The 141,521-nt window shown below is 49.1% G+C and overlaps 6 protein-coding genes across 6 annotated transcripts; 1 reads left to right on the top strand and 5 right to left on the bottom strand.

The window, feature by feature from the left end:
- The first annotated feature begins 46,458 nt into the window (after positions 1-46,458).
- RPS19BP1 (ribosomal protein S19 binding protein 1) lies at positions 46,459-48,890 on the top strand. The gene is made up of 4 exons (XM_066549934.1): positions 46,459-46,521; positions 46,612-46,752; positions 47,053-47,150; positions 48,255-48,890. The coding sequence occupies exons 1-4, from the start codon at positions 46,473-46,475 to the stop codon at positions 48,387-48,389; spliced, it is 423 nt and encodes a 140-aa protein (XP_066406031.1). The 5' UTR covers positions 46,459-46,472; the 3' UTR covers positions 48,390-48,890.
- A 7,775-nt stretch (positions 48,891-56,665) lies between these two features.
- Positions 56,666-59,464, bottom strand: ATF4 (activating transcription factor 4). Its single transcript, XM_066550485.1, has 3 exons — positions 59,248-59,464; positions 58,115-58,429; positions 56,666-57,603 (listed from the first exon to the last, which is right to left on the bottom strand). The coding sequence occupies exons 2-3, from the start codon at positions 58,329-58,331 to the stop codon at positions 56,756-56,758; spliced, it is 1,065 nt and encodes a 354-aa protein (XP_066406582.1). The 5' UTR covers positions 58,332-58,429; positions 59,248-59,464; the 3' UTR covers positions 56,666-56,755.
- Positions 59,465-69,830: 10,366 nt separating this feature from the next.
- Positions 69,831-79,440, bottom strand: MIEF1 (mitochondrial elongation factor 1). Its single transcript, XM_066550125.1, has 5 exons — positions 79,265-79,440; positions 77,783-77,931; positions 77,457-77,637; positions 75,181-75,443; positions 69,831-74,103 (listed from the first exon to the last, which is right to left on the bottom strand). Exons 2-5 carry the CDS (start codon positions 77,924-77,926, stop codon positions 73,297-73,299), a joined length of 1,395 nt encoding a protein of 464 aa, XP_066406222.1. The 5' UTR covers positions 77,927-77,931; positions 79,265-79,440; the 3' UTR covers positions 69,831-73,296.
- Positions 79,441-79,445: 5 nt separating this feature from the next.
- On the bottom strand, positions 79,446-79,766 carry LOC136556749 (mitochondrial ribosome and complex I assembly factor AltMIEF1). Its single transcript, XM_066550126.1, has one exon. The coding sequence runs from the start codon at positions 79,656-79,658 to the stop codon at positions 79,446-79,448; it is 213 nt and encodes a 70-aa protein (XP_066406223.1). The 5' UTR covers positions 79,659-79,766.
- Positions 79,767-87,020: 7,254 nt separating this feature from the next.
- MGAT3 (beta-1,4-mannosyl-glycoprotein 4-beta-N-acetylglucosaminyltransferase) lies at positions 87,021-110,481 on the bottom strand. The gene is made up of 2 exons (XM_066549712.1): positions 110,393-110,481; positions 87,021-93,696 (listed from the first exon to the last, which is right to left on the bottom strand). Exon 2 carries the CDS (start codon positions 93,693-93,695, stop codon positions 92,187-92,189), a length of 1,509 nt encoding a protein of 502 aa, XP_066405809.1. The 5' UTR covers position 93,696; positions 110,393-110,481; the 3' UTR covers positions 87,021-92,186.
- Positions 110,482-132,200: 21,719 nt separating this feature from the next.
- On the bottom strand, positions 132,201-141,079 carry TAB1 (TGF-beta activated kinase 1 (MAP3K7) binding protein 1). The gene is made up of 11 exons (XM_066550292.1): positions 140,998-141,079; positions 140,080-140,216; positions 139,734-139,887; positions 139,036-139,122; positions 138,343-138,481; positions 137,761-137,874; positions 135,229-135,340; positions 134,978-135,122; positions 134,360-134,582; positions 133,915-134,071; positions 132,201-132,890 (listed from the first exon to the last, which is right to left on the bottom strand). The coding sequence occupies exons 1-11, from the start codon at positions 141,028-141,030 to the stop codon at positions 132,683-132,685; spliced, it is 1,509 nt and encodes a 502-aa protein (XP_066406389.1). The 5' UTR covers positions 141,031-141,079; the 3' UTR covers positions 132,201-132,682.
- Positions 141,080-141,521: the final 442 nt, after the last annotated feature.

Genomic DNA, 141,521 nt, shown 5'->3' with positions numbered 1-141,521 from the left:
AGTATTTGTATTCCCAAGTCAGTGTTATGTATGATGGAGCCCTGCTTTCCTGGAGATGGCCGAACACCTGCCTGCCCATGAGAAGAAGTGAATAAATTCCTTTTTTTGCTTTACTTGAGTGCACAACTTTTGTGTTACCCATCAAACTGCCTTTATTTCACTTTTTTGCCTTTTTCTCCCTCTTACTCTTTTGATTCTCCTCCCATTCCAGCAGGAGGGTAGTGAGCAAGTAGCTGTATGTGGCTTAGCTGCCACCCAGGATGGAACCACAACACTCTTGCGCTCTACAGAGCAACTACACCAAACTTTTACTAAAACTGTAGTTTTGCTGCCTGGGGGGAATTAAATAAACTCCAAGGCTTGGCTTTGGAGGGGTGTTACAGGGACACTCTCAGGAAAGAGAGCTTGGCCAATGACTGCTGGTTGTCTTCCCTTCACCCTGTTGGCATGCTCAACCATCTGGAGTGCCCATGCTGCAAGTGCAGATTTAAAAGCCACACAAGAGCCCTCAGACACACTGCAGTGCAGAAAGGGATGATGAGCAGCAGGAAAGGATATGTCTGTCCAGACCTCATCTCCTCACATACTGGCCATAGGTTATCCTCCCTGGCACTTGTCTCAGCTCTCGTCACTTTAGGATCACAAAGCCTGTGAGGGGTTCTGTTCACACTGCTCTGCCTTAGCAATGCACCCTTGACATTTCAGCCCGTGGCCCTTTTGATGCTCACACTGCTGGATCTGTGATCTCCAATGCTCTCCACACCACTCATCTGTCAGGCTTGCCAACCACTCCACCTCAGGTTGCAGTGCCCCATCGTTCCCAGATGAGACCCTGAAACCTCTGCCTACCTATCCTGTTTTCTCAGCCTCCTGCTTCCAACAGACACTTTGATCCAAAGCTTTGCTTGTTCTTCGAGGCTTGGTATTTGTCAGAATAAAGAGCAGCAAGTGCAGGGGTTTAGAAAGCAGACACAGTGTCCCTGAGGGGATAGCAGAGAGACTCTTGGAATTCATTATCCCAAAGGCCTGCAGCTATTGGAAAGAACAGATACCATGTCTCCTGACTGGCTTTGGGAATGCTGTTCATAATTTTTTAAGCCCCATGAAAAAATTTACAGTGCATCCTTCTCACCATCTATCACTACTGTTTCCAAAAAAACTTTCGGCAGATTTTTGACTCTGGGCACCCATGCAACTACTTGTACCACTTTTTTCACTCCCCATTTCCACCAGCTCCCCATTGCCTGCTCTGAGCTGGCTCCCTTGCAGTCTATTAACATGCTGTGGCTGAGCCCAACTTCCCGCCCATTACAGCACAGAGGAGAAAGATTAGCAGAGACAGCCAGGAGAAATTACTTATTATGGTGCTCAGAGCATGCACACTGATGAGGGCATGACAGTTCCAAACTGCAGCGTACAAAGCTTCATAATTACCAGTACAACTGAGAGAAGGAATAGGAGAAACAACCTCATCATCATTTCCCTGCTTTCCCTTCAGCAAGCATCCAGGGCCTCTTCTCCATCTCACCACTGCTTGGATGCAGCTGGGACTCAGGGATGCTGCTCTGCCTATGTAATACACTCATGCACAAACTGGGTAGTGTGCTTATCACAGACAGTCCATCACTGTAATTTGTGTAGCTCAGACTGACTCATGAGGGCTCATATGGACACAGGGCCAGGTGAATCCCTTTGGAAGTTCTGAAGCTAAATACAGTCCTTGAATGACAGCTGCCCCACTGGAGATGTGAGTAATACCCGTTACCTCCCTGAGATTCAATCCTGCTCTGCCTCCCAAGGCTGTGATCACGGTGTATTTCCTACATTAAGCAGGATTAATATTCTGTGTCAAAAGAGAGGGAGGGGAAATCAAGCACTGGGGCACTTCTGAGCTCTTCATACAGTCAGTCCTCCCATCTCAACTTCAAAGAAGAGTAGAGTGGTTTTCCTGCCAGAGATAGGTCCAGGGTTGTCTCTGCTACCATTTCAGATGTGGAGGTTGGAATGAGTTATTTCCCCTATTTTTGTTAGGCTGCAACTCATGCAATACTGCTGTTTTCTCTGGGATTGCATTCTGTGGCCTTCCCTTGCTGTAGCATTGCTCTGTAACTTGGTTGGAGTCAGCCTGATACAGTATTTCAACCCAGGGGAGCCCTGTTTAAATCAAAATGAGGAATGAGTTTGGCAAATGCATTTTCTGCATATACAGAGAAATGTGCATCAATGGAGAGGGTTGCTACCCAGATAAAAGACAGTTGTAGTAATACTCAACAGAATTATAAATCTCCAGAATTTGTCTTTGGGATGCCTCTAACCTCCCCTTTGTGCAAGTGCAGCTTACTGTGACAAGGGCAATACAGGAGGACGAAGATCCAAGATGAGGGTTATGGGATGGCCAGATGCATGTTCTGTTCACTCAGCCTTTTGCTCAGGCAAGCCTAACCCCAGCAGGTACAGCAGGCCAGACCCACCAGAAAAAATCAAACCGTCCCCAGCCTGGACTTATCTTAAATGTCCCCCAAATACACGAAAACATTCCGCTGCAAAAGTCACATACCACTGAAGGAGTGATGCTACACCAGCTGCACTTCCCTCCCAGGGGAAGGGAAGTTATTTGTGGGCTGGCTGGCAGCTCCTCCTGCTTCTCTCCCTGCACAGCCTGTGCCAAACCCTTCTGTGGAGCCAGGTCTTGAGTCTGCACTGTCCGTGCCCCGGTACCATTTAAAGCCACCAGCATCCTGAGCTGAGCACCCACTGGTGCTGCATCCTGCACACACACCTGCCCTGGGCACGTGTGCTGGCAGGGAGCTCCTTGCCTTGGCAAGCACAAGAGAAGCTGACAGCCTCTGGCTCAGCCCTTCCCCAAAAGCACCTGGTCCTGCCAGACTACTGAGCAGGAAGGGAGAAGGATGCTCTAAAACAGCAAGAGAAGTCGTGGACTTCATGAGAAGTGGAAATTGGTTAGGAATAAAAGGAGAAAATATCACAATGCAGGAGAAGTGCTACAGGTTAGAGGTGTCTGTCCAAAAAGGCCGATGTCACCTCCTGGCATGCATTGCAGAAGTCTCAGCTCAGACACACTCCCCCTTTAGGGCTTCAGCTGACATCCCAGGGCTGTCAGTGCCATGACCTGCCATGAGTGAGCCAGCCCAAGGTGTCCTGCAGGCACCACACCCCAGCCAAAGCAGCCTCCCAGCTCCTCTCTGCCCCCTTGGCAGAGGGGCTGACAGGGCCATGGGTGAGGGAGGGCTGACAGGACCCCTACAAGGCTCATGCAGCCCCTTCTGAACTATTGCAGCTTTACAGTGAAAGGGCCTTCTGCAGCCAGCTGGGAGAGGGAAATACCAGAGAGAGGTCCCCAGAGCACTGTCCCACTGCTGGAGCGAATCCACCCAGAGTCCAGTGGGATACAACTCCCCTCTCACATGGGACCATCCTCAGAGCTCACCTTCCCCACCATCATCCCCAACCCTGTATCCCTTGCCAGCCCACACTGCCTCAGAGCTGTTCCTTCCTGCCTGTGCACTGCTCACACAGACAACACGGGGGTCCACATCAAAAATGGAAGTGCAGACTGCATTTCCTTTAAATGTAAACACAGTACCTCCCATTCTGAGGGCACACAAGTCCTTTCCAAACCATCCATCACCATCAGTCACCCATTACTCAGAAGCAGCAGGAAGCACAGCAGCCACTCTGTCCTGCTAACACCCTTGCAGAAAAGGGACAAAAATGACAACCTCCAGCTGGCGTTGCAGGGGAGATCAAGATAGTCCCATCAGCTGGAGCAGCACCTGAGGCACACGTATTTATTCATCATCTCCAAACATCCATCCAAAAGCTGAAAAGCATCTGGGGCACAGTTTTTGCAGCCAGCTTTGCACAGGCCCAGACTTATTTAAGGAGGTCCCTGTGTGTGTGGCATATTTGGGAAGGTGTGTGGGTGACCCCAGCCGGAGCTGTTGTAGCCTCCCGGGGCTCTGCTGAGCACGGCCATGAGCCCTTTGTTTGCTGCTATAAGTGGCAAGCATTACCTTTGATGCCTGTGTCTGGCTGCAGGGATGTGTTAGTCATACAGGTTTCACATTTGGAGCGTTTGTCGTGGTACAATGTAATTAGTGGTACCCAGCTCCCTCTGTGTGTGTGTTCAGCTGGCACTGGCGTGTTTCTCTGCCTGTTCTCATCTGCCTGCGTGTGTGTGGGGTTCTATGAGTGCCAGGAAGGAACAGGGTCACTTTTCTTAGCACTTAATTTGAAACAGGAGCTCTCACATCTCCAGCATCCCAGCACCTCCACCTGCAATGGGATGTGGCAGAAAGCCAGCACGGAGTGTTCCAAACGGTGCCCGAATCCATTGCTCGGAGATGCTGGTGCTCCCACAGGCCCCTGAAGCACAACACTCGTGGCCTGCACCAGAGCCAAGGTCTCCCAGGTTCCCTGCCCTGGTCAAATGCCCATGACCTGCTGCCTTTGCAGCTGCATGCTGATTGATTGCTGTGCCTTCTTTCCACACATGCTATTACCCTCTGCTAGATTTGCTTGAGTGCTTGACAGCCTCACCCTGGTCACTTTTCACCCCTCGTCCTGTTAAGGACAGGGAGCAGAAGAAATTCCTGCATCCCATTGAGCAGGTGAAGGAGCAGTCCAGCCAGCACAGGGCAAAATAAGCAAATTGTCTGTCCTGAAGTCTCAACAACAATACCCTGCCTTCAACCTGTACTGCAGGCAGCATTCTGCAGCTGTAGGAAGAGCAAGCCCTGATCTCCAGGTCACTTCCACCCTCATCATCACATTCAATATCCAATGTATCACTTCCCTGTCCTGTGGCTGGGACAGCCCCATCCTGTCCGTACCTTTGGTCCCTGGCACAGCAAAGTGGGGATCTGCTTACATTGCTAAGAAGCCTTTGGCCAAGCCAAAGGAGATGTTATGGAGATCAGTAAAATTTTGCTGAAGAGATGGAGGGGGGGAAAGTAAACAATGAGAGAAGAAAAGGCATAGGGGTAATATGGTCACTTTGGGTGTAGGCAAACAGAGGAGAAAGAAGTTTCCCTTTAGAAAATCTTGACCTGAGCTTAACTATGTGGAGTGTTTGAGACCCAGAGGTGCGAGGTACGGACCCTAACTTTATCCCACTGCTTCCCAGAGGATATGCATACTTGTTTTCAACAAAGCATTTCCATTTTTGATGTTCCAAGTGAACAGACTCTAAAAATCTCCTTCTGAGGATGACTCCATACTGCAACAGATCCGTCTCCATGTGGACACTCTGCCCCAGAGTCAGTGTTTTCCCTTTCAAACCCGCCCCGCTCTCCCGGGTCACTGCTTTGTTCTGCACAGCTCCCAGCGATGCCTCCTCCTCCTCCTCGTGCACACGGACACCTTTCACGTGAGACAATTCCTGCCGCGTCCTCTCACTCAAAACCCCCGCTTAGCCAAGCCGCACATCTTTAGCACTTAATCCTCGCTCGTAAATTAATCTCCTTAGCCCCGCGGTGGCTCCGCGTGGATGTCGCTGCAGCCGCCCGTCGCCCCGCAGGCTGTGCCGGGACCGATGTCCCGAGTGTCGCAGGGCGGGGCTGCCAGCCCCGTGGCTCTTGCTGGCCCTGTCACGCTGCGAGTCCATGTCTGATGTGCCATCTACGGTCATATCCTGTGGCCTGAGCCATTCCCTTCCTTGTCCCTCACCAGAGCCCATGTTTCACATTTTTGATTGCCTCCAGATGCATCAGCTTGTATTTTTCCTAAGGTTAATATCTGTAAGTTATTTCCCACTCATCTTTCTGACCTTAGTAGTTTCCCTTTGTGTTATTTTACTGCATCTCCACTGGCAGGCAAAAACCTGGTTTATCATCACCAGGGAAGTCATTAATGCGCTGTTTACACTCTCCTTCAGGTCAGCAATGAACATGACAATTAAGACGGTCAGAGGAGGATGATGAAGAGGAAGATAGTGGTGTCATAGGCTACCAGCAATGATGGCTTTGAGGCCATCCTCACACTCTTAGCCCTTCAGGACCCAGATCCTGAAGTGCTAGCAGGAAAGACAAAACGTGCAAATACCTCAGCTGTGCCTCCAAGAGAAGCCCACGCTGGGAGAGCAGAGCTGCAGCTCCTGCCCACCACCAGGACAGGTGCCCCAGGCGGCAGCTACCAGCACTGCACCTCGAAAGTGCATGGAAAAGGGCATCCTGGGGCTGCTCCCACACAGGCTGAGCCAGCAGCGAGAAGCTCTGCTGTTTCACACCATCCTTCCTGTATCAACCTCTCCGCCCTTTTCATCTCTATCCCAGTGCCCAACCCAGTGTCCCCTCAGGACCTGCTGGAGTGAGCAGGAAAACAGCAGCATACAAGGAGTGGGGAGACCCCAGTAGACTCCCTGGTCCCTGTCACAGCACAGAACTGAATGCAACTTCCCACTTCTGCACAAGCATCCTCACCACCTCCAGACTTTTTCCCAACTCACTATCACCACTCACATCTGGAGAGGAGATTCCCTGGGGTGAAAATGGAAATGGGGAGGTGGAGACAGTAAGCAGCACATCTAAAGGGAACACGATATGAAGAGCTTTGGGGAGCATCAAGGGTTACATTTACAACCTCTCTCCTCCCTAAAAATTACTGCTCCCCCTCAATCTCTCCAAAGGAGATAATCTGCATAAACACAGCTATGCATTTGGAGCAAACTAACTCTTGGCAAAAACAAAAACAGGAAGGGAGCTAAAGCTATGTGGAGTGTGATGATGCCCCAGGCTCTGCCTCCAGAAAAGAGAGAGATATGGGAAATAAATGTAGCTCTGAAGATGGGAAACTTCTAGAAGCATAGAAGAGACAATGTTGCTAACTCTTCTGCAAAGGCCTACAGACTGTTCAGTCTCAGGTCAATAGATGGACAGGACCTTGTGATGGTTCCCCTGCATCCCACATGACCTGATTACTGACACTGCTGCTCATTTACATGAGCTTAAAAGTAAAAGTCCCCTTCTTTCCCTGCTGTCACCAGGGGAAAAAAAAAACAAAGCTGGGACAGTTGCTTGAATAGCAATCACTGAAAAGCAGCAGAGACACCAGTGCAAGTATATCTGACCACAGACCTGAAATGGACCCCTATATCCAAGCTAAATCCTTGCAGCCTTGCCAGAAAACCCAGTCTGAAAGAGTCCATAAGGAGTTACTCTGCCCCCTACCTCCATCCATCCCCCTGCCAAATTCATAGTGGGTTTAAAGGCAAGATAAGGGGAAAAAATGCCCAAGGAAGACAAGCAATTAAAGGCATCAGCACTGCCAAAAGTCTCCACTCAGAGGTGAGATGCAAGATAGTGCTGGGCCCACTGTATACATGCACACACTGGCAAACATACACATGCAGCAGCAGAAACAGGATCCCAACCACTCCTGACAGTCTGACCTGCAGGAAAATCCATTCCTAACCTCTGTCCTGGAAAGCAACTGAATTGAGCCTGCCAGACAGACACTAAGGCAGCACCTGAGCAAGGTTTAACACCACTAACCCTACCTGTGCTCTCCATACACCAGTGTTTTTGTAGCCACAGCCAAACTCTGACACCTCAGAGAAAGGAAATATAAACCTTCTCTACCCTCTGCCCCCCATCCTAATGATCATACCAGACAAGCACTTTCACCAGCCACATCACAGCAGTGAAATCCCTGGCATTTGTCACTTCATCAGCTACCAACAGCACAGGTCAGCAGCTCCTCTCCACCCTGTTAGCCCCAAATAGCCCCAAATCCAGTCGTTTCATAAGGATTTGCCCTTTGCTTGCCCTCCAGGGATGCCCCCATGGAGCTTTACATCAAGGCAAAACGGAGCAGGATGTGGTGCCCATGCTGCAGATGATGGTTATGTCAGAAGCAGAGACCAGCAGTACCCTTGGTGCTGTTTTTTTTAATACACACACACATTTGATAAGAGGGTAACAACCTTTGCTTTTGAAGGCACCCTTCCAATCCTGCCTTGATCACACAGAGATGGGGTTTCTGCACTGCATTCTGCAGGTGCTGGGAAGCACAAGCTACTGCAGAAAACCCCAACAAGCAGGATTCCACACCAGGAGCCCACAGGCTGCAAGGACTGGGATGAATCTGCAAAGCCCCTGCTGACTGAGGCTGGCTTGGCCCAGAAACCACCTCCCTCCTGTGCCACCACAGCAGCACACACCTCCAGCTCAAGGCAAGAGAGGAGGCATTTTCTGACATCTCCTCATTGCAATTAGTCCCTGATACACGGGGCTGATTGCTCTTCAGGGCACACTGCGGTGCTTCAAACACCGAGGCCTGACAAGCACCGGGAGAGAGAGTTTATTACAAAGTTACTGGGTTGATTTATGCAATTTGAGTTATGATTAGAGGACTTAAATAAATTTTCTATCAGTATAAGACATTTTTCAAACCACTATGTGATTTCTAGGTGCTTCAATACATGCACTTCAGACACAGATGAATAAACTAATAAGCTGCCTATATTAGGTCATTATAAACAGCAATGTACCTCTGCATAACTGACAAGAAAATTCTACTTTCCAAGAGCAGTTTGAGGTTTTACAGATCTTTAACACCCTTCAAATCAGCTCTATGTTATCCCATCTAATATTTTTTTTAATATAACTAAGAGATGGTAGTACATGATCTTACAGATGCACCTGCACCACTTGATTTCTGAACCCATCCATGGACTCAGAGGTTCTAGTAAGGCTCTGGGCAACTGCAGAAATTCACCTGCTTGCTTGAATGTGCAGGACTGGGACTTCACTTTAATAAAAGATTAAATTTATTTTAAATCAGTGCCCCATTCTTTTAAAGATTCCTAACATTGTGTGTGCTTTTCATGAGTTTCCAGCTGTAGACACTTGTTCTCTTTGAGAAAAATGAATAAAAATTAGTTTCAACTTTTTTTTTTTTCCACTAGGGGAAAAAAAGCTGACCAAGCATATTGCTTCTTTGCAGCACAGCCTGGAATTGCAGGCTTTTCCCAAAATCAGAGGTGGCCAGGGCTCAGCACAAGCCACCCTGGTGTGGGACATCCTCCTGGTGTGCCTTGCAGGGCTCTAACATTAAACAGGGCTGTAGGCTGACACCACGTCACACATGGGGCATGGACACATGGGGTCTCCAAAAGTGGATCAGGCAGCAGAGATGCAGCCAGGTGGGATGTGGGTTGGTGGAAGGAAGCAAGCAAGCAAGCCCAGGACTAGAGATGCCAGAACTGCAGCCCAGGGCACAGGTGCATTATTGGCACCTTGAGGGTGCTCAGGACTGGACCATCAAGGAAGATGCTGCTCTTGATGGGGACAAGAGTGAGGACACAGGAAAGCTCACCCAGCATTGTAGGTGCACTGTGATAGACCTCAGGATGCCCAGCTGATCTCCTCATACCCGGCCAAGGCCACTGTCCCCACCCTGGAACACCCACAGGCAAGCACTGAGCTCCTTGTGAGACAGCATCCCCCTCACACAATGCTTCCCCTCACTCCCTTGATGGCTGTAGATGCCCTGGCTCTGCATCAGCCACATCCACAGCCTGAAAACACTCCCAAGGCAGCAACAAGGGGAGATTTTGAAACATAAAACATGAAACAGGTTGGCATAACCCCCTTTATAATAGGCACTGTCAGACTGATCCAGGCTTCACAAGGCAAACCCCTTAGATGTGGCAGATCAAAGCCGCTTCTTTGTCCCCCTGACTCTCCTCTGAGATATTCACTACCAGATCTCCTGGCAAGCCACGTGTGCATCTTCTGGTGCATGGAGGTGGCCAGTGTTTAGACACAGCTTTCCAGTGAGATCTGCAGGGAAGCTGCTTTTCCCCACCTTCCTGCTGCAGTCAGGGCCCAGGCTTTGCCAAGCAGGTACTGCCCCCTTGCCCAGCCAGCCTGGTGCAAGCACCCTGGCAGTGGGCAGCACCCCAGTGCTGTGCCCAGACTCCATCCCTGCCTGTCTGCCTGCCTGGGAGAGGATTGTGGCACCAGACCTTCACTGACAGACATGCACTGCAGCCCTTCTGAGGAAGCTCACATCCAGTGGCCATGCCATGAAACTATTTTGTTATTTAACAGAGAGAGGAATAACTGCTCTCAGTCCCCTGCAGGCAGCTCCCTCCTGCCTGAGGCTGTGTGCCTGCCCAGACCTCAGGGATGGGGCAGTGCTGGCTGGGGGAGAGTTGCTTAGAAGGTGTCCTTAAAAATATAAAGGGGGGCAAAAATGGGGCTCTTGGATTCTCCTTGTAGTGCTCTCAATTAAAAGTTTCTTTGCAGATAGGGTGTTGAGAAAAGAATGTGCTTGAGGATTTCTTTCCACTGATGGAGAAGCTTACGTGTCAGAGTTAAAACACTGACGGGTAAGCAAGATGAGGGTCAGCAGACCCCTTCCTTCTTTGAGGTAACAAATCCTCAGTCACCTGCCCAAATCTAAGATCAGGAGCTCAGCAATAGCACACAGAAACAACTGACAATTTACATAGCAGTTTTCCAAGCGACAGGGACACAGAACCAGCAGCAGCCCCCAGATCAATGAGATAAACACCTCCTATTAGCAGAGAGAAAATGCACAACAAGTTCTGCTTTAGATGTTTACCATTTTCCTCTGCAATAATTTGCAGGGAAATTATATATATATTTGGGGCTTTTTTTCTTTCTGGCCTTTTATTTTTTTCAAGCCACCAGTACTTTTCACACAGCTGCTGTTACCAAGAAGCAAAAGGTAACCATCAAGAGGGTTATGAAAACCAGTACTGGCAGAAAATATGCCTGATAATTGCCAGTCAACAAGGTCTAACATTATTTCTGTTTCTCTTGTTTTCTAATTCTTCTGTTTCCACCCCATTCCACCCCCTGACTCCAGCCAACAGCTTCCAGTGATGTACAGAAGATGATGCATTTTGCTGAATTAAAGTACATCCTATTCCATGTCCCTTTTCAGGATGTTGCACATGCAATTGAAATGCAATAACAACCATAAACAAAACAAGAAAAGACAATTTAGGAAACCTGAATCCAAGACCAAACTCTTGCTTTGGGAAAAAAAAAAAAAACAAAACAATACCCCAAACCCAAGAAGACCCTAAACAGTGAGAAGGTTTTAGGAAAAGTTACGTATTTACAAGTCTCAGGCAGTTACCTCTCCAGGGAGGAGATTTTGTAACCCTCCCTCTTTCCCACCATCCTTCCCCATCATAACAGAACAAACTAACCAGGGCTAAATTTGAAATTCCTGGAATTATTCACACTCCTTGTATCATTTACAGTCATGTATAAAGAGCTGCTGATTATCTGTGAGATACACATTCCCTGCTGCAATTGCTCGTGGACATGAACTATTGGACACACAGTTGTTCCCTTTCCACCACCACCACCACTGCCCAAAACACAGACCAAAATCAATTATTGCTACTTGTTAGGTAAACAGAGGCAGTTTCACATACATGGGCGCTGCACTCGGACATACACGTACCACCGGACATGCACACAGAAACAACTTTCCTCTCTGGAAAGACAGAATTATTCCCATTACAGACATGTCTACCCTCAGCTTTTACTTCTGCCAGAGAGGAAACAGGTACGAAAGAGAACAGGAATGATGCAGGTACATGGGTGGGCACAAGTTTTCTATTAAAAGGACAGCAAAATGAGACAGACACAAGGTTAGCCAGGTGTGCATGCGTCTCACCTACCTTTGCATGGAAAAGAAATCTCCGAGGGAGAAGTCTCCAAGTCAGAGAAGCAAAATAAAATAATAATGAAGATGCTTTGAAAAAATTCCCCCACCAAGATAAAAAAAAGGCCCCCCCACCTCCCCCCCTTGCACACAGGCACACTCACACGCAGACACACACACCTCGGTGCCCGGGGTGGGGAGAACAGGAGAAAAAAAGATCAGGATCAGCTGAGTGATGGGGAGCAAAGAACCTGCCGGCGAGGAGCGGGGAGTTGTGTTAGATCCGTGCCTGCGAGGACTGAGCGTGTGCAGGAAGGAGACGGTTTAAAAGGAGAATACATGGTAAGAAATTGTGGCTGCTCAGGCTGGAGTCTGAAGCTCTAGAGTCAGAGCAAACAAAAAGAGGTTAAAAAAAAGGACCTCTTCCTTCACAGGAGGGCTTGGGGGGATTTTGCCTCTGTGTGTTTTTCCAGGTGAGTGGTGTTAAGAAGTGACAGAAGCTTCCTTCCAAAAAGACCAGAGAGAGGGTCAAAATAATTGCAGGACGCTGAGAGGTGATGGAGGTGTGGGTGGGGGCAAGGTAAGCTATTCCATGGTGGGGAAGTGAGGAGGAAGGGCTGGTGTGTGGTTTCTCTCTGTCTCGCTCCGTCTCATGGTATGCTCACCACCGGCTTATGGAGCGAACTGCACAGAGAGAGAGAGAGAGAGAATAACTGTACAGGCAGAGAGAGAGTGAAACACCGTCCTTACAGTGACACCAAATGTCTTTAGGGGAACCTACAATTAGAGGCACAGAATGCAGGAATTCTTACAACACAGGAGGAAAGGCAGAAATCTCCTTGCAGAGCATCACACACCTGCATCCACAGTGGGGTCTCAGGACAGCTGGTTTGCCCCTTCCTTCAGCCCACTCATCCTTCCTTTTTGGGTGGACACTGCCTTCAGCATGCTTGCCTTTCCTTGAACTTTTAAGCATGTGTCCCTCCACAGATCACAGATCAAGCACATCAGTGAATTACCATTTGGGAAGAGTCAAAAAAACAAACAACCCCCCCCCCCACAAAGTCCTTCCCTCAAAACCAATCCCTCCTCTCTGCCCCATCCTGCTTCTAGATCTGTTACTGGAACTCCGGGGGTGGGAACAACTCTCTGCAAATTAGTCTCCCATGGAACTTTGTAGAGCCAGGGGAAATGAGGGGGATGGATAACATGCAGGAATCCCACCTGCCAGTGGCTGGAACAGAGTACAGCCTCCCCAGCCTCATCCAATGGAGGGCCAGCACACCCATCTGCCCCCACTGGTCCCATTCTGGGGCTGAGCAGCCCTGCCCCACTTGAGCACAGGCCCCTCATTCTTGAAGCATCAACCTTCAGTTTTCCTAGTGGGGATTCCAAGTCCACCCTGGGAAAGAGACACTACAGGAAGCCATCACATTCCTCAAGGTTTTTCAAGGGTTTTTCCCATTCAGACCAATAAAATTCCACATGTTACAAGACATGGAGACATTCTTGCTTCTAGCATGGGCATATATTGTAAATAAGAAGCTAAAAAAAATGCCCAGCTGCCAGCTAGGGTATGACACAACAATGCAGCCCAGAAGTTCCTCTGATTCCTTGCAGGTTCCACAAAGCCTCTCCAAACCTTCCTCACCAAGACAATGTCCGCTCCAGCTGTCACAGACTTTGCAGTGCATGGCTAGAATAGCTGGGTCAAGGTAATTAACACATCTAAACTACAAATGGCTGGGAAACCAAGCACTTTGTTCTGAGAAACAGAACCCTTGGATGTTAACTCACCACAGGAAGGCAATGGAGCAAGCCCACCTTCTGGTAAAGTCAGGACTACTCTGGCTTTACCCTTAAGATAACTCACATATGTTCACCACCTAGGGTGAAAAATATCCTGTAAATCTCCTCTCCTCTGCCATTTATCTCCATGTGGCTTCAGTTTGCTGTGCCAGGGACTTGAGGCAGAAGTCAAGGAGCTTCTAGCCACTTATATTACATAAGTCAGGCTCCTTGGAGCTTGAGCAACATGGTTGGCACCATCACTGTCTCTCAGGATACCCTTAAAAGACTTTGGAACAAAGACAACGGCTGCTGTCTGCTTTTAACGCAACACTTTTGTGTTTTTTAAAGTGTTTAATCTTGTTACCTCTCCTGAAAGGTAAACTCATCCCTTAGAGGACCCTCAGGCTGCTTCAGAAGTGCTAAAAAAGAAAAGAGAGCAGTCTTATAAACAACAGGAACGTAGCATGAAATGTTTCCCGAAGAACAGCTTCCATGCAAAGCAGCTCTTCCCTGGACAAGTCCAAGCTGGTTTTTTTCATAGCTTCTGACCAGGGCTGCAGTTCCATGGTGTACCCACTCATCTTCCACGAGCTGGAAAGAGATTTTATTCCAGGATAATAATTTTCTGTGGTGGTCAGACCTCTCCCCGCCCAGGGTCAGAGCCTGTTTTCATGGGAGCTGTGCAAGACACAATCTCTGGTCACCTTTGGCCCCAAAGATGGTTGTGCTTACCCTGAGTTCATGGTCCTGCATGAGCTAGAAGGCTCCCACCTGGAGCAGGCAGCCCATCCACAACAGGAAGCCCTTGAAAGTGAAGGATTTTGGGACATACAAACCTCAGCTTCTCAGTGTGATGGGGATGTGGTGGTGGGCACAACCACAGACCCACAGAAGAGTTTGGGGTGATACCAGAACTCTGTAAGTGTCCCAGAAGCTGGCTGAGGCAGATGCCCAAACAGATCTCTAGAGAATCTCTCTAACTACTCAGGTGTCAGGCTACTCCTTCCTCAGCCAATTCTGGGCAGTTCCCTAAGAGGTTTACCCCTCCTAAGGGCCTCTCTCACACCACACAGTGAGCATGCAGTGATCACAGGCACTCACATCCCACACACACACCCCTACCCACATGTGCCTTCCCCATGCCTGCAAAGGAGGGGCTGGCTGACCTTTTACCCCTCTGCTAGCAGGGCCACTCTGTGCTGCCAAGGTTAATCTCCTTGGCTTCTTCCTCACCAGCCACACGACACTCACCAGTCCCTCTCCTCATAAAAATCATCTATTATTCCTTCCCAAGAAATAGAAGGGCTTCAAATCTGTCCCAGAAATGATGAATCTGAGCATTATATGATTTCAGATGCCTGTAATTCACCAACAAGCCCCTTCAGGGGGAACAGGGAAAAATGCAATTGAATTTATTCATGCATGAATATCAAATGAGAAAAAGAGAATGAGGAGGGCAGGAGAGAGAGGGAGAGGGTGAGGCCGGGTGGAGAAACAGGGCAGTAAGGAGAGGCAAAAGAAACAAAATGTTCAAGGGAGGTGAAGAGTACATGCAGAGGGGCACAGCAGGACAGAGGCACATAAACACACACTCAGGACAATCTGTGGGTCATCCCTCATGTCTTCATCCTAGGATCATATCTGTTTGCCTTCCAGCACATCCATGGCACAGGCATAAGGAGACATTTGAACTCTCACTCAGACAAACCCTCCAAATGGATAAAAACATGCTACAAACCTGGTAGGAAGGGAGAGGGAAAGGGGCTGGGTGGGGAAATGGAGTTGTGCTATTCAACACATCACAGATTTGGAGCTGGTGAAAAGAGCAAGCCTGGGGCAGCTCATGCTCCAGAGCAGAGCCCCCTCATCCCTACAACCCTCCCCATCCATGCATTCTGGGGGGGATTTCCATGGGCTTCCTGGAAGTACAGCTCAGGCATCCCTCCAGAGCAGCAATTGGGCTGGGAAGCTGTTGTTCTCCCTGAGCAAGGCCCTCCTCTCCACCATCCACAAGGGAAGGGACTGAAGATGGTCTCTTTGTCCTGCAGCTCACAGGGCTCCATCATCTACCCCCAGTGCACTTTGAGAGAGTTTTGTCATCTGCCCTGAGTGACACAGATGGGCTTTCTTGGCAGTGACCTGGGGCTAGATCACACCAGACGTGAGCATGGCACAAGCTGGTCCTACCATTGCATCCAGAGCATTTCCAAGAGCTCCCCTCTGTTCTTTCTGTGATTTTTGAGAGGAACAGAAAAGCCCACATTGTTCCTGTCACTACCTGAGCCAGCAGCACTGGCTGGTGAGTTAGTAAGGAAAGTATGTGATTCACTGTAGCTGCGTGAGAAGGTGGACCAGGGGAGAGGGGAAAAGCAGGAAAGGGGAGCCATATCAAAGCAGAGATTGCAGAGATAGCTCAGTGAGATGCAGCCCTCCCCTCTGCAGGTTTGCAGGTGGCTGTGGGCTGAGCCCACCAGGCAGCAACCTACACTGGATTTAAAGGCATCTTCTAGCCGAGTCTCACAGGCATCATCTTGCCTCCTGTCAGGCTGACCTAGCCCCAGCCCTTCCTGCAAATCCAGCTCCCCTGCATGGCACATGGGAGCCAAACACAGGGAATCCTGTTGCTGTGGCCTCAGGAATGGCTGCACAGCCCATTCCATCCTCCAGCTCATCTGCAGAGTGCACAAAACCCCTTGGAGCTGGGTCCACTGTGTGCCCAAATTAGCCATGGCTGCATGTTGTCCAAGCTCATCCCTGGGCATGCAGCAAGGAAGAGGAGCAGTCAGACAGAAAGCAATATTTGCCACAGTGCTCCCAGGTAGGGCATCAGGTCCTGCATCTGTTGCTAGTGTGCGTTTATGTTTGCTGCTTCCAGGAGACAGTGCCCAGCTTTTCCCATATCTTTCAAAATAGAAAGAGAAAAATAAAATGAGAGAGAGTGTAAGCTCTGACGTGAACCTAACTTTAGATCCAAGGGCTGATGACTCACTCCACTGGGGGAGAAGTGGCTGAGCTGGCTGTAGGTTTCTGTTTATATACCTCACTGAGCTAAATATGTAGACTGAGAAGTTCTTCTGTTCTGGCCCAACAGCTTCAATCTGCATTTTATCCATCTTAGTCTTAATGTTCCCTTCCCTACTAAATCTCTCTCTCTTTTTCCCCAGCATTGCCTTCTTAATCCCCTTGATGCTTGCTTTGTTGTAGGAAATTGAAGAAACACATGTCCCCACCTTCCACTCCCGTGTTTATGGTTAGACTGACAGGGGATTTCTGGGAAATGATTCAGTGTTGTGACTCTTAAGCACAGCTCCTCACACATATCTGCCAATGCTTCCCAGACCTGGCCCAGCACTCCCAGCCACAGTGCTGGCAGTCACAGCCTCTGATGCCTCCTGATCTGCTGGTCCTCATAGCTGCACAGCTCACAGGAGGAGCACCAGTTCCCTCCCATTGCTCCAGCATGGAGCTCCACTCCTGACCCCACCCACGTGTCCCAGGGCTGGCAAGGTGCTGTCTTCTCCAGCCCAATGCCCTGTGGCATGATGTCACTTTGCCATCATGCCTCAGGCCCTAGCTGTCACACCATCAGGTGCTCCAGGAGGAAAGGCTGACAGCCACTGCCAGCTATTGTCCACTTCTGAGACCAGAAAACAGACTTTGTCACCAGCAAAGGGTGGCTCTGTGAGAGCTCTACAAATCTTTTCACTTGCCAGAGCATGGCTGGCACTCTCAGCACCATCCCTCACACACTTAGGGCACGATGGGGCCATGGTCACTCTCCCATTTGCCGCTCATTATGTTTCAGACACAGGCTGCAAACTGTCCGTCAGCTGCAAGGAGGTCACTGTGGATCTGTAACATCCTAAAGTTGGAATGTCCTCATCCGAAACAGCAAAGAAGGGGATGGTAAAAAAAGAGCTCAGAAAGAGGCAAGGGGGAAATTATAAATTAATCCCTGCAGCAGAGAAGAAAAACAAAGAGTGTGCAAGAGAAAAGGGAATCTCTGCCCCAAAGGGCAGCTCTTAACTATGGTGGCAGACAAGTTTCTAGATAAGAAACAAAGACCATTTACAAAAAGGTGGTTTTATGAAAACCAACAGTAGAGAAGAAAAGCATAATGATAGAGTGGGTATTTGACAGAGAGGACTCCAAAGGATGAAATTCAATTTAACACAACAGCTCAATCCAGGAAAGGAAGATCACCTTTGCAGTTCAAGCAGATGCTGGGAAGAGGAGCATTGTGTTCAAAAGCCCTCTTTGAATCTTCTCTAGATGTAAGTCTGTGGGACCCAATGGTGATACCTGGATCTGAGGTTCCCCAAGGCATCCTTTGGGTTTGGACCTAGACTGTGGTACATCAGTTCCTAAGGGACAGTCTCATACAGTACCCTATTTGTCATCTTGCTCCAAACCTTCTCATCCTCAGGCAAAATATTAAAGAGTGGATTTCCCAGCAAGTATCAAAGCTGAGCTATTCTTAGCTGCTTCACCCCACTGATCATCCAAAGGACAACATGGGGAGTCTGTACATTCTCCATGCAAGAAGCACCAGCATTTCATTTGGAGAGCATAGGCAATCTAACAAGTGTGTCTGCAAAATGCCTCTTGCAGAGGGACAGGCTCTGTTTAGGCTGAGGTCAACAGCATCCAAGACATCCAATAATCTCTTGGCTCAGTTGTGCTCCTTGGCTCTGTCAGGCAGCCTCTGTCTGCCCTCACACAGCCAGAGGGAGGCCAGAACAGGCAAGAGGAGTCCTCTGATCAACAGCTACGCCAGGAAAAGGCAGCAAGGGCTAGGGAGCACCCAGGGCAGACTGCAGTCTCCTCTCAGGCATGTTCAGTGCTCCTTAAAAAAAAAAAAAATAAGAGAGAAAATCCATACCTCAAATAACAGACAGTTCTGCTCATCAACCATCCATCCCTTTGGCTTAACTCTTTGAGGCTCTGTGCCATGTTCTGCACAGCTGCTTTGTCTCACCTGGCTTTGGAGCCAGGGCAAACATCTGCACTCAGCTAAGTGGCAGGGAACAGCAATGGGCTGGAAACCAAGAGGACTGCTGGGGCCAGTAAGAGTAAAGGAGGAAGATTTAGAAAGGCAAAATAAAAAGAAAGGCAATCTTGTGGTGCCACCTCATGATGGGTTTGCACAATGTAGCCTGGGCCAAGAAATCCTGGGACCAAGGGCAGAAGTGGAAAAGTACTGAGGTAGAAGTCTATATGGTTTAAGATCAACAGAAAGTGAGAGCCATTCACGTTTGCTACAGCTCAGGAAAGGCATGACCTTGACTGAGACATTGCTTTTCCTGAGAGCAACAAAAGCCCAGGGAAGGCAGTAGATAACTCCAGCACAAATGACAGAGGACACCTAAACCACTGATGGATTCAACCTTTTTCCATCATACTGTACCCTCTGGCAGAGAAGCTATGGACTAAAGGAACAAAACAATATAGGGATGAAAAGGAAAATGCGCTTTTTATTGTAGGACTCACCACTGCAGTGGAGGGGTAGCTGCAAAGATACCTTTTGCTGAATCAAAAGCATAAACTGGCACAACAAGAAAGGCTTGAGACTTCCCACCCTCCAACATAAGTGAAAATTTATTTCATCCAATGATTCTTATTCTGGGCTCTGGAGCAGGAAGAAACAAGATCAAATCCCCAGGACATAAGCTTGGAGGAACCTTTCCCATTGGGGTGATTATCTCCCCAACATTCTCTCTTTCCAGCTCTATCTGAAGCACAGTGCATACTGATTTCTCCTTCATCAGAGGGAACATGCCCTTCCAGGTACTTGATGCTACCAGCAAGGAATTTTCCAGCTCTAGAGATTGCTGATATACTTTCTCTTCTATTGTTGAAGTATAAAACAAGGCATCTCCTCCAGCATTATTCAGCTGGAGAAATGTTACATAAGCACTTAGTTCTCATCCTAGGGACAAAGAAACTGAGGTCCAGAGAAAGAAGGTGATCCATTCAAGATCACCCTGCAGAGCAGATGTAAATCCAGGTCTGCCCAGCCCCAGCTCAGCACCCACAGAGTGGGCCATCCTCTACCAGCAGCCAGCTGGGAGAGCCCCTGATTACCAAATGTCATCTAATGGAAACCAAATCTGGCACTTCAAGGTGTGCACTGCCATGGGAAGGGTGAGGAAGGTGTTTCCTGCAAAATTTTCCATCACACAGCTGTGTTTTTCACTGGGATAGGTGGTTTAATCTTTCTGTGAAGGGAGGGTATGGGCAGAAATTCAGATCTTGGAGTAGATCAGCTAAACCAATGTGGCATACCCCGTACTTCTAACTCTCCCCAAGTCCCACAGTCCTCTTGAGTATATTTTCTAAACAAGAGAAGAAGTAGAAGAGACAGAAAGATATAAATATTGAAGGCTAAATTTGAGCTACAGCAGTGCCTGAGGGAGAAGAAAAAAAAGAAACAAACAAACAAAAAAGAATCAGAGAACAGATTATCAGATGCAAGGTTAGGAAGGGACAGGGGTTATGGTTAATAATAAGCCAGTTTGCTGTTCTGCTCCCAGGCTAGAGCCCAGTCTCTCACTACCCTCCCCCAGCTCCCCCATCGCTCCCACCCTCCCTGTCGCTCACTCTTTCTGCTCCATCACCTCGTGTCAGGCTGGGGATTTGATGCGAGGCTCCTGCCTCTCCCCACGGCTGCACACCGCCGACCCCACCCCCGGGGCCACACCCCACCCATCCCCCCATCACCCCATCACCCCCCAGGGCCACACCCCACCCATCCCCCCCGGGGCCACACCCCACCCATCCCCGGGCTGGGAAGGAGGTGCTGGGAGCGCACCACAACTGGAAGGGAGAGTTCTGCACTGGCTGAGGACGGAGCAAGGAGAAGGGGCTGTGTGAGCAGCCAGGGCTGCAGAACATGCACAGAGCCACCGGGGTCAGCCACACCAGTTTGTCCTGCTGATAGAGCTGGTCCAGTGCTGGCACCCAGGCAGTGTCTGCATGGCACTGCAGTGGGCCTTATACATGCCCAAGGGCTGCTCAGGAGGCCTGGGCAAGGACAGCAGGGTTTGTTTCCAGCCTGCAGCACAAGCATACCCCTGGTCACCCTGTCCTGCCCTCTCTGATGTACAGACTGAGCAGAAAAGCTTTCTTTCACTCTGAATCCCACTGGGACACGAGGTCAGACCCAGCCATGTGCAGAGCAGACTGGTGCTAGTGGGTTTGACAGGAAGGAAGGGACTCCAGCATTTTAAACTGTGAGATGAAGAGTTCCATATGAAACAACTCCCTACAATACATCAAGAAGACACCCACAAAATACTTTGCCTGTGCGTAGACAGAAAAAATATGTGACTTCTTGTCTCCATCAGTACTCCAGAGCCACCATTTCAAAGAGGAGATGCCTTGATGTCAACTGGGCAGCAAGGCGAGGGCCCCAGACTGGCCATGAGCATTTCAGAAACGCTTAATCTCATCTGCAAATCAAGAGAGCACAACACCATCCTCCCCAGCTAAAAGGCTGGGGAGCACAGCTCCAGGGAGAAGGCTGCTCATCCCATGGCTACTGATTGCCTATCAAGCTAACTACCTGGGACACTCCAAGCCAAATACAGAGCTCTCAGCAGCCAGCCCTGAGGTGGGATAGAGCCATTGTTAGCCAGAAAACTGCTGTGCCATAGCAGGCACAGACTCTGCCTTCCACTCACTCCCTTCCAGCCTCCCTGCTGTCATCTGTTCCTGGTGACTCTCCTCATTTCCCTCCCCTGGCCACCACAGGTCTGAAAAGTAGCCAGGCAGAGAATTCAAACACTGTGAAAGCCACCAGGGTCAGGAGCCTGTCTATGCCTAGACATGCCCTCCAGCACTCACATACCTGCCTACACTTGTTCACAAGCACCACAGCCAGAACAAGGTCAGCCTGTGCCCACACAGGGACATCTTCACATGCACAGACATCACCAGTGGCAGGGTGTCTCAGGCAAACACAGCCAGAGACAAGCAGGACTGCCTGCCCACGGGAAGCATCAGGCAGGGCTCAGGCTACCTGCATTTCCCTCCCAGCTCAGGCACAGACAGGCTGGGCACCTCTGTGTGAGTCACCTTCCCCCTCTGAGCAGAGGGCAACATCTCAATCATTTTTCTGAAGTGTGCTGGAGCCCAAGCCAAGCTGAAAGGCAGCCTGTAGGGTTATTGCGTGTCCTGAGCACACGCTCACTGTTCTGCATGTGTCACTGCTGTGAGCTGAACCTTCAGCAGCCAGGGACACAGACAGGGACAGAGGATAGGTGACATTTCAGCTGTGTGCAGCAGGAGCAGAAGGGGTGAGGAGGGGCAGGCAGGTGGCTCCCAAAATACAAGTGCCAGCTAAGACTCTCACAGGCACTGGGGTGAGATCCCAAGGAAGAAAGCAGAATAAGGAAAGGCAAGCAGGTAGGAAATAATTTTCAAAGCTGGGAACTGCAGCAGGGAGATGAGACCAAGGCTGAGGAGAAGACTTCAGCCATGGCAGGTAGGCAGAGCCCACAGCCATAAGTACTGGAATACTGTGTTTGGGTCTGAAGCTCCCAGCATAAGAAAAACACCGACCCACCCCAGCAGGTCCAGAGGAGAGCCACAAAGATGATCCAAAGGCTGAAGCAGCCCCTCTGTGAGAAAAGGTTGAGAGAGTTGGTTGAGAGTTGTTCAGTGTAGGAGCGTCGGGGGTAGGATGGTTGGGACGGACAGAGACGAGAGATCTCTGCAACCAGGTCATGGAACTTGGGGTTGCAAAGGGCCCGGGTGCAGGGCCCGGCTGGGGACTGCCAGCCACAGCTTGGAGCAGGCCCAAGAGAAGAGAGGGGTAGAGAGGATGAGAAAAAGAGAGAGAGGATGAGAGGATAAGAGCGTAAAAGGGTAAGAGAGCAAAAGCGTAACAGAGTAAAAGGGGTAAGAGAGTGAAGTTGTCGTTAGAATACAATAAATCTTCTGTGTTGAATATTCTCACTAACCAACCTAGTACAATATACAAATCCTATAGCATTTACATACAGGCTATTAGAATCATTACATTACCATATTGTGTTACATTTTAAACCCTAAAAATGACTCTTTGGACCCCTTCTGCCAAGTTAGTAGGGTCTGCTCTAACCCTTAGACCTGTCTGCAAGCAGAGGGTCTTGTTTCATCAAAAGGGGATTACCTCCAGTCCAGCCACACCATTTGTGGTGGTTTGACAGGAAATATGTTTTCTGGGATGCTGTGGTCAGGCCAATCAGGGCTCAGATTTTAATATTGGCACCTAATGTGGCCATTGGGACATTGAGCACACGGGGTTAAAGCAGGGCTCTGCCCTGGGAGGCTCTCTTGGGTTCCGGTCAGTGAAGGGTTCAGAGCTCCCCTGCCCGGCTGCGGGCTGGGCGGGGCAGGGGCAGCCATGGGGCCGGGTGAGGGAGGCCGGGCCTGGACAAAAGGGAGGGGAAGGCCCCTGCAGGATGGAAGGGTGGAGGAGCACTGAGAGGCATCGGGCAGCCACCACCCCCTCCCAGGAGAGACAGAGAGAGAGCCTGTGCCACCTTGAAATTTAATAGTGGCCAGCCGAGAAGGAGAAGTGGGGGGGGGATGTGGCGAGAAGGTGCCTGGCAGGGCAGCCGTGGGAGTTCTGGACAGACAGAGCCTCAGATTTTTAACCCTTTTCTTGGATGATGGAAACCTTACAAATGCTAATCCTCCTGGAGCTGAATGAGAAGAGAGATAGAGATGAGATAAGAGGAAATGGGCCACGAGAGAAATAGAGAAGAACTCAGGAGGAAGAGTTGATGGAGTAGCTTATGCTGGACTCTTTTTGTGTAGCCATGGACAGAGCCATGTTTCCTTGTGATACAGGGACTGCATTCTAGGGGGAGGCAATGCCTCAGGACCAAGAGGGTTCGGTGTGGGTACCCCTCAGCCTCTAGGGGTGAAAAATATGGGGGGACAGATATTTCCCAAAGTTGAGACTGTGCCTTTTTGGAGTGGGACGAAGCATCCTTAAAAGTCGACCCTAGAAGCAGCTCTGGTCCGTGTTCAGTGGTGAGAGCACTGGACATGAAAGGAAGAGGTCACCATTGGCACAAGAAGGACTCCTTCTCCTCTTGATGAACTGAGGATTGAGTATTCTGAAGGGTGGTGCTGGACCGAGAGTCGATGATTTGGGGGATGTATTGTATTGGGAAATTGGTGGGGAGGAGGAGGAGATGTATTTGTGAAGTTTTCATTTTCCTTGTGTGTTTCTTTTTTTTCCTTTCCCTTGTAGTTTCGTTAATAATTTTTTTTTCTTAAGTGGGAGCCTGCTTTGCTTATTCCTGGTCACATCTCACAGCAGAAACCAGGGAGAGAGTATTCTCATGGAGGCACTGGCATTGTCCCAGTGTCAAACCATGACACCATTGTTTTCTTGTTGTTCAGTAACTAAGGGATCTCAAAGCTTGCTTTCATTTCAATCTCGCTTATAGTTTCTATATTCTCAAAATCTTTTGCCAGACAATCATTTATAAGGCTTTCCTGTTTCATCTTCCCCAACAGTTCAGCTTACAGCAAAAGGCTCCAGAGAGAACTTCCATCAACCTTACAGTATTTAAAGAGGTCCTGCAAAAAATGTGGAGGGACTCTTTACCATGGACTATAGTAATACGACAAGGGGTAATGGCTTTAAACATAAAGAGAATAGATTTAGACTAGGTAATAGGAAGAAATTTTTTTCTGTGAGAGTGGTGAGGCACTGAAAGAGGTTGCTCAGAGAAGCTGTGAATGCCCCACATCTCTGTGAGTGTCCAAGGCCAGGCTCAGTGGGTCGGTCTCTCAGCAACCTGGGCTAGTGGAAGATCTCCCCTCCCACAGAACTAGAGGATCTTTAAGGCCCTTTAAACCGTTCTATAATTCTGCGATTCTGTAAGTGGGCATAAAGAGGATGAAGGTAAAAAGAGGTGCTTGAATGAGATGAGATATCAGAGGAGAATGATTTTCTGCTAGCCCATAGGACAGACAGGGGGAATAAAAAACTGTGGGGATAAAAACTCTGGAATGGTGAGATTGCAGAATCTTGCTATATCATTTTCATGTACTGCTGTGCACCCTGGATGGAGGAAACAAAACCCTTACCATGCAGATATGTTGGCTGAGGGGACCTAAAGGCTGGTTTTGAAGGCAGCCACCCAGGGAAAGCTCATTTGTTTGCTGACTGCAGGCAGTAGAGTGGGTTTCCACTGCTGAGATGGTTTTCAAAGCAGCATGGGAGCTTGCACAGAGTGAATTGAAAGGTTCTCCGCCCCTTAGATCAACACTACAGACACACATAAAATCAGTTTTCCTTTAGACACCTTTCTGGCTCACATCTAAGCCAAGACTTAGCTAGAATTAATTGCCTTAGTGAACAGCAATACACTCCAATCCAAGCCTTGTGAGGCAAATCTGATGAATGACTTTGGTTGTCTCAGAAAATGACATGCACTCAAAGTGGTATTTTGAGGAGTGAAGGATAGCATGCCTCTCTGTAAGGACTTACAGTTCCACGAGTGATGGACAGGTTCTCTTCCATCATCTTGAGAGTGCTGGGGGAGGAGAGCACAGCACTGCTCCAAATAGCTGGGAGAATCATGCCACCGTGAGCAGAGATGCAGAAAGCATGACCTACCAGAAAGGTACTGAGCAAAAGGAAGCTGTTTAGACTACAGAAGATTGAGAAGGGCTGCAGTAACCATCCTCAGATGCATACAAGTTTGCTAAAAAAGGAGAAGAGCTCTCAATTCTTAGTGTCCACAGTGGACAGAAGCCACAATGGGCTTACATTGCAGTACAGGGCATTTAGTGGTGAGGAGGGCAATGCTCAGACTGCCTGAGGATCATCCTGCACTTCAGGGCTTTGACACCAGGCCAGCCCAAATCTCTTGGGAATAATGCATGCATTGATCATCCTGGGATGAATATGAAGTCAGTGACACCCCGAGGACACAGCCAGGCCTGTCTTCTGTGGGTGTCTAATCCCAAATGGCCTGCGGCCACCACCACGATCAAGTGTTGTTATTGTGGTGCTTTTTGTGGAGAAACAGCAGCTGTTTCTCCCCTGGCCATTTCTTCCTGAGCAATACCCATTTATTTTGTCTTCCTGAGAGTCTCACAGAGCCCAGCATGTGTTTGCAACACTTTGTGAATAATAACACTCATATATCTCCAGCAAAATAAAAAACTGGGTCAGCTAAGGCATATGCCTGTGTACATGAGGAGCAGCCAAGGCATCTGCCAATGAGCCCTACAGTGCTGCAAAACCCAACCCACCAGGCCCACAGGGGCTGCAAGGCAATGGGCCTCCACAGGGGAAAGAGGGGAGAGATCATCTATAACTGGGAACACACAACCATTTTAGTGACATTTCACAGGTGAAATCATGAATAAATCAGGACCTGAGAGAGGGTTCTAACAAATTGCTCATACTAATATCCTGGCCACTGGAAGAGAGGGAGAGAATGTGCAACTACCCCAACTCCAGAAGCTGCCTCCAGTGCCTCTGATTTGTGTGCATACATATCAGAAAGGGCTTGGTGCAATAAACCAGAGATACATACCTACCTACTGTAGTGTGCAGGAGGGCAGCTAAGGAGGAACATTCAGAAGGAAAAAATGAGTCAGGAATGTTGGGGAAGAGCAGAGACAAGACAAGAGCACATCACACTGCAGTACAGAGACTTTTTTAATGCAGAGGAATTTAGAAAGAAACCAGAGGCCTGGCTCACAAGCTGGAGCAGGCTCCACACAAGTGGTCAGAAGGTCACAGCCCCTGAACCCATATGTTCTCCACTGGCTGCAGCCCGTGCACGTAGATGCCAAAGCAACTGCACTGCATTAGAGAGAAGCTAAGCTTGGAATGCTTGTCAAGAGACCAAAATGAGGAATCTTCGCTCTGTCCCTCCCCAGTGAGCAGGACCTTCATCCACCTCATGTACACTCGTGTGCCTGTGCACAGCTGTCCATCTTGGGCAAAAATCCAGGCTGAAGTCACACTCTTTGTTAGAGACAAAGATGTTTGCTGAAGCAAGGCAGCCAAAATGGAGAGAGAATAAACCTCAGCAATGGGAGTCACAGGTAGGAGCTGCCCAGTTAGCCATTTCTCTTCCCATACTTTACAAAGCCCTGGTGAGCAGCAGTGGGCTTCCTGAAAATGCTGTGCTGTGTGATCTCAGCATGACCCCACATCCTGCGCATTAAGGTACAGCCTGGAGAAGACAGAGAGCTGAGTGATGTTACCCACTGCCCCTCAATCATCCCTGATTACCTCACTGAAACTGGCTTAGGCCAGTCCCCTCCCCAAGACATGGATGGGAGACAGGAGAGGGCAATTGCCAATTTTAATGCAACCAGCAATAATCAGGGTGGCAAGGATGTACAGAGCACAAAATCAGGCAACAGGAGCACACAGGCAGGGAGCCGGAAATAATTACCATGATACTGTAACCAGAAAACACAAGGCCAAGCTATTTACCATACTAATTAGTGTTTATCCCTGTTTATGGCTGCACATGGCAGTGGGATTGGAGGCCTGATTGGAGGTATAAATGCTTAAAGGAACAAGCTCTGGATATTAGAATTAGACACCAGGTCAAACGAAAGCTTCTGCTGAGCAGAGGACAGAGAGCTAAGCCATGCATCCTCTCTTCCTGTACTGGAGAGTTGGAGCTGCTGAAAGGAAAACCCAGATGGTCCTTCCAGAGCACAGCTATGGGGAAGTGCCCAGAGACTACTACATGCTATTTATCTGCTAATGCATCTCCATGTCTTCATTTCCCTCAGGTCTTTTTTCTCCTACACTGTTTCTCTTGGATGCTGCAACCAGATTAAAGATTTCCCTGAAGTGTTCCTTAATGTTCCTCCTTCTAAACTGAGTCTGTTTCAACAAAATAAGACACAATTTTCCCTATATTACAGCAGAATTATTTTTCCAAGGCAGTTTTCCCGCATTTTCCCCCATCCAACATATTTTTCTATTTTATTTCTGAACAGATTCAGAGTAGAAGCACAGGAGAAAGGGGGGGATCTGCTGCAGTTTGCCTGGTTGCCACTGACAAAGGTGAGCACTAGGATGAAGATTCAGGCGTTTATAGCAGGACCCCTTGCTCCAAACCCTGGCCCACCACTCCCTTCTGTGTGACCTCCCACTGGGATGTTCTGCCCAGCAGCAGCCAGTCAGCCTCTGCTGCCTGTCCTCACCACTGCCTGCAACAAAGCTGCCTTGACAACAGCAAGAGGTAGCTGAAATACTTGCCTAACCATTTCTTAATTTGTTTAATACTGTAGGCTATGTCATAGGGAAATAAGTCTCTGGAGGTGCTGCTCATGCTAGGGAAAAGTCTGAGTGTTGAAGCACTGGGCACTGCTGATCTTTCCAAGCCTGGGTCTGTCACTCCATCCTGCAGGGGCTGATTCACTCTTTCCTTGCACTGCTCATCGCCCACAGAGTCTCCCCCCCAGAGGAGCCCTGCAGCTGGTCTTGTCTCTGCCCCTTGCACTTCATTCTTTAGCTCAAGGATTAAAACAGTGCCTGCCTCTGTCCTGTGAAGCTCTCTCCCAAAATAAAATCAAAAAGCAGTGTTGGCCCCAATCTGTCCCTGTATCTTCCCTCCATGCTACATTACCAGATGCTCTCAAGGAGCTTGGCATGTCCTATTTGCTTCCATCAAGGATGTGATATCTGAAAACCCCTGGGAGACAATGGCTTTCCAGTCTGGAGAATTTGCCTCCCCCTCTGCATCAGATGTGTCAGAGCAGCATTTCATTTACCTTTTCCAGTGATTTTTATCAGTCTAGTTATTAATGATGAAGTTTAACCCATTCCTGGGCAAATCCCTGGAAGTCAAACAAGTCACAGTGAGGGGGAACCACTGTGAGGTGAACAATCTCAAAGTGAGACAGACTCCAAGCAGGCACCGACCCTTTGGTGCACGAAGAATCATCCCACCTCAGCTGATTCTGTCCCCTGCAAAGGCCTGTGGGCACCCTGCCTGCCAGCAGCATGGCTGGCTGTGCACTATGGCCATGTCACTCTCCCTAGCTCTCCCAGCATCAGCACCCTGCACTGCTATGCTGAGAAGCCATGGCAACCATGGCCACCTCAACACAGCTTCTGAACACAGCCATGGCCAAATCATTGGTGCCTCTCTGGGAAAGGCATTTAATTTCCCAGATAAAGAATAACTCACAAAATCTATTTGAATCTGTTTGTCTGATGATCTTCTTCTTTTCTCTATCCTCTTCCTCCAGGACAATGTCCTTACTTGCCCAGTCCCAGACTTTTGCCCTTCTAATCCATATTTTCCCTACCGAAGGATTCCACCACACACCCTTCACAGTCCAGACATCTGAGAAATTGCCATCATGAAAGGAAAATAAACTTCTCAAGGGGAAAAAGTGACTACATCAACACCTCACTCTCATCCTTCAAAGAGGGCTGCTGTAAGCTGCCTAAATTCCAGTGTTTCCAAACCTCCCCTCCTCCATGCTCTTGTCACTTTGACAGACACACCTGTAATGCCTCTTCCACACCAGTGCCCTTCCAGCCAGTGCTCCCATAATGCCAGAAGATATCACAACTGCATCTGCATTTACATTCTGGCCGCAGGTGAGGGGAACCCAGAGCTGTCCACAGTGTTTACCCTGGCTCTTGTACAGCTGCATGAGGGAGCTGAGCAACTCCTCCATGGCCACCAGTCCGTACATAACACACCCTGACACACAGCAGCTGCTGGCCCATGGACCATGGCAGAAATTTGCACGCCCATATGTTGGCTGCTCAAGCAGTGCAGAGCCACACCTTGGCCTGTGGTGCCAGGGGCAGCTCAGCAGCTCTCCCAGAACACTCACCCTCCCTGGCAGATGCTCCTGGAGACTCCTGGTGTCCAGCTGCTGCACCAGGGGCGAGTGCTCGGTGTCATTTGTCCCTAACCCTGTGTGCATCTCAGTGCAGTTGTTTCAATAGCCAACCTCTGCCTAGGAGGCAGCTTAGGGAGGAGAGGGAGAGAGAAAGAGAGGAGGGAGGGGGAAAGCAAGCAAAACAAAAAGAGAGCAATGTGAGTAGGAGCCCATAAAACAGAACAACACTGCCAGGCAGAGCAGCAGCTGAATTGGCTGTGACAGGCAGACCCTCTCTGCACCTGGGATTCAAACACAAGCTTATTTTCCTGGTTTCTTTGAGAGACAATGAGTCCTGACTACCTGTCACCGTGTACCCAGGAGATGTCACCAGCAGAAAAGGGGCCCCAGGTGCTCCTGACCCACATGGCTGACACAGTTATGAAGGCTGAGGTCACAGGTTACATTTCTCAGAGGAGAGCAGTGAGGAGCTTCGAGGGAAAAGAAAAAAAAAAACAACTAAGCAACAGCAGAAACCAGAGATCTAAAACAATGCACCTGTCATGACTCCTGGAGTTCCCAGAGGATCCAGGACAGCTTTGCCTCCTGCACAGCTCCTGTTCTGCTCATCTGAGGGGCAGGGGAGCAGTTAAGCAATGTGTGCCTTCAGACAGACACACTTCATCCCCAAGTCCCAGCAGGTGCACAAGTGAAGACATTCACTGTCTTTCCTCAGCTTGCTGAGGGGCCATGAAGGACACATGCCCAGAGAGGTAAGGTCAGGCTGTGCCAGGTCTCCTGACAAGCAAGCCACACTCTCAGCAGCCCATCAGGACAAGGGTATCAAAACCAGCTGTTCATGTTCACCCATAAGGGACCAACAGAGCATCTCTTGAAGACCAATTTCACCCTACAGCATGGCTCCCCTTCCCAGGGCTGGCAGCTGGTGCACAACCCCAAAGTGAGGGGCCATCAGATGGCATTTTTAGCCTCCCTTCTTGGGAAAGAGCAGAGCAGGTCATGCCACATCTCCTGGTGAAACATGCAGCCACTCCTGAGCACTCCCAGGTGTCCACACAAAGGTTCCCCCTATGATTCAGCACCTCCCTCTGCCTCCTCCTCCTCATCAAACCACCTGCACACCCTTCACTGCTGCAACAGGCCATGTAGTTGCTTCCAATTAAAAGCTGCTGTTCTCACCAGTTTTTTTAATAAGAAAAAAGTAATTGGAATTTAATTTAGTCAATGACCAAACGACAGGGTGTGAAAATGAACCAGCATTGGCTCAGGTTCTATTAAGAATGAGCTTGTGGGAGGGGATGGGGGAGCTTCCTGGGGTCCATTTTTCTTCCCTAGGCCACCCCCAGCATTACATGCAAACCCTCCAGGCTCCCTCCTTCAATCATCCCCATACTCCAGTAAAAACTTCCCTTCCCATCCCATCCCCACAGCCTGCAAGCAGTGCCTGTTTCCTCCCTCTCCCCAGCTCTGCTGTGACTAGAGCCCTGTCAGAGCTGGCAGCCACAGGCCAATCAGCACAAACTGCTGGCTGGAAGAAAGGGAGAGAAGCAGAGGAGTCTTGGGGGCCCGAGAACAAGACAGGACTCGTGAGTCATCCCCTGCATACCCACAGCCCCCGCCGGCTACCGCCAAGCTCCAGGAAGATGCTGAATATTCGATGAAGGGGTTTTTTTTAGATCTGCTGAAAATGGCAAGGGAAACTCCACTGACAATTTTTTAAAAAAATAAAAAAGGAAAGATCACAATCTCATTGCCACAGCCAGTCTTACACCTTCCCTGAGGATATGTTAGAACAGCCAGGGGTGTGAGAGGAAAGCAGCCCATGGCGATCTGTTTCTGGCAGGCAGAGGGAAGGGAGGATGAGGGAATGGCTGCCTGAGGGTGCAGTGTTGCCATCCCCACCAGTCTGGATGTGTGCTGGTGCACAAGCAGCCCAGGTTTGCAGGAGAAAGGGCAGAACTCATGCTGAGGGAAAGCATCACCATCACCTGGCTCTGCCACCTCTGCTAGAGATCTCAACATCTCTGCCCTGGTTGCCAGTAGAAGACCTCCCTTGGGAAAGGCAAGGTTCAATACAATACTTTGCAATGCCAACCCATACAGCAAGGACAAGGGTCACAGGCTGTTTTCACACAGTGTCGCATGAATCACTACACAAGTGTGGGGTGACGAGGGACCACATGGGGTCAGTTTGCTCTTCCTCAAATCAGTGAGGCAAAACCCACCTCTTGCTAATGTTAGCAAAGTAGGCACTTACTCCTTATCTTGGAAAGCTCCTTCACATCAGCTGACACAGAGGCAAATCTTCCCAGTCAGTATAACCTCAGCCCAGTAAGGGAAGGAGCTTTTGTTGCACCTTGGTGTGCCGGTCAGAAGGAGATGTGTCACAAATGCTCCATTCTAAAGCACAGTGCTTGGCTGGGGAGGTGGAGAGGAGGGTGGGAGTCAGGGATTGCAGGCAGAGATGTCGAGCAGAAGTTCTGGGCTGAAGCCCCTCAGCTCATCATCAGAAGAAACAAAGTGCCACGGGAAGTACTCAGAGCAGCTAAGGGAGGGGAGGATACTTCTGTGTGTGAAGGAGCAGGATGCAGAGATTTACAGAAATTATAGAAATTTTCTCCCATTTTCCTCTGCCCTGTCATTTTCTGTTCTCCACTTTTTCTTCTGGTCTCTGTCTCACCTTCTGTCTTTTCCTCTGTAATCACTTGTTGGCAAATCTTCTCCAAAATACAGTTATTTTGAATGTGTGTTCCTCTACACACCTTACAATATTACCTCTCCCATTCTCAATTATCCTCCTTACTGGTGAAGCTGATCAGTGTAATGATGATAATATTGAACAGGGTGAAATGGTTTCTTTCACACCAAAACCAATTATTCAATGCTCTGCTTTCAGGTACCAGCCACTTTCATACCTTTCCTTGTCACTTCAGATGCAGAAACTCAAATATCAGCTTTTTTTTTCCCCCCCTCTACCATCTTCTCCACTTGGAAGGGAAGGACATTCTCTATCATATATTTTTTATCTGCTCCTTGAGAAAGCCTGAGATGTAAAATGGACTATTTTAGTCCTATCCCTCATTCCCAGTCAGATGCCACTCTTGGGAAAGCCAATCTCCTCAAGTTAAGGGCTTGCCTAGCGTGGAAGTAGCAAGTGATATATTCCTTGTCCTTCTGACATGCAGACCTTGGCCCAGACCCCATCCCCATCGCTTTTGTGCTCGCTGCACAGACATAACTGCCCCAGTGCAGAAGCTGATGGTCCACAGTAGGGTCATGCTTTTTGCAGTAAAAGAAGCAGGCAGATTATTTCTGCTTGTGATTCATCCTGGAAGAGAGAACAGTGTGGGCTCCCATTTCACTGTGCGTCACAGAGCCTGCCCCCAGTGGGAGCCCACAGAATGACTGGTGACAAAAGGCATCTCAGGAGCCCTCCAGTCCAAATCCCTGCTCAAAGCAGGGCTAAGCTAAGTTCAAGGCCACAGCAGGTAGCTCAGAACCTTGTTTGCTTGAGTTTTGAGTATCTCAAAGGAGGCAGACTCTAAAACACCTCTGGGTCACCATCTCACATTGGATCCACCCTCATGTTTATGGTTTTCCTTCATACAGAGCTGAAATTTTGCAAGCTGCAACTTGTCTTTGCTGCCTATTGCCCTTGACACACACCCCTGGGAAGAGTCCAGCTCCATTTTCTCTACACACATCCCCCATCGCCTCATCAGTCAGATCCCCCTTAAATTGCTTTCCTTCAGGCTAAACAAAGCCAGCACTCTCAGCATCTCCTTACATGTTAAGTGCTACAACTCCTTAGCCATCTTCACGGCCCTCCACTGAAGCCACTCCAGTTTGCCACTCTGTCTCATAGTGGAGAGGCAGTACCTGAGTCTGCCTCTCCTTGCTTGGGATCTCCCTAGGTTGAACTAAACCCTGCTCTGAATATTTCCTCCTTATTTTACTGTTAAATGGATGATAACCAGCCTCAGGCTGTCCAAGTCCATTATGTTCAATAGAAACTGCAGTTTGGATCACCAGGTTCATAAGACTGTATCTAGATTTTACTATCAGCAAATCAGATTCCCAGTGCACAGGAAAAAATTCCCCTGACAAAACCAGGATGAGGTATCAGATGATTTTGTAAACCTCTTATCAGGGATGGGGAGCCAGAAAACAGACCTAGTCTTGTCTTTCCTGCCCAGCTGTCACTGCAGTTTGGGAATTAACTCACCATGCTTTATTTATCATCAAAATTTTCAGTCAACAGCCAAAAGAGAAAGGCACATTTTTCCTCTGTAAAATGTACTCAGCCTTGTCTCAGTCTCTCTCAGCATTCACTTCCACCCAGCATCCTTAAACCCCTTCACTTGATTCTTAAACAGGAGGGAGACAAGATTCAGGAGTTCCATCTGTGCTTGGTAAAGGGAGGAGGAAGCCACAGATTCACACCATCTTGACATAAAAACAAACAGAGAAAGGAACAGGGCCCCAAGACAGCGGCGTGGCGAAGACTCTACTCATCCTGCACCAAGGATGACTGACTTGGGGAACTCACTGCTGAAGGACACTGTCAGTGCAGGCAGCTTGAGTGGGCACTTAACTGGAGGTGAGTGGGTTTAGAGGCAGAGATGGAATTTAAACCTTCCAGTAACTGTGGCAGCATCTAAGGGCTTCCAGGTGGGCATTTGTTAAATCATCAGGGATCTCTTTTTCCTTCCTTCCTGCGAGATACCTCAAAAGAAGCATCACATGGGGGGGGGGGGGGGGGTCAAATGGGTCAAATGGGAAGGATTCTCTTCCTTCTGACAGACCTGTGCAACAGCTCTTCCACTTTGGTGGAAGTTACCTGGTGGCCCACACACATTTGCCCTGTTAGAACAACTCTTGTGAAGAACTTCAGTGATGCCCCAAATTATCTAGGGGGAAAGTGCCACCATTCCTGGGGAAGGGCACTGTATTTCAATTACATGGAGATATTTGAGAGTGATTTTGAGTGAGATGCACAGTCCCACCTATTCCAATTCCCCTCCCTCAAGCTCCTGTTGCCATGGCAATGGTACTGACAATTTCAACGCATAAACCCAAATTTGCATTTTAATGGAACATAATTAGAATGCTGAGATAAACGATTCTTCCTTGATAAAAGGTAACATAAACACCACATCTCACAAATATGCTCTACCAAAAATTATTGCACATACACACACACACAGAACCTGTACATCACTGGTCTGTGGGAGCTGCTTTCAGTTCCTTCATGCCTAGCTGGGAAATTTTAAATCCATCACAAAACCCAACAGTTCCCAGAACAAAATGTTAGAGTTACCAGATGTTTGCTGCAAACTGACTGTCACCTCCTGGCTGCTGTCCTCCCACGTCCAGTCAGGGTGAGCCCACATCTGCTGTCCCAACACTGGACCATGAGATACTCTCTGTATGCTGACAGCTCCCAGGGGCTCCACAGGGATATCACCCCAGGGATGATGAAAAACCTCTCCCTCTGCAACTGTCCTAAGATTTATTTTCCCTTTGTTTTTAGCTAAATTTGTAATGAGATGTGCTCTCACTTGGTTTTCTGCAATATACCCAACAGTGTATTCTCCAGGAAAGGAGCATATTGGTAGCACTTATCCCACACTGTCAGCCAAGAGGCCAAATAGCTACAAGAGGTCAGAAGGAGATTTTAAAAAAGAAATGTTGCCAAGACCTCTTTCTTTTCCCTTTCAGCAAAAGGCAGGGAAAGGGAATGGAGGAGGGGGAGAAGCTATTCTGCACCAAATATGAAATCATGAAATTAATTTCTCCTGCCCTTGAAACAAACTAAATTCCAAGCAGGCAGCTGGCAGGAGTGAATGCAAACAGAAGAAAGAAAAAAATTATTAAAAATAAAAAAGGAAAGAACAGGAAAAAAAGCAAACAACTGAATCAGAAAAACTGCAAACTGCCTGGAAATTTCATTTGGCTTTTCAATTGGGAAATGAAATGATGTGTACTTGGGTAGGGACAATCTACCTGGGAGAATCCTAAAGTAGCAGCAGCCCAGACCAGCTTCTCCTGACCCAGCTGAGTCCTGCTGGGCCATCCCGCCTTCAGGGGACTTCAGGCAGCTCTGTGAACAAGGGAATGGCACAGGAATCACCTCTGCCATGAGGCAGAGTCCATCTGCCTCATCTCACCTGCCTGGGCTGTGAAAGCAAAGCCACACATCCTGCTGAGCAGCACTGACAGTGCACCACTGACAGTGCACCACTGACACTGAGTTGCTATCTGCCAATGCATCACATAAATGACACAGAAGTTGCTCTTCAGAGCTCTGTGGCCTGGATCTGTCCATTTCTTCCTGCAGAGAGCTTTCCAAGGGGTCTGCTTCAAGTCCTGTACCTTCTATGAGCACTGGCTAACTAGCTATGTCCCCTCTATTAGATCTGTATGATTAGGGCCCAGAGGGTTCAAGCAGCTCACTGCTCCTCCTCCATCATCCCACACAGTATTCAGCCTGGTGGAATCCTCATTCCTCTTCCTAGAAAGTCTTTCAGTCCTACTCCTCTAGGCTGCACAAAAAAGAGCATGCCTGCCTCTTACCACTCCCACAACCCCAGCTAGCAACTCCATTTAATCTTTCTGCCCTCCTTCATTCACCAGAGTCAAATATTAATTGGGCTGCACTGTGATAAAGTGACTGTTAATGTGCCTTGGCACAGGAACAAGTGGAGCTGGATTCAGCCTCCAGTGCAGCATGCAGCTAAAAGAGCAGGGCAAGGTGAGCCCAGTGGAGAAGCCTCTGGGGCTCCCCACTAATCTGGCCAGCCACAAAGGCTGCACGTGCTGGTGGTTTGGATCCAGTAGCTTTCCCATCCTCTGTAGCACTGACAGCTGTGTAAATGCACACAAACACAGTCACTTAGAGCCACCCAAACTGCACACAGTGATCTGTACAACACCAGCATGGCACACTGTACCTGCCATGGCACTGTCTCCCTTTGTGCAAGTACACCCAGGGAGACACTCATGTGGATGCTGACATGTATATGGGGTGTGCTCTCTTCCCAAAATAAATCATGGTGTTCCCAGTGAGACAGGGAGAGGCTGTACAGCTACACACAACCAGACCAAAACACTTCCCCAGAGCTGATGGCTTTCCACATAACCCTTGTTCAAACTGCAGTTGAGTAACTTAAAAATAAAACAAACTAACTCTCCTAAATACCATCTGTGCCACTGATACAGTGGTTCATGGGACATTTATTAGCTCACTACTCTCCCTTAGGACACAGTTCACAGGTTCTGCTCAGTAGGGACTTCTCAAAGGCTGCAGACATGATCCTAGGGTCCAGTTTACAAAGTGTAAGGAACAAAAAGCAGAGTAATGAATACAAGAAAGGAAAGAGATGGTCTTTTGATTTAGAGGAATTCAAGTGCTGTGAGTCAAGATCAAGAGATAAAAGGCCCACCTTGCACTCATGCCCCACACCTTCAGCAACAGAGGCTCATGGCTCCAGCCACTCAGCTTCCTCAGCAAAAGGAAAGAGCAGCGCCTGGCGAGCCTCCCTCCACCACTCACCCCCACCACCTCTGGGGGCTGCCACGGTGCCTGCCAGGGGTCCCTTCACAGCAGCTCTGCCAGAGAGATCTGCATGTGGCCCCCATGGCCACTCAGAGTACAAAGCTGTGCTGGGGCCAGGGCTACACAGGGGTGCTGGCAGATGGGACAGTAAACAGCAATCCAGGGCTGAGCACTAATTAGCAAGAGACTTGCAGCCCAGCCGGTATGGTGACCCACAGGAGATGAGCACGACTCAGACCAAAGTCATCCTCATGACTGTCACACAGGATGCGTGCTCCATGGCAGTGGTATGGATTTGCACCCCAAAGTCCCTGTGTAACTTGCTGGTTCTGTTCCCAAAACTTGTCAGGGACGGGTAAAACCTACAGCAACTCCACGTTTGTCCTAAAAAATCTCTTCCGTGCCCTCCCCCTGCTTCTGGCAGGGCCTTCCTGAAACTCATCACTCGGCACCCGTCTCTCCTGGCTGCAGTGCTCATGGCAGGCGAAACTCAGCCTCACAGTGACATCTAGTGAGGAAAGCCCTGGTGGCACCATGCACCCGTGCAAGCAACGGCAGCAGCCTCGTCTCCTTCTGGTTTTTGTTCCCCAGACTTCAGGGGACAGAGGCAGAGCAGGAGATGTGGCCCTGGCAAAGGCAGCCTGGCCCGCGGGTGTCTCATGTCACAGCCTATGGGTGTCTGCACCCAGCAGCTCCAGGGCTGCCCCTGCACCCCAAGAGAGTGGGAGTGCCCCAAGTACCTGCTTCAGTGCTTGTGCTTAAAGCCTTAGTGCTTTCTACCCTGTGCAGAGAGGACACATGGCTGAAAAAGAGAGAAGGGAGGAGAGACTCAAACATATCATTTAGAGAGACTCGACTGCTTGGAGTCAAGAATAAATAGTAAAAAGGTTGAACTGTCACCCTCCCACAGCCTCAAACTGCAGATCCTGTTTGGAGAAGAAAAAGCAGTAAAAAGAGACAGCAGTCAAGGAAGCAGGGAATAAGACAGGGAAAGACAAAATACAGCTATTACAGAGAAAAAGAGCAAAGGGAGGGAAGGGGGAAAATGGAGAGAGAAAAAAATTACAAAAGCAGAGTGCAGAGAGAGAGAGGCCTGGCACTACACTGATGAATGCAGCCTGCCAGCCTCTGGACAGAGTATCTTTCCTTGATCTGAGAAGCCTCACAAGTTATTCTATACAGTTCTGAGAAATTCTGAAAAAAATCCCAGAAATTAGGAAACCACAGTGTGTGCTGTGGCTATAAACATCCAGCCCTTTAAACCTGAAGGGAGTGGGGAGCAGCAGGGGAGATGTTTCACCTTTAGCAGGTGAAGCAGGGACACGCATGACATAGCTGCAGCCATGGGAAGATCAGGCTGTGCCAGCAGAGGACAGAGCAGGCAGGAGCTGCAGCAGCAGCAGGCAGTGCTGCCCCAGCTCCCCTGGCTCTGCTCTGCACCAGAGCACAGACATCCTCTAACAAGGCCTGCCTAAGGCAGCAAAACCTGTGATGGCCCCAGCCCACCTCCTGTCTGTCTCCAAACCTTTAATAATTGATGACAAGCATAGCTAGCTAAACTTTGCTGCATTCTGAGCCAGCTCTGGGGCTTGTAAACATTTTAAGGAGTGGAGAGGCTGGGAACAAAACACAGAGCCTTCCACCTCATTGTCACTGCTTTGAAAGCAGCCATGTTCAGCAGCCATGCCCAATTTCACATCTACACAGAATGAGGACACATAAGCTCTCAGCTCTAACGCAACATCTTCTCTGTGTATTTCCAAGGTCTTTACATGAGAAATCATTAATTCTACTGTAATCACAATGAAATACATCCTTCCTGGAAGAAACAAGATGTTATTTCATCAAAGTCCACAATATTTCCAGAACAGAGAACCACTACTGCCTTTTTACAAATCCTCTAGTTAAAGAATGTTATACACTGAAACTTGCCCCAAAATCTTCATTTCAGTTTCTGTCCATTTTCTCTGTATTCAGTGGGGAACTTTCTTGGGGTGAATTTCTCAGATTCTGGCATGGAAGACCTATATTTCTGACTAAAAAACAAAAGAAAGTCACAAAGCAGGAAATAAAGTAAGGAAGGAATGAAGAGTAAATGAAAAGCCAAAAGTTAAACAAAAGAAGCAGATGTCAACCAGGGAGGTCAGTCTGCAATTTAAAAAGGGAAGATCAATTCTAGAAGCACAAAAAGGAAAAAAACAAAAAAAGATAGGCTGAAGTCCAGAGGCAAGAAAGCAAAAAAACTCAAGTCGGCAGGTAACAGTCCAGTGGCTTAAAGCTGATTTAAAAGGAAAGCAAAAGTCCTGGTACACCTCAGCACACGTCACAGCTGAGAAAGACACAATACAGACAGTATCACCATACAATTTCAGAAAGGTTCAACCCATTTGTCCATACAGAGTGACACCATACCACATCAGAAGGCTTCAGGCACCTGCCCCTACAGAGTAACATCAGCTCACTCCACACGAGGCTGCATCTGCATACTTTTTTTTTTTTTTTTTTTTTTAGCCCAACCTTTTATACCTCTCATGTCCATGCACTGCACCTGTGTGCCCTCTGTTCCCTTTGGTGGTTGGTCAGTGCCCCTGGGCGCTCCATGGCTCATTGCTGTCAATGCTGCTCACAGCTGCAGCCCATTGGGGATGAGGCTTGGCCACAGCCCCACTCCAATTACCACAAGCTGTACCTACACTTGTAAACTTGGAGGCTCAGATGCTGATGGAAGTCTTATCAAACTCACATTAACTGTAAGTTCCAAATAACAAGGGAAGACACCCTGCAAAGACTTCTATGAAACAGCTCTAAACTTCTGATCCAGCAGTGCCAGTGACACAAAACCACAAAAATTAACAAGTCAGATCTCCAATAAGCTAGAGAGGGGCCTAAATCTCTCAAGTTTTCAGTAGTTCCCAATGTGTATATGTGGCAGTAAGTGTTGTCCACAATTTACTCACCTTCCTACAATGCTTTTCATTCAGCCTGAAAATCTACAAAGAAAATGTGTACTCTGTCCAAGCCCTGCCTTTGCCCCTTCCTGTGTCTGCCATCTGTTACACCTGTTCTCCAGAATTTAGCAGTTCCACAGCTCCTGTATATTTTGTTCACTCAGGCCCATCCCTGCTCCTAAGGATCTTTACATCTTCTCCTAGGTTCTTAGGGAAAGAGGAAAGCAACTACAGCAGGATAGGTTTAGGTCTTTCAAACTGAGGGTAACAGGGGCAGTGAGGTCTGCCCTTTTCCCCCAGAGCCAATGCTGCAGGAATGAAGAAGGTGGGGAGGGTAGGAGGAAGACCCAGAAACCATGTCTGTGGCCCACAGAAGGAGCAGGGCAAAGTCAATCACTCTGAGCCCTAGGATCCTTCTACTCCTTCATCCTTTTGACATTTAAAGACAGCAGTGGGAAACAGAGAGAAATCATTCCCCTCCAGCTGCAGAACTGTTTACTGTTTTGCCTGCTCCACTCTAGGAGGTGTGCAAGACCAGCAGATGCTCTTCTGAAGAGAGTTTTCCCTTCAGGGAAAAGTAGAAAGTAGGAGGGCACTGGACTTTCAGGCATTTTTGTGAGTCTGAATTCTAAAGCCCATTTTTCTGACCACAAAAACCTTGTGACACCAACTCTGTATTTTATGTAAAGTATTACTAGCAAAGTGCTTTCTTCTGGTATTCTAAGTCCTGAAGAAGGGCTTGTTTGTTTTTGGGGTTTTTTTCCCAAACACAACATTTTATGTACTTAAAAATATTTCTCTATCTACAAAGTGGGCTCTTTGAGCTACTGATGCTTATTCTCTTTCCATTTGGAGCAAAAGAAAACAACAGATAGAGGACAAGGATGTCAAGAGTTGCTTAATCTTTGTGCTTCCTTATCTCTTCTGTATAGGATGTCTCTTTCAGGGGCAGAGTTCATTTTTTGCTACAGCATCTTGTACAGTGGGAAGCTGATTTAATCTTAACCTGCTCCAGCATTATCCACAGACCTGTGCAAGGCAGAGCCAGATTCTTGGTGAACTGGAACAGGTCACTGAAAAGTGAATGGAAGGGGTAGATACCTGCACTGGATTAAAAAACAACAACAACAACAAAAAAAAAAACCAAAACAAAACAAACAACAGTATAAAAGACTTTCTGTCAGTCTAAAATAACTAGATATTATCCATGCAAGTGTATGAATCAAAGCATTGCCCAGCCCTTGTTCAAATTCAGTAGGCTGGAAAGTTAAATTGCTTTTCAAAGGCATGTCACACTGTTAAAGGACAAAGGTTCCTGTGCACTTGAGGTACAGTGATCCGTGGCTTTTTGTAGGAATGGTGACCACAGCACAAACTGCTTCAGGTTGGCAAGCACAGCTAAATATTAATGACAGCAGCATTGGGTATTGCTGTTCAAGAGAAAATACAGAATATGGGAAGTGGTAAAACTGGACAGCTGCTTAAAGCAAAGCACATTCCACAATCCACATATGAAGAAACATGCTGAGGTGACAATCTGCTATAAATCAGCTTGAAAATCAGTCTGATTCATTTGGAAGAGACAATACAGATATATGTGTCAGTGTGGACTGTACCAAGTGTTCAGACATCAGGATCCCATTTCCCAAAATCATAAAACTGTGGTTTTTTAAAAAGCCCTAAACTAAATAAATGCTTGTGGTTGTTACATTTTATTTCTAATGCTGCCCTTAGCTTCTGTCTTCTCACATCCTTCACAACATTCCTTCAGACTGAGACTCCTACATAACCCCCCAAATCCAGAAGCTGGAACATGAAGTAAGAGCAAACAGACAGCTATTATCAACTGCTACAGATAGCAGTATGATTAGACATAAATATCAGGTACATCTTTGTTAGCATGTAACGCAGAATAATAAGCTGGAACAAGCTAAATCAGATGTCCAAAGCCCAGAATAATAGGGAAATAATAGTTGTTCCAGGATGAACCAGGAACTTAACCGCATATTCAAGCAGGAAAAATTACCATTTTTCAATGCCACAAGAAAGCAAGCAGAAAGTGAACTGATAATATTCACATATGGAAGTTACTTCAAACTCCAACTGATCTGTAGGCTGGGTTATTTAGTACTTGAAAAGCCAGCTACCCACTGAGGCATGAGAATTAAAGAAAGCTATAAAACATGAACATTAGTGTCAGGAAGCTTTCGAAGACATCTTAAATCTCAGAAAGAAAGGCATGCTCAATCTGAAATGCAGCACCTGTGGCTTTTGCCATCTAAACTCAGATTATTCAGGCTCTAAGATAGTGATTTATTTGGATGTTATACATTTAAATGAAGAACATTTGGCATTCATTCTGTACCCAAAGTACTTCAAAGAGCTAACTGAACTGATTTTTGAGGGATTGCAAAGCAATAAAATTTTAATTTTATTCATCTTGGATGAAATTTTAATTTGAATAGAGGCCCTAAAACAGTATAATGAAATACTGATTTTTTTTTGTACTGACATAGACAAAGTCTCATAACATTAAGTTTTTAATAGTACATACTAGTCTGGAAAAAGCTATTTGTAGGGTCTGCTCAGTTGCTTTCAACAGTGACTGAGTAAAAGAAAGGCTTAGTTAAATGTATATATCATGATGACACAAGGAGCATATCACCACTGAGAGATTGATAAAGCTATGGAAGCTCCTGTAAAGAGAAATATAGCATTTCATATGCTGTGTTCAGCACAAAGCAGATTTATCAGAAACAGGCAGTTGACTTAATCTAAGGTCAGCAGAGGATATTTTACAGTTTACAACATGGAGAAGACATTATGTGATCCAAATGCCTACATTCTACAGCTGTAGTAGAAGTAGCATATATTACACAGGCAAAACCCAGTTCATATTAAGAGATGATTATACATTCCTAATATAAGTCAACGAATTCATCCTGTTTTGCAGTGCAGGAAACAGATATGAGCATAATTCTCTTTGAGGGTCAAAGAGCAAAGGAAGACTCTGCACCTCTGTCTGCATGAGCATGGCAGGTGTTGGTTGTACCAGAGCCACCCAGCAGGAGCAGGACAAATGCTGAAATCACCATGTCTGGTAAGACCAAGCACAGCTGCCTCCAGAACACAGTCAGAAGAAACAGCAACAATCATGCCCTGAGAAAGGTGCCAGATCCTGTTAAAAGGAGATGAAGAAATGTAATGTATTAATAATAGGTATGTGATTTCACCAAGTGTTAAAAACCCCACAGCTTCTGTTAGACCATGATCTTTGGCAACAGATCCAAGCCTGGGGAATATGTCAAACCACAAAGTGTGTATCCATTTAACCTGTTGGTGAACTAACCAGTTTCAAGAGCCTGATCAGACTCTGAGGCAGGAGACTGTGAATGCAGTTAAAGAAAGTGCCTTGCCTTCCCTCCTCAGCAAAGTGACCCCTGTGTGCTCATTAAATTTTATTCTGCAGGTAATTGCTGACTAAAATCACAGCAAGTCTGCACCCAGCCTTGCTGGTCAAGGAGGAGTTGCCTGCATTGTGGGTCCTTGCTACTGAAGGTATTTAATGAGAAGGGAGTCAGATTTTCTGAGACACCTACATAACTGAGAATGTTATTAATTGGCACAAAAGAAATGGAAATGAGATGGTAATGGTTTACTTTTGAGGTAGAAAAGGGGATATGTGTTCCATGAACAGGATAATACATCAGTGCAGCTTCTATCACACTAATTTGTTAAACATGTTTTGCAGTGTTGGCAAAAAATATGTTTTTCCATCAGATGCCTGCATAAGGCATTTGTGAGGTTGCACCATTCTGACACAAAGCATGTATAACAATGTATTAGGTGTTCCTAATAAATTATACAAACATGGTGTTTAATCAGTAGAATAAGCTGTCTTGAATATATTGTGTGATATGAAACCATGAACAGCTTACACAGAACATGTAAATTGTATTTTAGAGGCTAAAAGAGAGTGTTTGACTGATAAAGTATTTTGAAAATACCTTCCCCATGCATTGGCAGCTATCATTTATCTCACTCTGACCAAGATGAAGATAATGTGCATATACAAGCAGTAACAACTTTTCTGCTGACTATAATATTCTTTATTGCTTTCTTCAATTTCAGCAATAGGCAATTAACTCATGGCTTGTTCAGCTTGTTCACAAAGCTACAATAACCTCTTTGTAACTTTGTGAGCTTTCACACAACTGGAAGGACAAATCTGGCAGGGAATAAGAGCTGAACAGGTTCAATTTTTCACCAGCTACTAACAGAAGACAAGAAAATGAAGAAGTGTTCTGTGTTACATATCCAGTGACTCTTCCTCCAAATCAATTTTTAAAAGTATAGCTCATTGAAGGGAAAACTAGGAGTGAGAAGTGACATGCTGAACAAGCAGTAAATGGTTAATGTTCCCCAGCTCTGAAGCCAGGAATAGGCACCACATAAGTCCTGTCCAGAAAAATGAATTAGCAGCACTAGCGGAAGCTGACACAGGATGCTGATATCCATCCAGGGAGGGATTCAGAAGAGAAGGAACAATAAAAGACAGGCATTGAGGTGACATCTGCAGGGGCTGGAGAACAATTTCCATAGAATGACTGTCTTTTAATACACAGAGGTTTAACTGTTATTGGTCCCTGTTACAGATCATTACTATGAGAAACAATGAGAGCCATTTGTATTCCCTTCTCCCTGCAGGACATGTCTGAGGGAGAATAAACTGCTTTCCTCCTCCAGTGTCAGCTTGTTACTGGCAGCGCTGGCTATAATTGAATAAGCTTTATTCAAATGATAGCTAAATTTAGCAGATATTAGCATGAAGTCTCTAGAGGGGTGAAAACTGGAGAAGAAAGCTTTAAACAAATACACCAAAGTAACCCTGAATAATATATGCAATTTATGGCAGAGTCAACCTCTCAGCCTGATGAGTCTAGCACAGTTAAATCTGGATTTTGGGGCCTTGTTGAGACAAAACATGACAGCATCCCCTTTCCTCCTGGCCTGTGATGACCCCTGAGATGGCAGGACCCCTTGTGTTGTCCACAAAATCAGATTCATTACAAGGTGTGCAACCAGCCAATAATTACACGCTTAGGAGAGACTTGATTATTTATTTCAGAGTTGTGTGAGCCCAGGTGCTCAGCGACATTCCCCAAACCAAGCACACCCACCAGACTTTCCACACTATCATTTATATGCAGAACTTCAGGGTATGTAACTTTCCAATTACAGCTCCTGTGTTGTGATGAGTTAGCAGGAGTAATTACATAACCCCAGTTAATTTCTGTGCAGGCTCAGGGGAAGGGCCTTCACCTGGCCAGGGGTCTGTTTGACCTTTTGGCATGATTTTTAGTACCATAGGGAACACACATTGACCTTGAGTATTTTGCCAAGTTAGCAATATACATAGACATACATCAACATCTTGATTTACGACATCCTTAAAAGTTGTTAGTTCCAGGATATCCTTGAGTATGGGATACTAACTGCTATCTGATCTACTGATACAGAACATCCTGACTTACTACATCCTTAAAGTTTGTTAGTTCCTGGACGTCCTTGACTAAGGGATGCTGCCTGCTGCCTGTTACACCAATTAAGTCTTTTTTCTTGCTGATTAGCATTGAAAGTATTCAAAGATCTTGCATCATCAAACTTCCTGACTTAAGATGATCTGGATATTCACATAACTTAGCCCCAGTCCTTGCCAAGTCAGGGTCACCTAGAGCAGATGACACAGGAACACATCCAGATGACTTTGAATGTCTCCAGAGACAGAGTCTCCATGGCCTCCCCGTGCAGCCGGTTCTGGCGCTCTACCACCCTAACCAGAAGTTCTGCCTCCTTTTGAGGTGAAAATTCCTATGTTTTAGCTTGTGAAAAACGCCAATTACTTGGTTTTTAAATTTTAAAAGTTTAATAGTAATAAAATGGTTATTAAAATAGTAATACAATTAGAGTAATAATAATTTGGACAAATTGAATTAGGACAATATAAGACAATAAAGACAAAGAGTTACAGATGTCTGGGTACCTTTTTCTGGGCAGCACGAAACCGAAAAAGGACACCCGTTAACAAAGGATTAACCCTTAAAAACAATAGCCTGTTGCATATTCATACACTTCATACATGATGCATAAATTCCATTCAAACACAGGGTTCTATCAGGTCTGTGTCAACTTCGTCCTCTTAGTCCTAACAGCGCCTTCGAGGTGGGAAGAAGTTCGTTTCTTCTGATAAGAGGGCAATAAATTCTTTTTCTCTGAAAGATTTAGGTGTCCTGTGGCTGCTATCTGGCGCGAGTGCCTCATTCCTTTCTTTAAAAAATATCCCGCTTACATAGTTCCTATTTTAACTACAAAATTACCTTTTAACTACATTTATCATATTATTAAAATGTTAATACAGCACTACTAATCAATACATCAAATTACATATGGTGAATATCTGCGTAGTGGATATAATATGCACTTTCCACAAGCCGACGCCCTGCAGTGTCGGGCGGCCCCGGCAGGCTCCCGCCCGTCCCCTCGCCGCCGGCCCTGTCCCGCCCAGCCGGCGCTGCCGCCCCTCAGGGCGGGGTGCGCGTGCCCGCCCTCCGAGCCGCGCGGGGCGCTGCGGGCCGGCCGGGAGCGCGCGCGCGGCCATGTCGGCATCGCTGCTGCGCCGCGGCCTGGAGCTGCTGGAGCCGCCGGGTGAGCCCGCGGGCCGGGGCGGGCCGGGAGGGCGGGTGGAGGGGGCTCTCCGGTACGGCTGCAGTGACTCCGTCCTTCTTCCCGTTGCAGGCCGGACGAAGGCGCCGCCGGGACTCCAGCGAGGCCGGGCCGGCCCCAGGGCGGCGGGCGCGGCGAGGCGGAGGAAGAGGGTCCCGGAGCCCGGCAGGAACAAGGCCACGGTCAAGGGCAGAGTCGTGAAGTCGGCGATAGGTGAGTACCGACCCCTCCTCAGCCCTCGCACCGGGGACCTTTGTGGTGTCCCATAGCCACGCTGCCGGTTGCTGTATCCATCCCATCCCGTCCAATTCTCCTGCATGTCCTCTTGGTGTCGCCCTTTTTTGTGTCGCTCACTTTAAACACAGCCTGGTTTGTGGGCGCACCCCTATCCCGGAGCTGTAGCGGTGTCTTTCTCCTCTTTCTCCCGGGACTTGGCTGATCCTCCTCTGTCTCTCCTTGTGAGCTGCCTGGATGAGCAGCTGATGCGTTTTGTCACTTTCTACTTTGCCCCAGAGGAGTACCATAAGAAGAAGCCTGTGAATCACTTGAGAGAAAACCTGCAGTACATGTTAAAGGGACGACTTGTTGCAGACAAAGCTGTCACAGAACAAGTAAGACTGTTATTTTTTGGGGGATGGGGGGGGGGGGTCTGTTTCCACTGAGGAACACAGGTGAATGGGAATCATCCCCAGATCTTCTAGATTTATACCTTATACAAGAGAGTCAGGTTAAGTTTCTGTCTACAGATGGCCTTGAGGAATTTCTGTGTGCACTGGCAAAATAACTTAGCAAGATTTAAACTGATGTTGAAATGTTGCCCCCTATGATGTTCTCTGATACTAGTGAAAATCATAGAATGGTTTGGATAGGAAGGGACCTTAAAAGATCATCCAGTTCATCGTTCACCCTGCCACGGGCAGGAATGCCACCTGCTACATCAGGTTCCTCAAAATATCCTGACAGTTGCTGGCTTTTCTTAATTACCTAAAATAGTTCATAGTTTCAGCTGGCAGAGGTGCCCTGTTTAGACCTTCTCATTACTGTTGATCAAAGTGGCCTTCTCCGTAGCTGGAGGCTGATTAACGAGGAAGCAGATGTGCTGCTGGTTCATCTAATAGGAATTACTCAGCTTCCTAAATGGTGTTTCTCATAACTTGAGAATTTCTTGAATGGTCCTCCCCAAAAGGTAGTCTCATGCCAGGATTTGAAGAGAATAATAGATGACAGTGCTAGAATCTTGGGCTGGTTTTAGGAGATATAGGCTGCTAACTTACATAAACAAAGAAAGTGGTTTAGGCCACTGTTTCTCAGGCTGGAGATTGTTACAGGAGGTGACAGTGTATTAGAAAATGCTGAGGGAATTCCACCAACTTGTTGTTTTTTTGGTTTGTGTCCTGGAGAGAGGGGATAAAAAAGAAGGTAATAGTTTCAGAAAGTTCTGAATTGAAGTCCATGTTCTTATCTCTGTGACAATTACTAGAAAATAGTTTTCATATTTGACTCCAAATAACAAGTTGGTATCTGCTGTTGTCCCAGTGACTTGCTTTGGTTAACAGCAGTGGTTTGCCTCTCACTTTTCTTTGGAGGCACTCTGGAAAATAGCAGGGTTCTTGTAGAACAGCAGGGGTGCTGCAGGTGAGCTTGAAAATCCCTGTTTTGTGGTTTGGTGTGGATAACAATGACTGTTGTTTTTTCCATTTCTGTATTGTCTGAAGGTTCTTGCTCAGAACAGAGGCAGGAAGTCCAAAGATCAGCCTCCAGAGAAGACAGAAAAGAAGAAGCCCGAAGGCACTGTGTTTACTGAGGAAGATTTCCGTAAATTTGAGAGGGAATACTTTGGGATCCCTTAAACATCGTGACAGGGATTCTTGCAGTCTTTCTGCAGCTTCTCCAGTCTGGCTCTCAGGCCTGGGCATTTCCTTGGCATGTTTGAGATGGCACAGACTTGCAGAGCAGCTCTGCCTGGATGCAGAGCTTGTTGCTGGCCAGCTAAGGCCACAGAGGTGCTCTTGACTCTAAGGTGTGTTCTCCTTGTAATTATCTTCCTGCAGCTACCATGTCTTGCATTCTTGATGTAGAAGGGTGGACTGAGCCAAATAAAAATCTTTTTCCCCTTCCTCAGGTTATAAGGCTCCTGCTACCTGTGTTATTTGGCAGGGAGTGTTGAAAGTACTGTATCTGAATGGAGAAATGTTTTCAACCAACATTAAGAAAGGAAAGATGCTTTGAAAGACTGTCAAACTTGAGTAACCCTGCAGTTTGGGTTCTGATTACAGCCCCTGTCAGGTCTGTCAGTCATTGCAAAAACTTTTTATATGCTGTTTGATTAAATAATTGTTGCAGACACTGTCTCTCTTTGCCTTTGTAGTTGTGATTATCATGACAGGTGATGAAGATGAGCCATGTCATTGCTCTCTTTGTGATCCAGGCATTCCTCTCTTTAGGATGACTCAGTTGTGTGAATAGCCTCTCCAATTCATGTTAACACATGTATTAAATCATCTCTCTGACATGCTTGGGTCTTCAAAGAGTGCAGTTGGAACGGAGATGACTCCTCCATTTTGGCTACTCACAATCTTCCCTTTCTCCAAGGAGGAGCTCTCACATGGAGTAAGCGTCCTTTCAATGTTTATAGCCAAGTGTCCCACCAAGATGTAGCCATGCCATCAGGGCACCACTGCTGAGTGTTGCCAGGTCCTGTAGCCAGGGGAGCTTGTGACCCAGATGTTAGTCTTGGCATCAGATTAAAATCTGAGCATGACCTGTGGTGCTGGGTTGAAGGGAAGTTGTTTTCTCCCAGACTCCCACTAAGTTCCCAGCTGTAACAAACAGAAGGCCCTGCAGGTGGGAGTGTTGTTCCAGAAACGTCCTCACTAAACCACTGTAAATGTGCTTCTTGGGTGGCTCTGCCACTACCTTATCCTGCCCCTTACCTAAAAAGATGGAAGATGTGTTCCCTATTTTTCCTTTGGAGAAAAAGAAGCAGGTAAGGAGAAGGACTAATGCCAAGCTTTGGTTAAGCTCAGGAGCCGATTACAAGGGGCCTGTCTGACCTGAGCAGCAGCTGCTTGATGCCAGCACAGGCAGGAATTCACTTATCCTTTCCCTGCCCTCTGATTATAGTTCCTGGTGCTGTCATTTTAACTCTGTGCCTCCTCTGTTGAGGTCTTTTCCTGTGTGTGTGCATAGGAGGAAAGGTCACTTGAATATATGAGTTCCAGACGGGAAATAAATAGTGAATGTACTGAAGTGTGTGTACTGGAAATTGGGTAATAGCACGTGGGAGGGGATTTCTTGTAATAGGATCAGATTCAACAATCTGCAGCCAGAAGTGGTAAGTATAGAACAGTTCAAAGAACAATTCCTTTTTTTTAGTTTGTTCTTACTTCCAAAAATCAAAAAATGTGGGAAAAAAAGCTTCTTAAAAGAATGGAAACACTATTGTTTGAAAAAATAGTTGAGCAAAATATGTATTCAGCACGTATTCCCTAATATGCAAAATATGTATTCAGCATGTATTCCCTAAAACTTCTGCACTATGTGCATGCTGCAGTGCATGTGAGCTGGCCTAACACAAGCAGCTCTGTGTGGAGCTGTCATGAGGATAATTTACTATGTGAAAAAGCTGGCTGTGCCACAACTTGACTGAAGGAGGTGGGTTTCTGGGCTGTTATTTTGTTTTAAGCTTTCATCTTCAGTATTTGGCATTTCCTATGACCCTACAGAAGTCCTTCAGGTCCTTTCCTGCTCCTCCTACACATCCTTGTTTCTGTGGTTGTTCAGTTCCTGGGCCCTTCTCCTGCAGGCTGAGGGAAGCAAAGCCATCTTTCCTCGCTCCAGAAAAGGGCAGGAGGGTAATGTGGTTCACTCTCTTTGTGCAAAACCCAGCCTGTTTGTTTGCAAATGTAAGCAACAGGAAAGCTCTTCTTTCAAAGCTAATGAAGAACTTTAAAGTGGGGCCCAGAGCAGTTTTCCATGGGGATAATAACACCCAGATCAGTGGAGTTTCAAAATTGGGTGGCAGCTCTTATTACTGGCTGGAAAGACTACTAAGGCCAACACAAGTAATCAACATACTTCTTGAGGCATTATGTTGTCAAGGAGAGTAAAGCTACCTGACAGACTGAATTTTGCCATTTGAAACTAAACCTGATTGTAGAGTCAACAGTATCCTTAAATAAATTTTATTTTGTGGGATGAAGAAAAAGAAGCAGAAGTGGATGGTGGCTGTTGAAGATTGCAATGCAAGTTGTTTTCCATAACCATCTGTATGGCAGATTATCTTTTGTCAAGTGGGCAGTTTGCTTTATCTCTCTCTTTGAGTGACCACATTCACACCTCCCTCGGGGGTTGGAATGGGATGATCTCTGAGGTCCTTTCCAACCCAAACCATTCGATGATTCTGTAATCTTTGCTCTTTTCAGCCACATTTCTCTGCCCGATGGAAGAGACAAGAAGGGGTTAGGGAAGCAGCAGCTGCCGTCGCTGCTTTTCCCAGCTGGCCTCCAACCTGTTTCCCACGCTGGAAGCTGAGGGCTGCAGGCCACAGCAACCTTTGGATCTGCCGGACAGCATTTCTGTCCCACGCATCTGCGAGCAGCGGCGCAGGGACGCGTCCCACTGCTGCCGGGCCAACGCCGCGTGCTCGCTGAGCTCATCAGGCTGCTGGCTCCCTTCCCAGCTCTGCGACACCAGCTGAGCATCCTGCAGCAGCAAATAGAGGCAGCTGAGCTAGCGAATGCTGAGGGTGCCATCTTACAGGGCATCTCCACCCACACGCAGTAGGGAGTCAGAATGGGCAGCAGTAGCAGCAGCTTTAACATGAATGCAAATAAAAGCTCTGGAGTGTTATTAGTGTGGTAGAACCTTTCCAGGGAAACTGTTTAGAATAGTTCCCAGATGCTCAGCCTTGAGCTAGCTTAGTGTGAATAAGATTCATCAAGCCTCTTAATGGCCTATTGCTCCCTTGTTATGTGAATGGAAAGCAAAAAAAGGAAATTTGTTCCAGTGGGTACAAACTAATGTAAGCCCACACAGCCTCGGCTGTATCAGCATGTCTCCACTTCCTTGCCACAGAAAGCTACAACAGCTACTACCAGCACTGTGTGTGTATCGGGGGGGGGGGGGGGGGACTGCAAATATAAACCAAGAAAACATGTTTGTTCAGGACACCAACTTCTTGCCTTTGAAATGACATAGCAGTAACAAACCCGGCTGCCAATGAACTTGCTCAGGCAAATGAGATTTAATACACTGAAAAAGCTACAGGGGAAAATCAAGGGGTAGGGGCAGAGTCCTAAAAACTTTAGCCAATCTTATCCTCTGGCATTTTTTTCCATGACTGCCTTACATTTCAGTCCTGTTCATGATCAACACAGCATGAGAACCTACAGCACTTACAGGCTCCTGAACTTTTCAGGAAGGGGATTGGTTAATGTAAAAAAGGGTACACAGCAGCAGGGCCCTGAATAACTCAGAAAAGTTGCAGTGAAAGGAAGTTCCTCATTTTGAGACATAAAGACCCATCAATTCAAGTCAAAATGAGGAGTGGGAAAGAAGGCAGACGGCCTATTATCTGCTTACAGCTCAAAATGTGCAACTCCAGCCAAGGCAGGCTGAAGGGTTGGTTGGAGAGGGATTAAAGGTTTGCTTGTCTATCTGTAGTTATTTTAAATAGGATTAACAGAGCCAGTCACTAACTGGTGGGGGTGGGGGACACAAAAAGCTTGAAGGTTGCTCTGCAGCTGTCTAGAGGGTTACACACACCTTTTTCTGAAGAAATAAGCTGTTGGCAGGACTAAGCAGTAACATAGCCAAGCTGGTCTGTCCTGAGCTGCAGTGTTTGCATGACAGCAAGATCATTTATCTCCTTTAATGGGAGGTAAAGACCAGGGCTCTTTCTCCACCTGCCTGCATACTGCAATGGAGATGCAGAGGAGTTTCAGGACTAGGAGATTCTCTGCCCTATATAAATTAAGCTGACACATCTGCTGTGCCTGGAACTCGCTCCAGCCATTCCTTAAAAGGGTGTGTGCCTGCAAAAGAGAGGAAGAGAGCAGCTGAAGGAGAAGTGAGAGGTGGCTGGCCATCACTTGGAGAGCATGCACCTCTGTAATAGGGAAACTGGAGCTTGTGGGTGCAGCCAGCTTCCTTCATTCTGACTTCATTCACTTCTGACACTACATGAGTGCACTGAAAATAATGCAAAGACTGCATGCCTGGGATACCTGAGCAGCCAAAATAATATTGCCTAGGTCAGGGGACTGAATTCCTCTGTTAATTCACAGGGCCTGAAGCATTTCAATGAGAAAGTCAGCAAAGGTGAGCACTTCTGGCCCAGCAAGGGATGCTCACGGTAAGACCCCAAGATGGCCTTTGCATTGGAAATGAAGTGTAACAAGAGTTTATGTGCAGCACTGCATGGGAAGGCTGTGAATACAGCAGGACAGAGGAAGGTAGGATATCCCCAGAAGCTACTTGGACCATACTGAGAAAAAATTAGTATGCACAAGATGGAAATTATGTCTATAGGAAGGACTAGAGAGATCCTGTTTGGGTTGGTTTTTTTGTTGTTGTTGTTTTTTGGGGTTTTTTCTTCTTTTTTTTTTTTTTTTTTTCTGAAGGCCTAAGTCTATGGGAAGATAAAGAAAACCGGTATTCTTCTGGCCAAAAATGTATAGATTTCCCATCCCCCAAAAAATGCTATGAATTGACTATCACTGTGTGAAACTGCATTGGAATAAGCCACATTTTCTTTCTATAGTCCAGCTTGGGAGCACTGGAGGAGCATTAATCTCCCAAAGGACAGCCTGTCCTTGCAGCTATTTCTGGGCTTTCTGCCAGGGCAAAAGCTATTTGAAAGATTTTATCATCATTCTTTCTTCATTCCCCAACACTGCAGCTGTGGATTTATTTTTGTAAGCTTGCTGCAAAGGTGCATCTGATTCTCCACACACACGTGAAGAAGTTATCTGCAGTGATGGTTTCCTCTTTTCCTTTTGAAAGAGAAGGACATGCACCTGGGTCTCTCTAAAGGCAGGGTGAAGAGGAAGGTAGTTATAAATATTATGATAACAGCAGGAACAAGCTTATGAGAAGGGGCTTTGTGAGCATTGAACTGTACAAGGATGGTTGGTTACATGGGGGAATATTGGACTCCTGTTTACCATGAAGCACAAAACTGGCTGAGGAATTGGAGCCTGAGGGTCACACTCTGTTTGTGTGAAGTCTATCTCACTGCCCCTTAATTCAGAGGAAAAATAACTGAGACAGAAATCCCATCAGGTGTGCCAACTTCAGATTCAAACAGCTTTTATATAAGGCAGATTGGGGGAATTCTGCTGTTTCCAAGGATGTAGAAGAACTAGGCTTCTCCAGGGGTAGGTAAAGCCTGCATTACATGCACTACAATCTAGTTCTGGACATGGTATCATGCTCTATCCAAGCTGCAAGGAATCAGTTGAAGAACATTTGTTCTGTGAGGCTGTGAGAAAAAGGAGAGAGCTCCTGCAGTTTGCAAAATATAAAATCAGTTACTAGGCAGGAGGCCATCAGACATTTTACCCTTGTGGGCTGGAGCTTGTGACGGTGTCCTGGGTGTTCCTTGGCTCCTGCTGCAGGCTGGACAAGCTGCTGGGCTGCAGAGCCAAGTGGCGTGATGCTTGCTGTGCCTAACTGAAGCCTGGAGGAAAAGTCTAGATAAAAAATGCAGAGGAAGAGTCAGCCCTGATCTCCAGCCCCTGTAAAATCTTAACTAAGTTACTAAGTATGGAAACACAGCGTCATTTCAAGCAGGCGTTGCAGGAGATTGCCATATGGGCTGCCTCTGCAAAACCACAAGCTCGGAGCCTCAGCAAGCACTGACGGTGCTGACTGCTCTTTAAGGGCAGGTTTCTGATTCTCCTGCAAGGAGTTCTGCAAAGCACTCACATGGCTGCAGAGAGCAAAGCAGCATGGATGCATCATGCATTCCTCCTCACCTGTTCCAGCTCTGATCTGCCTTCCCTGGAGTGAGTGTCATTTGGTAAATTGGACCTGCCTACCCTCTGCAGGGCTGTAGAAACCAGAATCATGAACTTACTGGCCAGCTCATCCACTTGCAGAGCATGAATGCAGAGAAAAATTGGTTTTAGCCACAAGTGGCTCACCGACAGTCCTGCCAGGGCATTTACCCCCTCCCCACCCCACAGACAGGGGTGGGGAGGGGATAAATGTGCTGCTAATTTTTCAGGCTTCAGGAGAACTGGGTAAGGGTAGCAGAACACAGGAGATGCTCCCTCAGCCCTGCCTGCTGCCAGGTGTAAGCAGAAGTTGCTATGGCTCTAAGGGAAGAGGAGGTGGTTGCCCTGTGGTGGGAAAGGGGGAATCAGTATGAGGAGGAGAGGAGGGTTTTCCCCTACACAGGGAGGCCACCGACTGATAGACTCACAGCCACTTTTCTGCGGCTCAACTGAGACCGAGCACAATGACACCTCAGGTGCAAATTTGACCAAAACCTTGGGGCTTTTCTGCCTCTAATGATCCCCATCCCCAACCTGGTTGATGCAGCTGAATTGAAGGACACCTATTACATTGGTCTACCTCCTAAACCACAACAGAGTTCCTTGTCCCTGCTTGCAGTCTCCAGTTTGCAGTGCACCCCATTCATACGGTACCTGGTCACCAGTGCCCTTACCCAGGAGGTTTGAGACTACTCAAACATGATTCCAAGGGGAGGGTCTTAGTTATCCACCCCCTCCACAGTGTGACACAAGCCCTAACTCCTGATGGGGACCCTTCTTGTAAATAGCACCCAGGCACAGCTGTAAGCACAGACAGGTGCCTCTGAGGGCCTGGCCATTCAGCCCTCCATGGCAGCAACCAGCTCCTGCTGCCAGCAGCACCATCCCTGGGCTGGAGCAGCCTTGGCACACCAGGCCCCCAGCGCACAGCTGTTATCCCACCTCACTCTAAGGGCTTGGGCAAGGAGCAGGGATGAAGGACTGCAGCCCTAACCTGAGGGCTTAAGGAGCTCAAATGTCAGAGACCATGACCCTCAGCAGGCTGCAACTGGAGAAACCATTCCCCAAGGTTCCCTTAAGGACCTCTCCCCTCTCCACTCCAGCCCATGGAGAAACCATTCTCCAAGGTTTCCCTAAGGACCTTGCCCCTCCCCACTCCAGCACAGACTGGAGCCCTGATGTCACTGCACTGCATGTGTGCCAGCCAGGCTCAGATGTCCAGCACCTGAGCCCAGCAGCTGAGGAAGCCACACTAGTGGTGTGTCCATATGCCAAAGGGATTAAGCAGTGTTAAATGGGGGTATCAGTGGCCAAAAAAATAAATTGAGCATACATGAAGTAGTTTTAAAATGGCACATCCCAAATCCTTAACACCCAACACCCCCACACAAACACAGGTGCTCCAGCACATCAGTACCCTCCCTGCACAGCTGAGGCAGGATCAGAGCTGAACTAGTTCTATGGACCAACTCAGCTACAGCCTTGGCCATATAAAGGCAGAATTATCTTTAAAAATTTGACTCATCAGTGGCTGGCTGAAGCAGACTTTCACACTGATACAGGAACATGACCCATCAGTAATCCCCATCCACTTGGCCCAGCTCACACCAGTTTGACAGGGCCAGTCAACAGCTCCTGCTCTAGTTTTGGCACTAGGGAGACCCACAGGATAGTGAACACTGGTGCTTGCTCTGAACTTTGTCTCCTAACAAGCTTTCTTAAACCAGTGTTCACAACTTTATTTTGTCCCTGGACTCTTTTCCTCCCTTCAGAGAAATACCCACATCTGAAAATAAGCACCTCCCACCACATGGTATTACTGACTTTATGTCTTCCATGACTCTCCAATCTCACTTGTTTCAATGGGCTTACAAATTTGCTGAAAACCCTCAGTGTTACTTTAGAATACATGTAAATTGTTGAGGGGCCAAGTCAACTGCAACACTTTCCACACACTCCAGTTCCAAGCACTCTGTGCACTTGCACTGCATCCACACCCAGAACACACAGCACCAAGTGACACACTGCACTCACCAGACACACAATAGCTTGTTGTGCTTGTACTTACACCGAGGTGTGGTTCAAGTCATGCTGGTTTTACAGGTACCACTCATCACACACCATCATTGCACATTTACTACAAAATTATTTATTAGACAGCAATACACAGCTTTAGCAGGAAGCTTATATACATGCACACAACACTGCTGACTACCCTACTCAGGGACTCTAGCTCTTTTGCCCTTGGCCTTGCGGACCTCTTCTATCAGATCTTTTAAGTACTGAATTTCCTTACTAAGGGAATCTGCTTTCTCCTTCAGAGCCTGGTTCTTCTGCTCCAACTCTCTGCACTCCCCAGACAGTGCCTCCTGCTCCGCCCTCTTTTTCTGCCGGTAACGCGTGGCAGCAGTTTTATTCTGCTCCATCTTTTTTAGTTTCTTATCCATTTTCTTTTCTCCTTTCACCTTAGCTGACACTACCTTCTCTGCAGGATGATCGTATGGTTTGGACTGCACAGAGCCACAAGGGGCATCTGCAGGGAACTGGTTGCCATTGGGGGATCCAAGTGAATTGGTGGGGCTGTGTTGGGGGGTTCCCAGGTAGGAGTCTGGGCTCATGCATATTCCACTATCATCTGAGTGGTTCTCATCCTCTTTCTCAGACTTGGTGATCACCACCACCACAGTGGGGTACTCCCTCTTTCTTTCTCCTTCCAGAACATCCACTTCGCTTCCTAGTTCTAAACTAAATGAGTGGTCTGAAGTGGAAGTCAGAGACCCTGGGGAGAGGGGAAAAGACCAAAGGGAAGCCAATGGGGCCATTGGATCTGCTCCAACGGGGGATTCGGGGAGATGGGTGATTACGTTATTCATCAGTGGAAGTTCTTTGTTGTGAAATTCCTGGATGGTAGCATTAAATAGATCACACGTGTCTTCCAACGTGGCCATCAGCTCGTCTGGTGAGACGGTGGCTTCCAGATGTTCCATACCTAACAGGGCATCAAAATCAAATTCCTTCAGATCCATCTTCTCCACCATCCACTCCATGCCAGAGAAGGCATCCTCTGCACAATACAGAAAGTAGATTACCACTTCAGTAAGCCATCTCACAGTGCAACTCAAGCTTATGAAAACAATCTATCAGTTTATCAACTCAGCATCCTTGCTCTCTCATGTATTATAGCACAAAGAGTAGACCATCAGGAAAAAATACTCTATCATTAAGCTCCTCAAACTGCAGGGTACAACATAACCAGCTCTTGTGACATTCCAACCCTCCTATTTAAATACCAGAAGAATTCAGGGACATTCACAACATACAACCATGCTTTCTTATTGTTACCTCTGTCAAGGAACAGAAACAGCTGGTGTGTTATTTTAAGGCCAGCACAAGAGGCACTTTACCATAACCAGCAAATGTTTGTAGGGTAAGCAGCATAGCATACACTCTTTCCAAGCCCAGGTAACACACCTAAGATCGCCTTCAGATTTAAGAAAACCTAGCAATTTAATTTCAACTGAAATGTTGTGTTACTATGTAATTGTTGCCCTTTACGAAAAGAAGTAATACCTTACCCTGACTGCTATCTATGGTGTTGCCTAAACTGTCCACAGCAAGCCAATTGGAGGAGACTGCCTTAGCCTTGTCGCTGGAGAACCCATGCGAACCGAGGGGCTCGGCCACCTCCAGGTAGTCATCTAGGAGTCCCAGACTTTCCTCAGCCACCGAACACGGCTGGCTGAAGGGGGATATTGAATCCCCCAACAGCATCTCGTTGTTCAAGAAGCTCATTTTCGTCAGCTTTTAATGCTTTGACGTCGAAGGATGTAGACAAGTAGAAGGTTTTTTCGTCGACTACAGCAATGCTGCTGTGCGATGCCGTGAAAAACCTGCGAACAGAACTTGCACCCATCAGTATTTGGTTCGACCAACATAATAGCCTTTTCTACCGGGGGCGCCTCAGGGAGCACGGCGGAACTTCACAAATTATCTCAATTCTTTATTTCTGTGCTGCTGCGCGTCCCCCGCCTCCCTCGGGGCCGGCCCCGCCCACCCGTCGCCATTTCGCGGTGCCACCGCCATTTTGTGTCCTGCCACGTTTCCACCGCGGCTCCAGCACCGCACAGGGCTGCGCGCCCCATGGCCAGGGCAGGCTTAACGCTACATTACTACAACACTTAACATTACTATTGAAGCCAGATGAGTAACAAGCCCGTTCATCTATCTGCGATTCCAGCACGTGGTCCGTAAGACTCAAAACCCTACAACCTCTAATGCCCCATTTTCCCTTACATACAGCAGCACTTTCCCTCGCGAGAGCCAAGAAATCCTCCCTGGGAGAGTCCCTTATTCCCATGAAAATCTCAGAAAATAAATATTACAGAATAAAATGCCAGATTTTTTCGAAAGCAAGGTTTTTCGAACGATAGGAAACGTAGACGCTCGTAAATTCTTTCGAAATGGCATTTCCTGTTATTTCTGACACTCGCCGCACCCAATTTCGCTCTACAAAGAGCTCCCCACCTCGCACCCATTTTGGCGTAACTAGGTAATTAGTGTATTACATTAGTATACCTAGATATTTCCCCCCGCTCCCCGTGAGAAACCTACAAACACCACACGCGCATTAAACGCATCCCAAGAGGGTAAGAGGGCGCCTATCACCACACAAGAGAGGGAGCAGCCGTCCCTCACACACGATACTCACGCCATGGTTGCAGATGCCGGGGGTGTGCTGAGGCCGCCGCCGCTGCTGCTGCCCCTGGTGCACTGGCCGATGCCGCCGCTGGCCCTGCCGCCTTAAAGAGCCATGGCGGCCAGGGGAGGGAGGGCTGCTCTTATCCGCGCCGCGCGGGAGGTGCTGCGCACACTGACAGAGCCACGCACACAACCTCCTCTCTCGGCGACAGGAAACAATGAGGTGGCAGCGGCGCTGCTCCGCTTTTATATATGGACGCGTGGCCAGAAAAGCTGCAGCGCTGAGGTATCCTTCCGCCAGGCGTCACCTGCCTGTCACCAGCAGCTTGGGGCCTGTGGCCTGTCTTTGTGGGCTTCTCTCCTGCCGTTCTACTACGAGTTAAACACAGGAGCCGCCGACAAAACGCCACAGCTCCACGACGGAACAGTGAAGAAGGGACTATATGATGTATACATGCGCGTCGGCACCCCTACTTCGGGCGCGGCTGTGACACGTGACCAGAGCGACTGAGGACGCGCCCCCCCCCCCGCGGGGAGCGTTGGGGGGGGGGAATTTTACCCGCCAACAAAGACCCGGAGCTCGCGCGGAAGACGTCACGCAGCTCACCACGTGGGAAGGGCGGCGCTCATTGGCTGTGGGAGAGTCGTTTACGTGCCCCGTGGGCTGTCATTGGCCAGGGCTCGGAGGAGACCAATGCGGAGGGGAAGCGGGGCAGAAGGAACAGCGGGTGGGAAAATGGCGGCTGGACGGGGTGGGGGAAATAAAGATGATGCTGGGAGCGGGTCGAGAACGAGCGGCCGGGCAGGAAAATGGCGCCCGCTGACGGCAGCCCTGCGTTTCCCCTGACATGCCCCTCTGGAAGCAGAGTGTGCTCCCCACTTCGATTTCCAACGGCTCCTTTTGTTGGCTACACAAAGCCCCGCTGAAGTCAGGCGGGAGCTGGCGGCTGCGGCCCCGGCTGAGGCGCTGGCATGGCGCCCCCGAGGCGGCGGCAGCCCGCCATGGCCTCCTGCTCCCTTAGATAACGCGCTGCCTTCCCTCCCTGCCTGCCCCACACATGGAGTGCGTAGATTACGGGCTCTCCGGGGCTGTTTGTTTTTGTGCGTACAGGAGGGCGTCTGCCCGCAGCCTCACAGCGGCCATGGCGCCGCACCGACCCGAGAGGCTTCTGAGGAGCCTGGCTGCAGAGCCGCGCTGCCCGGCAGCCGACAGTATCAGTCAAACTAGTGCCTTCAACCCATGCAAGGGCTGAAAATCAAGTTGGTTACTCCACAGGTGAGGAATAAAAATGTCGTCTGCCGTGCAATTTCATGCTGATGTAGTTGCTTCTCTCTTCTCTGTGCAGACATCACTCGACTGGTGTGAGCATTAATTGATCACCTGTAGAGCCTCGCATCTACAAAGGGCAGTGTCACCTTGGGTAGCTTTCAAAGTGCGGTTTTGCATTTTATCTGATCCAAATCAACCTGCTTCCAGGAAAGAAAGTTAGGACTATTTCCCCACCCAGTTCCTGCTTAAACAGTTCCACCATCTAGCCTGGTCCCCACTGAGACAGCTCACAGCAAGAAACTCACAGGGGTCAACACGTTTCCACTGGCTTCAGTTCCTTCATCATCCTTTTAGTCGGGTCACACAGGCACTGGACAGCTCCGGTGAGCTGGGAGTTTCAATACCTGTGTCATTCCTCACTGTGTCAGAGTTACCCAGATTCAAAAGGTTGATTTTCCACTTTGACAGCACCATCAGCTCTAAGAGCTGCAGTGGGACTTTGTTCAAACACCCTCATCCTGCAGCTCAGCTTGCTCTCAGCTACTTCTGCAAAAGGCTCCACTATTTTCCATTTAAGGCTTCAGTAGTATTTGGGTAAAGCCATAGCCTTCACCTTGTTTGCTCAGGTCTAACTGCCTGGAATGTCTTAAAAAACTGGTTGATGATTTGCAAGGACGGAGCATGACCTAATTTTTACTTTTAGCAGTCTGGTCTTAGCACTGTCACTACAAAGCAGAGTATGTCACTGTATGACATCTGTAATGTGAGCGCTGGCTGCTGAATTAAAAAGGGCAATTTTCCCTATATGTTGGTTTGTTGCTGTTTTATTTTGGTTGGTTGGTTTTGATTAATTCTTTCTCTCTTTCTTTGCAAGCACAGAATTTGAAATGACTCATTAAAATAGAGGAGGCAGAGAAAAATGTCCTCCAGTGCCAACAAACACCACTGTAGCAGTAGAGCAGTCTGAGATAACTGTTCTGATAAACACTATGGAGGAGGCAGATCTTGCCTCCAAGGAGAATTGAGAGGATGCAGCAGCTTTTAAAGAAGCCGAGTGGGTGATTGGCTGTGTGGATGGGTGGACAGCACTTCCATGTCCTCACTGGCTAAGGGAGAGCTCTCACATCCACTGCCCTGCCTGCCTTCCCTTCCTTTAAGTGAAAAGGCCGATTGTATGACCATAATAGCAGCTAAACAAACAGAAATGCACCCAATATTTATACACGCAATCCTTCATCCTGAAAAGATAATTATAGATTTCTCTGGAAGGACTCTGGGAATGTGTGCGCAAGAATCACGTAAGCAAAAATGAAGTAGGCAATGAGGAACTTAACCCAGATCTGCCTGTTTCCCAGCTGCCTGCTTTCCCTTTTGTGTGTGAACTGAGGTGGAAATTCAACTGTATTATGAGTTCCAGACAGATTTTCTGTAACAATCTCCAATCCAGAAAGTGAAATCAAGTAACAAGAAGCCAGCCATTTAGAGAAAAGCATAATTTCCCCTGTTTGCTGCAGAACTGCAGCATAACTGTTAGATCATTTAATGACCTACAAGCCCAATTCCTTCATAAATTATCTTTCTTCTTTTGTAGATATTATGTCAGACATATCTCCACTGTGTCTAGATTTTTTAAACCAAGGTAGAAGACACTTTATTTTAAAGCACAAATAACAATTTTTGGGAATTTTTGTACAAAAGAAATTACCAGTATTTCTAAGCACAGAACTACTAGCTACTCTTTACTAACTCAAAAGTGTCTAAAAAAATAATTTCTTTCCAATATTACATAATATATTTGTTGCTCAGAGACTGAGCAGCTCTGAAGAAAATTTAATTTCCAGCACAAAAAGGTGTCTTCTGAGGGAGCACCAATTTGTGTGCATGGTGAGTTAAGTCCTGCTGTCATGTTAACAGCTTTATCACCATGGATCTTATTTTCCTGTCCTGGGAACCTCAGCAAAGGGAACTCCTGGGATAAGCAAGATCCATCCTGACACAGAAACGAGGGGCCAGCTGCAGGAGAGAGGAGCTGCTCTTCCAGAGCTCGCTGCAGGAGAGGCCAAGGGCCTGGCTGGGAAGCAATGAAGTGCCCTGATAAATCCAGTACTGCAGAGAGCCACCTCCAGCCAAACAGCATCAGGAGGTGGAAAACTAATACTCCTCATTCACCCTCCTCCTTCCTTAGGATTGAAGGTCAATATATGGGCTTTTATAACCTCTCTGGTTTTTGGTTGTTGTTGTTGTTGTTTTCTTGATAAAGTAAACATTTTAAAGAAAAGATTTTCTTCTTCCACCAGCAAGAATACGGGAGACAAACATGCTGAATGCTGCTAGTAAGCACACCAAAGACAGAGAGGACGTAAATGTTTCCATAGTAACATCCCTCACACAGTCTAGACAGGGTGCATGGGACGCTCTCAGGGACTGTCAGTGGCAGGGAAGTGCTGGGCCTCTCTAGCAGGGGAGCAGGGGTGCTGGGAGGAGTGGGAATGGCTGGGGCCGGGGGGGGGGGGGGAACCAGCAAAAGTAACAGTGACACAGATGTCTGCTCTTCTCTGGAGAAAGCTGCAGCCAGGGGGAAGGTGGGCTGACACTGCACTGGGAGAGTGCATGATGGCCATGGTGGCACTGGGCAGGCAGCTTTGGGCCCCGCTGAGCCTCAGTGCCCCGGAGAAGGAGCAGATGGGCTTTCTGCTGGCCCTGGGCTCTGCTGGGCTGCCTGGGGAGGAGGGGGCACTGCCTGCTTTGCAGAAGGGTTAATGTCAGGCAAGCCCCAAGGGGATTCTAATGAGGGATAACTTGAGTCCTTTGAACCTTCCATCAGGAGGGACAGGAAGCCTTACCCTCTACTTCAATGAACAAAGCATTTCCAGAGACTAGCAGGAATTTTTCCTGGAGACAGAGTGCTGAGGTAAACACAAGGGAGGAATGAGGCAAAGCAGAGAGACATTTTGAGCAATTTTGAGGGAGAATTATCTACAACCTCTATGGCACAGACTAATTCACAGTACTTGCTTGCTTCTTTCTTCATGTGGTACAAACAGGTATCTGAAAGATATTTTCTGCCAGATTCTCATTGTAAGCTCTTTAGGGATTGCTTTATAGATGTTCCATTTTAAAACTAGATCAAAAAGCAAATATATATGATTAAAGATCAGGCTGGCAGGTATTAACATCCATCTTTTATTACATACAAAATAAGTTATCCATATGCTCTGCCTCGTTTGTTTTGGACTAGTACACCAAATGGAATCTCTAATAAATCATTCACTGCTTACCCACTCCCTCACTGTCTTCTGTTTCCATCCTGCTATGTAAATATCCCTGACATTAGAAATGAGACTAATAAAAAAGAGGATTAAATCTGCAATTTACATCTGCAACTTACAGTTCAATTATTTCACACAGTTATGGAAACAACCCTGGTTGTCCACCTACATTTTTCTTACTGAACAAACTTGGGCATGCCAAACACATGCTGATAGCTCACAAAATAATGTGTCTCCAGAGGCATAGTTACTCAGAATCAGCCAGGCTGTGGCCAGCTGCCACAAGTAAAAACATTGTGCAAATCTGGTAAGAGGGAGGTGAGTTGTAACTTGCCCAAGCATGAGTTTCCTAAGCAAAGCTACAACTGGCTGAATATTATGTTTAACAAAAAATATGCGTGAAGGAGGGAGAGGAGGGGGTTCTGACTTTTGTTCTGACCATTAGGGGATATTTTTAGTTGTCTCATTGTCCAGCCTTATTTTATTATGATGAAAGGACTTGGGGGTCAAGAATAATCCTTCATGTGCATTAGAACATGTGGGCTCAGTTTAGCACACAAACAAAAGCTTTCCAGTTATCCAAGCAATGAACAGAAACACATTTCATGTCAACTATTTTTCTTCATGGGCCTGTAGTTGATGTGACCCCTCTGCAGACTGTGTGCTCAGTGTCTATCAAAATGCATGTACCTGCAAGTTATCAGCATCTGCTGGAGTCACACCTGCCAGGTGTCTTGTGCCCTTCCGTGCAAAAGGATGAGGAGGACAGTGACAATGCACATTGCTTATTTTCTACCAATGTGAAGTTAGCAAGACCTGAGGCCTGACAAGCAGGTACAGATTATAAGACTGCAGCATCCCAGCCCAGTCACCAGGGCGTGAGTTAACTTCAGTGGAGTTCTCCTTCAGTGTCACACTGTCCCTTAGAGCAGTCAAGGGATCTTTTGGGGGTGTGTGAGATGAGGTCTCTTTGATTCTGGTGCTGGCAGGCAGCTTCAGCAAGAACACTGACACAACAAATGTTCAGATGAAGCTCTGAAACTCATTTGAGGATAAATCACTGTTGAGGCTGGAGCTGCCCAGGTCCCTGGGGAGGAACACCGCAGCCATTATTCAGTAATAATTTTCCACTCTCCACAGGCAGCAGCTTCTCAGCAGACTTTGTACTGTTTTAATATATATTTGTTTACAAAGGAGAAGAGAAAAAATCCTGGCGGATGTTGACACAACTGTGATACCATTGAGTTTATAGCTTTTCCTGAAGGAATGCTATTTTCTCTCCTAAGGTCTCTGTGTTAGGGGATTTGGCAAATTATGTTAGAAAGATCATTTCAGAAGACTTTGAGCCTGTTCTGCTCCCTGCACTTGTACATGGACTGACAGGTGGCCTCCTCAGGTGTGTTACAGGTGGCCTGGCCATGGGCAGGCTGGATAATAGTCCCCAAAGAAGACTTTGCAGCCAAAGTACCATATTGTGTAGGTGCTGTGTCCTCTCAACCCACCTGCCCTCTTGCTGCCATTGCTGTGGTGCCTGGTGAGGGAGGTTTGCAGTTCTCTTACTGGAAGGAGGTTTCTGTGCTTGACTGCAGAGAGAACTGGTTTGAGACCTAACCCAGGTCTGTCAGGAGCCAGCCACAGCAGCCCAGCTCTGCTGGGGAGGCACTCAGAGCGTGAGACTGTTGAGGCCCTGTCCTGGCTTCAGGAGGAGACATCTCTGGGTTTGAGGCAATGCTGGTGCTGTTCAGAAAGGTAACATTTGAGCCATTCACCTCAGTCATGCAATGTCAGTAAGATGTGCTTGGATGCTGAGCACTTATCAGAAATACAGGTCTCCCCCAGGCAGGGCAGGCTTACAAAAGGGTAAATCTGTCCCAGGGCACAAAGCTTGGGAGTCACCGGTCTGCTGGTGACACCAAACATCCTCCTTGGCAGTGCTAGGTGATGGACTGAAGATGCATTATTCTTCAGTCATTATCTTGTTTTACATAGAAAAAGAAAAAGTTACAAAATTTTTAAAAATTAAAAAAAAAGAGGAGAAAGATTCCTAGCCCAAAACATAATGTGGTAAATAGGTATGATTCGTGCTGATAAAATTGAAACAGTAATCAGTATTGATACAGTAATTAATATTTGGAAATAATAAAACAGTTAAAAGTTGTAATGCCAAGAAAGAAAGGGAGAGGAGGGGCTCCAGCCCCCCTCCCTGCAGATGTTCAAGGACAGGAGAAAAAAGCAAGAGACAATAGTTACTAAAAATTAACAGAAGGAAGGGAAAATCTGGTTGGATCCCAGGAAAATGCCAGCTATAAGAGATTTATTGCTTTGATGCTTAAATGCAGTACTATGTTAGTCTTGGCTTACATTATACTGGCTTGGTGTAACCCAAAGATGAATTAAAGGACATCGAGGAAGAAGAGAGGCCTTCATCAGTGACGACCCCCAAAGACTTGTGCGACCACCAAAACGAGTGGTGGAGCATGCGCAGCAAAGGCGGTGATGAGGGCGGAGGTAGAAGTGTGATGAATCGAAAATGGGAGGAGATGGCATTGACACATGGCATATAAGGGGGGAATCTTCACTTGGCAGGCTCGTACGTGAGATGACAGGGGTCCAGAACCCTGCACTTCGTACCCCGCGTTTATCTTTTGCTTATGCGCTATTACTGGAACCAAATTATCCCTTATTTTTGATCAAATTATATTCTCAATATATATTTTCTAAACTATTCAATTAAAATTGCTGCTATTGCAAATATTGTTTGGGTTTTTTTTATTATGGGATAATTGGGCATACATAACGACAAGCTCACTGCTCCTTGGTTAAGAAAAGGCACCAGACTAGGTCTAGGTGTTTTCTACTGTCTCTCTCACAATGACAGGCAGCAGTTTGGAAAAGAGAAGGTTTGTGCCTTGGTCACGTCCTTGCCTGAGCAGAACCCAGCCTCCCTGTGAGTGCCAGGCAGCTGGGCCCCTGCCATGTGCTCTCTAACAAGCACCATGGGAGCTGCAGCTCTGCAGCCTCTGGGACAGCTGTGCCTTGTAGTGCCTTGGCTGCAGCACACCTCTGACAGCGCTGCAAACAAGCAGCAGCTAAATATGATTCACATCTTATTATCCATGTAAGTGCTGGTACTTACTGTCTCCAAGGTCCCCTGTGCTAAATAAATTCAGGAATCTGAAAGCAAAAATGTCATTCTGCCATAGTGCTTCCAGGAACAATTGCATCTTGCCTTTCAAGGGAGGTAAGGAGCCCACCAGGGCTCTAGGAGTTTTGAAGTAATGCCCATTGTGGGAGGTAAAGAGCCAACACAGTCCAACATTTGCATCTGTACCCTCGTGTCTGCTGCCTCTGAGGCCTGTCCTTTGCAATGCTGAGCACAATGAGACAAGAGGGTTGTACAGGACTGGGATCATTGTAGTGGGATGTCTTATGGGACAGTATCACCCCTGGGCTTCTGTAGAACAGTGACAATTCCACCACAGGGAGAGGAAGGGGAAAGGTGGAATTGCACTGAAGCCAGGGAATTGTTGCCTAACAAAAGAAAATCCTAAACAAAACAAGTAACACAAGTGAGCAACTTTTGTCCTTTATTTGTATGGAGAAGGCTTTTCATGAAGAACGTGGTTAGAATTTTTATATATTTCCCCTGAAAAGCTTAGCACTGAGTGTTAATAGACAGATCAAAGAGCTATTTAGCCACAGCAGCCAGGGAAATTGAACCAGGGCAGCAAAATAAAAATCAATCCAACTTTTAGTGTGTTTAATGTGATTTGGTTCAGAACTGACTTCTGCATGAGTACTTAGCAAAGCTTAAGATCATGAGAAGTTTGACTTCCTTGAGCCAAACTCTGTGTCCCACTCCCACTCTCGTTGCTTTTTGTAAAATGACAAGAATGTTTCCTATCTACAGAGTGACTTCAGATCTTCCCTGCCTTACCCACTGGTTTTACCACCCTCTTTTGCCTTATTGTTTGCAAGATTATTCCACAGGATCACATACTGTAAAGAAAAGAGTAATAGCCTGCTCACCAAGCACATTTCTGGGTCCTTGACTTGTGAGTAATGCTGTCCTTCTCAAAGTATGCTGGTAAAAATTTTATCCTTGATTGTGCAAAGGACATTAAACCTATTCTAAGAAGGTTTGAATGTTACAAAAAAAAAAAAGAGAGAGAAAAAAAAGAATAAAAGGGAGGGGAAAGATATTTCTTGAATCCTTCAGATCATAAACTCAGCCTGACAAGGATAAAGAAAATAAAATCCAGATATCTCAAGCAGTTCTCCTGGGGCTGGAAGCCAATACAGGGTTTCACTGGTAGGAGGTAGAATCTCCCATTTCTTCCTTGCTGCATCTGAGAGCAAAGCCCCACATTTCAAGATCCAATCCCAGATTCAGTAAGCCATGCTGGAGCCACTGAATAGTGCAGGTAGTGAGCAAACATATCTTATCTGGAAGAAAATTTCCTCATTTGGAAGAGGCTCCTCTTTTTTTCTGTGAAACTAAAAGTTGGAAGAGGTGCTTCTTTTTTTTTAATATGAGACTAAATTTAAAAAGCAGCAGCTGTCTGCAGCTTTTCTAAAGTGTAGAATATTAAAATAAACCTTAAAAAACCATGTATGCAACTAAGTATTTGGGAACAAAAAAAGAAACATTATCAATGCAGTTCAACAATTTAGCATGATAATCTCAAATTTGGGGTTCAGTCATCCTTCTTCCCCAGTTTAAGATTATATAAAAAAAAAAATAGGCCAGCATTTATGTATTTATTTTTAAAATTAAGAGATGTGAAAGTAAATAAAGAAAATGTAAACTCAGCTACATTAATATCCAGGACAGGACTGTGGTTATATAACAAAGTGGGCAAAATATTTTGCTTATTCCAAAATTCACTTTCCTCCTAGGGTATTTGTTCCTTAGGCTAAGAACAAAAGAGATTCTAAGTCTTTGCAGCCTGGAGAACTACTTGTGTTCTTCTTTGTAGCAACTTTTTCCATACTTGCAATAATTATCATCACTCCCCTCAATTATTTCTTCTTTACATTAAATAGACACTTATCTTTTGATCTTTCCTCCCTCTTCATGCCAGGACAGCTTTCATGCACAGGGGCAAACCGCTGTCTCTATTAACCATGTATTGCAGGCTCCAGGCATTCCAGGGGCTTTAACTTGAGGGGATAATGCCTGTCACAGATTTCAAAGAGCAGCTTATTTTAGCTGCTCCAGTAAGACTCTGTATGGCATGAAATGTGCTTGATCTCATCTGATCTGTTTCTACAGAACAGATTAAAGGAAAAAAAAGCAAAGCAATGCAGGCAAAGAATATTAGAAAAAAAGTTGGAGATGTAGACTCCCTTTGTATCATAAAATACCCTCTAAAACAGTTAATTACAGAGTCCTCATTAAGACAAGTCTTAAAGGACAACGTTGCCACCGTAGCCGGTCTTCCAAGAATTAAGAAGCCTGAGACCCATCAACAGCAGCATGACTTCACACCTTATTTGACATCCAACATTTCCACTCCACCTTCCCAGGCAGGCACATAAAACTGGGAATTACTGTAAAGAACTTTACCATACCAGACATGGGCCCCTGGCAAAGCAGCTTCCTCGCTGCCTCAAGGCTGATGCCTGGATAAGAGAGGCCTGGCACACAAAAACCAGGGTGTGACTGAACAAGGGTGGGGGAGCCCGCACAGGAAAGTTTAATATTCCAGAGGCACGGAAGCCTCTGAAGTCTGGGGAGCCACATGAAAAGCAGGTGCCTGTCCGGGCACATCGGGGAGAGGAGGACAGGCTCAGCACCACAATTACGCATCGTCTTGTGACTGGTGTGCAAGCTGCCAGGGGCAGGACGCTGCTGCAGAGCTGATTGCTCCCTTGAGACAAGCTGCAAAGTGCTGAGTGCCCAGAGCTGCAAAGGGAAAGCAAGTGAATCAGCATGGGGCAAGTCAGTCCCCAAGCACTGGTGTGGTGCAGAATTGTATCAGCATGAAGGTGAAGCACCGAGATGAAAGCAGAGAGGTTCCTTTGTTTATAAACACGCCAGAGACAACCAGGTTACTGTGGAAAGTAATTTTATTTCAGAATTCCACACACTCTTGTCACAGATCATGCACTTGGACTTTCCCCTTTGCAAATCCACAGCCTCCAGGCCTGGACGAGATGAGGCATCATCTCTTCACTTCTCACTGCTGCGCCCACATGCTAAGAATGAGGGCCCTGATGGCAGCTTGCCAGGGGGCAGAAAGCAGCCTCTTGTTTCCATAATTGCTTTTAAACACGAGAAAAGAAATCCATCTGACTTGAAAGATTAGCAGTGGAGCTCAGCAGCAGTGAAACCCACAGCTGAGCAAGTTGGTCCTCACCCTGTGGTTACAGGGAATAAGACGACAATCTCATGGAAGCTTGTGTGAGCTAAGCTAGAGCAGAACACAGGGAGACATTCTTGGAGCTGAGGCAGCCACCAGCCCAATGCATGCCCTGGGCCTCTTACAATCAATCTGTCTGAGCCGCTCTGCCAGGAAGGTGGCCTGGAGCTGCCCTTTTCACATTCAGCTTTAGGTTCTCCTGCTCTGTGCTACAGATTTGACCAGGAAGTAGCCCACCTGCAGGTAAGCCAGCCCTCCAGGCTGTACATCAACACATGTACTGCATTTAATACTGAAAGGTGCCAATTTGAAAGACTCTGCAACATTCTGTTTGACCCAAAGGCTGGGTGCAGCATTAGTGGTTGTTTCCTGCATACTTTCCCTACACCTTCCCTGTTTCTATTGCCTCTTATACCTGACCTTGCTCTTAAAATATTCCTAGTTGCAGTGTCCCTGTGACCCATCACATCTTTGGCCTTTGTCAAGACTGCCACTGCCAGGGCAGCTATTGCCTGCTGTGGTGGCTGCCTGTGGGAAGCGATCATTTGCCCCCTGAGAACAGGCTCATGGCTGGCTCAGAGGAGGGCAAAAGTGAAGGGAAGAAATGATGGAGATGGTTGATGCAAGTGAAGTGGAGCAGAGTCTACAAAAAAGGCAAAAAGGCAGCTTCAGTCTCCATTTGATACACAAATTGAGCTCAATAGCAGCAAAAAATGGCCATAAAATATTAATTCATTAGGTTGCCAGGAAGAAGTAAAAGCATTCATGTAAAAAATTATATATACAGATATGTATGTGACAACTGTTCTCAGGTCATATCTCACCTTTTCTTTTTTGTATCTAGTTTTAATGATTTCCAGCCACACTGCTGTTAAAATGTGAAGACCACAGTACTGGAGTCAGCACCAAGTGAGGGGTGACATCACACTGAAGAAATGAGCTTTGGGGGAACTCCTGACAACCCAGATATTTTAATATTTTTGTTGACCTTCAAGTAATTAAAAACAAGGGGAATTCCTCCCAATAGCCTATAGGCTCCAAGTCTCATCTGCCTGCTTTTAGGGTAGAAAGGCTGACATAAGAAAGGCAGTGGGGGGCAAGGGAAGGAAGAGGGGGGAAAAATCTGGGAACCAGAGTGAAGAGCAATCAACAGTTGAACAACACTGACTGCTGCAAAACACAAAGTCATACAAATGGGATTCCTGTTAACCTTTGATAGGCTATAGACTTTATATACACACACAGACTCCAAAGTACACATCTGGCAGTCTAGAAAATACCAGTACCCTAAAGATTAAATAATTTAAAATGCAACATTGCGTTATCACTGTATACAGAATGCTGTCTGACACACTGGCTAAAATGGACGGATTGTCCGAGAAATTGCTCCCTCCCTCACCTCACCACTGCCTCTAAAAAAAACCCAGGGTGAAAGACTTCCCTCCATGGTTCCACTCCTGAAATTCACCTTGAAACTTCTCTTTCAAAGATGGGGGAAGCCCTGAGAGGAAGGGAGGAGAAAAGGAAAAAAGGATTCCTGCTCCCTCCAAACTCTGCTGCTACAGTACTCCTCTCCACTGGCTAAGGAGGCTGGACAGCAAGGGTGAAAAAAGCTCCTAAAGCAGGGAAAAGGCAAACATGTTTCTGAAACAATAGTTATGCTGGTCTTTTGAGATACACACAGAGCTCCACATTCGGGGGGACACCTTCTCTCCTACTTCCTGAAGACAGCAGGTGGCTAAATGCAGAGTATAAAGAGTCTACAGCCTGAGAGCAGCCACAGACAGGAGTGAGCAGAACTGCACTGCCAACAGGTCCAAAGAGATGGAATGGGAAGGTGTGCCCTCACCAGCTTTCTAAGAGTATTTGTAAAATGGGAGCACTGGAAAGTCAGCACATGGTAATGAGGAAGGGGATGGACAGCCTCAGTTCTGGGGAGGAGACTAAAGCACACAGAGCAGATGGCAAAGCTAATATATCCCTAAATGCCAGCTTTGTATATGTACCCTAATATCACTGTATGGGACAGAACCTTGCTGATGTCACCAGTTCAGTTCTATCACCTTCACAGCCTTTAGAGCTGGTGAGAATCTGGCTTGTGTGTGCTTATTCCAAAGCCCGTTGAGGCATGCAGTCTTGTTTCCACCTCCAGTAAACCAAAACAGCCATAAGCTCTTGGGGGGAAGTTAAAAAAAAAAAATCCCCATTCCCATGTGTGTCTCCCACCCCTCCCCTATAATCACCCTCTCTTCCTCTAGGCCAGAGACAATTGAAGAGCTGCCTTGTTCTCCACTCCCGAGGCCTTTCCCAGTAGATCTGGCTAGGCAGGAACAGCAAGCTCTGCTCCTTCAGCCTCATCACACAACCAGACCACAAAGGCTCCTTCCTCCCCTGTGACAGCCTCAACAAGAATTGTCTGTACAGGACGTTGTGTTGCAGCAGACTGGACAAATTTTGGCCCTTAATCCTGAACCCAGCTTCCAAAGGATGAGAAGGCTCCATGGGAGCAAGAGCTGCGTGAATTCTTCAATTTCAAGCTCTACAGCCCTAAATATTGCCAGTGTAATCATTATCCACTCAGAAATACAAAAAGAACCCTATCCGAAATATCTCACTCAGTCTGCCCTGCATGACTGGGCCAAAAGGACATAAAAGAAAGGAAAGTGAGACAGTGTAGGACAGCAGAGAAAAAGAAACATAAGGCAAAATCAGGCTGGAGGAAATTAAACAACCTCAGTGCAAGTCTGCTAAAATCATCACTGGATTTACCAGCCCAGTTCCACCTTCTTCAGACCAAAAAGGGTTTGCTGCAGTAAGTGTACTACAGAAGAAAGAAGTGCATAGTTTGGTTTATTTTTTTTGGTAGACACTAAAAACTCATCAGAATTTATGTGAAGATCTCAGAGCTGCAGTTTAAGCCTCTCCTCCCTAGCCAATGGGTACCTGTTGGGGCAGAGATGGTGGAAATGGACCAGTAGCACCAAGAAATTCAGTGGGAGCACCAACTCCAAAGCAGGAATTACTAATGAACCAAAAGGGGAGAGTGGTGAAGAGAGAGAGAGAGGGAGACAGGGAGAAGTGGAGGAGACATAATTTGCAGTAATCAAAGTCTGCATTGGCTAAACCCTATCAACACTTCCCTAGGTAAGGCCCCATTACGTCTGCAGCAAGACCTCTGGCTCCGACAGAGAGCTGTAGAGGGTGTAGCCCAACTCATCCACTTCTTCAGGGGTGAGCTCTGAGAACAAGTTCACCTTGGGGTTCAGGGCACTAGGGAGGACACCAGCCTCCAAGTGGCGGATCAGCCCCTTCAGGGCCTGCAAGAAGCGGTCAGCCAGCATGTCCTGGGACCAGTCGGACTCCTCCTGGGAGAGGTGCAGGATGACATTGGTGAGCTGGCTGGCAGTGAGGTGTCCCAGAGCCGGGTTTAACTTGCACACTGCTTTGAAGATCTTGAGGCACAAGCAGCGGCAGCCAGAATCCCCCTGGTCCAGGGCGCGGAGGCGAGCCGTTTCCGCTGGCCGCAGGCTCAGGCGCCACAAGTTGTCATTCTGGGCCAGTCGGTGAGGTTTGGCAACGAGGACGATGTCCCCCAGTGTCAGGGATGGCAGAAAGTCAATAAAAAGATGCCGATCTGCATCATACTGGACTTCCAGAGTCAAATCTGCTGGGGGAGCCGCTGGACGGATCACATAGTCCAAGAGACTCCCGATTGCTGGCCAGTTGATGGACCCAGCTACAACTTTTTCAAAGGTGTCTGCTACAGTTTTGGGGGAAAGGTAACCTCCCACCACACAGCGGTCCCAGTAGCTGCTCCCGCGAGGAAAGTACTCTGGGTTTTCTCGACGCACCAAGTAGAAGCCAGGAATGTTCATGATAGTGTCCTCCCCGGGGATACACGACCACAGGTTCTGCTCCAGCATGAGAGGTACAATGAGCTGGATGTGGTCAGCTGTCACTACCTTTCACAAGAGAGAAAAGTCAGTAAGAATAAGCTTTCTCACTCCACATTCATTTTATTCACCACCTTTAGATAGCCTTTTGTCCAAAGGAACCTGGAATAAGGATTCAGCTGTCTCGCTTTCCTCTCTGCGTGGGATTCCCAGCCTCCCTTTGTTAAAAGGCATTCTGAAGGACTATTTCCAGCCATCAGTGGGATAATTCCAAGGTACAGCTGAAGCTAGTGCTTACGTGGTATGTACTATTTAGAGACCTGACATGGACTGCATATAGATGAATCATTCTGCCACATACTGCTTTAAATCTGCTCCTTGGTTGTGAGGTGCAGCTGGCCTAGGGCACAGCAACACCACATGACAATTTAAACAGGAGACAGAGTTTCAAGTTTCTTGACAAGCTTCCGTTGCCATGGTTTAATAATCCAATGCTACAGCTAGGTACACTGCCCTCACCTGGTCTGCCACATTGTTTGGAAAAAGGTTGTTAAAGATCCCTTTTCATCAATGTGATTAAGACCCCAGGTCTAAGTTTCACTGGACATTCCATGCTCCATTCCAGAGCTCTGACTCAAAAAAAGAAGTGTGCCTCTGAATCACTCACTATAGCCATGGGCATCTTGCCATCAGGGAGATATTGCAGCAGGGACTGCTGTCCAATCCAGGTCTGTCATGCATTAAAAAAAAAAAAATAAAGGGTAGGAAAGACCTACGTGAATACATGGGAGTTCTAAGGGAATGTTTTTGGATGGTTACAGAGGGATGGAGAGAAAACAGACATGTACCGGAGAAACATGAAAAACACAACTATAAGAAAACAAGAAAAACACAACTATAAGAAGAGACAGAGGAGAAACAAAGAAGGACAAAACAAGAAGGCAAAGGCTTTGCAGACAATGACAGAGCAGCCTGGTCATGCTTGTTCAAACAGCACTGTGGAAATCAACGCCTGGCTCCACAGTGGGAAAGGCAGCAGCAGGGGCCTTATTACTGAGGAATGCGGTGCTGAGCCAGCAGCGCCACCAGGGAAGCCTGAAACGCCCCTGCGTGGTCAGCCTCCTGACCGAGGAGCCCAGGAGTTACCTGCAGGTCATCGTAGAGGCTGCCGCTGAGGTACATGTCCCGCAGGGGCATGTCGGGCAGCTTGGCGCGCAGGAAGCTGCGCAGCTCCGCGCAGATATCCACGGCCGCCTGCTTGGCCCGAGCCTGCTCGTCCGCTGGGATCGCCACCCGCCGCCGGTAGTACGCCAGCAGCTTCTCCTGTAGGGACAGCCGAAGACGGGACTTCTTCAGCTCCACCTGACTCCTCTTGGCAGATGGCTTGGGCTTTGTGGGTCGAAAGAAGTCTGCAGGACAGAAGGAGAACTGTTGAGGTTGCAGCTGATTTCGCTGCGAAGCGTTGCGCAGAACAGAATCTGCAGCGCGGAACTGTGGCCTCCCAGGTCTCAAAAAGCTCTTGGCAGACATTTTGCAGGCTTTACACAGCTACCACTCCAAAGGGGCACGCTGAGGAACTTCAAAACATACTAGTAAGAGCATCAAAATGGATGAAAACAAGTTACTAGATTTGAAATTTAGCCAGACTAATATTGTGTACAAGGATGTAATTTTAATGGCTACGGTGGGCAATATGTCAGCTCAATTTAATGAAAAATTCAGTGCTGTTACCAGTTCAAAAGCTTTCAGTGTGATCCCAGATCAGTGAATAAAACGCTTTTGAACAACCAGCATGATGTCTTTGAGTTTTTACCATTGAAACAGATTATTACAAATTACCAGTGAAACCCAGTCCTGACTAGCATGTGAGATCAGAGAAGACTGTGCCACCTGGAAATGAAACAGTTGTTGGGAGTCTGACCAGCACAGTTATTAGGATGATGAGCTGACAGATCCTGAGGCCATCCCAGCTCAGGCCATCATAGCTCCAGTGATACCCCCCTGAAACCTTCACTGCAAAAAGATCAGAGAGCCCACTCAGAGGCACAATGCAACAACACAAGGTTTACATTGTATCTGCATTACTAAACAATATCTGACCTGCACAGATTCTCTGAGTCCCTTCTTTTCTGACTGGTTTCCCAAAGAAATAAATCAATGCTTCCCATCCATTTCAGATTTCTCTTAACATAGATGAAGAGTTTCAGAAACTAACAATGAGAATTAAAGGGGAATTACAGATCTAAGAGAACTTTGGAAGGGCTGTGATCCCTAAGGGGCGCAGGAGAAATCACCAAGTCAGTGGCCCCATTAAAGCAATTGGGCGTTGCCAAGTTTTGTTTGATGATTTGGCCACACAGCACATGAGGAATGGCTGACCAAGCTGTACACAAAGCCATCTATCCTAGCCTCAGCAGCTGCTGTCTCTTGTCCCACTGGGTTCTTTTGGATAGATTTGAATTTTTGTGTAAAGGAAATAATGCACTAAGCCATAGGGAAGTGGATTTCATTGCCTATTTATGAAAAAAAATTATTTTTGCATACTGAATTTTAATTTACTTCTAATTGAAGAATTTAAGACACCATCATCAATGTTTTTATTACTCAGCCCATATGCTTGGGGACTCCAATCAAATGATCTAGACCCCATTTAACACAGCTGTCTAGTTTTTAATGTTTCCTCAACAGAAAACCTATTGCCATCCCAAAGATATCTTCCTTTAAAATAATTTGGAAATCAAATTAATAGCTTGATTCTAAATTTTAGTTTAAATCTTCAAGTATAAATCTCCTGATATGAGTGATTGGGGATAGAAAGTAAAACCACTGAGAACAAAGAACCACCCACACATAACAAAACATGGCTGGATTCTAAATTACTGATTATCCCATCCAGAAAGAAAACTACAGGACACTTCCTATAGACTATTGAAGAGAAACACAGTGATAAGCAGCACTAAACATGGAAACATCGATCCAGAAATTATTTGGAAAATGGTAGCAATAATACAGGAAATACTGTTGTAAACTGATAGTACATTCACAGCTCAAATACTCTCCCCCTAAAAAGATGCAAGCAAACTGGAATGGCCCAAAGAAAGGCAGCAGAGTGCTTGAAACGAATGGAATAGCTTTCTATCAGGAAAGATTAGATATTCAGATTGAAAGAGCAAAAATTGGGGAGAATAAAGCTTAACATCATGAAGTCATGAGAGGAACAAAGAGTGCAAATAGATGATCATTACTGACTTGTTCCCAATGTCAGTTCTGATTCTTGAAGGTACCAGTACACCTGCTTAAAAGAAAAACATAAAAATCCTGGGCCAGACACGGTATTTCCTTCTTCTGCATTCCATTAAAGAAATGCAGGGTTTATAGGCCTGGATGACTCTGTGATGCAGGAGGATGACCATGCCTCTTACCAGTGTCTGCAGCTGATGGATCAGTGGGAAGGGTCTGCAGGGAGCGGCTGAGGCTGCTCTTCATGTCCTGGGTCAGCAGGCGTGAGGAGGAGCCCAGCCAGTTTGGCTCTTCCCAGCTTCTCTTTCCCGACTGGCTCAAGCGAGTGGGGCTGCTGGGAGCACTGATTGCCCGGTCGTACATCTAAACCGGAAGGGTTTGAGTCACCAAGGGGCCAACGCTGGCATTGTACCCAGGCCACTGCCAGCACCCTGCTGCCAGAGCCGTGCCCGGTGCTGGCCGTGGCACTCCCTCCCTCTCTCCCTCCCTCTCTCATCCCCTCGCTCACCCTCTTGACGGCCAGCGTGGCGATGCCCAGCATGGCGGCGCCGCCCACGCCCAGCACCAGCCGCGCGTTGGCCAGCACAAAGTCAATGGCGGTGCCGATGCCGTTGTCATCCTTCTTCCCTCTGCGCTGCCCAGCGCCTGCCATCTCACCTGCGAGGGACAGGAGTCACACAGTGGGACAAAATGACAGTTCACCCCCTCCTCCCACACCTCACACCCACTGCTGCCCCAGGTTTTACCACAGGAAGGGACCACCCAGCCCTGCACCCTCTCTAATGATGTTCCCTCAAATTGCTGCTTGTTCCCAGCAGTGCCAGGACAGTACAGACCAAGCAACGTCCAGTGCCCCAGGAAACACATCCAAATTTGAGGTGAGGTTTCTAATAATTGAATAGGTTTAATGAAAGAAAGCAAAATTTACTTCCACAGTATTTTGCAATAAAATCCTACGTATTAAGCAAAACCTTCTAACTATTCTGGTATTTTTCTTATAATTTGTGCTTCCCAACCAAAGCACATCCAATTTATTTTGTAATTTCTAATGTAACAAGTGTGATTTTGCTTACAGACAAGGCAATACAGGGTTGGTCAACTGTCTGGCATAGAGTGGAATCTTCCCCAAGAAGTGACAGGCAGTCTCAGAGCTTCCATTCACAGATTAATTTCTGAACAGTGTCCAATCCCAGATACTTCAAAGATGCCCAAGAATCAGCAGCAGAGACCGCAACACATCATAAAAGGAACAGCTCCCTTGCCTTCATTTGATGTTTATTCCTGCCCTGGAGGCTGGTGGGTTTGACTCTCAGACAAATCATGTAAAACACTGAGATGAATATTTTCTTACATGTGTACTTTTGTGTCCTCAAATTGCCATTAAATGTGACCTTGAGATTTAAATTTAAAGAGTCTCTTAGGCCACCATGGCCTCAAGCTGTGCCAGTGATGGCTCAAGCTGGACATCAGAAGGAATTTCCTCACAGAATGGGTAATTAGACATTGGATTGGGCTGCCCAGCAAGGTGATGGAGTCACCATCCCTGGGGGTGTTTAACTTGGACGTGACAGGCAGTGCCTTTTAGTTACAAGGTGGATATCAGTCAAAGATAGTAGTCAATGATGTCAGAGGCCTATTCCAACTTCAATGATTCTGTGATCCTGTAAAACACACTTTACCATCACTGTTGCCATAGGGGGATCCCCAGTGAACCTACATGAAAACACCAAGAAACTCCTGCACTGTGACTTTAGGGCTGTTTTCTGAGTCAGTGTTGAAGGATCCAAGGATCTGAGCCTGCCTGCCTGTCTGGGGTGGTTGAAAACTGCTCTTTGTTTTTTCTAAAGCCAAGCCAGCGGCAATGTTCCTGCCTGGATGCACTAAGAATTCATTCACTTGTCATCCCCAAGCAGAACAAACCCCACACTTTTGCAAAGCTCACTGTAACAGCAGCATGAAGAACACGGTTATATCATTGTAAATGACCTACCTGTGACCTAATGCATTTATGAAGAGAACAGGAGAGCCCTCCTGGTGTGCCTGTGGAAGCACCTTCAGGACTTCTTCAAGAAAGTGGTGGGTAGTGAGTGTTAATCATCTCTTCTGGTGGGCGAGGGGATTTTGGAAAGAAGAGGGAGGTACGTGGGACCGGTGGGAGCTACAGGGAATGGCTAAACCAGGCCCCCGAGCCTGCTCCGCAGGAAAGCCTGCCCCTTCTCCAGCTGCCTTTCCTTGTCCTCCAGCCGCTGCAGCCCCTGGTTCCGGCGGAACTCGCGGCGGATGGAGGCCAGGTAGAAATCCCGGTCGGTGTAGCGCAGGCCGCGGCCGCGGCGCAGCAGAGCCCGGTACAGAGTCAGCACCGCCTCCCGGGACCACGCGGCCATGGGGGACAGCTGTGCGGTGCGGGCGGGCGACCGGCAGAAGAGTGACCGAGGGCGGGATCCGGGTCAGCTTCTCCCTCCCCGAGGGACCCGCCGGCCGCCGCTCGGTGGCGGGCCCCGCTCGGTGCCGGGGCCGCCTGTCCAACGGCGCGGGGTAACGGCCGGTCCGGGGCGCGGGCGGGCGCGGGGGCCGCTGCAGCCCCGCGGGAGGAGCGTGGCCGCCCCGCTCTCACCGGGCTGCGCGCGGGGCCGCTCCGGGCCGCTCCCGGGGTCACCCGGTAGCGCCGCGCTTCCGCTTCCGGGCTGCGCCCCCGCGCCCGCCAATGGCAGCGCCGGCACCGCGGGCAGCGAGCCGCGCGGGCCTGAGGTGGCGGCGGCGCGGCGCTACCGCCCCCTGGCGGCCGGGAGGGAGGGGAGCGGCCCGCGCCCGGCCCACCCCAGCAGCCCGGGATGCTCCGGCCGGGAAGGGCCCCGGCAGCCCGGGCTTCCGCTGCCCGGGGCTCCGTGTGCCGTGTGGGGCTCCCGCCGCCCGGGGCTCCGTGTGCCGTGTGGGGCTCCGTGTGCCGTGTGGGGGGTCCGTGCGCCGTGTGGGGCTCCGTGTGCCGCAACATAGCGCGCTGGCCCGAGAGGCAGCGTCTGCTGTGCGCCACGGTCACGAATCGCGGATTCCGTGAAGTTGGAGAAGAGCTCTGAGGGCAGGGAGTCCAGGCTCTGGCTGAACAACACCTTGTCAACCTCATCATGGCACCCAGTGCCACGTCCAGTCTTTCCTTAAACACCTCCAGGACGGTGACTCCACCAGCTCCCTAGCAGCCCATCCCTAATGTCTAATGGCCCTTTCTGCAAAGGAATTCCCCCTAATGTCCAACCTGACCCTTCCCTGGAAGAGAGCAGTCCATCAATGCTGCCTCTCAAGGTACTTCTGACTTCTGGGATGCTTTTTACAAACTAACTTATCAAATTCAAGTTGCTTTTCTTTATCTCCAAGGAACCCCCCGAGACCAGGGCTTGGTCTGGAAGCCTCAAGGCTCTAGGAGAAGGGCAGTAGCTGGCAGCCCCTCTGGGATCTGCCTAAGCTGATGGAAAGAGACTCTCAAAGCCAGAACTTTTTGCTCTACTGTCCAGGTGTAAATCCCACTTTTCCATTCTCACCTTCTCTACTGTGAAGCATCTCTGGGGCATATATATTTCTCCTTAGCCATCTCCTCCTCCCCAGGTCCTACCTAAATATAAAACATAATGTGCTGTGCCTCCCCTGGAAGGGAGGGTGAGAGAAGGAGCAAATGGTGTGTAACAGAGGAGAGCCACATCACTTCACACAATTCTCAGCGACACCAGATATGACAGTGATAGAACTAAACAGGAAGAAAAACAGAAGCTCTGGACTGGCTCACTCCGTGCCAATCTCCTCTTGTTCATTTCCTTTCTGAGATAAACAACCCCAATCATTTTGATCTCTCTGTGAGCGAATTTGCCATGCCCCTAATCAGCCCTTTCTGAGAAGGGCTTACTTGAACTGCAGACAGTATTCCCAGAGAGGCCGTGCTAGTAATTTACATAATAGCATTATCATATTTTCCATATTATTCCCTCCTTCTTCCTTCTGCATGCTAATATTTTGCATGTGCTTTTTTTTTTTAACTTGCAGCTACTTTCATAGCCAGGGTTTGTGTGACATCCATATTATTTCTTGGATTGCTAGAGAACATCTGGAGCTTTGTAATTCTTATGTGCAATTTGTTTTCCCTCTTCTGACCTTGCACATACCCAGTTGATCCTTGGCAAATATGCGGTGTTCCCCATTTGCCACATTTGCATTTTACTGAATCCTTTTTGATCTCCTCAAGAGTCAATAGCTTTGAGTCAACTTTTAAAAATGTTCGGTATATTGCTCATCTTTATTTCCAGATCACCAGTTCATATACTGGGCTATCCAAGACCTCGGAGGCAGCATTCACATTCCCTTCTCTTAACCTGCTGCCAGAATGAAAATTGATCTTTGACCCCTCCTCCCAGCTTCCTGCCTCCTGCTTGGGTTGTTAATCCTCAGAAATACTTCCCTTCTCACAAGCAGGCTCTGTCACCCCTGGGCAGGTGTGCTGATCAGCCCAGTCCCCAAAATTCTCAAGTCTGGATCAAAACTTGAGCAGCCATATGTGGCAAACCCCTGGTGTACTATTGATGGGATCTGCCAGGTCAGGCAGAGCAGTGATGGATTTCCCTGCTGCCCTCCTGCCACGGCAGCCAAGGAGTGCCACCTCCACAAGTGCCCGTCCCCAGCCCAGCCCCTTGGGTTGTGCCTCTTTTGGTGTTTCTCTCTGTTCTTTCCCCCAGGCTGGCTGCCAGCTCCCGGGCCCCTCGCCAGCAGCTGCGTGTGTGCATTGAGAGCTCCCCCACCCACCCTGTGCAGTGTGACCAAGTGCCCCAGCCCCTGTGGGATGTCACTCGCTGTGCCCGCTGCCCCACTGGGGCTGCCCACGCCCTCAACCTGCCCCTTCTCCCTTGCAAAGAGGAATAAGACTAAGGCATCCCCTCCTGTCCCTCGCCTCCTTGGGGGTCTCTGGAGCTGCCACTCCTCTGCTGGTCTTCTCATGCTTGCAGCCAGTCCTCCCACTCAGGCAGCCACTGCCACAGGCTTTGATGGCCACTAAAAACAGCAAATGGCTGCCCCTGAGCCCAGCTTGCAGCCTCTGTTCCTGGGAGCCAGGTGCCATGTCCAGGGCTTCCCACCACCTATTCTGCAAGGGCAGCACCATTCCCAACCAGGGAGACATCCCTGTGCTTCCTGTCACCAGCCAGTAAACCCTCCATGGGCAGCAGGGAGGTGAATGTGAGCCTCAGAGCTGCAAATGGCATCTTGGAGGGGCTGTAAAAGGATGGGAAGCAAACTCTGCTTGGAAGCAGAAGGCTGGTCTCTTAGAGGAGCCAGAGAGAAGTTCTAAAATATGAGGGGGAAGACGGATAGTGACCCACCAATGGTATCTGAGCTTGAACGTAACATCTTTAGTATCTTCTAGTAAATGGACCTTGTAGGAGGCCTTTTGGCAGTCTCAGCCCCGTTCAACAGCTCTCTTTAATTGCAGCTCTGTTTCTTTACTTTCCTTGAGCAGTTGCAAGGATTAATGGCATTTGAGATCCTGCTCTCCAGCTGTGACAAGCCAAGAGGGGCGGAGGCCCAAGGGTGGCACTTGTGGCTTCATTCCCTGAAGCCCCAGCAGCTTTGATGCTGAGTGCATGTGGGAAGACAGATGGTGAGGGAGGAGAGACCACTGGTACAAAGCCACCTTTCAAGGAGCATCTCTGATTTAGAGCTGAAACCCACATTGTAGTAGAGACAGTAAATATCTGATCTGGGAAGCCATGCTCAGGCTGTGTTTTTGACAGGGGGAAGAAGGGGAAGGTCCCAGCCTTGCTGCAGCTGTAGTGGGGCTTTTCAGACCCCCAGCCTTCCATCCCTGCAGTGCAGGGGGCTGCAAACACCATCAGCAGTGAGTGGTCTCCTGTGTGAAACAGAGCTGCTGTCCCCATGAGGGACTGCACTGACAGCCACTGAGGAGGCTCAGTTTTATTACCTAACACACTGAAATTGCTTTTGTAGTACTTTTACAATTGGTCTGTGCCCACCTTCACTCCCAGCACGACTCGTGTTTCTTCAAACAAATTTCTCCATGGCTGAGTTTGTTGGGAACTTTTCTCATTATTCCCTGACTGGTAAGATTCCATCCCCCGGCCTCCCCCTCCTCATTTTTCACTTTGCACCAGCTGCATGCTGCAGGAGGTTTAAAGAGCCATTCAGAGACCCTGCTTTTGTGAGTGCTGTTGTCCTTGCAGTCTTGCATCCCTACAGCAGCCCCTGTTTTCTGCAGGGGAAGTGTCAGCAGAAAGCAGAGGGCTTGCAGCTGGTGGTACCACCTGCCTGAGCTGAGCTGCACATGCTGACCTCAGGCTTTCTTGTGCTCCTTCACCTGCTGTGTGCTGGGATGAGGCACTCTCAGCGTGAACATGGGATTTTGGTTTGTGTACGGGTATCCTGGACTCCAGCATCAGGTATGGTTTGGTCCCATGTACATACAGACCACCTGAGAAGGGCATGGCTGCTCTATCTTTCTGCTTCTCTTCTTTTTCTAAGCAAAGGCACCAATTGCACACCTTGCCTAAGTAAGTCACAGGCCCTTAGATTTATTTTTGTTCCATTTATCTGGTTTTGGTTTTGCTGTGGTCTGACATTCACTTCTGGGTAACAGTTTGAGATAAAAGCTTTAAAAACACTGCGAAGCAAAAGGAAGTGGGTAGATGTTTTCTACATTCTTTTATTTTTGTGTGTATGCCTGGTTCTTAGTAAGTGTCTGAGGGGGGAAAAAAAAATATATAACTGATGATTTGTTGCTCTCTCTTTGGAAAAAGTCCAGATTGTAGAACAGGGCTAAAATGCCAGGAAAGAGTTTGCTGCATAGAGGCAGGCTTATGTTATTTTATTTTATGCATTCCTTGGATAACATATTTTCTCTCATTTCAGATCCTGGAGAAGTCATTTTAGATCTTTATTCAATACAGCTTATTTGCTCTTCTTCTCAGTTTTCCTTATTTTTAGAAAGGTGAAGTGTGTTCCCAAATTAAATCGTTGCTGGGATGGACTTCAGCCAAGAGGATCCATTGTTCAAGCCATAAGGCATAGGAAACACAAGAGTAAAACAATGGAGTTTTATATTGTGTTTCATTTGGCAGGGTGAGGAGAGATATGGCCTTGAAAGATTTGTATTCTTACATAGCTGTAATATGCTTTAAAAGACAGTAAGGACTATTTTCACTTCTCACTTTGCTTAAAAAAAATAAGCACACACAGAAATGCTGAAAATGTTGGGATTGCCAGATGCTCCTTAGTTCCAAGTAAAGGTTCATGTCTGGGGATCTCAGAGATGCTTACAGTAATGTCCCAAACATTAGCTGAAGAGGGCTGATCCTTTTCCTTTTTGCTGATATGCTTGTCCCTGCCGCAGCTTCAAAGGCAGAGCTTGCAGCAGCCTGGCCCCAAGCCAGGCTCCTCAACCAAGCATCCATGGGTTATATTCCTTATGTCAGCTTCTCACTCCAGTGATCCGGAGCCCCTCCTCTAGATGGGACAGTTTTGCAGTGACAGAGCGAAGCCCTGCAAAGCTCACGGCCCAGTGAAGGTTTGCCTTCAGCATGCCCAGGAGCCTCAGGAACACACAGCACTGCCAGGAAGCAGAACGTGCCTCCCCTCTGCCATGGCCGTGGCCAAATCCTGTCCGTGGCAGTGCTCTGGAAAGCAGGGCAGCCAGTGCCTGCAGCTGTGAGCATGAAGCCATTTGCTGGTGACGCTCTCTGGGGCTGGGGTGACTCTCCCTGGCTGCTCCACGGGCTGCCTGCCAGCCAGCTGAGACCTCACCGCTTCCCCAGCTGAGCAGCTAAAGCAGCGAGATTTAGAAGCATAATATAAAATTGGATTAATACTTGAAAATTAACTGTCCCTGCTAAGCAGCACATTAAAACGTGTCCTCACACAGGGAAAAAACGTATCCCAGCAACAAAAACAAACAGCTGGCAAAATGGGGTCTGGTATCCCCCTTCCAGCTTTCTGAAAGGTGTCTTAAGTTTATAATGAAGTCACTTTGTTTCCAAGCACCCTGGTGTTTGGAAACAGCATGTCTATCCCTTTATCAGCTCGCCTGATAGGCATCAATTAGGAATCAGCTGGAGCCAACCCCTGCATGAGAGGGTCCCTCCCAGCCTCCCCACCGAGCAGTGTTGCACAATGCCCAGGATGAGCACCAGACATCCATGAGAAAGAGCAAGAGCTTGGGAGAAACCACTGACTTCCAGGCAGGTCACCCAGAGCTGCTCCAGGATCCATCAGCCCATCTAACACCTGCTGGGTTACTGAAATCCTGCAAAACACGCAGGATTGCTTGGCATCAGACGGCTTGCAGGCTCCTGATTCCATATGGTGCTTAAGGCTCTGTATCCATACGCAGGATGCACGCTGCATTGGTGTGTTGAGGGACCCTCTGACACGGTAAATGGGGTTGTGGTGGGGCCACGTGCTCCCCACTGCTCCTGCAAAGGAATGTCTCCACCCCAGACTGGTTTGTCCAAGAGTCAACCCCTCCTGCTCACAGAGGCACTTGAAGCTCCTGCAGCAGAAGCTCATGCTTTCCAGGAAAAAAGGTCTTTTAAAATCTTACAAGAAACAAAAAAGAAATGTCATTTATGTTACTTTTTAAAATAATATGTGTCAGAAAGGATTTTGTGTTAGAGGCAAGAAAAATAACACGGGAGAACCTTTGACCTAGTCAAAGTAATTTTTTAAACTGTCTCACTAAGTTGCCATCGGTCTGTGCTTACAGGCTTATACTTCCCCTCTTGAAAAATTGAAATTTCAAGCATGCTGGTCATCAACTATTTTTAGATTATCCCCTGTTCAGGCACAAAAATACAGTAATCACTAAGAATGCTAAAAATTCTATGTAGAAAATTTTAATTGCTAATTTTTAATGGCAGGTTTCTTTCACGCCCTTTGTTCCAGAGAGGGAAGCAGCAGAATTGCATTCAGCAATGCACAACACAAGCCTCTAGTTTGATGAGACCCTTCCACAAAAGGAGAATTGAGAACATTAGACTGGTATGGATGAATGAAAGACGAGGGAATTCACTGGAGCGAATAATCATGAGGAAAATAATCTATAATGCTTACAGTCACTATCTCTAAATGTAATCAGGAATGAACCTGAAGCATAAGACACTTTAAAAGGTAAAAAATTAAATAGCTGTAGGTGGCACATGAGCTTTCAAAAGGCCCTTGCCAAAAGCACTGCAGAGGCCAGATGGTTAGGAGGATTCAGAGCAGGACCAGCTTTGGTACCAAGTAATGGGAACAGCCAAAACTACAGCAGACAGGTTTAAAAATAAACCAAAACAAGGAGGTCATGTTCTCTCATGCACCATGCCAAAAGTCAGCCACCAGAGAGGCATTTCTGCACTGGGAGGTTTAATTTGGGGCTCTGGGGCTTCCAGGGCTTTACTTGGAAAAATGGATGCATCCAAAGGAGCAAAGATGGTGTCAGGGGACCATTTTATGAGATGGTTCCCATGTCCACCAGCTCTTCTGAGAGCCACGAGCAGCCATTGTTTCCCACTCATGTGCCTTTACATGTTCACACTCACCTAACATGCAGATTAGCTCTGACAGGGGCCAACAAAATCAGGAATCAGTCCCCACACCAGCCAGGTCCTCTTCCATCTCCCTTTTTGGGAACAGTGTTCTGCCAAGATAGGAAGCTCCCTCACCCCATTTTCCAAGCAGCCCCCTTGGCCAGGCAGTCAGAAATAAAAGTTGTCACACACATCTTGGTTTCTTTTCATACTTTGTAAATTTTTTTTAATTTTTTATTATTATCTCCTCCTTTTAAGCATCCCTTTAAGGGTGAAATGAAATCCAACCATTTACAGAGAAAATGATTTCAGAATGTACATTTGATTTATCCTTACAAAAAGTTCATTATTACTTGCTGTTTATAAATTACAGAGTTGAAAGGAGCTTTGCAGATGCTCTTATTTTTTTCTTTTCTTTTTAGTTTTTGGCAAGTCCACGCATTCTTTTTCCAAAGCAGGGTGTCCTGGAGCCCCTCCAGGAGCAACACCAGCAGTAGGTCCAGATGGACCCCAGGCTCAGAAGTGCTGCTGGACCACCTCCAGGATGATACTGCATCATCATCCGCACAGGCAGGAAAAAACAGCTGTTTGAATTCTTGGAGTATTTCAGATCCCTTCTTAATCCATTACCTGTAGTGCCCAAAGCTTTGAAACATCAGTGTATTGCATTAGAAACAGTTCTTCTTTCTCAATGCTGGATCTGAGCCCCTCCTGCCACTCCCTTACCCTCCTGCTCCCCTTCCCTTCCCGTAACAGGAGTTTGTCCAATGTCTCAGAAATCAGGGGATTAGGGTGGGTAGGGAGAACACAATGATGGAGGGATACAGGATCCATTCTCCCACTCACTTCCCTCCTTTCTCACCAAGGTTAGAGGTCAGTGAAGCCAGGACGAGCCGTCCCTTCCCTCTCCACCACCAGTGTTCACCCATGGAACCAGGAGTGACCCTGGACAGCATCTTCACAGTGCAGAGGCATAGCAGCCGCAGAGATTGCCAGCAGGAGCTGGGACACAGGGACACAGCCCCAGGGACACTGAGGAGGGGAAGAGACACCCTCCCACAAGGAAACAGCAAGGCAGGCAGAGGGGAATGAACACCCAATTCTGCTCTGACACTCTCCCTCCGTGCCAGCTGGGTTTCCTTGTTCACCTGTCACAGAGACACAGAGTAGGTTGGCCTGGGCAGCACAAGCACAACACCTCAGCAGGACACAGGGATCAGAGAAAGCAACAGCAAGAGTGTTTTTGAGCATGTCATCCTCCATACCAACCACAGGCACAAAGTCACCATGTCTTTTCTGTCACTTGGGTGTGGCATTACCCCCAGATGGGCAAATGGGTCTAACCTGCCCTACTCCCTCTGCTTCAGCAAGCTCAGCAGCTGCAGGTGCACCAAAGCCCACGTCCTTCCTTTCCCTTGGGGCAAAAGAGGAAGAGGCACTCTCCAGTCCAAAGCCATGCATAGGCACACAGTCTCTTCCTAGGTGGGAAGCACCAAGACAGACAGAAAGAAGTGCAAGGCTTGAGTGTGCCACACACTGCTTCACCTATTTCCTGGCCCCACTGTTTACCAATTTGAAGGTAAAAAAGGCTTTGGGAATGAAAAAGCACAAGGCTGAAGAGGGCTGCAGGAAAAGGCTGGTGATGTATTCCCTCCATCCACTGGACAGTTTGGTCCAAGAGAGACAGCAGGATTCACTGCCCACTGCCCCCATGGGCTGCAACGACCCACAGACATCAGGCTCTGGTAGTCTGAGCCCAGCTCCACCTCAGTGCCAGGACAAGGTTCTTGGTCTTTCCCTTCTCAAATCTCAGAACCTGCTTCAGATAAAATGAAGGAGCTTCAGTGCTCACTCAGAGTCCAGCACTGGGAAACAAGGATCTGACACAAACCTGCCCCCTGCTTTGCCTCTCACTACCTCACACACACACTTACTTTTGACTTCCCTCTTGTGGCAGCTGTCTGGAGGGGTGGCTGTCCCACCTGGAGCTGGCTGCAGAGGTCCCAGCAGGCAGCACAGGCAAGGCTGAGCAGAGGGCAAGCCACCACCTTGGAAAACCACTGTGTGAAAGCCAGCTTAGTAGTGTCTGTTCCCTCCAGGGACAGGAAGGAAGATTTTTAATGACAAGCACTCTAGCTCCCTAAGGATAATAAACACAGAGTTAGCCAGACAAATTAGACAAACATTGACTGGTTTGGCCTTAAATCAAAAAATGCTTAAACAATTCTTGAGAAAGAGAAACAATAAAGAATGCATTTCATCTGTAAAGCCCCTTCCTCCCACTACAACAGAAGTCTGGTTTCAATTTAATTTCCTAAGAATAAGGAAGTGAGTAAGTCCAGGAGACAGGCAGGGCAGGAGTTCTGCTCAAGAGCCCCAGCATTCCTTTTCCAGCAATACCTTCTTCTCCAGCCCAAGGGAGCAGAAGGGAGAGATAAATCAGAGAGAGAAGAGGAGAATGATGGAGCAAATAATGGAGGAGGGAAAGCAACAGGCTGTAATTCAGGAATGGGAGAAGCAGATACTGCAGCTGTGGGCTTACTAAACTCCCAAGAGACAAAGGCCACACCTCAACACTGAAAACATGACTGCTGTGCACTAAAAATCCCCAAGGATGGCCATGCATGGGAAGGGATATCAGAGGAAAGGCTGCTCCCACTGTGGGAGATAAGGAGGTGCAGCCCCAGCACACGTGAACTTCAGCTCCTGCTCAAGTGGGGCTCTGGTGCTGCCAAAGCACCCACGCAGAGCCTGGCTTGTCTTTCTCCTCTGTCTCCAGCAAAGCCTGGCAATGACCTTGTGTTATCATCACTGAGACAAAGCAAAGCCAAAAGGTCCAAGAGCAGACCTCAGGCTCCCTCCTCAGAGTAAAAATGAGAAATGGCTTCTTCCTTCCATACTGTGCTGCTGCTGAATTGCACAACCCAACACACCTGCTCTCCTCCAGCTGTCCCTGGGGAAAGCCTCTTCTCCCTGTGCTACATCCTCAGTGCTGTGGCTTTCATCCTGCTCAATATAGGCTCCTCCTTTCTCAGCTGGGACCCCACTTCTCTACCATCTCTCTATACCTAAGACCTCCACACAGTTGCTCAGCACCAGAACCCCATCACTGTGTCAGGAGTTCCTCCTGCTACATCAATCAGTCTGGACTTAAAGCCACAACTTCCCTTTGGGGGAAAAGCATTCTCCTAGCAAAGTTTGTCTCTCTACCCAGTTCCCAAAGGGGCTTCTCTGCCTGTGGGGAAGGCACAACAGAACTGAGAACAGTGATTTTAAAGAGACCAAAAATGGAACAAAAAAGAGGTTCCTTCAGTTCTCCTAAGGAAGCATTACGGCACACAACATGAGGAAGGAGCTAAGGTGAACTGCATCTCCATTTGATCAGAAAAAGACATTCATCTTCTTTTTATTGCAGTCTCTGCCTTATTAGGCAAGTAAGTTGGCTTTGTTGACAATTTTCTCTTCTCTAGAGAGGGAACTAGGAAGGGAAAAAAGAGAGAGACATAGGTAGGAATGAAGCACAAGGGTGGCACATGCTGGGCAACACAGGACCATGGAACCCTGATGGAGTTAAGGGCAATGAAAACCCTCCTGCTTTAGAACAGCTGGCCAGAAGGGCCACACTTCTTTGTGCCAACGCCTTCCTCTTTATCCTGCTCGGAACATGAGTCAGTCTTTCCACTGCAAGGCTAAGAGAGCAAGTTCATTATGATTTTCACCCTCTGCCCACTACGACCCAGGCTCTGGGCACCCTGTCAAGCCATCTGCTAAGGAAGGGTGGTGGTAAGGGTGGAGACAAGAATCTGCCTCCTCAGTGAGCTCAACAACCCAATACAACAGCAGGCAAGGTCTTCACTGCCCATGCCTGAGCAGACACCAGCCCAACCAGCTGCAACTAGCACACTCCTGAGCCCCTTCTCCTCTCCATGGTCTTGTCTGCATGGCCCAGGCTGCAGATGTGGGCTGCACACACTCTGGATTGCACCGTGGTCCCCAAACAGCCTCTTGGCCCCAGGAAGAATTGGCCCTGGCTTGTTTCTTCAAGAGCTCCCTTACACCCTAAGGGCAGACAGATGGACCCCGTGCCTTGACAGGCTTTGTTTGTGCACAACAATCAGAATTTTGCCCTTCCTCTACTCCCTTTTATTACTCTGTGGTAAGAAGGAGTAACCAGCATGTGTAAGCAGCAGCCCTGCAAGAGGCATAGCCTGTGGGGCTCTAGAGCCCCAGAGAGTCGTGCAACAGTCCCACAATTGGCTATGCAGAGCCAATGCTATCCCTGGTCCTCTTCTATGAATTGCCCAAGAAATCAGCCATGCCAACACTGAGATCACAGTTTCTGGATCCCACCATTTTCTGCAAGCACACACAGCCAAGCCCCACTATGTCCTCCTCCCCCCCAGTACTGGTAATAAACACCCAGGTGCACACCAAACCCATGCATGTGAGCACTCATGCACACAGGCAACCATGCACTTGCAAACGTCCACTCCCACCATCTGACTGAGTCCCCCACAGCTTATCCCAGCCCCAACAGAAGCCTGTACTGCAGGGAAGACACTCTGGCTTCTGTAGGACAAGTCCATGCAGTGTTGTCGGGGCAGGGGGAAAAATGAGCAGAAAAAACCCTCAAACCCAGCTTTCTCCTCTGCTTCCTAGCTATCTGCTCCAGGATTGGTAGAGTACTGGGACAAGATCCAGCCCAGGACAGAATGTATTAAGCCTGTGCAAGGGGCTGCATCTTGAGAAGGACACCTTGGAAGCAAAGGACTTCCCTTCTCCAAAATACCCTTTGAATATAGCAGTATTTAAAAAAAAAAAAAAGCATACTGAGATGCTTTTGCACATTCACTCATCCAAAAAATGCCAGTGACACACATCTGCACACGCAACCACTCACAAGAGTTTGTGCCTGCTGACTCACACGCTCAATAAACAGCCCAGGCTTGCATCTATGCTTGCTCCAATCCACAAAGGATGAGGGTGGATGGGAACAGCTGCCCTGTCTCCCCATGGGATCCTCTCAGCCTCCCCCAGAGGAAAATCTGCCAGCTGGCTGCAGAGATTCTCTCCAGCCAGCAGGAGAGGCTTAGAAGATGCAAGGAAGTCTTTATGCTACTACAGAGCGGGTTCTCAACATCTCTCTTCCTCCTGTCCAGGTCTCCCTTCATGTGACTGAGGAATTTGGGTTCCCAGGCATCACCCTGGGATGAAGGGAAGAAGAACAGGAAGTGAGGGAGGGCAGAGAGCCCACATAAACAGCACACCCTGCCCATAAACAAAGGAAACAAAAGAAGGAACAGACGAAAACACCCGACTCTTTCCCTTTGTTGTGAAGTTCTGATTTCCCACCCAGTGGCCTCACCCAGCACCCTCCACCTTTCGGTAGGGGTTCTCCAACAAGTAGCGGAACCGCTGGTAGTTCTTGAGCAGGTACTTGGGAGCATACATCTGCTCCTTGGGGTCAGCAGGGGGATACTCCTGCATTGTACCATCAAACCAGCCACCAGTCCGGATCAGCTCCCGGATATAATTGAGGTCTCGTTTATCCTCGTAGTCACCCCAGCGGGGAAAGTCCCCGTTCTGGGCTGACACCAGTTTGAAGTAGATCCCCTCTGGGGTGAAACACCAGGAGCAATGCCAGCCAGCAAAGTGGAGGGGGCTGCCCAGCGACCACTGCACCAGGATGTGTCCCGTGCTGTTCTCATACTGCCGAAACCCAGGCATGGTGTAGTAGTCACGGCGTCGCAAACGTATCCCGTCGGTAGCATAGACAGCCTGGAGCATGCCCATGGTGCAGCCCGAGACCACCTCCAAGGTGCCCGGTTGCTTCCAGAAGAAGCCGTAGAGCGACTTGCGCATGTGAAAGGCGAAGGGCTCCGTCCAGCCGTCGTAGAGCTTGAGGAAGAGCACGCCATCGCGGGCCGGGATCTCATCAGCATCATCGATGATGAAGACGTCGTCCGGGCGCAGGTTGCGGAGGCGGGAGATGCCGTCCCGGGTGAGGAAGGTACGCAGGTAATCGTCAGCAATCCAGCCATCCTGGCGGCCACCGGGCGGGAAGTGGTCCAGGAAAACGTAGAGCACCTTGTGGCGGATGTAGTCAAAGGAGCCGTTGAGGAGCATCTCGCGGAACTTGAGGGGCCGCGGCTCTCCGTAGGCCGTGAAGTTGGACTCGCACACCACGAAAGCATCCACCACGTCTCCCAGCTCATGGAAACGGACATCTAGCAGGTCGAACTCGTGGTTGACATTGATGGCATTGATCACCCGCCGGGGGATCTCCCGCGGCACAAGGCGGTCCTTGGTGGGCAGGTTGGAATACTGGACCACGGTGGGGACGCCACAGCTGGGGCCGTGCCAGCCCGGCAGACACACACATTCCACCCACTTGCGCCGCTTGGCTCCGCCGGCGCTCAGCGGCTTCCGAGCCGGCCGCCCCGAGGCCGCGCCATCCGCTCGCTCCTCCTGCCGGCCGCCCGCGGGTGGCTTCTCCAACACCTTGGTGCCTGGTTTAAAGCAAATGCCACCGGCTTTGGTACGGACAAAGTATTCCGTTGAATCTTCTGGCAGCACGAACTCAACCTTGTGCAGCTCTTCACTGGCTCTGCTGGGAGACAGGGGCTGGAGCAAGGGGGAGTGGGAGTACAGGGGTGTGCGGAGGAACTCTGCACCCCCTGGCTCAGGGCTGACCTGAGGTGTGACGGGGGCATTGTTCCAGAAGAAGCTGGAGACGAGGTTGGGACTAAGTGAAGCCAGCTCCCTGGGGAAGGTGACATAGGAAAGGGCCTTGAGGAAGTGCAAGAAGGAGATGAGGCAGAGACCAGCCATGCAGAGAGTCAGAAAGAGTTTATGGCGTCTCATCTTCATCCTGTGGAAGAGCCACGAAAAGGAAAGTCACATTCAATAGTTACTGAGGTGCAGAAAGTTTACCACTGTTAGAAAAACAGGTTGGGGAAGGGAGAAATGCTGGTCCAAATTCAGCATGCATCTTTAGAGACTTGACTCCAGGAATTACACCCCCACCCCCTGCCATCTTCACATTGCGCCTTTTGCTTCAGCTGGGCTACACCAAGCTGAACCTTTGCTAGATTAGTCTCATAAATCCGCAGAGACAAGAAAGGCACTGGCAATGGGTTAGAAAGACAGGAAATCCAGAATAACAGGAATTCATGATCTAGTGAACTCACCGCGCATGGAAGATTTGCCCCTACTCACTGATGGAAATTAAATTAATGTAAACCTCCTCAGAGGTGCATCACCAGGGGATTGGGAGAAACTGAAAAGCCCAGGAAGGGTGAGAGAGTTGGGGGGACATGGTTGAAACATGACCAGTGCAAGAGATGCAGTTTTAAAAGACCGAGATCATTAGTCAGACTGCCAGAGGCAGCCTACGCTCCCCAGATCTTTACAATGTTTGTACAACACACACCCTAAAAAACCACCCTTGTTCTCAGGAAATACTACCCAAGTTCACATGGAGGACAGGAAAACAAAAATAAAATTAAGATCCTGTCACATTTACTCTTCTCCCACCTGTGATTCTCAAGTCCACTGTATCTCCATATGTTTCATTTTGCTTTTCACTTTCTGTGGACCAGATGCTGAGGTTTTTCTACATCTGGATCAAGGTGACAAAAATAAATGCCTAGCTGTCTCTGCCAGTAATACTGTGCCATCATGATGGATCCACGTCAGGCCAGGAAGAAGCCAGCGGTGCAGAGCCCTTCCCTCCAAACAACATGAAGCATTGCCTTCATTCTTCCCTCCACCACCTCCCCTCCTCCAGCCCAGGCAGGGAACATAGAGCTGCTGTCAGGCAGAGAAGTGATTGAAGACTACAATTCAGAAAAAGGACTAAAAAAGCAGAGGCTGTCCTGGAGCATGACACCCTTCCTGCAGTGACAAAGAGGCAGAGATCCCCACACATGTGACACGTACCACCACACCCCCTCCACATGCTCCATTCTGGTGCTTCTCTCCTTGGTGCAGTCTCCCTTCCACGGCCAAAGTTCCTGAGAGGCTCAGGACCTTTTATAAAGGTTCCACCTGGCACAGAGTGGTGCCAGCAACACCTTCACTGGAGGCAGTCCCTGCTCCTGCAGGTCACGGGGCAGCTGCCCCACACATGGGCAGGTGTGGGGGCACAAGGAAGAAGAACCCAACCAGCTCCTGCCACTTCAGAGGGTATTCGGTAAAATACAGCAAAGTGTGTTACTGAGTAACTTGAGGAGACTCTAATACTGAAGTGAAAAGCCATAAAGCATTTAGACAGATGGCAACTGCCCAAAGAAAAATGTATCTGGCTTTCCACAGATGGCTCTGACACAGACTTTGGTAGAGGGGCTGTCCACAGTTGTACCTTACAGCTCAGCAAAGTGTTTCTGTTCACTTGGCAGTCACATTTTTAGTGGAAGTCACCATCCACTGCCATAGTCCCCAGTGCTTAGGTGGCAGGGCAAGGAGTCCCAGATTAAGCTCTGACTGAAGGACTGCAAGGACTGCAAGCCTGAAGCTGGTGGAAAAGTTACACCATGGCCTTGGAGGGGAAAAAATTGAAAGAAAAATAAACAAGGAAAAAGGAAAGAGAACTTGATTCTATTGGTTAATGTTTAGTAGGGGTTTTGATATACTTTGCCACAAGTCAGCAGCAGGGCAGGGTGCTGGCTCTGGACATCACCTTTGTAGTGGCCCAGCCATTAAGGGGTTGGATATTTTTGTTAAAAGCCATAAAAGATAATCTTGGGGCTTGCTGTCAAGCTTTCTTCATGTAGGCAAAACAAGGGGCTGCAGAACACACCATGAGCATCTCTTTCTATCCATGATTGATTTTTTTCCTTGAGACTCTGTTAATGTCTTGCAGAAGCAGCAAGATCACTTGTAAAATAGAGGAATATTCAGTGCCTTTTCCTTATGCATCACCCGTTTTCAGTCTGTCTTGAAGTGTGGGGAAGAGAGGGGCACAAGGAAGCCAAACTCCCACTAAATTAGCAGTAACTGGGTGTATGGAATATTAATCCAAATATTACCTGGTGGGACATGCCTGGCCTCGTCTGACCCTTGCTGCTGGGCCAAAGGCGGCAGCTGTGGTGTTTCACCCCAGAGATACCTTTGGCCGGCTGGATGCTGCAGCTGGGCACTCAGAACAAATCCAGGCATAGTGGAAACTCAATTTACCTCTGGTGGAAAAGGTTCAGGTGACGGTGAAGAGAAAAAGGAGAGGATTCTGCCATGGAGTTTTAATCTAGAGTTTATTCCAGGATGACAGACCTCTGAATCTTGTAACAGCTCCCAACAGAATCCCAACTGCATGGTCTTGTGTCCTTTTAAGCCCGGGGACAGGGGGAGGGGAAGGCACAGGTGAGCCACCAACCAGGTGGGAGGAGGGGAAGGCTCAAAGGATAAAGACACTGGGACAGGCCAATGAGCCCGGACCTGAGGGGCATCTTTTGAACTTCTGCCAACCACACCATGACCCTGCTGGAATGTTAAGATTGATGGACAGCTCTCAGCAGGAGGGCAAAGGGGGAGGGGAAAGGAGAGATTGGCACACCTGGGGGGTTGGGATAGGTGAAACAGGAAATGGCGACACACTGCAACGTGGGTGTCAGTAGAAAGCGTCCCTAACTGGTAAATGAGTACAGCTTTCTCTTGCCAGGTGTCCTGTGACTTCTCCAAGGCATTACTTCCAGACATCAGGCTGCTCTCTCAGACACTGAAACCAGGGCAAGATGAACAGCTGGCCTGCTCCAACACAGCAATCCCAATGACTGCCAGGTAATGCTCATTTTGCTCCAGTTCCTACAGGACACACAAATGCAGGGCAGCCAGCTTCCCCTGGGCCAGCCCAGGGCTGAAGGCAAGTGCTGAAAAAATCACACAAGGCACATCACCTTCTCAGATGGCTGTGATGATGCTCTGCATGCCACAGTAAATTCCCAGACAAAAAGCCATAACTCTTGACATTCAACAAACTGCTCTGCTTTCTGAGATGTAGCACGCCGTGTCAACATAGCAGGACGCATGGCTTTAGGAAGCAAAGCAGATTTTCCTCCCTTGCCATTAGCATACATCAGTATCTGTCAGGCTCAGCATGTGGCTCTGCAGCCCTTCAGCCACGGGCACAAGGGGCTCTGGGCAGGGCTGCCTGGGCTCCTGTGCCAGGCTGGGGTGCACAGCCCTCCCTGGCTGCTCTGCCAGGCCAGCTGGCCCTGCAGTACCCTCTGCTGTTCCTGCTGACACTGCCCAGGAGGCAATTTTCACTGCTCAGTTGGTTTTGTTAGGGAGTGGGAACACAAACTCATTTCCCTCATTTCCTAACCCCTCCTGGAAGAGGGGAGGGAAGCAAAGAAGCAAGGTGTGTCCTTTTCAAAATCTCTTCCCTGGGAACCACCTTCATTCTCACATGCCAGGGATTCTTCTGCCAGGGAGTGGAGAACACTCATGCACCCTTGGGTGAGCCAAGACTAAATACCATCAATCATCTCTCCTTTCCCATATCCTCTGATCAGCCCTGCAGTGAAAGGCATGTCTGGTAGCAGCTAGTTGGAGACAAAGGCCAGCAAGGGAGGATTCCCCACCCTCCCCATCCAAAATATTTACATGCGGTGGAAATGAGAAAGGAGGTACCAGTCAGGGAGATATCTCAGTGTGTCACAGAAGAGCCCAGCTGCTCCAACACAAAGCAACCATCAGTGACCAGGAACACAGAAAACAGCAAGAAGAGTTATTTCCCTTCTGACAATTTTGACTGAGGAAGGGGGGAAAAGTCAACTTGATCTCTGGGAGAGTGATCAAGTTGCTGTCAGCAGCAAGAAAAGCTTTGATGTTTGAGTAGAAGAAAAAGCCTGAAGTAGTATGGACAGTCAGCTCCATTAAGACAAAGCTCTTTAGGGAGTGCACAGTTATAGACTGCTTCAGCAACACACAGTCCTGGAGACACAAGCTGAAAGCTTCTTTTTGTTGGGGTTTGATGTTTCCTTGCTTGAAGTTCTTTCTCTACCATGCAGGGGAAGTGCTTTCAAGAAAGGAAAAAAGCCAGAAGTGTTATGCACATGAGTTATCCCCAGGCACCTGTTGCCATTTCAGTGACCAGTTGATTTATACCATCCTGAAAGAACATACTTATTTTTCAAGAATCCAGAGAGAAAGATATGCACCAATAAGAGCTGGCAGTTCACCAGCCCCAATGTTCTCTTCTGGAGAACACTGGCAAGAGGCCACACAACAGGCTGCTGGATACAGGCTTGTTACCCCATCTTGTTAGGGCATGGGACTCGAGACTCCTTAGACCTCTCCCATGGTTACAGGGAAAATGAAGCTGTGGAGAACAAGTCAGAGCAGAAGCTTCTGGTTTTCCCCTGATACCATAATGCTCATCTCCTCTGCCTAAAGTTATCCCATAACACCCATGCAGTAACATATTTGCAGATCACTCAGACACTTCAACACAAAGCAGCAATTCAAATTAGAATCACTTTCACATGGCAGATTAGAAACCCAGTATGACTTCCACCCCCCACTCCACACAGAGGGCCCAACTCTCTCTGCTCCAGCTAGAGACAAATGGAACAGGCTCCACATTTCTGGAGTACTAGGTCTACCTGCCATCCTCAAGCACAGGAACCAAGCAAGCATCGTCAGAGCCAGAGTACCTCTAAACACTCTAAAAATCTCAAGTTACTTTTGTCCTGCAAACATCCACAGAAGGAGAAAGCATAAAACTTAGTATTTGTCAACAACTCACACGAGTTCAGGCACAGCAGGACTGCACTTTGCTTAAGGGTAGGAAAAGAAGATTATCCTACATTGCAGGAAAATCTGAGAGAAGCAGGATGTACCAGAAGTTAGCTAGGGCTCAGCATCTCTCACATGAAGGATGTCACGGTGCTTTCAGGGACTGCAAGCTACAAGGACATCAGCAAGAAGCTCTGGCAGCCACAGCACAAGGTGGTTTCAATGTAAGCAGGTCCGTATCAGCTTCCCTGCAAGTTCCAAGGACAGAATAAAACATTCTTCTGTGTCCTTCATCAAGAGCTGCTGCCCACAGCACAAATGCAAAACAGCAATACCTCACACTCTGCGTTTCTTTGCAGCCCCAAGGCAACTGACCACAAGGTGCCACTGACTTGGTGCCAGCCCAAACAGCTGGATGGAGCCATCCAGCAGGGGCACTCCCCAAGCAAGGTCAGGCTGAGGGACAGCAAGGCTCTGTCCTAAGCACCTTCCCTCCATTTCTGCAGACAGGTAAGAAGAGTGGTAAGGTAACCACTCAAAAGTATGCCACCCTGACTGTCATTTGTCCCCTGGAGCTGCCATCACCCACTACCAATAGGTCTTATTAAGTCAAAAAGAAAACCAGATTGAGGAAAAAAGATAGCTAAAGGGTGAATCTACACAAAACTAAGGTTTGAGGTTGGCCAGGGAAGGGTGACAGCACAGCACAAAGAAAGGCATTGCCTTCCCCTTCCCAGGGAGGACAGGTACATGATGTACATGTCAACCACAAGCCTTCAAACTATGTGCAAGACCTTGCTAAGTCTCAACGCACCTGCAGCATGCACAGTCAAAAAACAAACAAAGTATCTCTTTAATGCATTCCTCTAGGAGACTCAAGTGCTCCACACCAGCAGCTGCTATCTGCTGCACACAGAAACTAAGATGGATACAACACAAAGCCTCCAGCTTTTCATGTGCTGTATCTGCTCACCTCCTTACCTCTGCAAGCACAGTATGTTCAGAATCCACACTTCCCATGGACCTTCAACTGTTCTCTCAAGTGTCTTGTCCTGCCTTTCAGTGGACTAAGCCTTGGTTATTTCAGATGCTACACCTCCAGTTGCAACAAGACAGCTTCACACTGTGGGACAAAGCAGCTCTTAACCCTCCACACAGAACACATAGGACCTGGAGATAAAGTAGTCTTTGTTGACAGGATTTTGTCTCAAGACTGATCTTCCAGAAGTCAGCAGAACAGACCAACATCTGAACACCTTCAGAGTCCATTATAAAACCCTCCACTCAAACAGACTGTTCTTACTGTAGCTACCATATTACTGATAGCAGCATAATTATCTAATTCTCCAACCCTCAATTTAAAATTTAAAATTTAAAAAAGACTAGAAAACTCTAGTGAAATCCAGTAATGGCCTACAAGACACCAATTTAATTTTATCCAAGAAGTACTTGGACGTCACAAGAGTGCAGTACTGCATGCTAAAGGAAACTAAGCTGGATTTCCAACTCCACTGGAATCAATCAAATATTCTTCTCAGCATCCTTCAGATATGCTGGGCTCCCTTTTAGCTAATCTTCTCTCTCCAGCTAAATCCAGTCTCACCATAGGAATTTCCACTGCTTCAGAGATGCTTCTGCACACCCTAATCCTTCAGAGGTTCTCAGAAGCTGCACCTTCAATTTCCTAGCATCACTAGCCTGAGTGCTCTTTCTGCTGTAGGAGAAGCGGCACCTCTCTCCCTCACTTCTGTCTGGAAGTGCCTGATATCCTGGAAGAACCCTTCCCCAGCCCTGCTTATTGCCTCCTCAAAACATCTGCTTCCATGAGGTCTGCTGGGATGGCCCTGGAGCTCATGCCACCACCTGGCTCCCAGGCTGGGCCTCTGCACATCCAAGGGCGAGCTGAGGCATTGCTCATTGCATCACCCAGGATGCCAGACCCTTCTCCCAGAGAAACACAGAACTGCTGCTGCTCACTGCTCCAGCTGCACAGCAGTCAGTCACTGCAAAACACAGCTGGTTAGGTCTTCTGGGGTCTTACAGGGAAGGGATACTCCATCATGAGGAACAGGAAAGGGAAAAGGGACAACACTACACAAAAAAGCAATTTATGTCTTCAGACAGACCATGGGGCAATTAAACAAGCATGCAAGATCTCCCTTGGTGCCTTGCAAAGAGGGACAGGTCAAAACCAAATAAAGCTTGCAGAGACTTCAAGTGAGGCACGTGACAACACAGGCTGTTGTGTCAGAGGTTCTCCCCCCTCACTCACCACCATCACCGCTTACCCATCCCTCAGTTGTCAGTTGCATGAATTCAAGCTGTCAATCACATGAAAGTCTGCTTTTACAGCCATATCAGCAGCAGATCTAGCTGGGTTAAAAATAAACTTGAAGAAAACGCCTAGGCATGGGAACAAGCAGATGACCAGCAGAAACTTTCTAAATTATTTTACCAGTTCACTTCTGATCAAAACACATAGATGTAGATACATCCTCAGAAACTCAAAATTACAGAACTGTAGCCACTGTTCATCTAACCAAATCTCCAACAAGGCCCCCATTCAACCACCATGAGCTCACTAATTCTTCCCAGCAGCATCAGAGAAGGAGCACATCTCAAGGAAGGAAATGGAAGAACCAGCAGCAGGAGGCAACTGCTTTCAATGCAGATCCTGGCAGGCATTCCAGGCAGGTCAAGCAAGTGGAGTACAAGCCACAAATCCTGAGAACAGCTGCAAGATGAACAGTCCAGGTTACCCTCAGACCTGCAGGTCCATGGGTGAAGAGGACGAGCACGTGGCAGACAGGCCAGATCAGGCACACAAACCCTGTGCAAAGGAAAGCAGGGACTGTGTGACAGCCCAAACAACAGGGAGATGCAGGTTGAAGAGCCCAGAGGAAGGTGAAGTGTGCCCTGTGAGCCCAGAGCAAGGCACTTAAAAGAGGAAAGAGGCAAGAAACACTTGATGCCATGGTGATAGGTGAAGCACACAGACCCACGCAGGCAGGAGAAACCACGTTAACTCCAGCTATTTTTGAAGCAGGTGGCAGTTGTTTGTGCATCCCCAGGATAAAGGGGATCAAGGAGCAGAATAATTAAACCCCAGGAAGACAATAAATAAAGAGAAGCCATGGAATAGCAGCAAGATCCTAGTGGCCAGGAGAAGAGCTGGCCCTCCATCCCCACCCCTCTTTCCTCCCCCATCCATCACCAACTACTTGGGGTTTGGCAGTGTGCTCACTTTCCCACAGTAGCCGACCTATTACTGTTTGGAAGAGCCTCTTCCTTCCCCTCCTCCCCTCCTTTTCAGGCCACAGGGGTCCTGCTTGGCAGCCCCCGGATCCCCCTCCATTCTGCATGTCTGGTGACCAGCCAATCCCATGCAAAGAGCATTAACCCCTCTCCAGCAGGAACAAACGCAGAAACCTGACTCCACGCACAGAGGTTTCTCTAGGATGTATCTCCCTCCTTCTCTCCTCCCCTTCCCCAACCCTCGCTGCTCACTCTCTCGCCTTTTTCCCCCCCTTTCCCTTCTTTTCTCAAAAACTAACTCCAGCCCAGGGAGTGTCACATCTTCCCGAGAATGTTACACAAGCCCATGGGAATTTTTCTTGGACCACGAACAGACCCTTATTTATTTGTCTCTTCTGCCTTTGTTCTTCATTTCCTCTTTCAAGACTTAGGCAAGACCTCGACACAGGGCTGCCTGGGTCCCCCGCTGCCACTTCACTTTGTTATTATTTTCAGACAGAAAGGGCCGATAGGCAGAGAGCTCTTCAGTGCCTTGCCCCGAGGCAGGAATAAGTCAGCCCAGACTCCCACCTCTGGGGTGGACGAAGGGCATGAGCTCAGGGGCTCTGGCTTGCAGAGACAACCTCCTGCTTATGTTATCCTTCTGACTGCAGCATTGCAGCCCCTTGGATTTAATCCCCACGAATCAATTCTGCAGTCACAGCTCTATGCCGGTAACAGGCATATGGTACCACGAAAAGGGGCAGTTTCCCAGAATGAAATCAAAAGCTTCCTAATGCACTTAACTCAGGGTCACATAAATCTCTCTTCTGCCTCCCACAGACAACTGGACCTTGTTTACAGGCATTGCAGCAGGCCTGGGTCTCAACAATATGTTTACTGCTTCTGCACAAACATTCCCTTTCACTAAGCAAAGCAGTACCCTGATCTCCAGATTAATCCAAGCAGAAAGAACTAGGAGCACGTCTACAGGAAAAGAAGGAGAAAGTTTGTCTTCATCAGCAAAATCAAATGCCATCCTGGACATCACACAGTTTTGGGGATCACCTGTCTTCACATTCTTCCTTTAGGTCGCCTTATTTCTTGAGAAGGATGAGGAGGAATTTTCTGTTTAGCCAGAGGGTAATGCCCCTGACAAGAGGTAAAACCATCTGATGAAAGAATGGGTTCTTTTCAGGCTGATGAGACCAAGAACCAGGCCAGGGCAAGATGGGACAGCACACCTTGTCCAGGGAACATACAGTGATTACCTGTCCAACTTTGCCCCAAACACAAAAGCCACAAGTGAACACCGTGCAAATAAAAACAGGGAAGCTGAGCATTTCTGCTCAACTGCACAACAGACAGAGCGGTTTAGTACCACAATCACTTGATTACAGCTTCTTTCTTTCTTTCCTTCTTTCTCAGCCCTCCTCCTCCTCTTTAAGGTCTTCAGTAACACAAACATTTATATTGAACTGTGTTTCCGAGAAGTCAGCTGCCACAAACAGGTCAAAAAGGAAGGAAAGGAGAAAGACAGAATTTATGTGTAAGCTCATTATGAAAATCGGTCATGAACAAGAAGGATGTGCAGTGCAGGAGGGGAGTTGTGGTCATGCTGAAGCCAACAGGACAAGCAGGGCAGAAGCAGGACAGCTCACCTGTATGGTGCAGCAACCTGCCACAGTGGGGCAGAGGGACAAAGGACATTAAACTCGTACATAGCTGGGCTACCCAGCTCATCTCCATGATGTTCCACTGCTGCAAGAGCCTGTAACAAACCGCCCCAGTCAGCTTCTCTTCAAGGTTTAATCACTGAGAAGTGATGGCAATTTCAGCTGCACAGTTTGCTACTCAACCACCTGGTCTACCCAGTGCTCAGGTCCTGATGATCGTGTGCAAAGTCCAATGGACCATGTCATGACAAATCTAAAAAACATTTTGGCAAGACAAGATGGGCCTTTGAAAGAAGAAAAATGCTTTCAAGCATCTAAATATTTTAGAGAACAGTCCAGAAGATTCCAGCACTGTAATTGAGTGAGGGACCAAATCCAAGCACCAGATTGACTGTCTCCAGCTTGACACAGTCTCTACTGCAAAGACAAGGCTCTGAACTCAGGAACCTCTCACACAATCCCAAGCCACAGAGATGCTCAGCAGGATCACACACCTGAGCAATACAGAAACCAGAACTGCATTTTCAGTGCTGCACAGAGCCATATGCAAACAAACACAGGCAAAAAGGAAGCCCACAGCACTTCCTCATCACTAAGTGATAGACTCTGGATGCCTGACAAACTCCCCTTCCCTCCCCCCCAGTGCTCACGGGAAGCGAGAAGACTCTGTTCCAGAGCACAACTGCACTATAAATAATTCAAGAGACTGCTAAATTATGCAGAAGCAATCCCATCGTACCCCCGGCCAAGCTGAATGCAGGTGTGGTCAACCCTTCCTCCAGAAGTTGCTGCTCAATAGGGATTCTGAGGCCACAGAGGCTTTGTGCCAGTAGCACATATCTGAGAGCACGCTGGCCACTTGCTCACAGCCAGGCCTGCACCAAGCAACGACACGACAGGAGGGATTTGGGGACACAGGGCTGGCTGATGGGCAAACAGCAGCTCCTTTAATCCACCTCTTCTCCAGAGACCTCACATGGCCCCAGGAGCAAGTGTAGAAAATTGTGTCCCCTTCGAGCAAGGCTGCTCAGTAGGTCTTGCCTCCATGGATCGGATTAGCTGGCAAAAGCTGCAGCTGGACAGCATTGGCACAGTGAGGCAGGGAAGAAAGGACTGCTGGGGCAGGTGGGAAGGAGAAAAGGGAACAAAAAAACCCTCTGGAGTGGTAAAGAAAGAAGAGCTTTGCTAACACAAATAACATACAAGGAAGGCTGAGCTGAAAGCAGAGAGAAATACAGTCAGTTCTGCTGCCCCAATCTTCTGCCTTCAGGAGATCCTGCTTCCCTGAATATCAGGGCTTCCAAAGTTTCCCTTGGAAATGGGGTCATTAAGCAACAGAGTGTAGCTCACGCTGATCACTCCAGGGCACTGCTCTCCTCATTTGCCCTGCCCTTTCCTCTGCCTCAGAGCCAGCCCTCACATCACAAGCTCCACAAAAACACAACTTCCTCACACACAGTGAGCACCATGCACCCTCAGCCCCTGCAGCCAAATCCTTCTTCCAAAAGCCTACCTTTCCTAGCTGCTGCAGCCTCCAAGGTCTGTCCATGCTCAGCCTGCACAGGCCTCCAGCCTCCTCCTTTTCCCTGCTGCCCAGCTAGAAGGGTCTGGGTTAGAGGAAGAACTAAAAGCACTACTGTAGCCCTTTCTTCAGCCTCAGCACAACCCGCTTAAAATCTCAGGGCTCTAGCCTACCTTCCCCTTCTTAAAGGGCTCAGCATCTAGGAGAGAGACTCCCTGTCAGGACTCTTTGCCATGATGTCTGCCTGGCTGTCTGTCCAGCTCTGTATCTGCACGCCAAGCCAGGAGATACCTGTGCTTAGCTCACAGCTGCGAGCCGCTGTGCGGCGGGGCTGATTTGCATCCGTGCTTCTCTCAGCTGTGCTCCAAACCTGCCTCATGCAGGAGACATGCAGCAATATCCCAAGATAAAAATTACGCCAAAGTCTTGAAGAGAGCATGGAGTTTGAGTCTGCCTGCTAACCCCAGCCCAACCTGTATAGATTTACGCACCGAGGGGAGAAGGATTCTCTGAGGGAAAGGCAGCAGGGAGCTGGGATTATAGATTAGGCAGCAGATCAAGAAGGAGGCGATATCTGTGATGAAAAGGGCTGCAGAACCCAAGTGATGACTAGAAAGTTATGGATAACCTCTGGCTCAGCACCCCACCCAGCTGTCCTCCAGGATTTCCAAGACAGCCAGCAGCAAAGCAAGTACAGGGAGCTTGGCACTTTGGTTGCTGCTCTTCTGACCAACCCCTGCGTTTGCCACTGGGCACAGCACAGCCTTGCTCCATGCCTCAGTCTCCCTGTGTGGGAAATACAAGAGACTTTTCTACTCTAGGTAAGGGCTTACCTAATTAAAAGAAGCTTAATAGATTGCTTCAAGGTCCTTGGAGAGAAATTCTGTCCAAATGCAAGACAGAGATGATCCTCAGAAAGAAGAGAAGCACCCTCTGCTTTTCTCTTCCGGTCAGCCACATCCACCTCTCCTCACCTCTCCTCTTGCTTGCAATTTGAGCATTACAGGCTGAAAAAGAATTCTGTCAATGCTCACTGTGGTCATACCCCACAGCCATGGCTGATGTTTTGGAAAAAGCCTATTTAGATATAGACCTGGGCACTCCCCTTGGTGGGGAAACAAGGAACCTTAGCTGAGGTCATCAAGCTGCCTGTTCAGCTAGGGGGGTTATCTTGGTACAAAAGGCCAAGGCCTCAACAGCAAGCAGCTCACATAAGTCCTGCTGTCCTAAAACAGGTAATAATCACTTCCAAAACCACCACTCCACAACAAGCCCTTGCCATTTTTAAGGCAGCCAGCCTGATGAAACATCAAAATGCAGTGCTGCACTCCCTGTCACCTATCAGCTCTACTGAGCAAGTTTCTGAGCACAAAAATACACCCACCCTGCTACAGGTGTTCAGAGGTCTGAAGAGCAGGAGGTACCTGTTGTACTTCAGGAACAGCTTCGGGAAGTAAAGGGTCTGCATGCCAAGGAACACAAAGAAGTTCAAAAAAAGGTAAACAAATTGTGTTTCTGCCTTCCTCAGATATGCAGCCAGAGTTTATTCCACAGGGATGCAGGCATAGAGTGCTTTTGTAAATCCTACTCCACTACTCCAGCACACAGCATTTCTCTCCAGCATTTCCCCCTGGAGAAGGGGAAACTCACCAGCTCTGTGACAGCACCTCTGCCCTGGTCCCTGGCACAAGCAGCTGGTCCTGGCACCCCACCCAGCACTGCTGCTGTGGCACAGCCCAGTCCCTGCCAGAAACTCACCTAATGCTATCACAGCACCCAAAACCCGACCCAAACCTGCCCACAGTGCCAGGCTTGGCCCCTCCACGCAGCTCTGTCATGCCTCCTCAAGGCCAGCCTGAATCACTGACTCGACAGCACGGTTGACATGTGCACTGCAGATATGTCACCACCTTTCCAAGAACGTCCACAGTTGGGAACAGCAGGCATTCCTAAGACTGCCCACATCCCCCTAGATTGCACTGCCCCACGTGCCTACCCTCCCCAGATTTCAGATCCCACTGTAATGTTTCATTGTAGTGTCCTGATGGCATTTTGTGCTAGTGAAGTGCAGCCTGACCTTTTGTGCAGAACTGATGGGTGACAGCAGCAGAAAACACGTGGGCACAACTACCCACACTTTTCTGCTTCTGTAGCCAGGGCTGGTAACATGAACCAGCCCTTTGAGGCACCTCCACTTGACCTAAAGTCATGAAGACATCTCTTGTGCCAGTCAGTTCGCCCTCCTCTCTGCCAGAGTTACTGACAGCTGTACCAGTCTTCGTTAGCACCACCTCCTCCAGCTACATCCCACTGATTGGGTCACAGACTCCAACAATGTACAAAGGGCTCATTTTAGAGCAACTAACCCCACCTAAAGCCTGATGGCCGTTAGGAATGAATGCTGGCCCAGCTTGCCCCATCTGTCCATCAGCAAACTCCCCCACCTCCTTCCTCCACCTTTATGATCCAGCACAGAGGCTGGGGGCTATAGGAGTGTCAATTTGTGATAGCAGGTGCACCCTAAAGATGCTGTTCTCAAGAGAGGAGGAAGCTCAGACACAACAAGCTGAAATCTCAGCTATAAACCCTTCCACGAGACAGAGTTTATCTCTGCTTGCTGACAGGTCAAAGCAAGGGAGGGACAGAGAGGAATTTGTCTAGCCTAAGGTGCCCTTCACCTACTGAACATACACAACATCTATGTGCACTGCCCTGAACAACTGCCATTCCCATGACTGCTAACATGCTCTACCTTTATTGCAGCCATAAAAATCAGCAAAAGTTCCATGCTAAGTGCATCCAGCAGGACCCATGTGCATTGCTACACACACCCAGCAAACAGCCACCCACATTTGCCACACAAGCCTCCTTCAAAGGCATGCAGTAAGCATGTTACATCAATCTGGCAGGCCCCAGTGTCACACTCCACTTAGCCAGATATGCGTGGGAGAAGGAGGAGAAAGGTAAACACAAGGCGCACAGGAAGCCCACAAGTACACAAACCTCACAGGTACGCTCCTCAGGCAAACACACTGAGTGTCTGCGCCTGCCATGTGCCTGGCCAAGGTTCAACAGGCTCTGTGCTCACCATGAGCCCCAGCAAGCCTCCAGACCAGCTACCCCTGTGTCACGTTGGGCACAAGTGCTCAAGGCAAGCTCACAGCTGTGAGCATCTACTTAAGCTAACATTCCTGCAAGTACACTATTTCCCACCTGCTCTTCTTGACCTCCTTGCCAAGACAATGCCTGCATGCCACGCAGGCAACTTTTTTTCCAATCTTAGCAGCATTTTCAGGGAGGGAGGAAAGCAGGCAGGCAACTCAGCCACCAAAACCACTTTGGAAACAAGAGTGTAGAGAGCACTTCCAATGGAGGTGAGCCACAGCAGCACCTAGGACCAGAAGTATACTAGACAAAAAGCAGCAGTTGGGCCACCAAATTAGGAACTAGGCAAAAAAATACACCTGCAGCTAGCCTGAATCCATCTCCTCTCCTAAGGACATAATTGGCATATCCAGGGCATTAATAAACAATGCAGGTATAACTGAGTCCTCAAGAGAGGCTATACCTTGCAGTGGATTTCTTACCCCTACTGCAAAATCACCTGAGAGTGTAGAGGAGCTGTAAATCTTTGAGGGACTTTTACTACATGCAGTAGAGGAGCCACAGCTTCACTGCTCTTCTGCAGTTTGCAATGGCTTTCATTCACTGCTTGTTTTATAGTGCTACAGGCAGGCTGGAGACTCCCTCCCCAGGAATAGCTCAAAGGACCGCTCTTCTCCCGCTCTAGCTTGGAGGACACGTTCCCAGCACTTGTACTGGGGCTGAAACAAGCACAGGTGCTAGAGCTGTGTTTAGAGGGGCTTTAGAAACTGGAGGTTTGCTGGAGCGTAGGGACACGCATAGTCCTTCCTCCCCTCAGAGATGTCTCTCAATTGCCTGAGGGTCAAGCAATGAATAGTAGATCCTGCTTGATTTCTGTCCTTCTCTGAGAAGTTGGCAGCAGCCAGGCTGCAGCAACAGGAACTTGCAAGTGCTTCCTAAATCACAGTTGCCAGCTGGACCTAAACATCACTGCTGCAGGAGGGACCCACAGAGCAAAAGAGACACCCTTTGGGGAAGGAACTTGAAAAGTTCCTGCTGACTCACACCCTGCCAAGGTGAGGGACACAGGGGCAAGAGTATGCAGGAATTTGAAATTCAGTTTGCACAGGCTTGGGGGTTCCTGGTGACTCAAGCCATATTTGTTAGCAGGGGTGCCACCGAGTGTTTTCACAGGCTTGAACTACCCACTCAAGAAGAGAGATGTGGAATTAACTGGAGGAGAGGTGCTCAGCACCCACACTATGCTCTGGAGACTGGGCAGGCATGCTCCTGACCCGATGTTCTGTCCTAGGGTGCGGAGGAAAAATCCAAGACCCCAGCATCATTTCTGGGAAATAGGCGGGGTTCCCATGCGACCCAGGCGCGGCTGGAGGAAACACAGCGTGTGGAAATCCCCGAAGGAAACCCACAAGCTGAGGCACTGAGAGAAGCCTCTCTCCATCCCGCGCCACGCTCCCTCCCTCACTGAGCTGCCTGAGGAACTCCAGAGCTGCAGCAGATGCCGTGCTCCCCATCAACCTTGTCACGCTCGCCCAGGGAGCAAAACTCTGCAAGGACTGAGGTACACCAGCCTGTGGTAGGACACACAGCTATTCCAGCCCACAAACAACCCGAGAGCCCCGCATGAGCAGGGAGAACTTGGGTGCCCGCGTCCCTCTGCGGCCAGCCCCGACCAGGGGACCTGCAGCCATCTGACATGGAGACAGAGCAGGGCACAGGGGACGTTTGACGATACACATTTATTTGTATGGATGTTTTCCCTCCCACGCACGCACTCCTGTTACTCCTTCTCGCTTGCTGCAGGCTTGGCACGCATCCCCAGCCCGTGCCCTCCTCGCAAGCCGAGCCCGGGCAGCAGATGGGCCTTCGCTGCAGTGCCCCGGCCGGAGGGAGGCTGCCTCCATCCCCGGCGAGCCCTCCGCTGCGGGCAGGGGGCTGGCAGCATCACCGCCCTCCTCCCCACAGCCGATGCTCCCTAGCAGGGGATGCCGGGATTATGGGGGGGTGGGGGTGGGGGGGGGGGGGGGGGGGAAGAGAATAAAAAAATAGCACTAATATAAATAAATAAGGAGCGCGAAGGTGGGGGCTCGGTGGGGGAAACCTCTCCGGCAGCGCTCGCAGGGGATGACGCCGCACCCCCGGGCCGAGGCACAACTTGCAGGTGGCGACAGCGGCGGGGGGGACGGACCGATGGAGGTCCCGCCGCCGCCGCTGCCCGCAGCCCCGGGGCGGCTCCCCCGGGGCGCGCTCTGCCCGCCGCCCCAGCCCCGCGGCAGAGCCGCTCGCTCACTCACCCCCGGCCGGCGCAGAGTCGGTGCCCGCCGGGCCCCCGGCGGGGCGAGGCTGCCGCTCGCCCCCAGCCCGCCCGCCGCCCCCCGGCATGGCTCGGCGCCGGCCGCGGCGAGAGGCGAGCCCGGAGCCCGCAGCCCCCCGCCGCCTTCCTCCGCCTTCTTCTTTCTCCGCCGCGGAGCGGCCCGGCAGCTCCTCCCGGCCGCGGGAAAGGATGCGCTGCGCTGCGGAGCCGCGGCGAGCCGAGCCCCGCCGGCGGCAGCGGGCAGGGCTGCAGCAGCCCCTTTTGTGCCGCCCTCACCGCCTGTCTCCTCCCCCGGCGCGCCCGCCCGCCCCCCCGGGCCGCCGCCGCGGGCCGCCCGCCCCCCGGGGCACGGCCCGGCCGCCCCCCGCCCCCCGCACAAAGGAGCCCCGCGGATGGGGCCGGGGGTGGCTGTCGAGCGGGCTGCGGTAGCGAGCGCCGGGCCAGGCGGTGCCCCCCGAGGATGCCGCGGGCCGAGGCAGAGCCGCCGTGCCGCCCGCAGCCCCGCGGCAGAGCCGCCCCCTCCGCATCGCTCCCGCGGCCCGGGGGGCCGGCGAGGGCGGGAGCTCCCGATGCTTGGCGGGAGGGAGGCGAGGTGGGGATGCGTGAGCTGCCTTGCCCGGCGACATCAGGAAGTTTTGCTGCGGTGCCAGAAATAGAACCTGCGTCTGCTGACTCCCGGTCGTGCACCCTAACCGCAGAAGCTATCTTTTCTCAATTCAACTTTTCCCTGCCTTCTTCCACGTTGGGCCCATCTTTGGAAAGGAAAACAAAGCCAAGCCAAACCATAATACCAAATACCACCACCCCCTCCCCCCTGACGGAGCGGCACCGCTACAAACATGCTGAAACACAACCATGGGACCTCACTCCTTGCAGCCAGGAGCAAGCAAAAGGTCAAAGGAAGCAGAATTAGAGTACACCCTTCCTCGACATTTCGTGGGAATTTGGAAAAGCAGCGCATTACAAACAAGCCTCGGTGCCAACACCTCTCCAACTTGCCATTTATCGTATGGGCACACGGGGCAGCTCGCTGGGGAGAAGGTGAGAAGTGGCTCTGTCAAATTGCCACCGGCTCTTCTGAGCACTTGTGGCACAAGAGTCCGCCCTTCACTCTGATCTGCTGCCTGGCCAGCACCAGAGAGGGTTTCCATGGGAAGGGGTCACCCTAATTTTGAGTTTTAAGGCTAAGATAGAGAACGTGTCAGAGCTCAGGCAAAGAGACAGCATAACTGAAGGGGAATTTTCCCTGATGCAAACTCAGCTAGAAAGATGAGTAAAGACAGCCAGAGGTCAGCTGGATTCAGAAGTGCCTCTAGAGTATTGTAGAATATTGAGGGAAAGGAATGAGGACATAGGAGGAAGACAACGATACAGCAAGGGAAGTTCTCACGACATGAGAGGGGTCATTTTGTGGCAGACACAACACCGCACCAGCACAAGTCCTTGAGGACATGGAAAGCAACATCATATTGGTGGGAGCACATTGGGAAGACAACAGCATCCCCGTCTCTGTGGGTCCAGGATGAAGTTGCTCTCTGATAGGACTATGTTCTTCAAGACAGTCATGGGTCCCAAGCAGAGAACTGGGCTTGGAGGGAGTCCCCAGCTTCTACATCCCTATGAAGAATTTGACAGCCATGATTCCACTTGCATTGAGTCCATGACTGCTTTTTCTTTGGTTTGGGTGGGTTTTTTTTTGGTTTTTTTTTTTTTTTTTTGAGATGGCTGGCAAGTGACAGTATTAGCCTTGCATGTGTGGGTGATTTCAGCTCTGGGAGTATAAATCCTATTAGGGATGGGCAGCCATCACCAATTCATTTCCCCCAGCCAGTGAACACCCAGCAAGAAGGAATGGTTGGCACTAAAGGGAAGAAAACATCACTATTTTAGACCTCCTTTCCTCATAAAACATTATCCCTTTGCTGCAAATATTACCCCTGGGGTGATGTGAAGACAGCTAACACTTTTCCATGTTAATGTGATAAAACTGAAGGCTTACGGGCTCACCCAGAGAGTGCAAATGTTCAAGAGCTTCAGACCACAAACCTAGAGGTAGAATAACATCCTGTGCACAGAGAGGCACCTGCAATACCACAGCTCCTCGGTCTTGTGACAGTGTTTGCCACGCTCAGTACTCCTAACGAGAGACAGACTCCTGCAGCCTTCCTGAGGTGTCTGCCCCTCTGCTACACCATGCAACAATGTGAAGAGAATGTGGGATTTTAGCTTCGCCTCTAAATCTTTGTGTGAGGAAAGACAAGATTTTGCTCTTTTTTCCTGAGCTCAGAGAGGGATTGAGCATCAGAGCAGAATGATGCAGAGGGCTGTTGTTTCAGCATGTGCTAGTACATTGCCAGATGCAGCAGCACGCTGGTATCTCCTCCACACCATCTCCTCCACACCAGTGCAAATGCATCAGTACCTCCTCTAAAGGGGGACCTGGTTTCCAAAGCCATGTGGCTCTGGGTTTGCGGGTCCAGACACAGAAGTTGGGGGTTTTATATGTTTTTACTAATGCTATTATCTGCTTTGATGGCACCAGGGTGAGGCTGTAGTCTTAGATGTAGTATCCAAGCACCTCATGATTTCTAATTTACTCAGTTGTCATCCCTTCTCCTAAAGGTAAAACCCCAAACCTTTGGTACTGTTTTACATAAGAGAAACAGAGGATTAGAAAAGTTATGTGATTTGCTGGAGGCCAGACAGAGAGGTTGTGGTAGGGTAGAAAACTGACTGTGCTAATCTTGAATTAGCACTGTAACCGTTGCTGTCTGTGGAGTGTTTTCTCCCTGTTTTGCGTACTTTGGTTTGAGACATGCTGGACAAGCTCCCTTGGGATGAGGAGTCATTTTTAGCCCGATTCCTTACAGAAATGAAGCTCTCACAATCATGTTGTCTATCTGCCTGTCTATCAGCCGCCCACCATACGGTTTGAATCCACTGGCCAATTTCAACCCAACCCAGCACCAGCAGCAAGGAAGGGATTTTATAGCAAAACAATTCAGATGAGCTCCATGATGAGCCAAAAGAGGGGAGGGAGGAAGGGAATGCTCATGTGTGCCTATGGGCTGCATGGCATCCAAACACCCCTTCTGGCATGGCTTGTGATGCTTCCAGCTCCTCTCCGGGGCAAGAGAGAGGAATTGAGCTCAGATCGATGTGTGAGGCTGGTAAGGCCAGGAAGTCGCTGAGCACACTGCAGAGATGTCCTGGGCATGCAGCAACCCCAGGCACGAATGTAGCAGAGATGATCATCCTGCCGCTGGCAGAGCAACTTCTGCTCTCCACGCTCCCTAAGCCCCGGCGGCTGCTCCTCCGGGAAAAACAGCCGATTAACATATTGCAATGAGTTAACCTTAAAAGGTCTAAAAATCCAAACGGCTGCATGCAAATGAATTCTGATGGAAGCAGCAAGATAAAACAGCAGCCAGCCACAGCTGAGCCTGTTTACTAACTGAGACACTTTGTGTGTGCAGCTGAAGCCAAGGTGGTGCTCTCACTCCTGTGACGATTTGCGCCTCCCCACTCCATGCTTCTGCCTTGCCAGGTACAAGGTTTTGAAGCAAAATATTGTTCTATATGGGTTTCTCTCTTATATTTTGGTGGCTGTGATCTGTGACATGCCCTATTTTCTTCCTCTTGGGCAGTGCCAAAAGTGGCTGGTGTGGGCAAGACCCTCCAGGCAGGGTGTCAGGCATATGCTGGGTGTTACAAACCCGGCGGAGCTGGTAGCTCCAACCTGCCAGCCAGAGGCAGGGGATGGAAAGACCCTTCTCCATCACTTCTGGATGAACCTGGTTTGCACCCAAGGGCATGTGCTCAGTTGCTATTAGGCAACTTCTCTTCACCTTGTGGTTAATGCTGGTAAGTGATTCTTGGTCTCTCTGTGTTCAAGTCACGACATTTGGTTAACTCCTTCACACTGAGTTACAGAGCAGAGTTAATGGTGGCAGAGCCAAACTTTCACTGTCGCCCTTTCTCCAGAAGGGCACCAAAAGGTCACGTCTTTCCCCCCCTCCCCTTTGGAATTAGAGTCCTTTTAATGCCCTTTGGAGCTAGACTCTGCAAACAAAGTTCTCCTTTGAGCCAACCAGTCTTGAAATCCGATGCCCTTGTTCACTTTGCACTGCTGGTGGCAGGGAGGGAAACAACAAAGTGACATTTCTATCAGTCACGATGCAAACGGCCTGAGACAATGATATTTATCTCCTCCTTGACTGCTCTGAGGCCTTGTATCCGAAGAAAATTACAGTCACTGGCAACCACCATTTCCTGCAATCAGGCTGCAGTTGAGCAAGAGGGAAGTTGAACAAGTGCTGGTACAAATACTCAGGGACTAACCCTAATAGAAGGATCTGCCCAGAAAAGATGCGTTGTGTGCAACAGAAACAAACAAATGCCCTTAAACTTGCACTGCTGTTAGGTAACATAAAACTTTGCCAGATAAGGACTGTTTGCTCTCATTTAGGGGTTTCTGGCAGCCCTGCTCCTTGGATTATTTGCTGAAATGCAAATAGCATTTGGCTATTTTTCAGTTTGCAATCTTAAAGGCAAAGAGATTGCATTTCATCCTCATCTCCTACTACAGAGTAATTCTGTGCAGCATGAAAAATCCAGTCTTTCTGCAGCTGGGAGGGCAAAGGAGGGCAGTGGCATGGAGACAAAGAGTGTTTGCTGCCACTGGCATCCTGACAGGCCCAGTTCACACTATGTGTACCTGCTAATGCCTCTCCAGCCTGCAAACTCCTTAGCATGGAGCTATGTTTTGTGGTTGAGTTTCAGAGCACTTGATGTATGAGAGCTCCCGCCACTGCCTCTAAGAACCACGGAAGGGTGAGTAATACCAGGTCAGTGGTGGCTTGTGGGAAAGGTGAAGCAAAAACTCAGTTTGCAGCCACTGAATGTATTTCAGCATAAGTTTGATAAAAAGCTCCACTGTAAAAACCAGAAGAAGTGGCTTCAGAGGCATCTCTGCAGCAAGGCAGAGGAGGTTTTTAACAGCAATCGAATATAAGCAGCTCAGGGCGCTGAGAATCCTGATGTCACTGCATGCTCCTGTTCTGAATCACCTGCTCTGAGTATGGCAGCAAACCCTTCTTGTGGAAGAAATGCTGCCTGGCTGGGTGTTTTCTGGTGTCTTCCCCTCAGGAGCAACAGCAAACAGAAAAGGAGAATATTGTCTGCCTTCATTTCTCTGCCTGAGCTTGGGTTGCCCTGCACCCTCTGGAGTGCAGGGGGCCAGTACCTGCCAGCTCTCCCAGTGATGGACACGTGAACCAGCAGGTATTCACTGTTTGGCTCGGGAAACCAGATAAGCCTGAGGATTTTTTTTTCCCCCCAGTGTGCAGAACTGGCTGAAGCAAAGGTGAAGATGAAGTCAAAAGGAACACATATCTGTGAATGATGCAACAGCAGGGGTTGGAAGGATTCTGGGAACATGTTGGAAGCCATGTGTACCCCAAAGGAGTGTCTGGGAGATACATGGAGCTGTCGCTGCAGTCAAGGAGAGGCAGAATCCCTCTTGGAGGGGGGCAGTTTGCTCCTTCCCTCCTTCCCAAGGCTGAGTTTTGCTCTTCACACTTGAATGTTAATTTGCTTTTACAAACATAATTATCACAGCATAAGGGAAAAAAACAAAAAAGAAAAAAAACTGGAGAAAAGTGAACTGCACTTCTCTCTCCACAGCCAGCACCCACAGCTATCACCTGTCACCCCCTCCAGCCCCTGGTTTGCAATTTTGCAGGCACTCACTCTGTGTTCTTCCTCACTAAACCAGGCTCAGGTTAAACTGACCCACCTTGGTGCTTCCCTGGGCCTGCAGCCTCCCCATCTCACGTGCTCCTCTTATCCCCCCTTGCTGCAGGTCTGGCCTGCTGGGAGCTCCCAGAGGAGAGCTGAAAAGTACCATGGGGAGGGCAGAGGCAAAGGGAGTTTTCTCATTTGCCACTTGGGTATAGTTTCCAAATCCTCTAAAATGGAGCTGTGCCATCAGAAAAGGAAGTCCTGGTCCCATGGAGCTGCTGAGGGGGAAGACAAGACCATCACATGCTCTCTCCAGCCTTGCTGTCCTTAATCCTCACTGCAGGGCCTCTTCCAGACCTGAATTCCAGCACCTGCATGTCAAGTTACTCACCAGTCATGGTATCTCTAGGCATGTTCCCTCCCAGCATTGTTCCAGGCAGCAGCCACAGCCAAGGCAGGGATTTGTCAAGAAATGCTTTCTTTCAAAGGCCCACCCAGTGCAGCACTGGCCATGTCCTTGGGCATACTGAAATGTGTGCCAGTGTCTCTTCACCAGCATGGGCAGGAAGGAAAATGGCATGCTGGGGTGGTTTTTGTCTGGTGGCTGTAATCTAGAGGAGGTTGACTTTGCTGTTTGCATTCATTCCAGATGAATCTTCACTTCCATCAGCTTCTGGGGTGATCCCCAGTGTATCTGATGCTGCCTATATCCAGTGCTCACAAAGGTGGAAAAGCTCCAGTGCCACAGCACTGTAGTGGCATTGCCTCTGACCCAGAGCCTGGTCTGATCTCAGTGATTCATGCAGTCAGTACCTTCTGGGGCTGAGGGAGGAAACTTGGGAAAAGGGGGAAAGGTGCTGTCAGACTGGACATGGCCACATCCCAGAGCCCACATCCTCTCCATGGTGTGAAGGCTGAGCCACAGCAGAGCTCTGAGCTGTCCCTGCAGCTCAGCTTTTGGCTGCACAGCCCCTGGCTGAGCCAGCAGCTGTGCTCAGCTTGCAGCCAGAGGGATGCCGAGAGCTGCCTGGGCAGCACATGAGCGAGACAGTCATGAAGACATGGATGGAAAACAGTGAGGAAACCACAGGAAGCTCCCTGTGAAGCAGCATGGTGAAGCAGCAGTTAATTCTTCCATGCATGCTGTGGGGGCCTAAAGTGTTCACCAGCAGTGGGAGAGATTTATCCTGGAGCACCCAGGAAGGGATGCTTGCTGGGCCTTTTCTGTGGGAGTTGGCCAGGACCAGACGGGCTCACCTCAACCTGTGGGTTTTCTCTGGCTGCCTTTTGCTTGGGGATGGCCCCAACACCTCTGAATTGTGACTTTTCCTCCCATAAATCAGAGACAGGAGAAACACATGAAACCATAGCCATCTCCATACACTTGCAGAATTGCTCCTAGGACAATGTTTTCTGGAGCTAGCTTTGAAACATTTCCCATGGTGTGGTTTCCACCCCAGCCTCCCTGAAAGCACATCTTTGCCTTGAAGGGCTCAGGCAAGGCCCCAGTCCAGCCACCCCTTCTGCTTTTCCTGCCCTCCCCTCTTAGGCCTTGATGTTGTTCTGAGGCTTCCTTGGTTTGGCATCTTTCCCAGCATCTTTTCTTGTCTTGTTCTGATCACATCTATCAAAAAGTCACAGGCTGGACCTTAAGGCACCCAGACATGCAGAGACATGGCAGGGGTCCTGCATGACAGTCCTGCAGCCCCTGATAAGCACAGCCCCATGCCAGGTGAGTCTGGCTCACACTGCAGCTGACCTCTCCTGGGAGCACCACAGCTCCCCTCACCTTCCTCCATCCAACCTCCAGCACAGGCAAAGGCACCATGCGTCCTGCAGCCTGATGGGTTAAACTGCTGCTGACTGAATGGGGTGATTGATTTTCCCAGCCCCCGTGGCTGATGCAAGTGTGTCCAGATGGGTAACTAAAGAAAACAGGCTTGAAACCAATTTTATTGCAACCAGGTGCCAGCTGCATGCATTGACAAGGCCTTTGATAACATTGTGGAGAGGAATTATCAGTGTTGGGTGGGGCTGTTTCAAAGGTACTGCTCCTTCTCCACGGGCAGAGGGGACAGGGACGCAGGTACCAGAAGGTGCTTACAGCACCCATAAGACATCCCTTAGGACCCATAATTCATCCCTCACAAGTAGTGAGCAGCCAGGGCAGCCCCTCAGGACATGAGGGAGACCTCAGCCTGCCCACACTGTTCTGGCAGGCTGCTTGCCTCACCCTTGCTTGCACCTCGCCCGTATTGACCCACAGCTCCTCCACCCTTGGTGAGGAGGGGGACTCAGAGCAGAGTGACATCCTGGAAATCCAATAGCTGCTGAAGCCTTTCCCTTCAAAGGCTGAAGCCTTTCCCTTCAAAGGGGACCCCCAAGGAGGGGACTGTTGTCTGTGTCTGGAGCTGGCAACTACAACCCGTGTGCCATTTGCTCCCCCCTTGTGTGCCTGTCCTATCTCCATCTCATTTTATTGCTCTTTCCTGAATTACTTGTGAGATACAGAGGTTTATCAAAGCATCCAAGAGAAAACTGTTTAAACTGTCTTGGGAGTGGTGACAGGCACAGGCAGGAGAGCCAACGGAGACACCTTCAGCAGGACTACTCTGACCCTGCAGTCTCTTAGCTGGCAAATTTTGGCTGCATTGGCATAATGGTGGTGCCCTCCTGGCTGCACTGAGTGAGCCACACGTGTGAGGCGTGAACCAGAGCAGCTCTCCCAGGCCATTAACCATTAAGCCCTGCTCAGGGTGATGATTTATTGCAGGGCTAATGTGGCTGTGCTGCCATGAGCTGCACACTCTGCCTGGCCTGGCAGGCTCTCAGACCCACAGTCCCTGCCTGCACGGGGACTCGTGACCCCACAGGGCCCTCAAAGGAGACTTGCTCATCTTCCAAGCCAGGGCAGATTCCCAACTGCCCAGAAACACAAAATTCAGAAAGCAAAATGAGACCTGGAAAGGAAATCACACTGAAAGATCTGATTGCATTTGAGCTGCCTGCAGCTGAGCAGGGTTAAAAGGTAACTGAGCCCGACTTGCTGTCACCATCAGCCTCCTCACGAGCAGGCTTGGTCTCCTCCTGGGCACTTTTAAAATTGCTGGATCAGCCAGTGACCTGCTTTGCCAAAGTGGCTCAGGTTAACCACAACTGTTTCATGGCCAGCCCTTGCTTGCCCAGTTCTTGCAGCCTGTGCCAGTGCAAGCAGAGCTTCACGTGGGCTGGTTGGCAGCATCAGCACTGTCCTGGCCAGGGACAGGGAGGGAGCAGTGGCTTTATGTCAGGGTAGCTGCCAGCTGATCCCTGTGGGTCACTTAGGGCTGCCATGGGGGCTTTGGTAGGTTTGCATGCTCCTACACAGGGCTGCCTTTGTCTCGCCTCCTGGGTGTGGTGTCACAATTAACTGCTGTGTTTGGGGCACCTCCATGGAGGAACACGAAGGAGGCTGCTGCATGTACCCCTCAGACAGGCTCCTGGGGGAGAAATACCTGGCCAGGGGCTGTCATGTCACCAGATATGAGCTGGGGGTCAGGAGGACAGAGGATGCTTCACTCTTGCCCTCTGGGTGCATCCCAGCTGGCACTGCCGGACTGCCACAGGGCCCGGAGTGCACCGAGGTGTCTTCCAAGCCCAAGGTCTTGTCACCAAAAAGCTCCTGAGTTTGCAGAGGGCTGTGTGCTCCCATTTGTGGTGTTCCTGCCCTGCCTGGAGAAGGGCTCTGAGGTGTGAGGACAGCATGGTGCCAGCACCAGAGAGGCACAGGGTACAGGGGGAGCAGGGTGGGTGCCCTGGCCTCTGTCAGGGCAGGGCAGGGGGCTGGTGTCGTCTCCGCATGTCCGGGTAACTTTAGCTCCAGGCCACCCCTGTTTGTCTTTGCTCCTTGCATGTTGTGAATAGATATTAGCTCGAGCTCAATGGGCTCCTCGCAGGTCTTGGAACCAGACGATTCAAGCTGGGATTTGTTCTATATCTCGGGTTTCACGTGTTTTCTGTAGCTGCATTTTAATTGTGGAGGGCTCCTTTTGTGATTTGTGAGATGTTTTTCCCAGGTGCCATTCCTTCACAGCTGTAAATATCCCAAATAAATCCCATTCCTGGAATATGTGAGGGTGAAGAGGAAATGCCCTACAACATAATAGGTCAGGTTTTTATCACAGCTCTTCATCTGGAAAACCATTGGGAACGTGTCCACAGAAAATGTCTGGCGCTAGTCTAGAAAACAACGTATAATGTCAGCAGAGCCCTAAAGAGAGGAATATAATGCAGGAAAATAATGCAGTTAAACAAAGCCTGGATTTGGTTTAGCTCATCTTTATTTCCAGGTTCAACCAACAAACCTCTTCTCTGACTGCAGCTGAGCTCAGGCCCTGCTGGTAATGGAAACAAGCTCAGGCCCTGCTGGTAATGGAAACAAAATTCCCCTTTTCCTAGCTGCCCGATTTTTTGAGGGTCATTCCTGACAGGCTGCAGTAACCCTTGAGGTGTTTTATACATCCTGAGCCATGGGGGGCCAGGAAGAGGCTGGTGGCCAAAAATGAGTTGATCTAGTCCTATGTGGACTCGTGAAACCTCATGCAGTGAATTCCCATTTCCTGCTGCTTCCTGCCCTGACAGCCATTTGTCCTCACCAACTGCAGCAGTTCTGTTTGGGCCATGCAGCAGGAGAGGTGCTAGAAGGAACCTCCAAAGTGGGTCCTGCATTTGGAGGACCCACCCCTCAGAACCAGCACCTTTCCATCTGTGAGTTGGTGTTGGGAGCCCTCCTGCCCTGCGAGGGGCCTCGTGCTTGGGCAGCCAGAATGCTCAGCAGAGTTGATGACTTCTTCCCTTGGCTCTTCTCCCATGCCAGGGCCAAAACTTCTCTGTCCCTGCTTACCACAGGGTGGAGAAAGCAGTAATACAAGTTGTGGGCACTCCCTCTAAGCAGACCACAGCGTGTTTGGACCATCAGCCAGAGTTTCAGATCACTGCACGGGGTCTGCATCCCACCCGCAGCCTGCTGACCTGCCCGGGCAGGTTCAGGTGTTACCGGCACTGTAACACCTCCAAGGACTGGTCTGACAGGCTGCTCCTGCCTTTTGCTAACTCCCACTCCCAAATTAATTTGGGGAAACTTGCCACAGGCTGCACCATCTCACAGGTGCCCCAGAGCTGGGTTTCCCTGCTGTGCTTACACACTGTTGGCCGAGGGCCAAACTGCTCTGAGAATTATTGCTTTCCTTCCTGCTAGGCTGTTTCTGCAGCATCTGATGTGATACCAGCAGTGTCACAGCCCGGGGGGAGCAAAGGATGGCCCCATCCCGTGGGTCTCCCAAGAACCACCCATGCAATTGCACCTGGCCTGGGAAACCATGGCTGGAGTGGAGGGCAGTGCATTCCTGGAGGATAAGCTGCCCTTGCTTCGCCCACCCTCGCTGCCGTGCCCACCTCAGGGAAGAAATCCCTCCTGAGGAAGGCAGTGAGTGAGGGGGGCTCTGCACCCCCCTGTGCCTGAGGTGCTTTTGTCAGCCTGCTGGATCCTGGCTGATGCATGGCTGCAGGCAGCAAATTTGAACAGCATCTCCATGCCAATTTAAATAAATAAATGAGTCTGAATGCTTCGCCTTGCAGAATGGCATCTCATTCAGCTGTTCAAGCATCAAATACCTCCGGGATTCTTTGGGTCTCAATTTGCAGAACTATTTCCCTTTCAAGTGCTCTTTTATTTTTCTTTTTACTTATTTAAACCTGTTTTTCCTGTAGTGAACAATCCTTGCACGTGAAAGCAGGCAGCTTTTAGATGTTGCTGGAGCTTTCCTCCAGACTGAACAGGGATCGGCGGACTCTATTTAAAAAGGTCTTCCCCAGCCCTTGCAGCTGGTGGGGAGGCAGAGTGATGTTCTGTGGTTCAGTTTTAGTCTGAGTTCCCCAGGGCTGCCAGATTGCTTGCAAAAAGCTCGTTGCTCACAGCCAAGGCTGAGTAGATGTGCTGGTGCTGAGAGGAAGCTTTTGCCCACCCAGGGCCAAGTAGCAGCTATGGGAGCTGCTGGTGGTGGCTGCAGCCCCCTCCTCAGCCCTTTAGATGGGTCTTGGAAGCTGGAGGGTGGGGAGAACATGTATGTGTCTGAAATACCACAGATGCCTTGAGGACAGAACAAGCTCAGGCCTGGTGAAGTTGCCTTTAGTGTCAGTGGGATGGGGGAAATTGATGAGGTGGGGAGAAGGGTGAGGAGATGATGTCTGTTGGCTGCATCCCCCCTGCTGAGCCCCTTTTGCTTTTCTGGGAGCTCTGGGCCCTGGGGGTTGCAAAGAACCACTTGGATAGGCTACCTGAGGCACCTCAGAGGCTGGGAGAACAGAGCACAAATGGAAAGAAGCTGGTATTATTTTCTCCAAACACAAGAATATTAAGCAATGTAATTCATGTGTTTGAACACCTGGGCGTGATACACAGCAGAGCTTCCTCAGAAGCACAGGAGTTTCTGTGTGTAATCTAAAACAAACACCTTCTAGCCAATCTCTAATCAAGGCATGATGGATCAATGAATTAGTGTAGGGTCTTAGTTAAATAAGCAAGATCTGTGTTACTGTTGTTGGCCATGGCGGTGTTTTCTGACTACTCCATGCCACCCGCACATCCCTCAGGCTGATCACCCTCTCCTGCCTTCAGGGCATCTGCTCAGTGCAGTGGCCAGGCATGGCCCATCACAGGTATTTAGGAACAAGCTATGGAGTTTCAGGGCAGGACAGGCACGAAGGCTCAGGCTCCAGGCACGGTTTCCTCTAGCTGACACTGCATCCTCGATCTTTTGCACCGCACTTTGTGTGCGGCACTGCTGCTCCTGCAGGGCTGTGCTGGCCTTTGCACTGGTGTAGGAGGAGCTGCAGGGGTTTGTCCTGGTGCCTTTCTGAGGGTGTCTGCTCTCCCTCTAGCAGCAGTCACCGTGGGCAAAGTGCTGCACGTCAGCCAGGTCCCAATGAAATGGTTTGGCCTCACGTTTTAGACACATTGTGTAAACACAGTGCAAACTCTGCTGTATCCCCTCAGCTCCTTCATCTTCCTGCAGCTCTTCATGAGCCCAGCTGCCTTCCCTGTGCTGCAGATAATGGAGAATTGACTCTGTCCCTGTTGTGGATCCTCCCTGGGAGCTGTGGGGAGGATACACTCCTCAGGGGGCTGATCTCCCCTGGTCTCTCTCATTTCCAGCCAGCCTGTGTGCTCAGTGTACCCAGAACAAGGGGAGCAGGAGTGTCTCTCTGACATGCCTTGGTTAGCCAACAGTGGCACCTGCTCCCCTGTGGGAATGCCATGCTGCTGGAGTGACAAACTGGAGATATTTGGGGATTCCAGAGGAGAGCGAGGGAGATGGGGATGAGCAAGGCATTGCTGTACATCTCTGCAAACAGACAGCACCAGCACATGGGAGCTGAGTTCAGAAGACTGGGGAGCCCTGTTCTTAGTCCTGTGGAAACAGGGGCTTCTGATGGGGTGGTTTGCAAATCTTTTCTCAGATCTCAGCCATTAGAGGGGGACTAAATCAATTTCATAGTCCTCAGCCTCCCTAAGTCTGTGTTAGCACATTGCAACCCTCCCTGTGTGTTGGCAAGAGCCAGCCCTGGGATCTGTTTGATGGGAGGAAGCTCAGGGCACCTTGGCCGACACCACAAGTGTCCAGGACCAGGACAAGCAGCACAGCACAGTCACTCAGTCCCTCCTCAGCTTTCTGTGCCAGCACTATCCCTCTCTACCCTCCACTCTTCAGCCCTTTCCTACCCTAAGGGAGCAAAACCCAGTTTTGCCCACATCATCACCCTGCCACTACCTGTGCTGGCTCCTCTCCAGTTTCCCCAGTGCTCAGAGATGTGTATCTCACTCTGCCCCCCATGTGCATGGTCCCTGTGAGTACTGGCTCAGCAAGGCCGAGCAGGGTTTGCTGCGCCTTGCTGGTGTTTCCCAGACCCCCTGCACTTGTGCAGTTGCCATCCCCAGCACACCCCCCACGGTGGGAATGGTTCCAAACCCAGTGCTGCTAGCAGCTCTGCTGCATGTGAGTCCATTCGCCGAGCCCAGCTGGGGAGCTGATCTGGCTGAAAAAATCCTTTTAAATTTCTTTTTTCCCCTGGGTTATTTTTTAATCCAGATGAGCTCCTCGACCTGGTTTCCTCTGGCTCCTCCAAAAGAGCCAAAGGGCAGCCTGGGGGTAGGCTGGAGGATGGGGACACAGCTGAGTTCAGCCCACCAGCGACAGAGCTGCAATGTCAACAGTCCAAGGCAAGTTCAAACACCAAATTCTGGAGCCACTGCCTTCCCTTCTCCCCCACAGGAGTGATGCCTTCCCACAGAATAGCCGGTGCCCAGGGAGCACAGCCACTGCTCCCAGCTCACAGGAGCTGGCTCAGATTAGAGATTCCTTCTCCTCTGCTGCTGAAGCCCTTTGAAATGTGTTTACATACCAGGCAGGAATAAAAAGTCAGAATTTTATTGGTGCTTGGCCAGGGAATTATTCTGATTTGAAAATCCTCTTGTGACTTGGTTTTTTTGATCATGCTAGCAAAAATAAATGGAGGCACTGAAGTGGGCATGGAGAAATCAGCAGATCAGGATGCTTGGCCATCCCAGCTCCACAGGGCTTTGTCTCCAGAGGTTGTTTGACCTGGTGTTGCACCAACCCCTTTTGGTTTTGATGCCAATCATATTTCCCAAATGTTGTCCCCACCGAGTCCGCGTGCCAGAGCCCCTTTTGTGCTCCCTCCCTGCCATGTGCCCACACCAGATGATCTGCTTGACGCGGTTCAGTGAACATGCCTCCTAATGAGGCCCTCACAACCCCAGCACTGCTGCCTGGGAGTGTTTCTGCAGCGACACTGCTGCAGTTCATGCCTCTCAGAGCTATTTTCCACCACAGGGACTTCATCAGCACTGGGTAAGTTGGGAGCCTGGAGCCCTTTGCCATCCTCCTTTGAACTCATTAGTGAAGATGCCAAGGCTTGACTGGATATTTAGTTTGCTGGCACTTCCTTAGGCCTCTGTGCCCTAAATAGCACTCAGCAGTCATTTATCATCGCAGCCCAGGTCCTCCAGGCAGCGTGCTTTCACATAGCTGTATTTATAGCCTTGTCAATTTTCATTCTCTTTTTCAGAAACAGAAGTACTGATATCCTCTGCTGAAATTTCCTGTCGAAGCTGCCACCCACCTGTGGTTCAATAAACACCAGCCACCTCTCAAGCAAAGTTTGTCACAACATAATCTTCTCTCATCCCTTGATCTCCACTAGCTGTGGCTGCTCTTCTTCTGGAAACCACCCTCATTTCTGTGCTACTGGGCACCAAATTGGCTTTCCCAGGATGCAGAACCTTACTAACCCTTGGACCTCACACCTCCCCCGTCACAGAGTCATAGAATTGTTTAGGCTGGAAAATACCTCCAAGATCAAGTCCAATCATCAACCCAGCACTGCCATGTTGGCCACACGTTTTGATTTGTGTCATGGAGTTTGACTGCCCTGAGGACAAGAGAACCAGCGTGTGTCCATCTGGCAGTGAAGTGTGGGAGAGGCTGTAGCAAAAGGCTCAGTGCAGCAGAGTGACTCCCAGCTTCCCTGCATGGAGGATCCTGCGAGGTCTGCAGCCGGTTTGGCCAACAGCCCACGGGGCCATCTGTTTCTCCAGGAACCACAGCCCTGCTCCAATGCTCCAGCTCGAGAAATCGGTCTAATTAGAGAAGAGTGAAATGCTTCTCCTGCCTGGAGAGCCTCAGGTCCCCAGCCCACTTAAAGCTCCACATAAGACCATTAGCAGTGTCTCTCCGAAGGACGCAGTGGCTGGCGCTCAGCAGGCGGCCCAGCAGCTGTGGCCAGGCTGTCTGCAGGTGCCAAGCATAACAATGAACAGCGGCCCCGTGGTGGGGCTGGCAAGGGCAGCGGCAAACTGAGGCACATTTGGCCGCCCACCTTGCTTCCAGGCACAGCGTGGTCCTCCTGCAGCCCTCCAAGAGACACTGCCGGGGGCCAAGGAGATCACAGCAAGGGCCCCTCGGTGCCAAGCAGGTGCAGGACCTCCGTGACTCATCAAAAATGAAGTCCCGTGGTGAAGAGGACCAGCTAATATGTGCCTCAGCTAAATCATTGAATATTGTACCTTATTTCTGCCTAAGTGCTGTATCTCTTTGGGTTTTTTTTTCATGCTGAATCGAGCTGCAGTTCTACAAACGCAGAGTCACTTCATGCAGGTGAACAGCCCTCTGGAGTTTGGGAGGGAGGCTGCCACGTTCCTTGCTTGCTGCAGCAGGCACAAGCTGCTTTGCTAGGTCTTAATTACATCCTTGCTATCCAGAATTCTTAAATTTACCACTAAAGGCAGACAGAAACAAAAATGTCGCACTTTTGCAGTTCAGATATTTGCAGCCATGAATAATGCACTCACATACTCATTTACTAATGGTTACACTTCTCTAATTTCTTCCCCCCTCCAGACATTTGCAAAAGTGCTTTTCATATTCCCATCACACCTTTAGCAAGCAGTAAGCCATTCTATGTTTTGTTGCTCTTATCTCTTCTCTGAAAGCATTTATTGACTGCATGTTGGTTTTGTCTCCTCACCTTTCCAGTTCCCATCTAGCCTTTTTTTTTCTCTTTGCTTTTCCTTTTTTTGTTATTTTGCTGTTGTTGTTTCAAGCCTTCAGATCTCCAAGAAGTCCCTTGTGGAGCTATTTTGGTTATTCCTCAATGCAGCAGCTGAGAAATCCTGGAAGAGCTAATGACAGGAACAATAACAAAAAGTAGAGTTGGCTCCAGAATGCATTGGGATTAAGGGGTGGGGAGTTCAGTAAATTATTGAACTACCTGGATGAAGAATTCATATCAAAACCTATTTTGCCTTAGTGCCTGACTCTCATTTGCATTTAAGAGCTGTAAGTGTTTTAGGGATAAGCTCTGAAGCTGCTTCTCTGTATGCTTCTTGCTTCAAAGAGAGGGATGAGCCACTTCTCTCCTTACATAAGACGTGTCTGCAGGACTGGGGCCATCCTCCACGCTGAACCAACAAGCAGCGCCTGGCAAGTCCATTCAGAGATGAGTTTCTGTTTCTGCCCCCACACCCACCGTGCAGCAGCACCCACACCACACCTTTAGCCACTGCTACACAGGGTGAACCAGACAGTTTGCTCCACTTTGCCTAAAACAAGGCACAGGTCCCTTTCCTGGGATGGTGGCCCTCGCACAGCAGGTCTGGAGATGGGATGGAGACAAGGCCCTGGGGCTCTCCCCTCCCCCTGTGCAGGGGATATCCCTCTCCCTGGCTGTCTGAGCAGGATCCTGCCTGGCTGCCTCAGAGGGCATGGATGCACTGCGTTTGGCCATTGTGCTGAGCAGGTTGGCAGCCAAGACAGGCGTCGAGGGGCTCAGGCACACAGGCAGGAGGAGCCCCGAGTGCACAGGCGAACTAGAGCAGCTACCTGCTGCAGTCAGGGACTTTCCCAATCTCTGAGGCATGAAACCACTAATAGCTCTGTTTTGATCACACTACTTTGAAAGAAGCCCTGAATTTTCCAAAGCAACCAATTCTCATCAGAGTTTGGAGGCTGCCGCCTTTGCCCATTTTCACTTTGGTTGGGAACACTCTGAGTTGTTTGTCTGGAAATGCCCAACTACTTCAAGGAACCTCAGTTTTGGATGGCTGGGCTTGTGGCTGCTTTTGGAACAAGCCACAGTGGCTTCCCAAGATATTTTGGTGGGTGATGGCCACCTTAGTGCTGTAGTAACCACAAGGGTTTTGTGCAGAAGCATTTCTGTAACTTCTGAAGTGGGAGGTGCGGCGTTGTCTGCCCTTCCTGAACCTCTCGCTCTCTGAGTCTTGGCTTTCCTTGTTACCAGTCCTTTGGACATTAAAGCAGCTGGTTCACTGAGGACCTTGTGCTGCAGAAAGGGCCTGGTGTTGTTCTCCACCATCAATTGTTTTTTGTAAGGAAGAGAGAAACTCTTTGGCCAGCTCAGGCAAAAACTAGCAGAAGAAATGCAGGGTTTCTGGGTCGTGCTGTTTTTGAGAGATGAGACAGAAAGAAAAAGCTGCTTAGAAGACTCTTGAAACACCTAGCAGTGAGAGGGCCAATGGCCAAGCACTGCACATCCCAGAAGATTGAATCCTCTTTCCCATGCCTTGGAAACACCTTGAACCTTCTCACAGGCTCCTGCTGTTTGCACCCCAGCGAGCCCATGGGTGAACTGATGCCTGCTTGGGGGGAAGCATAGAGGGGAAGATTCACCTCAAGCAAGAAGCTGTAGTGCTGCCTCTGTCCTATCTGCCCTGGCTCCCTGGAGCATTTCCAGCCTTTTTCTTTCCATGCTCCACTGGAGTCTAATCCTGCATGCAGAAAATTCCTCATGCATTTTGCTCTTATTCCTTCAGGGCATCTGTTTTCTCTTTCATTCTGTCTGGCTGTTCAACAGCCTGAACTCAGTTACTGTAATCCCTCCATCTTCAGTGATGTTCTCAGCTCCACATAATAAATATTAACAGCTTACACGTATCTTGGGGTTCTTATGCAAGGGCTCCAAATAGCTTTATGGTTCATAGGCACATGGGGCTCACTTCATTCGCCAGCAAAATGCAGCCACCGATGAGGCAGCAGTTGTTTAGCAACCTACAGTGACAACACACAATAGTTAAGACGGAAAGTGAAGATAAATACTGTATCCATTTGAAACTCCAGGAGGGGATTGGAGTTGGCAGAATATAAGTACTCATGCTGAATTTTTGCCAGAATGCTCTGAATAGAATTCCTGTGCTTACAGAAAGAGCTATAGGATTTAAAATACCTAACCCTTCCCTGGTGGTTTATTTACAACTCACTTTAAGGGCATGGACGTTTTAGGGTGCCAGTGATGCTCTTCTCTGGAGAAAGGTGAGTCACCTGAGTAATGAAATGCACAGGATTACTCTAAAGCCCTTCCTCAGACATTTTGAAGAAGGAAAAATCAGGTTATTTTGTGTATAAACAACTATCTATTATCTGTCAAATTAAACGATATTTATGTCTTTGAGGCAGATTCACCTTTCAGCTATGGCTATGTCCACCCTGAGAAGACACCAGGCCAATTGTGGCATTTTTTCAGTGGCGCCAGAAACTCTTAGGTCTCCTAACACTAAAAGCCTTAATGTGGTGGGGGGAAAAAAACGAGGAGAGGGAAGAGGAACACATTCCTTCCTCTTCTGATCATGGTGGCTGAGGGAGCAGGGACTCTGGCTGAGGATGCTGCATTACCCTTGTGTGATCCAGGGAGCATTGGTGGCATCAAGTGGCACTTGTTCACCATATGCCTCTTCCCTATTGGAAAGTTCAGGTGTGACAAAAGCAACAAAGTGAATGGGGAAAAAATAACCTGTCTAAGCTTCAACTGACACCTTGGCTGCTGAAGAAAACCCAAACCCTGTGTGACTTACCCACAGGCCATGTAATGGAGCTGAGCACTAACTGGTGGCCATGACCCTTCCCAGCTATTCTCTGCTATTTAAAGATTTTGTTACAAATGGGTGTGCTGATCAGCTAATGGAGAGCTTAAAATAAAGAAGTCTCTGGTGATCCTTTAGCCACAGAGATGCTGAGAACCTCAGTTTTAGGTGGCATCCAAAGGCTTGTATCACTGGCCTGAACACCTCCAATGACCCTCAGACAGTGACCACAGCTCAGGGACATGCAAAGCATTCCTGCTACTCCCATTCTAGGGATAGAACTTCTCATTTTGACCCTTGTCTTGTAGGGGGATAGCTCTTAAAAATAATATTAGCTGCCTGTAAGACAAACTTACCCTGCTTATTCAGATCTTAATTTGCTAGCTTCTCTCCAGCAGTCCTGTGAAGCATAGCTGCACTGTTTTTCTCTGTCTAGGTCTTTACATTTCTAATGGTTTTGAATTTCACTGCAATGCAAAAAGGCCCCTGCTCTTGTTTCTAGAGATCGCCCTGGGTCTGTCCTCTTCCAGCCACTCCTTCATTTTAAAGGGGCAGGGGAGAGGAGGTTTTTCCACTGTTGTTACAACCTGCATCTTCCCCTGGCTCCCTGGGGACAATATGAAATACCGATATTGGCTCAGGAGCCTCTTGCCCCTGTACACAATGTTCAGTCTGTTCCTTTGACCTGGACTCCTAAGCCATGGCTCACAGAGCATGCACAGAAAACCTGCCTTCCTCATCTTGTTCCCAGAGGCTGTACAGGCACAGCTTAGTGTGATCCACCCTCTCCTACCCACTTTATTTTTTTGTACTTCCTAAACTGGTAATGATGCCTAAGGATCAGTTTGTTTTGTGTGATCTGCTTTATATAAGTGTGTTGGCAATTCTTAAACTTTTATCTGGAGCATCCACTTGCTGGAATATTTCCCATTGGAACAGTTCTCAGTATAAGTTCACAAATACCAGAGATAATGGGATGGGGCAATAAGCAAGAAAAACTTGTTTATACAGCTATTGAGATCTGTGCCAGGCTAGGGAACACAGAATAGGACAAAACCTTTTCAACTCCATTTTAATCCATACTAGGATCACACTGTCCTGTTAAATAGCTACACAACCATCTGGAGGATTGGGCCCCCAGGTCAAATGACATTTTGGAGCAGCCCTGGACAGCAAGGCCAGGCTGGGCTCAGATACCTGAACTCTCTGCTCCTTGCAGGGCAGAAGCAAGGGCAGGGGACACGGTTGAGGGACTGCCAGCCCCTGTGATGTTCAGCCTTGGGGACAAGGCACCAAACCTCCCGCAACTCTGCTGCCTTTGCCTGCACGCCACTGAACGTCACCTCCCTGGCAGGGCTGGGAGGGTCTCGACAGGAGGTGCCTGTGCTGGCACGTTCAGCACACCCATTCCTCCTGGGAACGACAGGAGGGCAGGGAAACGCAAGCGTCTGCAGGCAGTCGGGCAGCAGGGAACCCCGCGGGGCACAGCCGTGCCAGCGGCACCCGGAGGGGCACAGGCAGAGAGCCACGCACCCACCCACCCACCCACCCACACACACACACAAGGGATCCCTGCGGTGCCTTCCCAGGAAACGGGCATTTCCCACCGCTCTGATCCTGCCCACATATTTCTCAGTGAGCCCAGGTCTTGCCTCTGGGCACTCAGGGCTACTTAATTTATCCAAAGGGATAAATCCTTCTCTCCTACTTTCGAGGCTGGAATGCCACAAGTGCCTCAAACCTGCACACCACACGTCAGGGCTTGGCTACACACTGGCCTTAATGACAGCATCCCGTGCTGCCTCATCCTAATCCCCTCTCATTCCCCTTCTTCCTAAAGAGACAAGCCTGGATGCAAATAGAAACGCAGGAAAGAACCCCGGCCAGTTCTGCCTCTTGCCCCTTCTCCTCTAATGCCCTCTAGCCCTCTCCTGGCTTTGCCTGGTGCCTCACCGCAATGCCCCACAGGTACCAGTTGCTGCGGGTCACCCCCCAGGCCTCCGGGTTTGCAGGGAGCGGGGGAGGCTTGAGGGGACGGCTGGAGGCGGGAGGGAAGAGCCTCGCTTGCCGCCTGCCGTCAGAAATCTGAAGTGAAGAGGAGGATTGCCGTGATCCCGACGCCCCAGCCAGCAAGTCCATGCCCGGGCTCACGGCGGTGAGCAGGCAGCAGGACCCCTCCTGTCGCTGCACAGCTCCCCGCTCTGACACGAGGCTGCCCATCTGCGTCTTCCAGGCACCACGAGAATTGTGACTTCCAGCTGTGCACCACCAGCTGCCTGTACAGGGAAACTTCATTACAAACTCCACCTGCCCTCTACACCTTTCCAGATGGCCTACATTAAGGGAAAAAGCATGCATTTTACCTACAAAAAACAATAACCTGTATTTATGGTTTGACTCTAAGCCATAATTCAGTGCCAAAGCTCAGCAAGTAAGTAAACAGAGAGCTTATGCCTTTAAATCACTTGCAAGGCTTCAGGCCACTTTTTCAGCAGAAGCTTTCCTCCTGCAAGGTGCAAACCTCAGTTCAGGAGGAACAGAAGGTTTCACCAGGAGGAGCTGTCACACCTACACACGACATTATAAGGAAGAGAGCAAGCCACACGGGTGCCAATGACTGTAGCTATAAGTTATTTATTCTGCAAAATAGAGGTATCTTCTATGGAGTTGAACACTGGAATCACAGCATTATGAATTGAGTTGTGGAAACATTATGACAGCACACACACACACACACGCAGGCACACACGTGTACACCTACACACACACACACATAGCCTTGGCACAGGCCCGGCTCCTGCAGCATCCACAAGGAGCCCTCTCCACACCTTTATTTGCTAAAACCTTAAAACCTGTAGTGAGGGCTGCATTCAAAACCCCTTCCCCTATTCACAGGGCTTCCCAGGGCTGGGCAGGATTGGGAGCAGGGCACAGGCAACACATGTGTAGTGCACAAGATCCCCTGCTCAGTGTGCAGCACATCCTGGACAGGAGTTAGCTGTGGGCAGAACACAGCCCTCAGTGAACACTCTCACCCTTGCCTCAGTCTCTGCTCACACAGACGAGCACAAGGTGTCTGCAGGAGGCAGACACAAGTTAGGACACAGTCAGTGCTCCCTGCTCGCCATGGTCCATGTTCCAAAGCCGGTAAAACTCTGCGAAATCCACGTAGGGCTCCACACGGCCATCCTCATCGGGCTGCAGCGAGTGGGTGGGTCGGGAGCGGAACAGACCTCCATCCGAACTCGAGCTGCTGCTCTGCGTGTGAGTGTTGGTCGACTGCAGCGTCACAGTTGGGCTTTGGCTGAGGGGGGAGAAAGAGAGAACATAAACATCTTTATTCTACTCCACCTGATGCACTGGACAAGAAAAGCACCAGAACAAGCACCAGTTTCTCCACAGATCAAGCTGTCCTAGCAGACAGGTAAAAAGTTGCAGTCACTTGCTCTATGAGAGCACTCAAAGTGTTAAGAACTGATTGGAATTGACAAACATCAAAGGAATCTGATTCATATTAAATGGAAGGCCTTAAGTACAACCAGGCATCTGAGGAACAGAGAGGAAGCAGAAAAAAACAGGCATGCACTCTGCTGGCCTCCCCATACCCAGAACAGAACGAGCTTTACGGGAAGAGTCTGGCAGCAAGGAAAGCTGTTCTTGCACGACCTGTGCTGCAGCCAAGGCAGCTCCAGTACGTCAGCCCTCATTGTTTCTGGAGCTACAGAGCACAATACCACAGCGCTTCTTCACTGAGCAGCATGTACACACCATGCTGTGCCAAGGGCTCAGCCTAAACCACAGCCACTAACTAGTATGACCCTGCAAACTGGATCCAAAGGGGACCCAATTCTAACCTTTATCCATGTTTTTTTTTTCCCTGGGCAGTGCCTGTAAGCAAATCAGCTTCAGCAGCGCAGCCTCTCCAAGAGCCTTACAGGTGACCTGCATAGTCCCTCTTCCTTGCGGCAATGAAGGGCACCCACACTCCCTCTGTGCACAGCACCCAACACACTTGGCACACAAGGTCCAAAGAGAAGGGCTGCTCACTGCCAGAATGCCCTCCACGAACAGCAGCAGATGCTGCTCCCAAGGCATGTTGCCAGAGCTGGCTTCAGAGCTGTTGCTTCACTCATTCCCACTCCTCGCGCAATCCCTTTCCAGCTAACACGTTATGCTGGCTGTCAGTGCTGTAGTGGGGGGGAGCACACTCCAGATAAGGGACTGACTGACTGACTGACAGGTAACTGACAGCTGTCTCTGCTTTTCAACCACTTTATGCAGTGTGAGGTGCAGGGAAAACTCTGGGTAGCGAGAGAGCAGGACTTTACTTAGTGAGGGTGGGAGTGGCTTCGTCCAGAGTTGAGCTGCTGTGAGCACCATTGACCATCTGGCCTTGAGAAGGCATGACAAGAGACAGCGTGACACTTGTCTTGCTTGTGCTTTGGGAGCTGGAATATGGCACAGAGACTGGGTAGACACGGCCTCCTAAGAAGGGAAAAAACAGAAGTTATAAAATGCAGTTCAGACATGAGCAACTGCAGGTGCAGCACAGCAGCAAAATACCCCAAGAATTTGTATCCAAGTGCCCTTGATGCTGTACTGTATCCTGTCAAATTGTCACAGATTCCACAACTCAAAAGCCAATAACCTTGTTTAATAAGAAAACTCCTTCTACACCAACTAGCTCCTCTCCCAGTGTGAGGTGAGTGCTGGATCAATCAAGAGATCTTATCTTCCTCACCCCATTTTGTTTCATTCTCTCCCCCAACACACCTTGCGTTGGTGTCAGCGTGGGCTGGCTCATCTCACCCAGGGGGTACCCAAAATTCCTCACAAGCAGCGTCATGTCTTCGTGACGGGGACAGAACTTGGACCTCTCCCCACCACTGGCAAAAGTGTCACAGTGAATGCGCTTAACCCGGTCCACCACTGCTTGTGCCACAGCATCCAGTGACGTCTGCTTGGCAAACTCTGTGGCTATCATGGCTGCAATTTCCTGAGCAGAGAAGGGGGAAAAAAATCACCAAAGGAAAGATTTCTAGGAGATTTTGGAGGAAACCTTTTCCTGCCATCTGATCTAAGAGTTTTTATGGCAACTCATCTGACTGTGATGCTTACCTGCTGATAATGTCCCTTTGTGCCTCGAGTCATCCCACTCCCTTTAATGAGCTACTCCTAAGGGACAGGCAGCTGCCAAGAAGAATGGGCTTGCCAAAGCAACTCCCATATTATTAGACTGGAATGGGGTGGCACAGGCATTCAGCCTCGCCAGCAGTGACAGCACAGATGAGGAGGACAGCCTGTATGAGAGCAGCTGACACCAGTGGTGTGGTGTGACTCACGGGAGTGAGTCAATATCCACGGGAATGTTTCCCTTGTGAGCAGGCTCACCTGGTTGGCCTGCCCAGGCCCATGAGCTGCCTCCAGTGCTTTGTAGAGCCCTTCGGACATGAGCACCAAGAAGCCCGTCACCCCATCCAGCGAGTGCCCTCCGTGGATTTCAGGCTCTGCTATAATTGGCTTAGATTTAGCAGCACTGGAAGGAGACAGTAATTTGGCATTTAATGGTGACATAGTAGCTGAGAATGGAGCGATCATGAAGAAAAGGAGGGCTTGAAACCTCACAGTTGAGTTTTTCTGACCTGAGCAGTTCAATATCGGTATAGCCGTACTTGACTTTGTAATCTCCAATGCGCCGAGTGCTTTCCTGCCCACGAATAGTTCCCACTTGTTTTATTTTCCCTGCATCCAAGCCTGTCAGATTGAAAACCAAAAATGCTTCATTAACTTTGTGAAACTTGCAGAACTTCCTCTGAGAAAAGAAATATCCACAGTTACACAGAACTGTAAGAGAAAACGAGACACTGAAGAATCATCAGGAGCTAAATGGAGAAAAGAAGTAACTCTGTTTGAAAGGACACCTTCTCCTTAGTTCCAAGCTAGGAAGAAGAGAGAAGGAGGGAGACACACAAGCAAAACAGGCATAATCTGAATGCAACAGCTGGCCCTGAGACAAAGTCCACATCCTGGTCCAAAGGCACCAGCAGCAGCTGGCCTGGCTGCACGGGCATTTGCTGAAAAGGCAGGGGAACACCTGCACCTTCCAGCTCTGGACTGTGTGATGGGAGGAGAAGGCAGGAACAAGGACAACATACGTGAAGGATCCTGCTTTTTCTTCCAGCTGTAACTGACCCCTGCTCCTAAGCTCCACATGGCAACTTCACTAACACATGAGGAGACTGCAGAGAGAGGCTGTGGAGTCTCCCTCACTGGAGATATTGAAGAACCTGTACAACGTGCTCAGGGATGACTCTCCTTGAGCAGGAGCTTGGACCAGATGATCCACTGTGGTCCCTTCCAACCTTACCCATGCTGTGATTCCGAGAAAAGGAGAGCTGTCTACAAGAGGCACTGAATTTGCTCAAGTGCTCAAACTGATGTGGCTACTCCTAAAATAACAATGATCAAGCAAGTATTTATTTAAATAAACTTATGGTGATACAGGGCCTAGGAAGTAATCCCACCTTGAAAAAAGTTCTAACAGGGACCATCTGAGTGCTGCTGCTGTTTGAGGCAGGACTTGGAGCAGATGATCCACTTACCTGGTCTGTTCTAGCAAACCCCCTTTCCTCATACCTAGAGCTATCAGCCAGCAAACACTGAGATTTAATCTAGGGATGACTGTCCTGAGTACAAGGTGAAGGCAGGGGTCCAGCTGAAACTCCCCCTTCGAGTCAAACCAAGCCTTGCTGCACAGATGGCTCCACACCTACCCCAGCAGTAAGACACAAGTCCTCCATCTGCTGCAGACCACAGCTGACTCATCAACATGGCCTGGCTCATTTGCCAGCTCCTGGCAGGGAGGTACATGCCACTGACAGACACAAACACAGGCAGGCTCACAGGACGCCAAGAGAAGTCATGTCTAAATCACAGCAACTCTCCCAGGGTACTGAACAAGCTGTGATGTGCCAGCTGAAGAATCACAACATCACAAGACCTCTCCCACCCCTCCCCCAAGACAGGGGTGGCACAGGCACCATCATGACAAATGCTATCCCCACTACCTCTTATCACTGTGCTTCAACCTAGCCCAAAAACAACCTCCCTTGGGCCTCTAAACAGCCTGTGCACACTGTCTTGTTCCACAGGATCTTCCTTCTGCTGGGACTGTAGGCAGGAGCACCAGTGCTGCACCATGTTAAGGTTGGTACATCTAACAGATCCCTGTTCTCCTATGGACTGCAGATAAATTCTGCATTTTTGGTACTAAAAACACTCAAAAAGTCTCTTTCCCTGGATTCTTGTATTCAGTGTTCCATTTCACAGCACATATCCCTAGTGCAGGAGTAGAATGGGGATGAAAGAGAAATAGAATGAAAGACCTAGTAGCAGAAATTACCACATCAGGAGCCTCACCTGATAAGAACATATCTGCCAGGTGAATCTAATGAAGAATGCCACCTTAGATCTACCTAAATAAAAGTACAGGACCCAAGTATCTCAGTAAGAAGAATTTGGTACTAGCAATCACACAAGTGGTCTGGGTTAGCTCTAGACCAAGAAAGCAAACATGTCAAACACTGTAAAGGAAAAGAGAAATTGCCTAAAGCAAAATGTCAGCATTAAGAGTTCCGTAGTTATTGATGTGAGAGAAGTAAATACCAGTGCTTGGCCTGGCTCTGTCTGAAGTGAAGCTGCTTTTTTTCAGCAGCAGTTTGTACAAAGGCAAATTGAAATGTACCATCCTGAGGGTGAGGCATAACACAGAACTTAAAGCAGCATAAACTGCGGTTTGCCTCCACAGGAGCCATCATACATTGTCTGCTTCACTCCTACCTCTGGCTCTGTGCTTCCTCTCCTGCCTTCCTATTGACTGCAGCAACAGCTGGAGGGCAAATCAATGCCACTCTGGCAGCTGGACACAAAACTAACACTCAAAACTTGAAACAAAAGCGTAGTTTTCTGCTGGGTCAGTGAGATGAGCTTGCTCACCCTGTGGCCCCAGAATGGCTAGAAAGGCACAAAAAGAAGGCACTGAACTTGTCACCTGAAAACCTAGTAAGCTTCTTTTGGTGGTTATTTATTGTTCCTGTGGCTTGAGTCATTCTTGGTGCCCCAGATAAACAGTCATGCGATGTTCTCAGCTAAGAACATGAAACCCAAACACTCACCCAGCTGAGAGAAGCGAAAGAGTTCATCTTCATTCTCCGTCGTGTGGTCCACGTTGAGCTGAGTCACCTGCAGCCCATCCACCGTGGACTTGCACAGCAGTGCCCGATTGGTACCTGCAGTGGGAGCAGCGAGATGAGGCACCAGATAGCTCTGCTGTTAACAGGGACAACATATCCAAAGGGAAAAGGAGCAGAGACGGGAATAAAGACAGAAAAGAAGAGAAAGGCTCATGTACTGTCTCATCATGATCTCCAAAAAGCAGCCTTGCTAGCAGCATAGTAAAGGGCCTGCTAGGCAGCTCTCCATCCAGACCTGAGCTGCTACCTCCCAGGAAGGTTCTCTATTTCACAGTGAACCTGCACTCCTCCTCCCAACCCACTTTCCCTCTGTTCTTTGGCCACACGCACCAACATCTGCAGGGATGAAGAGTCAGGCTGATTTCAAGTGCTTGTGGCAAGCAGCAAGCATACTGCTGCTTGGCCACACACCAAAGAAACTGCCCCCCACATTCAAATGTCTCCCTAGAGCCCCTGCCATCCTCAGAAATGCTGAGACTGAGCCACTGACAAAAACCAACTCACCCACATTGGCGATGTAGAGTTTGTTGTTGAGAACGACAGCCACAATAGCCATGGCTCCTCCAGAGATCTCCTGCTCTACAACCTTCAATCTCTCCACAATCTTCTGGTACTGAGGAGGGAGTTGGTGGTGAGGGACACCCTGGAAGCCAAAATGAGGGGGAAGCTTAAACACACAGTCCACAACACAGAAATCACAGCTGGAATAAAAATTCTGCAGGGAGGGGACTCATCTTGACATGCCTTGGCCTTGTGTGATGCCTGTACAAGACATACAATTTTCTGTTCAATCTTATTGAATGACACAGCTTTGATATAATTCTGGAGAGGACAGTCCAGTACACTTGAAGCCCATACTTGTCCAGATGCCATGCAGATGTGAGGCCTTTCCTCTCATCTGCATGGCTTTGTCCTGGAAGAGCCACATGTAGAGGCTGAACTCCTCTCTGTGATACACCCAGCTCCTTACTCAGATGACCAATGTCAGGTCTAAGCAGTGCCAGTACGAACACTGGGAACTCTGGGAAATGGACCAAGGCACTTGCTGCTCTTCATGCAAGCTTCCAGAAGAGAACCATGGAGAAGTAACTTTCACTTACAGCCTCCCTTGGATCAAACTGATTAATGTGCCCGAACCTCACCCAGCAAGCTGGAAGGTGGGACCTCCAGCAAGCTCTGCTCTTAAGGTCACATTACCTCTGGTAGCTGAGACTGCAGGCTGGCCTTCTCTGCTAAGGCATCATCAATGGACTCCAGGAAACTTCTTTCCACCACATCAAAAGCCTAAAAAAGGCCATAAAGAGAAACAAAGCACTTATTTGATGCCTACAGACTTTGGGGTACTCATCCTCACCTCTCTAAGACCAGCTCATAAGAGTGGATGATCACTGTACATACAGAGTTTCAAGGACCACTACAGCACATTGAAACAATTGTTTCAGCACAACCAGTTAACAGCTTGTAAAAACAATCTGCAACAACTCAAAACAGAAGACAACACCATAAAAATTACATTCACAGCAATGTCAGAGACCTATCTGATCTTGTCTGTTGATCCTGTCATTCAAGAAAGCACACTCACAAATCCATCTCCCCACACATTACCTTCTCCCCTTCACTCACTGTCATCTCCTTCACAGGCTGACTTGTTCCTACACGTCCAGGGAAGGCTGGCTGCAGCTTCCTGGAGAGCTCTCAGCACTGTGCTGACGGAGCCAGGGGACAGATGGGATGAGGCAGGAGTGAAACAAAGCACTACAGATGCTCAGGATGAGTGCAACTGCAACCACCAGATGTTTCCAACCCCCACAGAAACCAGATGCTGTTCCCCTGATGGCAAAGAGGAGGTGGGTAATGCAAGAAGCAGGAGCAGCTCCCACTCAAAGCTTCTTTACCTGCAGCAGAACTCGACGCACGTCAGCATCGCTGTGATCTGCGTGGAGCTGGCCCAGCAGCAGTTCTGCAGAGAGCCTCTGACCCACAAAGTTGGTGACTCGGTTGCCATCGTAGCCATTGAAGACACCATAGAGGTAGCAGTTGTTCTCACTCCTGCCAAGAGGGCAGAAGCAAAGAGGTCACAGATCTCTGTAAGACATAGATATAAGTAGCAAATTCCCATAGACATGCTTTTGCATGCTCAGGCCCCACCCTCTTCTTCCACATCCTGTGTGACAAACTAAATACCTCTTCCACGTGCACTTGTGCCAGCAGGAGTCAGTGTCCCAGGTGCAACCCACTTACCTGAATTTTAACCAGTTATCTTCCAAGGGGTGACCCTCTGTCCCTTTGCCATCTGCACTGTAGGAACGGTTTGGAGCTGAGCCCACCCCAGAGAGATGGCAGGATGGTAAGTCATCTGTCCAACTGGGCTGCTGTTCCTGGCAGGAAGAGGAAAGAGACCATGTAAACCCCAAGCAAGCTGAAGTGAAGATCGTGGTGCAGTACAGGTCACCAGTCCACCCCTACCCTCTTCTCAACCCTTCTCCCTTTGCTAACTAATAGCACAGCTAATAACTCCACATTTCTTTCTGCAGAACAGCATCACTTACCACGTCCCTTCCCTCTGAAGCTGAGCTCTGGCTGTACTCTGGCTCTTGTTAACAAGAAGCCAGATGCGAAATTTGCACACAAGTTTTGCACTCCATACAGCACAGCACAGCACTAGCTTAGCTATTCCTATGGTGAATCAGATCCTCATGCACCCCTGCCACGGGAGTGCAGGGAAAGCTCTGGATTCTCCCAGGACTACTCAACCAGGACAAGGCACTGGGGCCTGATGCTGCAGCCAGCAATGAGAGAGACATCCCTGGGGCCGCCATCTCCAGCCAGGCCTGCAGGCGCCAGCTGCCCCCTCACACAGCGGGCACCCCGAAGCCCGCAGCACCGGCACGGCCCCCCAGCCACCTGTGGCCCACTGCGCGCTGCAGAGCGGCCGGTCCGGCAGCGTGCGGGCCGCTGACCACGGCGGGACCCCCGCAGTCCGGGCCCCTGCCCTGAGGCGGCAAAGGGGGCGGGAGAGCAGCAACCCACCGCCCGCGGCGGGGGAACCTCCCCCTTCCCACACGGCAGCGCGGGGGGCGGGTGAGGAGGAGGCCCGGGGACTCCCTCGCACCCACCTGGGGGGTGCGTGTGCTCGGAGGGGGGGAAGATGCCACTCACACTCTGCAGCAGACTCCTCCTCTGCGCCGCCATCTTGCAGCGGGAGCGGCCGCCTCCCTCCCTCACGCCCGCCCTCCGCCGCCACAGCTCGGCCCGCTCAGGCCCCGCCCCCGCGCCAGGCGGCGCCGGGCAGGGCCCGGGCCAAAGCCACGGAACCGGAACGCCTGGAAGTGCGCCTGGCCTTACACCTTCCTTCTGCGGAGTGCAGGTCTCCATTTCCTACCTGTGGCCTTCAGGTGTGTGAGAAAGAAGCGCCTGTTGACCGCCACTGCCAGCGTGTGTGTGTGTGGAGGAGGAGGAAAGAGGAGCAGCGTTGTGAGGATCATATAATCATGGGATCATCAGGTTTGGAAGGGACGTGTGAGATCGTCCAGTCCACTTGTCCGCCCAGCATTGCCACTGTAAGCCCTAAGACACATCACGCAGCGCCAGATGTAGATGCTGCTTGAACACCCCCAGGGATGGGAACACCCCCATCACGTCTGCGGGCAGCTTATTTCAATGCCCGACCACCATAACAGTGG

The sequence above is a fragment of the Molothrus aeneus genome, chromosome 5, assembly GCF_037042795.1.
Source record: "Molothrus aeneus isolate 106 chromosome 5, BPBGC_Maene_1.0, whole genome shotgun sequence".
NCBI lineage: Eukaryota > Metazoa > Chordata > Aves > Passeriformes > Icteridae > Molothrus > Molothrus aeneus.
Note: the sequence above shows the minus strand (reverse complement) of the source record. Positions and strands in the feature narration are given on the sequence as shown.

Bases quoted from the DNA above. Each gene is read 5' to 3' on its own strand.
- RPS19BP1 (XM_066549934.1), top strand. From the start codon at position 46,473: ATGTCGGCATCGCTGCTGCGCCGCGGCCTGGAGCTGCTGGAGCCGCCG. The intron at 46,522-46,611 runs GTGAGCCCGCGG...TTCCCGTTGCAG, and splicing joins GGAGCTGCTGGAGCCGCCGG to GCCGGACGAAGGCGCCGCCG. The intron at 46,753-47,052 runs GTGAGTACCGAC...ACTTTGCCCCAG, and splicing joins AGTCGTGAAGTCGGCGATAG to AGGAGTACCATAAGAAGAAG.
- ATF4 (XM_066550485.1), bottom strand. From the start codon at position 58,331: ATGAGCTTCTTGAACAACGAGATGCTGTTGGGGGATTCAATATCCCCC. The intron at 57,604-58,114 runs GTAAGGTATTAC...TGTATTGTGCAG, and splicing joins CACCATAGATAGCAGTCAGG to AGGATGCCTTCTCTGGCATG.
- MIEF1 (XM_066550125.1), bottom strand. From the start codon at position 77,926: ATGGCAGGCGCTGGGCAGCGCAGAGGGAAGAAGGATGACAACGGCATC. The intron at 77,638-77,782 runs GTGAGCGAGGGG...CTTCCGGTTTAG, and splicing joins CCACGCTGGCCGTCAAGAGG to ATGTACGACCGGGCAATCAG. The intron at 74,104-75,180 runs GTAACTCCTGGG...CTCTTGTGAAAG, and splicing joins GCCTCTACGATGACCTGCAG to GTAGTGACAGCTGACCACAT.
- LOC136556749 (XM_066550126.1), bottom strand. From the start codon at position 79,658: ATGGCCGCGTGGTCCCGGGAGGCGGTGCTGACTCTGTACCGGGCTCTG.
- MGAT3 (XM_066549712.1), bottom strand. From the start codon at position 93,695: ATGAAGATGAGACGCCATAAACTCTTTCTGACTCTCTGCATGGCTGGT.
- TAB1 (XM_066550292.1), bottom strand. From the start codon at position 141,030: ATGGCGGCGCAGAGGAGGAGTCTGCTGCAGAGT. The intron at 137,875-138,342 runs GTGAGTTGGTTT...CTCCCACTGCAG, and splicing joins ACTCTACATCGCCAATGTGG to GTACCAATCGGGCACTGCTG. The intron at 135,123-135,228 runs GTCAGAAAAACT...GTCTCCTTCCAG, and splicing joins ACCGATATTGAACTGCTCAG to TGCTGCTAAATCTAAGCCAA.